Below are 106,650 nucleotides of genomic sequence, written 5' to 3'. Positions count from 1 at the left end.
CATCGGGATGGGGGTAGTGGTGATGAGGATGAAAATGATGAGGACTGGGATGGGGTGAGGACGCAGATGATGGGGATATGGATGGAGATAAGGTTGAGAACGGAGACAGGACATAGATGGATATCCCCAGGAATGGGCACCACAGGGAGGGAAATGCGGCTAATCCGGGGGGCAGGTGCCCCACTACGATGCCCCCCCCCCCCCTCACCCAGCCACGGCACCACATGTCCCTGACCCCAGACGGAATAGACTCCACAGCTCCCCTGTTCTTTGCTTTCGGAGGCTGCCCGGGAAACCGCCCGAAATGCGTTTTCCTCCGGGCAGGCAGGGATATCCCACCCTCCTGCCCGCAGCCCCTTTCCCGGCTCGTGCCAACACCCCCCTCCCACCCCCGGTACCGCATTGCGGAGCTGCCCGTTGCTACTGGATCGGGCGGGGGAAATGGGGGAACACCTCAGCCCCTCCCGGCGCTCGGCGTGCTTTGAGGGCAATAATAGGAGCTCCACGGGGATCTCAGCTGTGCCTGTGCTACGGGAACGCTGGCGGTGGGTCCCCCCATCCTCATCCTCGCTGTGCAGCGGCAGCGGGCGGACAATTAGTTGTTGTAGCTTTTAAATCGCTGTAAATCGAGGCGTTTTCGATCACAGGTGTGGACTGCGGGGCTAATCCCCGCTGCGGGAAAAACAGCCCCGGGGGGGGATCAACCCCATGCTCCGCACCCCTGGGCAGGGTTCGGTGAGTTTGGTTCAAGCCAGGGGTACCTCCAGCCCTTTATTTCGTTTATTTCTCCCCCTTTGTTTGCGACGGGGTTTTCTTCCCCTTATTCAGAGAAAAACCTCGGGGTACATCTGCAAATTCCATCCATCCCTGGAGTCTGACCACTACAGGGTAAAAGCAAAGCTGGGCTGAGGGGTGAAAGCAGCCCCCTCCCCCTCCCCCCCCAGCTGTAAGTCGACCCTTTCCCGAAATTTAAGTGTCCTACCTCTTGCAAACAGCTTAATCCCACTGTCGATAACAACCCGGCGCTGCCCCGACCTTACCCCGAGAATGTGTAGTACTCCCGATGGGGGAAGGATGAACGTCCCTCTGTCCCTGCCCCGCTCCTCCAAGCCCCCTACGAAACAGGCCAGCCTCATCATCTATGTTTTCTCTTTATTTTTTTCGATATATTTATGTACCACATTATATGTTAAAGATAGATTTTTTTTTCTGATATACATTTTTCATCTTATTTACCACAATGACACCACACATACATTGGAAACAGCTCCACGGATCTGGTAGATTGCACAGAATGAATTGTGTCGTAGTTTTGTTCTGTATCCTGAAACGACGTCAAATCCAACAATATGTATTTTTTTTTAGCTTTTCATAATTTAGAAATAACGATTGTTAAAATAAAACAAAACAAAAGTCACTGAGAAGTGGACTCCAGGGCTGCGATTTCAACCAGAGGCAACATATTATAGTCGATGGGAAGCTCCATTCCTCGGTATGGGTTTGGATGGAAGAATTAAGCAGTCCTGACACCTATGTGACAACGGTGTAAACATTGCAGGTAATTGGCATTTCTGGTCGTCAGCTGCTGCTTGGGCTTGTTGGGCTGGTCATACAATCTGGGTCTCATCTACATCCATCTCACCAAGTGTAAAATGAAAGTCCCTGCTCCCAGCACCCACGATGGGTTTGCTTCCGTTTGTGAGCGCAGTGACCCAATCCCATGGGATTGGCACCTGTGTTTCAGCTCCTGAAACACTGAATTGCATATCTGTAAGGAGTATTGAAAACTGCAACTGTTTCCCAACCGGCCATTTGTTGGGGGCCAAGCTTCAGGCAACGAGTGAGGAGATAGGAGTGGGGCACCAGATAATTTCCTTCTAAAAAAATCTAAATAACAAAAAAAATATATTTAAATCTGAGCTTATTTAAAAAGACATCAGGGTGAGCACTTTCGTCTTATTTCCTTTAATTTGCAGATTCTATGATATAGAATTTTTTGGATGCACATAACGAAAATAATGACTCTTTCCATTAAAGGGATGCAGAATTATTTGGCTATGCGGATGTTCGATGCGATTCTCTTACTGCACCAACTCTGGCCCCTCCTTAGTCTTCAGCATTGGTTCTGAAGGCCTCTATGAGGCCTTCTAAAGAGTGGATGAACCCAGAGACACTGCAGATACCACCTATAACAAAAATGGCAACATCAAAGAAGACATGGTGCCACAAGAGCTTCCTCCACAAGAGTTTGAGATGGAAAAGACTGGGGAGGAGGAAACAGAGCCCTGCGCCTGTCAGGCTTCCAGTAAGACCCATCAGGAGGGCAAAATGGGGGACATAGATAGCCATGAGCAGGGTGAAAACTACCAGGGCACACCTGAGGGTGAGTCCCCAGGATTTGAGCCGCCCATCGCCCCCGTAGCAGTTGGGGAAGAAAGCCCTGTTTCCATCTTGGAAAAGGGACCGCTCCAGGACTTCCACAGCTGCGAAGAATGGCAAGGGATACGAGAGCAAGGCTTTGGCCACCAAGAAAATGTTGACTACTGCCCTAATGGTAGATGGCAAGTTGTCTGTAATGACCTCCTTGGTCTCATCAGCCCACGTCAGGTAGGCGACCAAGGCAAAGAGTCCCTTAAGGATGCAAGCTGCTATGTGAGTCCAGTTCATCATGCAATGAAACTCCTTGGGGTTCTGCATGTTCCCCTCCAAGGAAGGCAGAAAGATCTGAGAGGTGTAGCTGAAGACAATGATGCCAATAGAGATGGGAAATTTCTTTACATCAATGTAAAACTTGACTTTGTCCCAGGCCCAGTCGCGTGCCCTGGAGAGGCAGTAGGCAATCACCAAGATGTTGATGACAAAGTGGGCTAATGTGCAGAGCAAGCTGAACTTGGAGACTGCCTTGAGGTTCTTCAAGAATGCACAAGGCAGGAGCACTGCCGTGGCAATGATGGACCATGATTTCTGGGAGACGGGCAGGTTGGGGAAGCTGTTGTACATCAGATTCCCACTGACCACCACATAGAGGATGCAGGTCATGACCAGTTCAATGATCTGAGCCACGTTCACAATTCTGCCCCCAAGGGTGGGGAAGCGAGGCGCGCAGCATGCGTTTGCGATGTCCACGTAGGAGTCTCTCACCCTGACTATCTCCCCATCCTCATTCTCTTCGTAAAGACAGGCAATAAGGATTTTCCCAGTGTAGCAGCAAACCACTGCGGCAAAAATTATTAAAAAGAGTCCTAGGTATCCACCATGAAGGATGGCATAGGGCAGGCCCAAAACAAACATCCCCTAGAAAGAGACAAAATGGAAACCGTGTTGCTCAGTGGTGGAGGGGACCAGGCCCACGCCTGCAGCCGAGTACATGCAGCTGCATCATCACAGTCACATGTGCTCTCGCTGCCTCACTGGCACCACCATCACACCCACGCAGTCGATCACACAACCACGCCACGCAGCCACAGCCACACACAGTGATGCACCACCCTCCCTCGCTGACGTGCTACCCCCACAGTCACACCTGCACATCTGCATGATCTCACACCGCAGCACCCAGAAATAGTGAGTGTGGTTTCAGCGCCCGGGCTTTGCCCCCAGTCTCTACCTTCTCTGTCGCCAGCCCCTCTCAGTGCACCAAGACCCTCATAGCCGGGGACCTCTGGAGGCACCAGACCAGGCCCATCCTGGTGCAATCCTGCCACCAGCCTGGTCACCCCCCGGGCTCCCTATCCCCCTGTCCACCTAGCCCATGTGCTGGGGTAACCTGATTGGGACACCAGCCAGCCCCAGCCCTGTGGGAGCCACAGTGGGATGGGGCTGGGGCTCGGGCCCCTATCTGGCACTGTGCCCTCCTCTGGGGTGGGGGGGCCAAAGGAGAGAACCCTGCTGGGGGCTTTTAGTTTCCTTTTATTTTTTAATATTTCTTTCTTTTTCTTTCCTTTCCCCCACCATTTTTATCTCTATCTTTCATCTATTTTTTTCCCCCTTCTATGCCCTTTTCCGCCTTCTTTCCCTTTCTCCTAAAGCAGGTTTGCAATCAGTCCACGGATCGCAGAGCGGGATTGGGATCAGGATAAGGGAGCACTGCCCGGTGCCCAGCGGCGGTGGCGGCGCAGCGGTGGCCGTACCTGGATGGCGTTGGTGACGTTCCATCCCGCCTCCCATGCGGTGATCTTGGGCTTGCCCTGCCCAGAGAGCTCGGAGCAGGCCTCCTTGGAGGCGGAGGGCGGCAGGGGCCCGGTGCCGTCCCGCTGGTAGTGGATGTCCCCCTCCAGGGGCGTCTCTGCACCCTCCTCTCCACCCTCGGACTTGAGGATGTCCATTTGCAGCCCCTGCCGATGCTCCATGTCCAGGTCGTCGCAGTGGGCGAACCCCACCGCCTCCTCGTCGGTGGCTGCCTGGAAGCCCATCCTGGCGAACATTCCGCTCATCTTCGCCTGCGATTTGTGGGACACCGAGGTGGCCACGTTGGAGAGCTTGCTGCGGAGGAGGGTGGCCATGGCTGCGGCTCGGGTGACTCCACTGCTCGCAGATTCTCAGGGAAGGGAAAATCCCGACGGGGCGGGCGGGCGGCGGGGCGGCGGACGGGAGCTGGGCGCCCGGCTTTGGGCGGCTGCGAGTGGCTGCTCCGAGCCGCTACCTCCGCGTCCCGGCGCAGTGCGGGCGGCTCCCGGCCGGGGTGCCCAGGGGCATGACACCGCTGCGGGGGGAGCGGGCCCGCACGCTCCGCCGCCCGCTCCGCGCTGCTCCGCGCCGCTCCGCCGGGCCCCGCGGTGGGGTCGGGGGACGAGCCGGGCAGGATGGGGGGCAGTCAGCAGCCGGAGGATGTCACCAGACGGGCAGCGCGAGCCCCTGGTAGAGCGCGCTGCGTCTCCATCGCAGTGCGCCCACCTCACGGAGAGAAGAGGAGAGGGGAGAGAATTACTGCATTTCTGGGGGAGGTACCAGCGTCCCCGGCCAAGCCCAGCCCCCCCGCACTCCTCTCCCGCCCCACCCACGCCCGCCGGGCCCCGCCAGCATCGCCGCAGCGCGGACCCCCCCACACCTCCGCCCGGCTCCGCAGCCCCTGCGCAGCCCGCCCTGTCCCGCACCTGCCCCGCACCCGCCCCGCACCCGCCCGCGGGCCCCTGGCCTCCAGTCGCTTCCCCACAGAGAAACAAAAGAGCTCCGCTGAAGAGGCAGACAGGCGTCTATTGACCGGTTCTTAACGGGATTTTCCTCCTCGCACTCCCTTCTTTTGCTTTTTTCTGCCCCCCAAAATGCGCGGCCCCTTCGGAGGTGGAGGGCGGCCTGGGCAGCGAACCCTGCGCGGGGAGCACAGCGGTGCGTGGCCACCTGAGCACAGGGAGCGAGAGCTCAGCTGGATGTAATGATTCCCGCGATCCATGAGCTCCAAAACCGGCTGGACACGGAGCCCCGCTCCTGGTCGGGGCCCTCAGCCGGGCGGCACCGCACCAGCACTGCACCGGCACCCGGCAGGATGCTCAGTGCGGAGCTCTCCGTCCCCCCCAGCTAATGCTGAGATTCTCCTTTCTTTAAATGAAATACCGATATTTTAGTTTTGTTTCCAAGCGCTTTGTCAGTCAAAAGCCTTACGATTTTTTATTTATTTTGAATTTTCCGAGATGAGCGTTCAACACAGCCAACAACGGCAACGGGATATTCCGGTGCTGTGCTGTGGCACAGACAAGTGCAGGGTGGCAGGGGGACTAATGGCATTTTGGAGCGGTGTGCGGAGAGCACGTCCCCTCTGCGGCGAGGGAGCACTTAAATCGTTGTTTTATTAAAAAAAATAAAATTATATATATATCCTTTGAAAGGTGGGGGGAGGGAGGTTGGAATCTGTGTTTCGCTTGCTATTTTGGAAGGTAAAAAAAGAGCATTGTTTTACTACAGATGAGTGGAAAAGCCAGTATTAAATTATTTCCCAATATCGTTGTTGAGGGAGCGGAGAGGGAGCGTTCGGGCTGCGGTTGCAGGTGGGCTGAGGCACTGAGCAGTGGTGGGGAACGAATCCTCCTCGACTCCTAGGGAAAGAAACCTTAAATACCCTCCTTAAATACCTTTTTTTTTCTTTTTTGTGTTTCCCCCCCCGCCCCCCCCGGCAGAATCTGAAAGAAAATTGTGTGCAAAGAGACTGAAAGGCGTAAAACCCCCGCCCCAAATAAATATCCCCAGTGAGGTCTTTACCCCTAAGAGGTGTCTCGGCTGCTGTTCCCGGCTCCCGGTGTAAGGATGGGGTAGCTGCTGCTACAGCCAACTCCGCAAAAATGGGGCTTTTGAATGGCAGCAGAGGAGGCTTTGCGGAGGAATTATTACATGTCAGTGCACAAATAGGTCGAGAAAGCCGAGCGGGGAAGCGCTTCGCCCCGAGTTTACCATCGTCTCGACGGGCTGTGGTTTAAGCAGGGAAAATTAAAATCGGCCAGAGGAGGATGCATTGGGCTCGGGCCGTCACTGGAACTGCTGTTTCACCTCTTCCCACCACTGGAAAATGACTGCTACGACGAACACCTCGAGGGATTAATCCAACGATTTATTTCTCTTTTTATTATTATTATTAATTTTATTTATCCTAAAACGAGTTTTTTTGTGAAAGAAGACATGAAGAACACCTGTTTCTGGAGGCTGCAAGGGGCATCAGGGAAGAAGGAACGAAAATTCATCCAAACCTCTGTCTGGTACGTGAATATTTCCTTAAATCGCCTTGACACATCTCCGCCCCTGCCCCAGCACATCCAAACCTCATCTGGGAGCCCTAAGACGGCCCCGCCGGACATGACGCCGCACCCCCAGCCAGCACCCCTCGATACCGGGGAGAGGAAGGGAGTCTCAGCTATCTCAATGATCTTTAAGGTCCCTTCCAACCCCAGTCTATCTATGATCGTGCCAAGGGTGGAGGAGACGGGCTTTCGGTTGCTCGTTGAGCATCCAGAGTGTGACGGATGTACCGGGCTGGGTAAAAAAATCCGAAACGAAGACAAATAAATAAATAAATAAATAAATAAATAAATAAATAAATAAATAGGTAAACAAATATTACATTTAAAATAATATCTAAACCCGAACAAAACCCCAAACCAACAACATAAAAACCCCAACAACAACCAAAAAAACCCCAACCAAACCCAAGCCCACCAAAACCAAACAAAACCCTCCGAAAAGCAACAAACCAACCAAAAACTCCGAACAAAAAACGCCACAGGGATCTCGAAAGTAAGTCCAGGTTCTCGGGACCAGTGCAGAGAGGCTGCCCCCGGGCAGGGACTCCTCTGTGAGGGCCGTGGGACCCTCGTCCTCCTCGAGGGGCTCGGGCCGTTCCTCCGGCCAGGGATACCATCGGGTTGGGGAAGTCTCTTTTCCCGCTGCTGGACGCAGCTGTGCCCCCTCTTTGCTCGGGGAACCCCTCGCTCTGACACCCTACAGAACGCCAGGGGTCTGCTGAGCCTCGTCGGACACCGAGATGAGTAGGAAACTGAGAGAGGGGGGGTGCGGGCGTTGCGCAGAGTTGCCGGGGGATGCAGAGGATGGTAAGGAGTTCAGGTTCTGGCGAGGTCCGAGGGATACAGGAGCAGGGGATGCCGCGGTGCCGCTGTGCCCACCCGGTTTTAATGCTAGGAGCTGAGCCAACACACGCCTCTCCCACCCCTGCGCTGGTGGTGCGCACCTCGGAGCCGCCCTAACCAGCCCCTGGGACGGCAGCTCGCTTCTGCCCCTTTTCCAGGAGAGGGAGAAAAAGACTTTCTGCAGTAGCACCTGGGAAAAAAAAAAAAAAAAAAAAGGAAATCCACTCTGGACTTCTACCGGCGGCTGAAATCGGGGAGAAAGCGGGGGACGGGACATACAGAGAAAAAGAGGGAGACGAAGAGAGGAAAGCGGAGCCCGGAGAGACGGAGAGGAGGGTCGGGGCATTTACCTCTGCTTCTCTCCCCATCCCTGCCTGCAGCGCGCCGGGGAGCGGGAGCTGAGCGAGGCGTGGGAGGTTGGAGGGGCGGATCGATGGACGGACGGACGGACCGACAGACGGAGGCAGCCGCGTCACTCCTGAACTCTCTCTAACTCCCAATTAACCCAAGCAGGATAACGGTGCCAAACCTCATCGAAAGGTTAGCGGCTCTCAGAGGGGCGCTTGAGCTGCAAATCGTTTCAGACGAAGCTAAAGAGCGAGCAGCAGCCTCTCCTCTGCCAGAGCTGGCGCCGGGGGGCTCTGGCACTAGCTGCTTTCTCCGCAGCCGCTCCCCGGAGCGGGATGGATGACTCCTGTACCCCCTCGAGCAGCCCTGGGGGTGTGCAGCCCTGCTTCTGCGGAGAACAGCTTATCCAGACCTCCCCATCCTCCCCAGGAAACGCCACTTCCAGCCAGAGGAGCGACTGCCTTATCTCTTCAGAGAAGGCTCGTGGGATTTGTGGCTGGGTCTTCTGATTAACAAGCTAAGGGAAAAGACCTATTCGTGCTCAAAAATCATTTAAGGGAAGCAGAGAAGGCCAATCCTGGGTGGGTGAGCTTTCTACAGCCCTCACTGCCAGTCCCTCTTCATGCTGCTGGGTGGCACAGCACAGTGCCAGTTGCATGAAGGTGTGATTATTTGGGAGCAGGACAGGTTCATTGCTCAGTCAGACTCCCAGCCCCCAAAGGATTTGACTCACCTGGGCTTTTGGTGGGCTGTGAACTGCCACAAACACACTGGGCTGCAAATTGTGACCATGTGAAAAGGGGGACTTGTAAATCCTGCTTGTTCATTCTCACCCTCCTTTGCAGTACTCACGAAAAGTGTGGGTGACTGAATGCAGGTGTGTAACCCTCTGATTCCTGCTCGGTTTCCTTACTCATGCCATAATAATTCCTGAAAATCTGCTGCCGGGCATCTCCAGCAGAGCTGCCAGCTGCAGAAACAAGAAGGCTGAGGGGCACCTTCTGCCTAATGACCTGAGAAGATTCCGTGGTCACTTCTGCCCATGGAGCAGACATCGTGCAGTCAGCTCAGGCAGTCACTCTCAGAGCAGTAGCCACCCCCCTGGACATGCACCTGGGTACTTAGAGAGGTGATCCCAGGTGTGGGAAGCAGTCCTCCTTCCCCCAGCCACTGCCAAAAGCACCTCTAGATGCCATCCCCACAGCATCAGTGATGCACAAGCTTATTCTCAGCTCTTGTCCATGAGTGGCTGCACAGCAGTGCCCTTCATCCCAGCTCGGCCTCCTGTGCCCCCTCTGATACCACGTTGGGAACTCCGACAGGATAATAAAGAGTCGCACAATATAGTATAAAAAGGCAATTAGACAAATTGCTGGACTGGGACCAGCTCCCGTGACCTAGTTAGTAGCTCTGGGAATTTCAGGAAGGTAGGGAAGGGAAAGGCCTCGGTATCAGGATGTGGTGAGTGGGTTTTGGAGGGGAGGATGGGCTGTGGGATGCAGTCCAGCACGCTGGAATGCCCCAGGCCTTGGGTTCCACCTTCTCCCTGTTGCCCATGTTTAGAGCTGACTGACATGTTGAAGGTACAAGGCAAAAATGCTGGATGCAGAATCACACAGGCTGCTGCTTGTTTTGTGCTCTGGCTGTTGAGGCTGAATTCACAGTTTGGTGTTCAAGACAAGGACAGCTGCAGCCAGGCTGACAGACACTGCAATAAAATAACCATAACACAGTAAAATCCAGAGGCAAAGTCTCCAGGAGAAAGCCCGCAGTGGATGTCCCCTCTTTATTTAATTTTTTTACTGAACACAAAATGGCTGCCTAAATTATAGAGACATAAAACAAAGACTGAGCATATAAAGGGCTGTGAATATCATCATTTTAGATTAACATGTCTTACAGTAAGAAAATTTGCCAGGAGAATATGTAAAAACTAAATAAAGGCATCTTGATTTAACCTCACTATTTACAAAATAGACAGCTTCTCATCTCTAATTTGGGAGACAGTTTATACATGAATTTCTGTGACTTTCATTTCCCAGAAGGGAGGAGCCCCGATAAACCATTATCATCTATAAGCTAAAAATTTATTTGCAATTTGACCACAACATTCCCAATAAGACGGAATTAAATTTAGCTTGTAGTTTGTCTCTATGGTTGACATCAAAATTAAGTGATAACCATTGGGCACTTGCAGTACCAAATCCCAGCTCATTACAAAAATTTTATTGTTCCCATGAGCTTAACAGCATTTTCATGGACTTAATACATAAAGCTTCATCAATGTCAAATTAAATATTCATATATATACATGCGCTTGTATTTCACAGGAAATACTGTGACTATGACATAGTCTTTCCCAGACTATGGAGTGGGAAAGGAAAGCACATACTTCATAGGTGCCAAGCTTTTTAATGTCAACTTTCAAATAAAAAGCTCTTCTGCTGCAGTTGCGGAGCCTAAGTGCTGCTTTTTGAAATTAGATTTTTGTGATCTCTAGTCCTAGATTGGCTGTTTTCCTCCAGCATAACATTGGTTTTGGGTTTGGTTTTTTTTTTTTTTTTTGGTGATTTTAAGCAAAATTGGGGGCAACCTGCAAAGAAAGCACAAGTTGCAGGGAGTCTGCATTACCTCTAGCCATAGTTAAACAGTGGTGACCACACATAATGTTTCAAAGCACAGAATAAAAGCTGCTGTAATGAATGATGGCTGGTTTGTACAGGAAATTTCTCCCTAAGCAGCCTGTGGTCAGATGATGCTCCAGTACTGGAAAGCTTTTATATAATTATATTTTTTCTTTATTTTTTTCCTCTTTTAAATGTTATTTTTTCTTAATTTTATTCCATCTGTGCATGCAGTGAGGAAGAGCCTCTCCGAGCAGAGGGACAGCCCCAGAAGCCAGCTTGCCTTTGGGGTGTTTCCTGTCAGGAGGGTTCACTCTCAGCCAGCTCCATCCCCCATCTGTCCATTTTCATTCTCCTTTTTGTGTCCATTTCTGATAAAAGCAGGTCAGCAACACACACAGTCACTCACATCTCTTGCAAATGTCTCCCAGCCCCATCCAAAAGCCAAGACCAGCATATTGGAAAAACCTGGTCTCTGCTTTGTGATATTCCTGGTGCTCAGCCAAGGCCAACAGGGGAAGGCAGCATACAGAAGTTTGTGTATCTTCCTTTAACAGAATCTTGCTCGATGTTTTGGAGTGGCACAAACTGGGTACTCTTAACCCTGAGACTTCTGCTACTGGGAAAATTGCAGCTGGGTCTCTGAACCAGAACCCCACCTGAATTTGTGTAGCCTGCTGTTTCCAGCAGCAGGATTTGGATGTGCAGCCTCTGCATGTGGATATCATCAATCAGTTTGGGTCAATTTTTTTGCAGAGATCAAAAATAAAAGCCATTTAAGAGTACAGTAAAAATCTCAACCCAGAAAAACATCACGCGTAGCTATTGCTGTGTCCTAAGGAACGCCAAAGGGTAAGGTGAGGTATGTCATTGCTTTATCCAAAGGGAAAGACAGCTCAGCCCACAGCAACACTTCCCATGCCATGGCATCTGCAGAAAACCTCACCTCATGCTGGTGTTCTCGAGTCCCCTGCATGCCCACTCTGAGCTGGGGGATACTGGTGCTTGTGGGGGAGGATTGGATGCTGCACTCATCTCAACTTCCTCTGCTCTGCAGTTCAAGCAGAGTCCTAAAGTCTTAAATAAAGCAAGCAAAGAGAAAAAAAACCCTCTTTTTGCAAGAAGTCTCCACACACATTGATTCCTTTCATCCCACAACAGTAGCGTGAGCAGTGCAATGAACAGTGCTGGGAGAACACACTGCAGCCCAGGGAGAGGGAGACCACAGGGCTCTCTGCAACCAAAGGGGACTCAGAATCAGGCAGAACCAGCCTTTCCAGGACTGCTGGGGTGCAAGGAAATGCAGTTACCTGTGTCTGACACAAGCAATAGAGAATCTGTTTGTTTCTTACATGGCTCAGAGAGATCAGCCAATCTCAGTGTCTTAATCTGCTGTTTCAGGAGTGTCTATAGCAACCCTGGATACACTGAGCAGCAGATCACCTCCCACTGTAGACAGTCCTCTGTGCTGACTTATGGATCCAGTCACAGGGACAGCACTTTGTAATTACAGTCTAAATGTAGCATTTCTGTACAGTTTCTCAAATACTCTGTCCTGGAAAGCTTTCCTGTCAGCACTTCAGAGTAGGAAAGCTCGGACAGGGTAATATTTACTGTCCTCATGAGCAAGCAAGCAGTGAGTTCCCTGTCCAGAGGCACCTAAGGAGTCCAGCCAGCCCTGGGGGTTTCAGCATCAACCACACAGGCAGAAGACCAGACCACTATAGAGAGGGTTTTTTCTCTCATCTAGTGTAAAGTACAGAAAGAGAACAGATAGCATCTTACTTTTTTTTTAATGAACCTGTAGGATGAGGATTTCCCCCCAGTGCCCTCCCTCTCCTTTTCCCCAGAGCTCATCTTTCACTTTGTCATGCAATTCCCAGCTGGCCAGCTGCAGCCGGCTCTCTCCCTTTTCCATTACACACTCGGCTGAGCCAAGGACGAAAGGGCCCCTGGATTCCAGTGAGAAGGTAATTAATTGACTTTCTGCTCTCATTGCTATGCGGCAAAGGTAGAAGCCCGCAGCAGCCACAGTTCATCTTTAATCCTGGAAGATTAGTCACAAATGGCATCATTATGGAGGTGATCAGCTGCCCCCAATAAAGGAACTAAGGGGGGCTCTCAGGATGAGGAGACCGAGAGCCACGAGTAACAAACACCCTGTTGACCCATCAGCCAGGTGTTGGCATTTGTAGCTCCTCTCTCATATGGTCTTTCTCCTTTACATCTTAAACCTGTCCTAACCTCCAAGCTGGGCTGAGATCAGAGCCACCACTGCTTTGGTGGCTGGTGTCACCCGCCAGCCACACATCCCAGGTAGGAATAAAAAAAAAAAAAATCACTTTTTGGAAACGTAGGTAAAATAAGTGACTGATTTGATGTCCCATCCCTGGAAGTGTTCAATGCCAGGTTAGACAGGGCTTTGAGCAATCTGGTCTAGTAGAAGGTGCCTCTGCCCATGGCAGGAGGCTGGAACAAGATGGTCTTTAAGGTCCCTCCCAACCCAAACCACTCTGTGATTCTATGCTTGTGCAGTGTGCCAAGCTCAGGTGAGCACCTTTCCCCTTTTTGACAGCAGTGCTGTCCCCTCAGAGACAGAGACATCACCAAAATCAGCTTCTTAGTGTGATGGAATGGAAAATTCTACCAAAACTTTTTACAAGATCATTTTTCAGCTCAAAATACCAAGCACTATTCTCTATCTGAGACATAAGGACCACTCACATGCAGACTATTACACATGTGCTGAAAACATGTTTGAATTTTAGCTCTAGACACACACTGGAAATTAATTCCTCTCTTTTCAGCAGCAATAAGTAATGGTAAAATGAACCCATTTTCCTACTGGAAGAAAGACTATTAACCCAGGGAGATGCTTCCATTCTAAGCACTAGAACGTTTACAGAATGTCTGACTAAGAGCAATTGTTTTGTTAATTGTGTAAAATAGCTTCTTATTCTTCAAGGTTTTTTATTTCCCTGGTGATTTTCAACTAAGCTGATCTTCCCTATCTGCTAAGTTTCTGTTTAAGCACTTCTCCAATAGTCATACTCCAGATTTAAAGCAATTTGGTAAGGAAGTTCTACCCAGGGGCAGAGAACTTGAGGGCATCCCAGTATTTCATGACTGCCCAAAACTGCTCCTGCTGGTGCCAGGAATCCATGTGGTACCTTCTTTCCTGCAGCTAGCACCAGCAGGGAAAGGTGGCCTTCTTGGGACAGCTCTTTCTCTCAAAACCCAAGGTGGTTATTTGGGCACATTCAACCAGATAAGGGTTTCTCACTGTGCTGGAGTTTGGGGAGTTCATCATGTCTCCCCTGAGTAATCAGTTGTTCTCTACAGCCCTCTCTGGCTTTTGGTGATTTCTCACTTCCCCTCAGCACAATGCCTCCAGCCCTGCAGGGCCTGATGTGCTATTTGCCTGAGAAGGTCAGCAGCAGAACAAATATTTGCCCTTCCTGTGTCTCATTCAGGGCTTTATAAGAATTAAAGTTTTATTCTATGATCAAACTGTATCTCTCTCTCTTTTTTTTTCTTGGTTCCTTGTTACTCTGATACTGTTTCTTTGATTTTCCTTTGATTTTCAGATAGTACTAATGCCATTTTGTCAGCATACACACACAAAACCTTGCCAGGCTCTAAATCTGTGTCTTAGTGCCAGCACAAAAAAGCATTGTTCTCATAGAATCACACAATGACTTGGGTTGGAAGGGACCTTAAAACCATCTTGTTCCAACTCCCTCCCATGGGCAGGAACACCTTCCTCTAGAGAAGGTTTCTCCAAGCCCTGTCCAACCTGGCCTTGAACATTTCCAGGGAGCGGGGTCTCTGCAGGATGGTCCCGACATGGGGCCAGACCCCACATTCACATTGATAACCATAGAAGGGCTTTTTCTCCTTCTGTGCCTTGTCGTCCACTCACTGATGGAAGTTCAGCCTCTTCTACTCACCTGTGTCCCAAGACACACTCACCTGCAGATCAGGGCTAATTTCTGGTTCAGCCTCCATAGCACTGCACAAGGAGTGCACAGGGGCTCACGTGGAGTGTGCTGAGGAAGGATGTAGAGAGGTTAACTGGCTACAAGGCAAAACCTGTCACTGGAAACAATGCAGAGATCCTCTTCTCACTTCTGGTCAGGTCCATCATCAGTGTACAACGCCTGTAAAAGCACAAGGCTCAGTCCCCTGCCAGCATGCCCAGGAGAGCTGTCTCATTTCACTGAGGTGGCAACTGCTCTCCCGCATGGATCTGAGCACAGTCCTCACACACAGGGAGCTGAGAGGGACCCCAGCTGCAACAACAGCAGGAGTAAAAGCACGTTGTTAAAGGTGTCAGCTTACAGCACACAGCTGGGTAGAAGCAGAGATTCATTTGCACCTTTCCGAAAGTGTTGCAAAGCCTGAAAGTAATTTCTTTCACTATTCTTTGAGCCTTGTGAACTGCCTTCTTCAACCCTGCGCGGTGTTTACTCTAAAACTTAATGAAGGTGACCTATGTTTCTGTTATTTACAAACAGCTGTTTTTCTGTGATCCTCACAAACCATGTGGCTGTACAATCAGTGGTACAGCAGCATCAAAGTGTGCAGGCAGCAACAGCATCCCAGGAAGCTACATTCCGGTGTTCCCAACTCCCTTTTCCATCACTGCATCCAAGGGATTTCTGCTTGTGTCACCAGTAGCCTTAATGCACTTACCTGCATGACAGCCGTGCTTCCCCCTTCTCCTCCCCAGCTGCCTGCATCAGAAACTGGGACATAGCTCTGAGAGGCTCTCTAGAGTGATACTGAAGAAAATACAAAGGTAAAATGTGTTTTACTGTTTGAAATTTAACACCTCACACAGACTTTAACAGCTTTGAATTTACAGCCCACTGGACCATTCCTGCGCTTGAACAGGCGTGCCATGAGCTGTGATTTGCATCCACCTGCACAACCTGAGCACTCCCCTGTGTCCATGGTGAGACCGCAGAGCTGCTGCCCTTTGTCTCTGATGTGCGAAAAAATAATGCCTTAGATCGGAAAGAGGCATTTCTGAATGGGCACACACCCTCAGGGTACTGTGTTATGAAGGAAGGAAGTGTATTACCTGAGCCATAGTAAAATTAATTGTTTTAAAATGTGTAGGTGGAGAAATGTGCACATAGTGTACATAGAATCTCCTGAGCTGGAAGGGGCCCACGATGATCATCAAGTCCAACCCCTAGCCCTGCACAGCACACCCCAACAATCCCACGTGCCTGAGAGAGAGCATTATCCAAATGCTTCTTGAGCTCTGGCAGCCTTGGTGCTGAAAAAGATGTAACTGCTATATATAGAACACAGTGGCTACAGTAAATCACCCTTTTCCCCATGGAGTTACAGCAGGGTGTGATTTGGTTCATGTTTTATGCCCTCAGATTTTCTCTGGGGCACTCTTCTGTAGGTTACTGGAGATACAGATACTGTTACAGATAATGGAGCTACAGCCACTCATCAACATCCATCCATCCTTGTTGCAGTTGCCCCTTTGCTCAGGGAATCACTTTGTTCTTTGGGGGCCAATAACAGAGGAGCAGCCAGCACTGGCTCAACATCTTTCAAGAGGGTTGAGCTGGGCAGATTCAGAACTCTGAGCCTAGGACATTTTGGTTGTGCTGCTGATACACTGTGGGTATTGTTGCCAAATGCTCAGCGTACACAAACCGAGGGGCCGTGATGGTGTAGATTAGGAGGCCCAAAGTAGTGTGAGGCAATGGGGAATTATTCCTTGCTTTATCTCCTCTGCTCAGTGTACGTCATCATTCCTGCCACTCCATGATCCCTGGTCCCAAAGGATGCAGCTGCCAGTGCTGTTCACCTGATAAGGGAAATTCTGTCGTGTTTGTTTGTACAGTTTCTTTCCTTGCATATTTTGCATAGCCACGACTGTTATTCTGCATTTCTTATGTATAAAGAGATATGGAAGACAGCACACACAAGGAACTCTAATTAAAATGCATGTATTTGCTGCTGATGTTACAGCATTCACAGTGGAGACCAGACCTGGATGCCTGATGTTACAGTGTGCCATGTAAATTTATGCTGAATACCACGATACTCGATGGGAAGCTATATGATAATTGTCCCAGGAAAAATTGTCTGCACAAGAAGGTGTGGTGCATGTTCCCCTCCCTCTCTCTCCCTTGTCCATATTTTAACAGCACAGGTGAGACTTAGTTGGGGCACTTGAGATGCTTCAGACAGAGCAGCCCACCCCCAAGGGCACCATTTCCCTGCCTGACCTGCAGCACATTGCCAGTGTGAGCTGGAACCTCTGCCTTCCTCCTCCAATTGCATTATGCTGTAAATAAAAACCAGAACATTTTAAGGTACTGTAACATCTCCTCCTGCCCATTTCTGTGGCCAAGGTGATCTCTATCACCACTGATTCAGATAATGAAACCAGAAAAGCAAGCTCAGAAAAGGGAGGTCAAGTATTAATAACTGTAGTCATATGGAAATCTTGTCCTACATGCAATACTGAATGGGAATATTTATCTGCTCACCCAGGGATAATACTTACCTAAAGCCATCCAAATACCCACTTGGTACAAGGGATCTGCTGTGCCCCACTGGGACACTCTCAGCTACTGCAAATTGTGCCTGTACCCAGTGGAAATGTCTGTTTGCATCAACTGGGATCTGCAGTTCTAGGAGTTCCTGCTTAGCACTTGGCTATAGACTATCCAGCGGAAAAAAGGTCAGCCTATGATATCTCCTCAGCTGGAAAAGAGAGAGATTATCTAAGAAGTGTCCATTACTCATCTAATGGCCAATGTTTGATTATCAAGCATGGCTCCTCTTGGACTGAAGCCTCAGTCAGCAAATGTGTGTATCAAAGGCGAGGTCTGCAGTGCCAGCTGATAGCCCTCAGCTTTTGTGCTCTTAGCCAGGGTGAAAATGTCACAATATTCAGGAAAGCTAGAGGTCAAGGTCTCATTTAAATAAGAGCTGATGGCTGGGGAAATGCACACCATTGACCAGCAGGGTATTTTCTACCTTTCAAAACTCCACTTTGTTGGAAATAGGCTAAAAGCAACTTCTAGACATGAAATTAGGAAAGGAGACACTCTGGGCAAATAAGATGTGCTTGTTGATTCACAGATAGAAAAAGTCCTTATTCATCCACATTTAAAAACATGGCAAAACACCCCATATCTTTTTCTATGTCTCAGCATGCCTGTCCAAGAAATGGCAATGCTAAACTTAATTTTATTTACAGCTTTTGGGGAAGTTAAATATTTTGACCTCTACCTTTAAATCACAGTGCTCTCAGTATTTCTTTCCTACTCTGATCCCACTGCAAGAGGTGGGGGAATTTCTATTGCTTTCATCGGGAGACAGATCAGGCTCATCAGGAATTTTCAGTGCTTGTTTCTTTGTTCTGTTTCAGGCTTGCGTGTTCAAGAACTGGCTTATTGTCCGGCCTGCTAATGTTTTCAATTATGTGGTGCCCAATTCAATATCCCTACCTGACTGGGAGGCAGCAGGAGTTGGCTTTTTGTGTTCTCTGACCTAGAGCTGACTCCATTTGCTGCCTATCTGACTAACTAGTGAAGCAGAAAATGCTCACAATACAGCACAATTAATGACAGACTCTGAAAAACACACCAGACTCCAGTGGAGAGGAAGAAATTAGGCTCTTGCATAATGAAGGAGTTTGTTGATGATGTTTTTCTATTTATAACATTTTAAAGGGCAGGGAAGAACAAGGCTTAGCAGAAAACCCTCACTGTTTATTTTTTTTCCTAAAATTGGCTTAATTTTTTTTTAAATTGGAGATGATAATATTCACACTAGCTGTGTGGCCCTGTGGAGTGCCAAGAGAGGGAGAAGGTTTCTCTGGCCTTTAACAATCGGTCTCTCTTGGCAAATACGGCAAAGTATTTAAATCTACACAAAAAGAAAAATGCCCTTTGAAAATAATTGCCAATACTGATATACTACCATTAAACAGCATTTTATGGCAAAAATATGTATGAAATACACCCTACTTTGTCCCAAACTGAATCAGAATTACAAAGTCACATCTATTAGGTGTGTTTGTTAGGTCATATTGGATTCAGCCAACTCTTTATCATCATACACCCTAAAAAATTCAGCAAACCTAGTGCTGCATTTGTTCTACTGAGTTACACGTGCCAGATACAAGAAGAGACAAAGGCAACAACCACCTCTCTTCACTACCACTTCAGCTACAACTCTGACTGTTAACTCCTTAGTTTGTAGGACAACACCAACACTGTGTTAGCCCTCACTAGTTTCACTAAGTTCACTAATGGGATGGATTGTTTTAACCTCCTGGTCTTCAACTCTGGCATACGAGGTGCCTTTGAGCACTGTGAGAGAACCAGTAAGAGCAGCATAATCTTATTAATGTGATGATAATAAAGCGAACAGAACCCAAGGCATCAAAATGAGGTGTAAAAAGGGGAAAGAGCAGGCACATAGAGCTATCTCAAGGCATCATCTTTGTAAATCAGGAATATATTGATGCATTTACACTGCCTTGCTTTTCAGAGCAAACCCTGCTTCTGCACATGTGGGACACAGATAGTCCTTAGTAATATTTTTTAAACACTACCTGCCACTTTTAAATATTCAGTCTAGATTTTACTTCATTTTATCTCTCCTGGAAAGCTGCCCCATGCCCTGTATTAGCCATGGTGAGGGTTTCTTTAGCAGAGTTAACCCTCATCCACCACCTGCAACACCCTCCCACAGCACGTGACAAGCAGAGGTGACACAGCCAGCATGGGGTACTGGGGGTTCTGATAGCATCCCTCTCTACTCCTGTTGGATCCAGAAGGATGTAGGTGAGGAAGCTGAACACCTCTCTGCAGCATCTTCATCAATTGTCCTAGGGGGCAACCATGTACTCCCAAGACCTATAGTATTCATGTTACTTTTAAAAAGAGAAATGCTTTTAAAACAATTGCACCATGTCTAAGTTATACACAGCCAAGATCTCATACAGTATTAGGATTATTAGGTAGTAGCTGTGCTGCCTCCTGAATAAACACATGAACACAAGCCCATTGGTTTTCACAAGGGATGGCAAAGAAGGTTCAGTACAATTCCCTCTCTCAAGGGAGGACGCACAGACCACATCCATGGAAGCTGGTGACCACTGTAAAATGGAGCATGCAGGAGATCAGAAGTGCCACAGCTGAACTTATTCATACATTCTTCATTTGGCATCTTTAGGCAGATCCAAAATTGAGCGTTTCAACCAACACGTGGGTCCTGCTTCAGATCTCACATGGAACAGGTAATGCTCCAGAGGGAATAAAGACGATCAGTGTCATCTGTTTTCACTGTTCACTCTCTGGCCACAGGTTTCAATCATTGCACAGAGGTAGACACTGTTGTGAATGATGAACTCGTGTTTCCCCACGGGCCATTTTTCATGGCCAATAGAGCAACCAGATTTTTCAAGCACTAATAAATACATCTACACAATGATTCAGTAGGACACATCATTTCCATCTCATCTTTGAAGTACAGGGCTTGACTGTCTAGTCAGCTTGAAATACACAGACCTCCTGTTTTTTCAACGGAATTTGAAATTCTTCAGCAACTGGTATCTTCAAAATCCAGACCCTCTTGGCTTTAAATGCAGCCTGGAGGACTTGGACTACTCCAAAATCAGGTCTCAGAGTATCAAGCTGAGAAATACTAATGTAGCTCTGCATCTATTCTTTAGTGAGTAGTTTTTGAAAAGTAAATATTCTTTGGCTTGATAACATTACCTTAATGCCAATACCTTTCGTTAATCCTCTCTGGGGAACAGACAGTGCAAGCACTCAGCACTGTGCCAGGCCAGGGCTGTGATAAGCAGGAACATGCCATTTGGCCTCTCTGAACTTTATATCACTTGCATGTTTTGGCAGTGAATTTCTAATTCTCTCCTCTTTACAAGAATCCTAGAAGTTTGTGGGGGTGTTTGGTTTTGGGATTTGGTTTTGTTTGGTTGGTTATTTTATTTGTTTGTTTTACATGCTAGTTTAGTAATTAGACACATATTTTAGTACAATAAAAGGGAAAAATATTTTAGAAATTCCAGTTCCCTACTGCTTTTCTGCACTTCCCATCAGCTTATTAGGGAAACATCTCCCTGGATCCAAATGGTAATACAGAGCCTCAAGAGAGCTTACAAATGGAATCTAAATTGATGTTTAAAAGCCTTTTTTTTTTCCTAAATGGGAGAGGATAATGAGTTTTAATTCCTTGGAAGGCCAGCTACTGTAATAAAAAGATATTTTTCTATTACTAGCAAGTCGCCTGGTTTGGAGACTGATTTACTTATTTATGTATGTCCTGAGCAAAAAACATTTCATTAAGGCTGTGTTTTGTCATTCAATAAATTCTAAGGAGTGCTGCTGCAGAAAGTTGTACTTTGTAAACATTCATAAGGAAGGAGAGGCAGAACGGAATAAATATATGAGCTGAAGGGCAAAATCCGAACATTCCTACAAGCACCCCGGTATAAAGCAACTTTCACACGCTTAGAGCACTGAAACATCCACAGACTGCTTTAGGACCTACAAGGAGAACAGCAGCAGCTAGATCTTGCTGTCACTCTCAAGCCAAGAATAAAATTTTAGATCTCAATTCACAACTTGGGCTCTTTGCATGAGGGTTTGCATTTCTGTCCATGGCATGAGAAATTTTCCCAGTTTCAAGAACAGAAAAGATGACACTTCTGCCTCTTGCCACTTTCCTTGGAAGAGAACCTGGAATATCAAATAAATGAGGAAGAGAAGAAAAACCTGCTGTCCCTCTTAAGGAACAATGTGTTAAGGGACACTGGGATGTAGCTTGGTGGTTTGGACAGCTTCCAGCTTCTGCTGGGGCAGAGGAGAGCATGAAGAGCACTGTGAGGGAGACTGAAGCGCTTGATAACACATCAGCAGAAGCAGAAAAAAAGGGATAGACTTGAGGGAAGGATAACAACCTATGCTGGAGCACATAAACCCCAAGGCTGTCCCCCACTAAAACTCCCTCTTGACAAATACTGTCCATGAAAAGCATCAGAGTTTTGCATTCCTTTCCAGGTACGCTGCCAGTAAGAATGGGATGAGAGAAGTTTTGCTTTCTTGTCTCTGTGTTCCCAAAGGGCAATGCTGCAGCAATAGCTGAGCACAGGCAGAGACAACAGCAAAGCTGGAAGAGCCCGACCACAGAGGGATGATGTGACACCTCTCCCACCGGTGCTCATCACACAACAGTGTCTCATGGCCACGGTGCTGCCTGGTGAGGACCCTTTGTGCAGGGACAAGGGGGGCTGCCCAGTGCCATCCCCTTCCTTGCATCACCGAGGAGCTGCAGGGGAGCAAACCAAGACTAGAAGCCTCAGGAGTGAGATTTATTGCTCGGTTAACGACATCCTTCTCTTCCCAATGACCCCAGTGAAGTAAGGAAGGGCTGAGTGGCTTTATCTTTATTCAGTGCCGTGGTCCTTCTGGGACACTTGAACCTGATTGCATCATTTGCAGTGTCAGACTTGATAAGACGCTGATTGTGTTTCCGCGGTTTTCCGTGGCAGAGGGACTCCCCCGGCAGCCCGGACGGCTAATGGGAACTGACTGGCTCTCCAGTTTGCCAGAGCGGTTCCCTTCGGCTTCCTGCTGTAGCACATTAACACAACAAATTAACATTGTAATTGCCTTTTAACTATTTATCACTGTGGAAAAGGAGGAAAAAATAGAAAAAAAAGAATATTACAGGCAAAGACCCAAGAGATAGCTTAGGAAGGCAGGTCTGTGTCTGCACCTCCCTTCATTTTTATTTATAGCCAGCCATTAAGTTATGCTAATAATCAGCCAGCCACAGGGCATGGCAAATCCCTTGCTCAGGCATAGAAAAAGCACTGAGGTAAATATATTCAGCTTATCTAACTCATAGGACCAATGTGACTGCTACCAAAACCACGGGGATCTAATAGCAGCTCCAGCAGCTTTCACTGAGATCCATTCACACAGCAGAGCCATGGCACAGAGTACATACATTTGGCATATATATATATATATATATATATATATGCAAATCAAGCACAGGATAAATAAAACATGGAAATTCAAACAAAATGCCCAGCATCAACGATTTGGACTTAACCAATTATTCTGGCAAAGGCCAATTCACTACAGTTCATAAACTGATTCATTTTGGAGAAAACAGCCCTTTAATTCAAATAGCAGCATAATGCATCTGCCACCAATTTTTCCAGAGCAATTTCATCAAAAATAGCATTTATTGTAGCTCTCTTTTGCATGCAATTGGTTGTTCTGCCATTTCCATGTCTATGCAGCAGTTCCTAAAGGGGATTGCATCAGGTCCTCACATAACCTATATATTTAATCAGATTATCCAATTAAATAATACAGCCTTAAATGAAAAGTCTGCTATTCCCTTGAGCATTTCTTGGAATGCTTTCATTGCTTGTTCTTTTTCTTAAAATGTACTAGCAGGACTGTCTTCCACAGCTATTTTTGGGTATCCAGGCACTTGTAAAGCACCCATCACTAATTTCTAGATGCCAATACCTTGTTTTCCTCATTAAGTTACAGCAGTCAGAAATGTCACATCAACCTATAAAGTCATAGAGCACATAAAAATAATGATAGTGTCTTTATCTTTCCTGACTGAGCAAACACAGGATGAAAAAGGGATTGTGATGATGGAGGTTTTGTGGAGGAAGGAGGGGAATCCCAGAGGATGATGTGATTGCTGTCCCCCTCAGGGCTGCACTTTGTGCTGACCTGCACCCTTGGAAACGTGCCAGCACATACCTGCCAGAGTAGCAGGCTCAGAGGCTGGATTACCTCCGGGATTCCCTCTGACTTCCCCAGCAGCCATCACAATGAGATGCCCTGTGACTGATTCAGTTCCTGAGGTGACTCATCACAGTTCATCCCTGGCTGCCATGTCCCAGTGTGGGACTGCAGCAGCTCTAATGCTCCGGATTCCACATCCTTCCAAAGGAGGATATACTGGCATGGAACGACTTTTTATCAGCCCCGAGCAGAAAGTGCTGGAGTTTGCAAATCCCCAGGAGAATTTCACGTGTGGAAGGTCATTAAATGCTCTGCCACAGGGAACACTTCTTCCCACAACAAACCCTATGAGGACAGTAACATCCCTGGTTGTTTTCCCTCCCACTCACATCTTGGTAAGACATGTTGCCTTACTATTGGTTTACAGTTTAATCCAATGTCTGCATCTAATTTCTTTTAGCAATGATTAAATAGGTCGTGAAATACTATCAGAAGAGAAGCGGGGAGGTATTAGTGCACAGCAGTCTCAGAGGGGCGGTGGAAGTCATGCAGCGGTTCAGCACTTTGGTTAAGCGAACACAAACACCAAGTGTTATAACACCGTGTTTTCCCAAGGGAAAAATTGGGGAAAAGTGACAAATTCAATCTAGACTGATCACACCAAGCAGACTGGTTGATCGGACTCTGCTGGCTACTGCAGCATCAAGTTCCCTCTAAAAACCAGTCACAAACCTAGTCACAACCAGCTCACTCTGCTGCCAGAGCAGCAGCTCCACTCCAGTGCCCTGATGGGACTTCACCAGGAGGGTCTGATGGCCAGTGTTTTGTGCTCAGGGGTTTCTGACAGCCTAACTCTCCCAGAGTGCCCAAGCTTGGGCAGATTTGATGGTGCTGGTCAGAGCTCAAAATGCATTCTGTGTTCAGGTATCAGTTACATCACAACCGTATGAACAAAGCCATGAGCCTGTGCATGTCACTACTGAGTCAAACAAATGATTACCCAGACACAAATCATTCCCAGCCACTTTTTCTCCAATCCTGACACTAAAAGGTAATAAAATAAATTTTAAAAATGGTTAATTAATCTGTTCTATTTCTTTACTCCTCCCTACCATCACACACCCCAGTAAAGCAGGCATCAACCCCTGTACCAGCTCTAGGACATTCCCTGACTTCCCAACACTCCCATTCCTCCAGAGAGCAATTGGGTGGAAAGGGGCCTATTTTGCAGTCATTAAATTTTCATTTTATTTTTAACCAGATACACTGCCATTTGAAAAGCTCCCTGGTGAGCAAGGGATTGCCAGTCTGGGGAAGAGCGAGCACAGGCAGCGGGGGCCAGTGAGCATACAGAAGGTGTTGAACACAGCAGTTGCACGAGCAGCGGAGACGCGCAGCGGCACAGGGAGGGGTTGGCTCCTTGCCAGCCTGCTCTGTATTCTGAAAAACAGCAGAGCTAATAACCTCAATTACAGCCCAGCCTCTCTGGGGGCAGCTGATGGTGCCTTTGTTTATCTGAGTCCCGATGTGAAAGCAAAGATTGTTTTTTGTCTGAAGGGGCATGTGTTGTGCAGACACTGAAGAGATAAACAGTGAGTGTCGGGGAAAGAAAGGTCAAATAGTCACGGACTGGTTTGGGTTGGAAGGGACCTTTAAAGACCAGCCAGTTCCAACCCCCCTGCTGTGGGCAGGGACACCTTCCACTAGACCAGGTTGCTCCAAGTCCCATCCAACCTGGCCTTGAACCAAGCACAAGTCAAGTACACTTTCTTCCAGAATTCACCTTAGACACTGACACCTTTAATATGCCTTAAATTCTGGCTCCTTGGGGCTCCAAGGTATTTTAATTTAGCAACCAGAAAGTAGTAAGGCATCTGGAGGGTGACTATCCATGTTTCAGCCTTAGCTGAAACAGGGCTGGGCTTTCACCTCCACTCCACTCTCCACTGAGGCACTCAGCACCCAAATGAATCTGATGGCTTTTCAGAGAAGCCTGGAGCTATTCCATGACAGTATGCGGGGACTGACAACCAAAATATTTATTTTATTAGTATACTAGTTAGGCAGAGATTCTTAGAAGAAATAGGCAGGAAGAAAACAGACCCATGTCTGTTGAATATTTGAGAGAATACTCTCATAGAGAACATTCTTTGTGTCTGAAGAATATTTGAGACTGCAATATTACTGCACTTCTTGCAATTTTCCTCCTTGGTTACAAACCTAATCTACATTCAGAAAACCTGGAAGGACTGGGTAGAGAAACCACCACCTTCATCATGAGACCAGGGACCAGAAAATAGAGTGTGGCAGCACTTATGCTGAGTCAAGAAAATTACAGCATGTGATAGAGGCGAGCTCTGCCTACGTCTCCACGAAGAATTAAATACAATAGATTTCATAGAAATGACCGTCATTGTAAAATCTTTTATATTCAAGCACTGCTCCTGCTGATAAAATGAGCAATGCTTTTGCTCATGCATGGCTTCTGTCCGTGTGTCACAGGACACAGAGCCTGCAGGCTCAGTGACTCGGCTGAATCTGCCAGATGGTCCATACGGTTGGGCCCACACTGCAGCTGTAATGCAGTTTGCTGCACTGCAACTTCGTTTTCTTTATATATAAAAAGAGCCATATAAAGGCTTGTCAGGACCAGCAAAGTCTGCTTTTATTCAGTTACAGGTTCCCCCTCAGTCCAGCAGCACACCCAGAAGAGCTGCCACTTCAGGTGCTTGCAGCAATACACCTTCAGGTTACTTTTATATACATTTCAATTTAAATGAGGGTGAACTTATGTAATGGGAGTTAATTTTTCTCAATTCCCTTAGGAAGCAGAGGCAATCAGCCAGCACTCACAGCCATGTCACGAGTTGACTTTGTGCCCTGTGTACACACACAAGAAACACAAGCCTTGTTTATCTGCAGCAGCATAAATCTGAATCAGATATTGGATGCAGAGAAACAAAATGCTTCTTCCTGGTATAAGCCGAAAGTGCAATGCCAGCCATTTTTTGGCAGCCCAGAGTTGGATGAATTATGGATAATACGTTACCAGGAGGTGTTAGATCAAGTTTACACAGACTGATGAAAACACATCACTCCTCATAGCCAACAAGGATAGCAAGGATATGCTGTCAATATGTTTTGACAATGCAAAACCCAGGATCTAACAAGCAATGTAACAGCTCAGGTTAGATACCCCTGCCTCAGGCTAGGAGTCAAATCTCTCCTTGGCTAAGACAGCCAGACAATTTAACCTTTGCCTGATCTCACACATGACTGGCTCTTAAAAAATTACAGCAGAAGAATTGTGAAAGAGGGAGGGGGGAGTTATTGTATCTTTGACCTTGTTCACTCACATTAAATAACAAAACATGGGAGGGTCTGACACAGCCGGGCTGAACCTCTCCATTGACACATGCTGGCCTTCATTAACCACAAAGGCATGTTGGAAAATTCACATGAAGCAGTTGTACAAGACCCATAAAACACGATAGGTGTCGTTGCCTTGTCCGGTATGGAGCTGAACATCACTCCAGCCATGGGTCTCCAGCCACGCTGGACCAGTGCTCACCAGTAACCGGAGCTTTTACAGCCCATCACCATAGGCTGCACCTTCCAATCTCAAATCGGTTTTCCTCCTTTAAAGACAGTAAAAATCACACGATGCTGAGCTGGAGGTTTGCCTGGCATATATCATGTGATTTTTTTCAGTAAAATCACAGAAACAGCAAACGCAGGCTTAGGTTCATCAGCCAAATCCTCCCTAGATGCCTGAAGTCCCCAGGACCTCTAGTCCTCTTCTGTTTCTACACTCCTACAGAAACACTTGCTGTTACTGCCAGGTTTTGGCACAGTGGTGACAACTGTGATATTAATGTCCCAGGCAAAAGCAGCCACAGCAGCAAGAGAAATAGGAGTGGTGACAGGAATACTGAAAGAACAGCTGAATTTTTTGTGGCTTTTTAACGAAATAATCCAAGAAACTGCAAGGTCAGCTCCAGTTCAAGATACCTGTGTGGGTGATAGACCAAATCACAATTTGGCCTGTCCTCCTGCAGAAGATGTAGATCTCACTACAGCATCTTTCCTCTTGTCCTTTGCTGAGGAGCTGCAGTTTGTCACAGCAGCCCCTTGGCACCTGCAGAGGTGCTGACTGGGCTCTGCGGGGCACCCGCATCCCAGGTCACTAAAAAAGTACTTGGCACTAACAGGGAGAGTGACCCAGGGGTGACACCAAGCAGCCAACGACCAGCCTGCTGCTCCAGTGGAACAGCATTTGCAGCAGGTCCCCTAAAGCAAAGGGGATAGAAGAGCTACACCACCCAGCCCTGCAGTACAAACACTGGTGTTACTGGTGCCAGGGGGAGAGCTGACCTGAATGCTGACAACTAAGTGGATAATCACGTAACTCCAAATTCAAGTAGCTCTGTGCTTCACATTAAGGTTCAGCTAAATGTAGCAACTCAATAAGCATAATTAACTGTGCTCCAATTTTTAAGCTCAGTGAGATTGCAGACAGTAAAGTTTCCTCCCTCCGTCCAATAACACGAGAAGGGAAGAAAGAAGACCAAGCAGTGCAGATAGTGCTGATGTTTCGGGGAGATCTGTGGGCTGGAGGTTGATTAGCAGTCGTCAGTGTCCTTACTGTGAGAGGAGAGGAGTAGATAAGCAGGAAGCAGAACACTGCAGGCAGCTGATAACAGCAATTCCCAGATCAAGGCTGAGGGGGGGGTTGAGGATGCAGATCGGGAAAGACTTCCCAGAGAAAACAAGTTGTGATGCTGAATGGTTCTGAAGTTTGTGAAAAGTGCCTTGAGCCTACTAAATACAAACATGTCACTGAAATATTCTTCTCATCCTAGAGAACAGTTTTGTTTTAAACAGAAAGCAATACCTCCCAAATTCAAGCCCAGACACTTTTCAAATGTAATTAAGTTTGCCAAATAACTCCTCAGCCATCACTTAGAACCCCAACTACTTACAAATATGCAAATTTTTCTTGAAAACATCTTAAATCTTGCTCTGCCTACCAATGCATCACCTTTATCAATAAAGGGACATAGGTTTCATTAAAATAAACCAACAAAACCGAGTTTTGAAACAAAGCAGTCACTCATGAACTGTTTAGATGCTTATAAGGGAGTGTGGCTGACTGTAAGGACCTATACATCTTTGGTTTTTTAAGCCTCTTTAAACAAAAAAAAAAAGCTTTAGCGTGAAGTTTAAAAATGAAATTAAGCAATTTATTTGTAGCCTCATATCACCGTGCAGGGTGCAGAGTACTGCTAATAGTTTCCAGGTGACTGTGAAGGTCTCTATCACTTCTTGTGTTCAATTTCAAGGATGCTGTACATGTTATTTTATTACGGTTCATAAAATTTAACTAAATCCGAGGCACCAGCTCAGCACCATAGACTAGGAGAGACAGGGAACTCAGGATGGGGTTGGATCAACACCAGGGATGTAACTGCTCGCTTGCATCCAACAAGTTCATCTCCTGTTCACCAAAAGGAACAGGCACTACCAGCTCTGTAGTTCTGTAAAGGATTAGAAACCCTCAGTTGTTAAGGAAAATAAAGACAGAGAGTTTCCAAGCCTCAAGCAGGACCAGTCTCCCCAGCCAGCTGGTCAGTGGAGGGCTCTGCCTTTCAGACAGAACATCAAGCTCATTTCTGAGTAATAGCCCTATAATTTAGATATCAAGCCCAGGCCAATGAAGGCTCAGCAGCCACAATCACCACGTTTTTATCCATCCAACCTAGCGCAGAAACCCTACTGTAATCCCCTTTCCTAGCACATTATCTTTAATCACAGGCATAATAGAGATTCAATTTGAGCCCTCAGCTGCATTTTCTTCCTTGTTATTCACAGTGCTGTATTTTCATCAGCAATAAACAATTTCCCCCCATTTCATTTTGCATTTATCTGCCTCAAAGACAGCCTTTTAAGGTTTTGATAGCCCTGTGTGGAAGCTCCTGGCTAGTAATGAAGACAGAAACTCACGGGTTTTACCCAGAAAATTGAATTGCACAAAGCAACTGTTTAGAAAGCATCCACTTCCTTTGTTCTCCTTCAGATAACATCCTCAGAAATTTAGCAGTTATTTGCAGTCATTTGCCAGCACTGTTTTCATCCAAGAACCCAAATCCCACCATCGAGAGTTGCTCCAGCGTGGGCAGGGTCTGTTCAATCTGATGCTCTCAGAGTGGAGTGACCACCCAAATGCTTTATTACCAGAGGTCTGGGCTTCACCTCTTTGCTCTGGTACCTCCTCTAGTCCTTTCTGAACAAGCAGCCTCTTTAAGCAATACCAGTAGTCTGAACTGTTTAAAAAGAAAGTTGCCAAAACATGAAATTAATCTAGGCCGTGTAAATACACAGTTTCCCCTTAATTGAATCTTTAAACGCACCTGTGTCAATGCAGGCACCCAGCAATGTATCAGCTTGCAGGACTGAAAGGTCTATTCCCCCCTAGAGGCATCTGGGCTAACATTTCATAAATTACAATCATGTTTTCCTTTTCTGTTAATATTTTCATTCCAAAGGTCATTTACCACACACACACACTCTCACAAAGCAGAGGAAGGTGATGGAAGCTGCTTGATTCCTAGATACAGGAATCAGTCACTCTATTAATGATGCAAATCTACAGTCTTACTACAAAGATGTTTCTACCTGCAGCCAGTGCATTCACCCAGAAAAAGCTCCATTCCAGGAATTCACATGTGTATGAGCACCCAGGCTCTGGGAGCAGGTGCAAGACTCCTCTCTACACGTACCTTGGGCTACTAGAGATGTCAGACCATCATCAGGGCCTAGAGCAACCTAGTCTAGTGGAAGGTGTCCCCAGCCATGGCAGAAGGTTGAAACAAGATCTTTCAGGTCCTTTCCAACCCAAACCATTCTGTGATTCCTTCTGAAGCTCAATGCTTCAGTTGGGCACCCTCATCCCTCACTAAGTCAACCAGCCTTTGGTCACCAGCCTTGGACACGGAGCCAGCCTTGCTCAGGAAAGTCTCACAGGGGATCTCTCTTCTTCCCTGAGAGGCAAAAAGGATGAGGCTGCACAGCAGCTGTGGATCAGCACCAAAGAGGACCCCGAAGGTGACCCAAGTACTGAGCCCGCCCCAGCCTGAACTGGGGTCTCTGACAAGGACTGCTTGATCCCAGGAAACCAGACATTGCCTGAGCAGCATTTGGTTGCAGAGAATCCTGTTTATACACACAGATCTGAGAGCCTTCAGTGGTTAATGGTTAACACACTTTCTGAAATATCTAAGGAACATAATATTTTCTTTGGTTATTATCATATCAGCCTGACAAGGTTTCTGTGCCCCATCCGAGAGGGTGTCAGGAGCTTAATATTAATTAAATAGCAGATTTAAGGTTATTTCTCATAATCACAGCTGTGATCTGAATTATTGCTCAATGATATTCCACTTTTGTCTGCTTGCTGCTTTTGATTGATTATTTGCATTTGCTGGTTTATAACATCCATGTATTGCTTCGGACAGAGGCATCTTTTTTGATTCTAACTGCATTACATTCTCTGGTCAGATGATGGATTGGACTTTCTAGCATACCATAAACACCAGCCCATCCTTGCCAACATGATATGTATCTATATTCCATAATCACTCTTCAGCGTATTCTGTATTCAATCATCCTTATATTCATTTCTACTGATATTATTATTATTAGCCTTGGGGAACTTGTTTTATAGGCTATTTAGTTTGAATTAACCATATATGTCAGTCACTTCTTGTTTCTAGAAGAACACAGATGATAAATGGTAGGATTTATGCCTAGACTCTGCTTTGGACTAGTTCCCATCTTTACCTCTATCTAAGTATTATTACTCTTGGTAAAACAACTGCAGGATTCATTGTCAGAAACTTCCATGCACACATATCACAAGCTTGTTAGTGGATACATTAGGCACACTTGGAAATTGCTTTTTCTTTCTACTAACTTTCTGGTTTAATCAAATATGATCTCAAGAGAACAAGGTCTTTTGCCATTTTTCACCCATAGAGCTCACTGCCACCTCTCAAAAATAAATTCCTTGCTTGATCAAGATTTGATTATATTTCAACTACATTTTGTCTTTATTATATCTACATGTTGAGCCTTATTGAAATTTTAATTATTTTTTAGTTAAACACACTTGGTTATTCAGGAACAAGTGTTTGACCATCCTTTCACTCAGCTTTTACAAGATCAAATTGGCATGGTGTTGGTGGAAATAGATACACGTGCACAGTCAAGTGACCACATGTGCAAGTTGTGATGAAATATTCAAACACAGAATTAAATTTTCTCCCCGATTCCTCTTGATGCAGCTGTGTTAAATTTTGAGGCTTTATCCCTTCTCCAAAAGTTCCAAAGCAAAGCACACCTCAGATGACGTTTTGCTCAAATTGTTCCCCATCATCCCTCTACCTTTGCCTCCCACTAATGACTCATAGAGACATTTCTGGGGGCTTCTGGAGTAACTGGCATCCCTTGTGATGGGGAAACACACTATTGCCTGCTGCTCTACACCCCTTTAGAGCAGGACTGAGTCACCCTATTTTTGGCTTGAAGCCTGTAGATCCCTCTAACACTACTGAAGAAGGGCCAGGCTGCAGATGGACAGCACAAGGAATGTGACCATCTGCTCTGCCCCTGGTACTACACAAACTCAGTTACTTCTACTCCTGCAAGGGTTCTCTCCATGGGTTTTTTGATTTTTTTTGCTCAAGTTTCCAACTTATACGGGAAAATCACCACACTTACCCCCTTTCTGGAAGCATTTTCTGTAACGTGTCAGCCTTTGGCATGGTGGTGTCACATATTATGGGCCAGAGCTGTGCATTAGTCAGCCCCGGATCTCCCAAAATAGAAGTGAGCAGCCTGATGCACACAAGTGGATTATGAAACTATTTTGTCACATCTGCACTGGGAGATTAAAAGCTGTCAAAAGATTATCATAATGGAAATGGGTTATCTAGCAAGGTGAAGATTGGAAACAGCTGGGACACCACCACCAGAGCTGAACACTGTTAAAACTGGCAGATTATCTCCTTTCTCTATGATTTTACATACACTGACCAGAGATTAAGGCAGGGAAGCCTTGAATCAGGTAGGACTCTACTTTTCAGTCAGAAGTTTTCCTCAGCCTTCAGTATGCAGCAGTCAGGATATTTGAGAGGGAAAAAAATCAAAGAAATCATATACTTCCAAATCTAGACAGAAAGCAAAGCCTCTGTGAGCCAAAACATGAGCAGACAAGACAGATATAAGCAACCACAATCAAAGGCTTTGCCTGGAAATACTACTAACAATTTAGGTGATAATTCTTGCTCTCTACAATGCTGCAAGTAGCATATCTAAGCAAAATGAATCCCACACTCTGGCAGAATGGCTTTAAATCAAAGGAATAAAAACAGAAGCCAAGCAGCAGGCAGCAATGCACACTCCAGTCACCTGATGTAGCAGTGGGCATCCCTCCTCCGCACTGTGATGCACTCTGGGAAGTGCTGGGGACTCAGTCAGTGCCCCTGCAGCCAAATCCACCAAGGGATGACTCGGAAATGGTTTTGAGAGCAGAGATATCCTTGCGGAATTCTACCCACTTAATCCTTGCCAGTGTAAGCACATTTATTATGATAACTTTAAAAAATAAAATCCTTTAACCACCAGAGAAGGGATCTGTGTTCCCATGTGTTGCATCTGCATCCTGCTGCAGGTGTTCACACTTGCTTATGCCCATGGCCAAAGTGGTGTGTGGGCAATGAGCAGGAGCAGGGGAGAGGATGTGAGCTCAGGATCTATTACATTTCTGTCTCATTACCCTGCCAGCTGCAGCACTCTCGCGGTAGGGATACTTGCCCAGAGTCCTGATTCATTGGGTCAGAGAGATCGTGGGCTTCAGGACATGGGGGAGGAAAAAGGCAAGGGTGAAGATATTTTTATGCCTGACCTTTCCTAGAAGGTCAGGAGTTGGGGTTTGTTTCTTACCACAATGCTGCAGCAGTGAGAGAGAGCTCCATGCTGGAGCAGGCTCCTGGCAAGATCTGTGGCCCCATGGAGAGAAGAGCCCATGCAGGAGCAGTTTTACTGGCAGGACTCGTGACCCCACAGGGGACCCATACTGGAGCAGCCTGTACCTGAAGGACTGCACCCCATGGAAGGGCCCCACACTGGAGCAGTTCATGAAGAACTGCAGCCCAGGGGAAGGGCCCATCTTGGAGAAATTTGTGGAGGACAGTCCCTCGTGGGAGGAATGCTGTACTGGAGCAGGGGAGGAGTGTGAGGAGTCGTACCCCTGAAGAGGAAGGAGCAGCGGAGACAGTGTGTTTTCAACTGACCACATTTCCTGTACCACTCGGGGGAGGAGGGAGAGAATTTGGGAGTAGAGTTGAGCCTGGGAAGAAGGGAGAGGTTAGCGGAAGGTATTTTTAGGATTTTTTTGTATCTCTCATTACCCTACTGTAACTTCATTGGTAATAAATTAAACTAATTCCCCTGAGTCAAGCCTGTTTTGCCCTCAACTGTAACTGGCGAGTGATGTCTCCCTGCTCTTATCTCAATCCATGAGCCTTTCACCATGTTTTTTCTCCCCTGTCCAGTTGAAGAGGGGAGTGATGGAGTGGCTTCGGTGGGCACCTGGCATCCAGCCAAAATTAGCCCACTACAGCTTATCCACAAACCTCTGGAGACAATGTCACCCACAGCTCCAGTGTCACCCCAACCACCATCGAAGCCCTTGTCTCAAATAAACTCTGCAGGTAAGTTCACCAACAGTCAAAAGACCCAAGATTTTGGTCAGCTCTTCCTGACAAGCTGGAGAAGGGGAAGGTCAGTATGGGAAGCCTGTTCAGAAACAGCTAATCTACCCAGGTCCTGCAGCCTGCACTTGTGAGATTTATTTAAAGTACCCAGATACATAAAACATTTCATTAATTCCTGGGGGTTCACAGTGTGAACTTCTAATAAGTGTGCACTCAGGAATACTATGGAAAAAGTTAGGACACTTACATAAACATTCCTGCTGGGCACCTGATTTATAAATGTGCTGTTTAATCAAAATAAAAGCAGAGGCAGCTCAGCTCCCTGACTAGCCAGAGCCCAACCTCCAGCTGGGTGGGAATGGCAGGGACAACCTTCCTGCTCAATTACTCACAGAAGTTATCCAACAGATATGTCTGTTGAGTTAGATAACACTTTAATCAAGCTCAGTATGTTGATTATCAAAGGAAAATCCATCACACTCCACAGAGAGAAGGGGATGTCTTTCTACTAGGAGTAATTTGAGAGGAACTTTGACCAATAGAAGCCAATGTCCCAGTCCCTGTATATTAACAACAAACTGGCTATTCCACTTTTTTGAAGCTTATTTACATTTTAAATCTGCTGCCCTGAACATGGGGAATGCAGAAGAGAAGCCCTTCCTGAGCTGGAGAGCCCAGCAGAGCAGGACACAAAGAGAGCAACTCAGCTTGGTTCTTCAGCATTTCCCATGTTTCAAATGGAGATAATGAAACTTAAATGCACCAAAATCTCTGCCTGAATATCCACAGAGGGAAACAGGAGATGAGTGAATGTTGTTACACATTCCAGTTGACCTGCTCAATGTCCCACGTGGTTTGTAAAAGGTGTTTTCAACAAATACTATTAACTTACTTTGTTTCCTACAAGGTACTGATTTCCAATATTTTTAACAAGTCCTTTGAAACACTCTATAATGTTTATATTTACTGCTTCAGTAGATCTGAGGTCTCAGGTGCAAAAGCCTGCCTAGGGCTACATGTCTCTTTCCACCACGAACTCGATTAAAGGAAAAATCCAGACTGAGATGTAGAAGAAAAATTTTACTGTTACAAGAAAACTATTTGGATGAGAGAGGAGCAGAAATTTCAACCTTTTCCCATACATATCTCCAAATTTTTACTTGCTGCCAATAGTTCAGCAGGGAAACATTGACTACTGAAGATTCATTTTTCAAATGAGCCTTTAATTTAGTGGCTCTAGGAGCTACTCTATTCCCTGTGCTCCCGACTGAACGCGCCTGTGTCCTTTCCTTCGAGATGAGCTCCTTTGTACGCAAAATCTGCCACCCTGCCTTATTTATTATTGACTCATCACAGTTTGGAAACATAGTTTAAAATAAATGAATGCCATGGCCATGAGGTTATTAAACTGCCTGGCATTGAGGAAATTGCTTTTCATAAACATCCTGAGCCCTCATGGTTTTTTTCTTTAAGTGTTTAATATACTGAGAATCCAAGTTAGTAGTCTGAAAACTGAATTGCTAATAAGAAGGAAAGATGTATTATTGTTCAATATTGAAAGGCTGAAGTCAGAGGACAGAGCAGAGAAAGGAGTTCTCAATGCACAAATAATATTCTCTGTACCTGCTGTCACTTGATGCATAAGCTGATTAGTGATAGAAAGTGCCTCCACATTCTCAGTAGGTGAGGCCACATAGAAGATGTTCATTCCAGCTCTCCTCCATCATGGATCCTGGCAATACAGATATTAACAGGTGAACAAAGAATTAACTGGTGATTTCCACTTTAGTGTACAGAGCCATAGAAGCACAATCAAAGTGTTGTAGGCACTAAATCCCTATTAATATCTTCCCTCGGTAGCACTGGGCCCTGCCCTGTGTGTACTAGCACTATCCTAGGCACTCAGAGAGGAGCGTACAAGGGTAGGAGCAACTTATTTTGGAAAGTCAGATACATTATCCAGATAAATGGCACATGGAGAATGTGCCTCCCTTTAGCTAGTCATCAAATCCATACAGATACATTTAGGGATGCCCTCATGTGTCAGTATCTCAGTTCCTCTTTCAGGGCAGATTACCTCTACTCTATTGCTCTTACTATATAATATACACCAAAGCTGAAGTTTGAAAAAGCTTTGTTTCACACCTTCTGTGTGTGAAACAGCCAGAGCTGCAGCAGGACAGGGAGACCACAGAATGCCCTGTCCTACCTGCACACTTGATAATCCCACTCCTCAGTGCTGGAACTTGTTTCTTACTTGTGCCGTGTAATCATGGTTCCCTTCAAAACAGGCCTGGGCAGCCTCTGTTTGCCTCAATCTCAACATCTCAGATTCCAGGCAAAAAGTAGATTGATCAATCTATTTCCTATCCGTACATCCAGTACTCCTCAACAGCCTCACAGGTACTGCAGGTTTGAAGGGGGTCTGAAGCCTGACCAGTTCTCCAGCCTGACATGGCAATGCAGCAGCAGAACCAACCACCTTCTACACTTTACTCTCTAAACAGGGCTTGGAGGAAAGAGGGACAATGGTCACCCTCCTCACCTGTAATAACCAACATGGTACCAAGGGAGGTACTTGGAGATGCTTTCACATCAGGTCTTACAAGAACAATGAAATTTCCAGTCCTCATCCCATTTAGAGCCCCAGCAAGACAAAGGGATGGAAAACAGCAGCTGAAACCACAAACAAAACCTAGATTGTCTCAGGTCCATTTGCCTCATGAGTTTGCACCCACACAATGCTAAAACAAGGCCAGCACCGCTTGCCGTCTCTTGAACAGATGTAAAACCTGAGCAAATCGTTCATCAGTAATGAATTTCTGTTTAAAATGCCTCTAAATTGAAGAAAATGAGTATTTCTCTTTCCGGCAGAGAAGCGGCACCGTGCCTCAATCGGGGTTGCTACGCAACCGCCTCCTGCACATGGCTGATAACACTCCCGGCATTATTTCCTCGCCTGACTACTCCGTCAGAACAAAGCCCAGCTAATGAAGCTTTGAAATGCTTTTGGCTTTGCCTTTGACGGCTCAACACGGGTTTTCCTTGCATGTATGTGACAGTTACAGCAGGGACTCACTGTCCCTCCCAGCCAGGCACTCTCCGGAGCTGGATGGAGGAGATGCCCAATGGAGAGTGATGGGCAGCAGGGGAAAAGAGCAGCCAAACACCCAACAGACATAACCAGCGTCCAAAATGGAGGGCAGCCACACCTGCCACGGCACGAGGTGGCAATGATGAATCCCTCTGAAACACTGAGCCGTCAGCATTACAGATCAAGCCAGACATTCTCCAGTTTCAATTTATCCCTCTGCCCTAAGGCCCTTATCACACTGAGGCTGCTGCTCATGGGTTTGGCTATAGTGAGGATAAACCTCCCCTAGCATATGCAACACCTTTTTTTACCAATATGTTGGAATAAATTTGACTGTGATTTTCTTACACAGTGTGTGTAAGCAAAACCCTCCTTCTGCTAGATGAGTTGGTGTAGCAAGAACCATTGCTGGCAAGGAGAACTAGCTTCCACCACAGACATCTTCATCCTCCTGAAGGAGCAGCCAGCTGAGGCTGAAGCAGTCCCATTTTGTAGTGCCACATCCATACAACTTTTGAACGCTTCCAGGGATGACGATTCCACCACTTCCCTGGGCAGCCCATTCCAATGCCTGACCATCCTTTCAGCGAAGAATTTTTTCCTAATCTCTAATTTAAAATTCCCCTAGCACAACTTGAGGCTATTTCCTCTCGTTTTGTCACCTGTTACCCGGGAGAAGAGCCCGATCCCCATCTGGCTCCACCCTCCTGTCCAGGAATTGTAGAGAGTGAGATAGTCCCCCCTGAGCCTCCTTTTCTCCAAGCTGAGCCCTACAGCAACCCCAGCCACTCCTCTTCAGACTTATGCTCCAGACCCTTTCCTAGCTGTAGCAGATCTACCCTTTACCAGTTCATTTCACAGAAGGGCTGAACACAGTGAAACAGGGAGCATTTCCTTGGCCCTCTGATATCTCATCTACTTAATGGGATCACCCTAAATACATGTGTGGATGTGACACAATCTCGGTGTGACCAGGCAGAAAGGATAGGCTGACTACACAGGCACTGTGAGCTTGCCAGAGTGCACAGACAAAATAACAAGCAACAATAAACAAAATGACAAGCAACCCACACAGGTACAGAAGCTCCAACAGGAATGAACTCCTGTAGCTGAATGTTTTCTAGACAGCACGTGGCTCCAATTACCTGGAAGAAGAGCTGGGGACAAGTTTTTCTCACACCAGCAGGGTGGAAGGATTGGCTGGGGCTAAAAGCACAGATGCCCTTGGACAGCAAGACGGTATCTGGGCAGTCAGAGCAGGCAACAGACAACCTGAGGGATTAATCTTGCTCTCAAAGACATACATTCTGCAAACAACTCAGTAAGAGTCACAAGGAAGGGCACCACCCAGAGAATCCAACCCAGCCCTGATCGAGGTGTAGATTATAGCAAATCAACCCACCTGGCTGCTCGCCTGCCAGGACTCTGCCTCGCTGGGCTGAGCTGAAGAAAGCCCAGCATGGGCGCTTTTTGCTGGAGACAAAATTATCTAACAAGAGACAATTATGTGACATTACCATTAAAAGCAGTGTGTGACAAAAAAAGCTTTAAGCCTCTGTATCCTGAGATCTGCAAACCCCTTTCTCCACCTTTGTGCTAAAAGGGCCTCATTTAGTCCATTTGCTCTGTCCCAGTCAGGCAAAGCGAAAGTAAGGTTGATCGATTTGTTAATTACAGTAATTTTATCTTAAATAGAGACAGCTGAGTGTTCATCAAGTCACAACTTCGCCTATTACAGAGAGACCTACCTCCTGCTCAGTAATTAGGGATAATAAGTGGCTCATAAATGCAACCCACAACAACATGCTCTGAGAGCATGGCTCAGAATCAGGAGGGCTATTAGGGAACCCCAAGGTCTATTTCTCCTTTTGAAGAAAACAATGTAAAAATCTTTAATTGTCTCTCTTGAAACCCTGAGACAGTTTTGCCATTTTGTTATAAATAAAAGGCAATTATTCCACTTTGTGATTGCTCTTGTGCCCAGAGAAGGCTTAACTAGAGTCACCAGTGCAAATGAGAGTGACTTTCTCTTCCTGCATTGACTGGGCACATACAAAAAGCTGAGGTAGGAAGTAAGACCAGTGAGTTATGTATAATCACACTCCTCAGACTTTTAAGACTCTAAGTAAGGCTCAAAAGATTCAGTTTGAACACAAGTCACAAGCAGTCCATGCTCAGCTTGAATCATCCATCCACACACATGGCCTAACTTGAAATGTGTTCGTTACCGAAGGCTCACCTCACCCTCCTGTCACAGAAAGGGCAGGCTGGCAAAAGCTGAGGGCAAAGGAAACCAGCTTTGGTCGTCATCCTGCACAGAATGGGGAATCTCTGAGGCAAGTTTCTACTGCAGCCTGCCAAGAGCAAGGTTTGAGGTGAGCAAGGAGAGAACATCAGAGCTCACGTGCATCTGTATGTCTTCCAAATCCTGCAAAACAACAAACAAAATGACAAGCAACCCACACAGGTACACCCACATCCTCCATTTCTGTTTGGCTTCTTGCTTTTTTCCACCTTTATCCCCTAGGTAATTACTCCTGCAACTTCACCAGCCAGAAAAGTACAGACAGCCAAGAGGGTCAGAGAGATGAAAACCACACCACTTCAAGGACTACAGAGAAAAGGAATTCCTTCCTCCACCCACATTCTTTGGGGCCAATCCTTGGACAGAACTAGATAACAGAGCACAGTGTGGAAGGAAAGGCTTCAACACCTTGAGCTCAGTTGATCCTGCCAGGTCCAGGTGCTGGGGAAAAGGACCTTGGTAGGTGAGGTCGCCTACCTTCCCCAGGACAGTGAAGAATGGGGAGGGACAACCAAGGGTGTTTGTCACCACCAGCAATGAAAAAAAAACATAAAACTTGAGATCGGGTGTAGTAGAGGAGGCTGGGGGTGACTATGGGGGCTGATCCTGCTCTGGCCGTTTCCCAGATGGTAAGTCAGTGCAGCTGCACATTTTCTTTTCCAGTAACTTAAAATACTGAACTGCGGCCTCTATTTTCCCCTGAAGCTGAAGACATATATGCAGCCCCCATGTGCAGTCAAGACCAAACAGCATTTGGAGAGAACTTTAAAGTTTCATTCTCTTAGCATGCAAAACAACAGATGTCATTTATCTCATTTTCAGCACTGGGGAGTGCACAAGGATAAAGAAATAGATTTAATCAAATGCAGTTGTATTTCATTTACAACAATACTTGCTGCCACTTACTTTGCTCCAGGAAGTGCATTTAGTTGTTTTCCTGTGGCATTTCCCTGCAGGAGCTGAAGCTTCACTTGTTCCTGTGAAGATCCTGTATTTCTGCAAATACCTTTTCCTGATGCAAATTACCCTTTTTTTTTAATTAACGCGTGGTATTTCAGTTCCACTTAATCCACAACTATGTTTAACCAGCATTTGCAAGACTGTTTTATATTCTGTCCTGTTATCTCAGCACAGCATAAAGTTGCATTCAAGTTGCCTGCAGAATAAATACTGGGCTTTTATTGTGAGCAAGGGAGAGCTGTGTAATGATCAATCACAAAAGCCCTTGGGGATGGGAGAGATCAGCACTTTGATAGTGCTGAAGATGAATGGGTGAAATGAGTTTGATAAGCTGGTCTTTTCCTCAGATAATTGCTCTGGAAGCTTTCTAAAGCCACTTGGATCCTCTTTCCCTTTTGTTTCTGGGTAGGATAGCAATTCCTGTTTTTCCAGCAGCACTACTGGACGGGCTGCTGCTGTTACTGTTTTTAAACGAATCACAGTGGATTTATGCCACATTTTATCACTGACTATTGAACACTAAAGTATTAGTCACGATTTAACAAAATATTCAGACTGGATTCCTATTATTCCTCGCCAATTTGGCTAGTCCAGCACCCATGTCACTGAGCACAGCTCAGCTGAGAAAGACTGAGGGAGTGGGAAAGGGACTTCTCATCCTTCCTCAAGCTTAAATCTTTAACAGCAGCTCAGAAGTCATTAATCCTTGGTGCTCACCTTCAGCTCCCATCAACCTTTCTCTGGACTTTTTATACCCATCACCATCCTCCTTTTTCTCCTCCTGGATCATTCTTTTGCAGCAATCCCACAGGATCATCCAAAGAGGAACTTCTCCTGAAGCTTTAACACAAAATTCTTGCCCAGATCACTTAGACCCCAGGTACATCCCTCTTCAGGCCCAAGGCAAATAATGCTAGCATTCATAGACATACTAACTTATTCTCAGCCACTAATGAAAATGGAGCCAAGAGATTTCACTGTATTTTTATTGTTTCACTGAATAAAATGGAATTTAAATACAGAATTAAAAATTTGTAAAAAACGTTATTAAAAGCCAGCATTCAAAAGTGGGTTGCACATCAGTGACCAAAAAATTTGCATTTGCTTTTTGATACAAAGACAGGTCAGAAAAATAAAAAAAGCACATCCATCATCTGAAAAGACCTGATTTTTTTTTTTTTTACATTTCCTTTCATGTTTGAGACCTGATATTTGTCTCTTAAGAATCTCCCACGAACCTTGGTTTTCACAGCACTGATTCACATTGTTTGGTTTTCAAAAAACCCCAATCATTTGTAGTTTACAGTAGCAGTGATGTAGTGACCCCTCAATACATACTGACAGTATGTTTAATAAACCAGCATATGAGGGGTGGAAAAAAAATGCAGCATTATGTGATTTGCAGGGGTGCAATTTAGCCTGCAAAACATCTCTGTGCTCACACCCATGCCTTTATGAGTTGGGTATTTCTCGGGTTATCACATTTCTGGCATTCGCTCTTTGCCAACTCCATCACTGCAACAAAGAATTCTACAAGTGATGAGTGAATAGGTACCATTGATTTTTAATGCCCCATTTTAAAGCAGCTTGATCTTTCAAGGCACAAATTCCTCATCCTCAAGGAAAACAATCAGGCTCTTTTAGGCACAATTTAAACCCTAGAAAAGAGGCACCTCCCTCAAGAATTCTTGACGTCGGGGATCTCGGTCAGGGTTGGGAGGTGGGTTTTTTGCAAGTTTATATTATCGTTTCTTAAGAAGACAACTATGAAGATGGTCCAACCAGTCAATGCATCTGCATCATCTCAACCAAAAAATACTAGAAAGACTCTCTAATATATGCATAATTTTAAGATATCACCGCCACTCACATACTGTTCATAACAGGCTGGAAAGAATATGGAGTATGGCTCACCTGTTCTTCTAGGATCTTAACCACCACAAGAATTTAACCACACAGACAGAGAGTGAAGTGCCCTTACAACAGAAACTAGGAGTTTGAGATAAAGAGTAAGGAAAGCTACACATCAGCCTCGGGGGAAAAAAAGGAGAGGGGGGAAAATTCAGATTGCAATGGAAAGCAATTCATTTAACAAGAAAAATAATACTGGAGATTGTCACTAGTGCACCTAGAATTTGGCAAATGAAATACTTTGAGCATACACTTGCAGGGCAGCCCTGCCTCTGCCACAGGAATAAATATCCAACAGTGTTTAATAACGGTACATAAAAAGAGACATCCGGATTTCTGGATACAATGCATGTTCCATCCTCTGTAACTGCACAGTGGGTTCCCTCACATAAGGTATTTCAGTAACATCACAAAGGAATACAATTCTTCTGCGCTCCTCCTCCAGGAGTAGAGTCCTCTTTAGTTGGGGTTGGATGATGAGGATGCAGCAGCAATGTGAGGTGCAAGTGTTTTGCTCTACCCTCATTCTCCACCCACAGCGACCACATTGTGCTGTGAGGGACGGAAATGTGCAGCTGGAGCAATGAAGGCTCAGTTCAGTACCCACTGTGTGAGACCAGGCACAGGCATAGATAGACCTCTCAGTTCAGCCACTTCACATCTCAGGGGAGGCTTGGTTTGTTTTGGACAGACATGTTCACACAGAATCCTCCACAAAGATGTTCAGTTTATGTGGCCAGGTCAGATTACTATCCTCAAATTAACTTCAGAATATTTCCTGTTTTCTGTCGACATATAGGTTGTCCAGCAAAATAAATGCATGTTTTACCCTCATCAATGGCAGCCTGTAGATTCGGTTTTGCATTACCAGCAGAGCTGTATGGGACACACATCTCTCTTGTCACACTGCACATCTGAAAGGTTGCTGTCCATTTTTTGCAAGGAAAGTTATGTTCTTGTGTTGCGTATGTATTTATCTGCAGTCATTAAATACAGGATGTTGGTATCACATTCCACCTGGCCTTTTTGCAAACACCCTTCTTCATTCTTCAAAGAACATAACAGTGTCTCTTAGTGAAACCTATGGTCTCAACTTCTGGTGATGTGCACCAGGCAATCATGGACCTTACCAAGGGGATATCCTTAATACCACTGCAGCAATTTGACTGTCTCTCCTCCAAATGGTGCATACGACCAAAAAAAATACATAGGAACTGCTGCTTGTTTCCAACACCTCTGTTAGCAGGTAGGCTCACGTACTCTCACTGCCAGCTGCCATGGAAGCAGTAAATAAAGTTGTTTTTACCTCCAAAGTCACAAGCACTGTCCAGTCTGTGACTACACCAGAAATGTCTCTATTTCCATAACTTCCAAAAACTTCAACCAAATGCTTTGTTTTTCTCATCTTTTCCTTAGAACATCCGAGGATAAGATGGGTTTTGCTTAATTATCCACTCAGCATGGGGGTTGATGTGGTACAAGTCCAAGAGGTAAGTGTCTGGGTCCAGGCAATGTTCACCTATTAAAACAAAAAATTCAGGAAAAAACCCCACTTTTTTTTATATCCTTAGTTCTGTAGTTGTTAGGTTTTGGGTTTTGTTTGGTTTTCCCTCACCTAAAAATCAGTACTTGTTAACATTAATTTCAATATTACGCCATTCAGAAGTGTTTTCACAAATCCGGGGTAATGCTTCAAAATGAAAGAGGGTAGATGTACATTAGATATTAAGAAGAAATTCTTCACTCTGAGGGTGGTGAAGCACCAGCACAGCTTGCCCGGAGAAGTTTAACTCCTTTCTGAAACAAGTTAAGCGTAAAAATTGGGTAACAGAGTCCTTATTTTCAGTTGCCTTTTGTACTTACCAATATTACCTCCCACTTCATACAGAAATAAGTTTGTGCACTCTGTTGAGTTGTTACTGCAGAAAGAAAAACACACTGAAGTTAAATCTTTGCAAAGACAGGTTAGGTTGCTCAGTACTGTTTATTGCAAAAGAATTGTTTGTGGTTCTGAGGCCAGCAATGGTCAAGGAAGCTACAGGCCATGGTACAGAGACCTTGCTGATCCTCCTGAACAGGTGTTGAGAAGGACATCCAAAACTGGAAAAAACCCCCACCAAGGCAGTTATTCCTCACTGGCAGCAAGCAGCACACTGTATGCAAACACTAACTTTTCAGTTGGAAAACAATAGGCATAAATATCAAAGTTCACTGTCAGCATTCCTCAAAAACTGATGGACTACTCCAGAGAAGCTCACTTGCAGGAAGACTTTGGCAGCTGTGAGATACCAGCTGACTCGTAATCAGCCAACTTCCCCTCCATCCTCCTTGTCTAGACACCTTGTGTGACACAGTCAGGAGATGCACTGCTGCATTACCTACTAAATACAGTCTGCAGGAATGGTGACAGAGTGGGGCAGGAACTCTTCTGTTCATTTTTTGGGTTACTTCAGCAATTTACCACTGGAGCATAGGAGGGAATTGCGGAGTTCATTTTAGGAAATCCCTACATTGACATATTCATGTTGAGATTACTACTCCAGGCAGGTAATTTGCACAGGTGATGTTTTTTCCAGGTGAGTTAGAGAGGATTCGCTTTGCAGGATCAATGTTATTCCAATTTTCCTTCCTTTCTCCACCTACTTTTCCAGTAAGGTTGCTGGAGTTCACTTGCTGTCCAGCAGCCCAGAGGGGATGGGACCACTGACCTCTTGACAGCCTAAGCACAAAATGGAATCACTCAGCTGAACTAACACTTGACTTCCCCATCCAACACACTATTTCCACTGCTGAGAATAGAGAAGCAGAGAACAGTCTCCTCATGATTCACTGTGTTGCCACATCACCTCAGCCACAAGATCAAAACCAGCAACCACTTAGTTGGGGTTTTTTTGTTTGTTTGCGGGGTTGGTTTGTTTGTTTGTGGGGTTTTTTTTTGTGTGGTTTTTTTTGTTTGGTTGGTTGTTTGGTTGTTTTTTTAAAGCAGAGAAAAAGCAATTTACCACTTGAGGAGGTTGACAGTGTTAACAATATTCCAGCCATTCTGGCACAGGTTCTTTTGGAACTGCCTGAGGACATCTGCAACCCTGATTGCATTGTTCAAATGCACCTCCAGTGAGTCCTTCAGGAGGAGAGATGCGTGGACTTTCACAATCTTCGAAGGCTGAACAAAAAAAAAAAAAAAACAACAAAAAAAAAAGTGCTTAAAGACTTCATTATCAGTCAAAACCCCAAGTTTCAAAATAGATTGGAGAGTGTGAAGAATTACACCTATCCAGCCAGCTGCTCATAGACTTTAGCCTTGTTTCTTATTCCACACATTCTACAGGTTAAAAACTTAAAGCAGCATCAAGGTGAGCATTATAAATAAATCACTAGCATTTCGGTGCTGTGTCCGGGAAAGGAGACCTGTGCTCTCCATCAGCGAGCGGTGGTGCTCTCTGCTGTTCAAACCCAGCACTACCACCAGAAAGCGACACAAGCTTGGATGAAAATAGGATTTGTCGCAAGAAATTTTAACAAACTGGTTTGCACGAGTCTGAATGACTTCTCTGAAATTCATTTAAATTACTGTAAAAGGAGTTTAGACAGCTGGATTGCAGACTACTGAATTTCAGAAAGGTAGTTTCCAAAGAAAGGAAGCACTGAGCCATCACAGAGCTGAGTCCAAGTGGTTTTTTTTTTCCCAATACTGTTTTAATCAGCTACTCCATGAAGTAACTTCTCAGAACTTTTGCCAAGAACACTGAATTATTCTCGCAGGATTTAACCTGCTGTAAGTTAATTTTGCAATCCCAAAACCTCTGCAAAAACAGTGCACAAGATTGAGTCCATTAGAACGGTGTTAACCACTTCCTAAGCATGGGGTCGTCTGTTTGATTGCCTAAACAGTAGCTGCCCTATCCAAAATGACAGCACCTTCAACAGTGACATGTCATCTTAACAGCCGTATTTTAGGCAGACATCATCTCAGTATTCCAGCCATAGAAAGGTGGGGAATGTGTTGGCTTGTGAGAACATAGACTCTTCTTCAGGAATGCAGATTTAAACTTTCAATTATTATTTCTACCTGCAGACTCCAACTAAGCTTGTGTCCTTAGAGCATCCTGGTTGCACCACCACTATGTGATATTTCAAATCCAGCCCTGCATGATATAACCCAGCCCCTACAGACCTGCACATATTCAACTAAGATGGCTACCAAAAAAACCCAGGCAGAATGGCTCCAAGGATCTTTTCCCAACTTTGATACTGAAACAGATCAGGTAGAAACATCTGTTTAAACAACCTCAGTCTGCACCAATACGAGAGTGCGCAGAGCCATCTGGGAACTTCCCATCTGGGAACGTTCATCAGGGAACTTTTCTCCCTTTAAGCAGCAAGAACCTCCTCCTCAAACCCTTCCATACAGATCAACAGCATTATGGAGCAAAAAGAAAATTAGATACAATACTGCTATAATAACCTAAATTTTTGGTTTAAGTTCCTGAAAATAAGTCTGCCTTTATCACAGCAGATGTATCTGTGCCAACAACTAGGGCACCCAGAGCCACGTGAATTCTGCTTTTCACGTGCGGCAAAGACCAGCATTTCTGCTCCTGGTCTCTTCCCTCTTCATCTGTTTTTCACCAAGTGTTTTGTAGCCTGAAACGTATTTAGTGTTCTTGTTGTTGGAATCCGTTTTTGCCACAATCTGGCCGAGAGAGTCTGGGAAACTGTTCCTCACTATTCTGCAACTTTTTTCTCTCTCTTGCTCTTCAAAGAACATCCCTCTTCACAGCTTTCTGAGTTCTCATGAAAGCATTTGACACTGCCATGAAATGGCTTGTTTTTTCCAAGCCCCAACTCACCTCTGCCTGGTTCTTTTCCAACTTATCTTTATCAGCGTGAATCTTGCGCAACAAATTTTTAATTCGCTTGTCACAGAACTGGTACCTTTTGCTGTTGCTCTCGTTCAGCTTTCTCACTTGAGCTACCAGAAAAGAGGAGACCTGGGCAAGGGAGAAGGGAGAAAACAGGAATTAAATCAAGCAGAGATGAGGATGTCATTTAAGAAACCAGTCATCACTTTATGAAGCTCCTGAAATAGACAAAATATCTGTGTACCTTGAAGACAAGGTAGTCTTGGAACTCAGTCAGAGGATTTGCCTACAGATGTTTAACTCCTCTGAAATTTCCAAGACTATTCCCTCCCCTCTTCTAACTCTAACCAGATCAAGACACTGCTGCACCATACTGCCAAACACGTGTGCAACTTACCGTCCAGAGCAGATCCTGGTAATGTATCATCATCCGTACCACATCAGCCGCTCCCTCTGCCAGCTGCTTCTCCTTCCCTTCAGGGATCTTGTTCGGCAGCCCCTTGTGCATAAAGAGGTTTGGGGCCATGACTGTGGAAACATTCCAGAGGTTCATTTTGTTGTTGTTCTCCCTGGCAACCACTTTGCTGAGAAACTCAAGTAGAGCCTGAAGAGAGGGAAAGAGACTTAAGACTGTGGCAATTGCTGGAGAGATCACTTAATTAGCTTTTTCTTCTTGTTATCCATGAGCAAATTCTTTTTCCCCAGTCATGAAGTTCAGTGACCAGTTTCTAATACTAAAATGGCAACAAGCAACTATACTAAGCATACTAGTTTGTCCAGCACTTAGAGATCAGGAGAGACAGTCAGTGTGGGAAGCAGATGGGTTCTTACTCCTTGGCAGGTAGCAATTTACAAAGTCGAGTCGTAAAATTTGCAGAATCTAAAGATAAACCTCTCCTTCTCTTAGTATCCCTTCAAAGCCATTCCCAGATGTGGAAAAATAAACCCTTTTGGATTATTTCTTTCACCTCACGCCTCACCAGAGCCATGACAGATCATCTTTGGCTCGATTATGTATTCCAGAACCCTAAAGTTTTCAGGGTGCTAAGTCAGCCTTGCCTTTAGTACCTAGAAGCTGAACTATGCAAGAGAAAAAAAAAAAGCAGTAGCAACCACCATAGCTCTTATAAAGCACAGAAAGCCAGAGGTGGTGGTTATTTAAAAGTCATGCAGATGTGGCACTTGGAGGTATGGTTTAGTGATGGCCTTGGCACTGCTGGGTTAATGGTTGGACTCAATGATTTTAAGGGTTTTTTCCAATCTAAATGATTCTATGTTTTTTCCAGTTAAAACCAGAACAAGCACTTTTACCTTTAGAGTGTTTCTGTTGGGCTCTGGCAGAATCAGGATCAGGAGGTTCAGCGCTTGCAACCTCTGCTTCAGGTCTGGAATATCTAGATAGGGAGAGCAACAACAGGACAGAGGATTCAGGCTTCTGACACTGTTCTTCTTGAGCAGGGAATCCCCCAAAGAATAAGGCAATTACTTATTGCAGCGTTTGTTGTCTAGGATTTGAAAACTTGCTTTATAGAAGTAAATCAAGCTCATACTGTCCTTATGAAGGGAATTACCCATGTTTTAGAAGACTGGCTCGTTTCCTTCAGAGTACACAGTCTACCAGCAACTCTGATTCCCGTGAAGGGCACCAAATGACCCCATTATTCCCCGTTTCTTGAACAAAGAAGTTGTGCACTGAAAAAGTTAGCTTAACCCATCCAAACCACTCACTGAGGCACAAACCTCAAACCGAGGTGCTTGCAGAACATTGCGTTACCTGCAGTCAAGCCAAGATTGTACACCCTGGCCAGTGGCCACAGCTGAGTTTTCATGTCCTAATTTTTTCAATGACCTAATACAGCATGGCAGCAATGCTGTAGCCTCAAATGACACAACATAATGTAGACTTCAGGATAGTGTACAAAGACATACTCAAGCAAGCACCAGCAACTATGACTCTCAGTCATGCACTGTATTCCCATTGGATCCGCAGGCTCCCAACACACCTGACAAGAGAGTTCAAGGCCACAGGAGCTTTGCAAGAAGAGCACAAACCAAAAAACTGCTGCCAAGCAGGCAGAGCAGGGACTCACTTTGCACAGCAGCAAAAGCAGGGAGGTACTCTGCTGTTAGCAGCGGGGCTGGCAGCTCCCGTATGAACCTCTTCAGCAGCCCAGACACATCATTCTGATGCACTTCATCCCAGCGGAAAAGGCCAGTGTAGAACTCCCTTTCTAGCTTCTGTTCCAGACTCTATTAAAAAGATGGCATTTATTACAAGCAGGTATAAGGGAAAATTCTGTAGCTGAGCACTAGGAGGGCAATCTGTCAAGTCAAAACAGTGCATGGGCCCTCACAGTATGCACTCCCAGATTTCCCAGGGTATTTCTAGTTGTAATTGGAAGGGAGATGAGACAGGTTATTAATAAATATTAATATTTATTATTTTGGGTTATTTAGATACAGCAAATGCTCCCTGATCACCTCTGACATTTTTAAACACTGCTAAAGAGCTCATACCTTGATCCTGGTCTGAGACCCAGAAACTCTCAGAATGCCCTCTGTTTCAAGTCCTCTCTTCTCCAAGCAGGACAACAGCTATTAAAAACGGGGGAAATGAGAAAGCTATTAGGCACAGATGATGAGGAGTCAGCCCTTCCTTTTCACAGGATGACTCTGGGGATCAGAGGTGTGATTGAAAGCAGAAGAGAACTTACTGCCTGGAGTAGCAGAGGAACCTTGGTGTTGGGGAGCAGCTTTTGGTCATTTTCCAACAAAGTGTTGAGTGGAACTCCGAAAAGCCTTTTCTCTACAACAGAAACAACAGTTCGTAAGTCTGTATCACCTCTAATACAGGGCTAAGGGGTATATCATCCCCCACTGCAGACTAAGATGGCACTTTTGCAAGCATAGATACTGGAAAAAGAGAGGAACTGTTAAACAAGACAAATGCATTTAATAGCCAGATATAAATGTGGTACTAGGTCTTGATGTCATGATCCAGTGACTTCCAGGACCAAGGAAAATACACCTGTCACAAGGTTGCTTATCAAAGACTCTCTCTGTCCTAACATTTGGGACATAAATCTATGAGAAGATGAGTGTAAAAAAAAAAGGCACCAAAAAAGAAAAAAACGTAACAAAACACCCCAACTAACCTGTTGTTTTCAGTTTTGCTGCTTTGTTTCTCTTCAGCTCAAAGCCCAGGATATCACAGAGAGCTGTCAGTTCAATGAGGGCCAGTGTGGGGATCTTCTTCATGTCCTGAGCAGACAGATCTCCAATCCTGGTCACTCCTAGTCTGCCCTTGAGGATCTTAAATTTCTAAAGGAAACCACACACACCCAAAAGCTTCAGTTCAAGTTGTCACTTTTTCCACTAGTAAACAACTTTTGCTGTATTCTTACGACTCTTTATCATAACCAGCCACCTGTTCATTCTGCTGTGTTCAAGACCAGACACATGCCCAAAACTGCTCCTACTCAACCACTAGTCGAATAAATATCTTCCCTTTTCAGTATTGCTCTTCGATTATATTGGACATTCCAATTTATCTAAGTTAAAGCCTGATACCCGCCCTGATCTACTTGGATTTTGGAAGCAGTCCAGTTCATCTGCAAAGAAAACTGTTAGGATGATGAATAAGTAAGTCCAGTTACTCTCCCCTTGTCAGAGGAAACAACACAGACCTGTGTCACAATAGATAGTTTCAGATATAAGTCTTACTTCTTTTGACCCTCCACTATACAGTGTCTATCCTTGCCCAACACTGCAAGGATAAAAGCACTATGTACCCAAAAATACCTAATACAGACCCATTGCAACGCTATCCACCGAGGATGTTTCCAAGAGCTGATCATACAACCGAACTGAGTGTCTTGACAAGAACAGATTAATAAATTCTAACAGGAGAAATTCCTTCAGTGCTTACAGTTAGAGCATTTCCATCCTTTAACTTCCTAGATTCAGACAGGAAGGATCCCTTGAGGAGGACAGCTGCTTGCTCTGAGTAGGCAACATCCATGTTGAACGTCTCCTCTTTTCCAGGGTTTTGAACTGTGCGGGAGTAACCCTGGGTTTCTGATACAGAGGAGAAATTGTCTCAAATTTCTGAAAGCCAGGAGGGTGAAGCTTAGAAAACAAGAGTACTAAAAAAGATTTGGTATCATTGTTTTTACAAAATCCTATATTAACATACAAACACAGAGTTCTAATAGCACAGCCCTGACACTGATCAATAGATGAGAATAGTTTGAAGTCATAACATTACAGCTACAATCATCAGACCACTGGTAAGACAAGTATGGTCTTACATTACAGGACACACCTATGGCTAACTTCTCCTTGCACAATTGCATACAGTATTTATAGGATTTCACCACATGATCTTTACTAGACTGATTCTATTTTCATTTTTCAGTTGCTTTCTTGCAGAGTTACCGTTATCAACTTGAGCAGCAAACTATATAAACTATATATAAACTATAACAACAACTATACAAGTGTATCTATCTATCTATCTATCTTTCCTTCCAGTTTCAGCCCTACTTCAGATCCTACTCCTCATTCAGTCCAACTCTACATTTAAAAACTCTCCTTACTTCTCTGTGCATTTGTAGTCTGTAGATTCTGCCACAACAGATCTGGGTTGGACTCCTCTTTCTCTGCTGCTGTCTCCTGAAAAATAAGAAAAATGTTGTTTTCACTAGAATGAAAAGAGGAGCAGAACTGCAGGAAAACAGCTGAAAAGCCAATTGTTATGTATTCTCTGGCAAAAAACCCACAAAAACAGGCATCAAACAAAAAACCCCAAAACCCTCCAAAAAAGGCAGCTCTACTCTTCCTCCAGGATTTTTCAGCTGCACAAGGTCAGCTTATCAGAACTGAACTTAAGAAGTTCTTTTGTTTTGGTTAATAATGATGATTCAACATGTCACTGGAATAAAGAAGACACAAGAGGGCTCCAAATGATGCCAGTGCTCCATGAGGCTGTCATGCTGTAGACACCACATAGAGGCAGGATACAGAATTGTTCCAGCAGCCTCTAGGAAGTTTATGAATCTTCAGGTTTTGTAATAACTTATCAGCACTGCAACCAGGATGTAGAATTTCTCCAATCTCAGCTCCATTTCAGCTCAGGGGATGAAATCATCTCTTTGGACATGACAGCAGCCCTAGACCCAGAAAGGCAAGTCAGCCACCAGAAGGCAACAAGGTCTTTCAAGAGATCCCACTAAATCAACAAACCTCCGAGCTGGCCACTCCGAAAATGTCCCGGACATCACGCACAGAGTGCTTGCTCTTTCTCCGGCGGGAGCGGGAGTAGGTGTCCAGCCGGCGCTGCACAGCGGCCGCTTGGGTCTGGGTCAGGGTGGAGAGCAGCACGAGGTTGTCACTGTCCGAGCCACGGTCTCCGAGGAGCTCGGACAGACCCGCGTCCTGGAGCCACTCAGCTTCAGCTTCTCCCTCTGCCAGGCAAGGGATGAGAAGGCAAAGTGAGCAGATAAAAGAAATTTGGGTGTTTGCAATGCTTCAGAGGCAGAAAACCTGAAGTTTGAGCCATCCCCTTCCTGAGGTGGCAATGGGACATCAGTGGAAGTTTAGGTTAGGTTCCTAACACGTCCTGGTTAGGAAGCCACAGCTGTTCTCAAATTCTTAGCCCTATTCCCTGGTACCCAGCTGCCTGTGCAAAGGGGAGCTCTGACAGCTGGCAATGGAACACAGCCCCCCCAGAGGTAACGGCAGTGTCTCCCTGAAGCACACGTGATCCTTTGACAGCTTTGAGAATGGACAAAAGGTCTGTGAGAAGCCACAACACTGCATATTCGGCTTTTGTACTTTTCCAAATTACTTGGCTATTTATTTTAATTTTTATTTATCTATGCGTATGCCTGTATATCAGCTTCTTTTTTCTTTTAATATCCGGACCCTGATTTGGTAGATTCAAATGTATTTTATTTAATATACTCGCAGAACTATTTGTTTGCACCATCCTTACTCTTTACCTTTTTAAGTGAATTGGTATCCATACACTCAACAAAAGCAAAAACGTTATTCTTGCTCTGTGTATTCCCTTTATGTCTGGGCCTATTCAAAACATCACTAAAATTAAAGACCATTTCAGATTCACAAGGAAGTGTGAGAAGCCTGGAGACAGTACAGCAGCATCACTCAAAAATCTCAAGTTCACTTCATTCCTTAATAAAGTTGCACTTCAAACACAGAAGACAATTTTTTTCTTATGAGTTGCACTCATAAGGAAGTGAGAAAGTGCCCTGAGCAAGGCAGCTACTTGAAATCCAAAGATAAAAGAAACAATTTAGCGGGCAGTTTCAACTTTTAACACAGCAAACACCACAAAGCCTTTTATCTTTTCTGTTCTACGCACCACATGGATTCACTGCAGGCAGCTCCAGTACAGCTCTACCAAAGGTTATATTGGGAAAAGAAAAATCAAAACTGAACTGACACAGAACAGTCCATTCCCAGTCTTTCTGTCCTATGCAAACTTCTATCTCTTCAGCTATCACAGCTGCTCAGGCCAAGTTTTATTATTCCTGCATCAGTAATAAAGCAGCCAAGCAGCTTTTCCTGAGAGATTAAATAACATCATTTTTCTGGAGAAACCTCTGTGTTCATGCAGCTTGCAAACATATGTTGTGACAATTAAAACTCTTCTCAGCCTTCAGAGCATACTATTTGTGGTTTTAGGTGCTGTAACGAAACAGAACATTTCTCTTCATCACACCACAACAGAGCTGGATTTGAAGTCAAATAATTCCCTTAATGAATCTACTGGCAAACTATCTGGTTTTCCTACATGGTCTTGAGTTTTGGTCTTTTCCCGTGCCTGGTTCTACAGTATCTAACAGTTAAGAGCATCCCCCCAGTAGTGCTCATTTGGGCACAGCCACTCGTGGTCCCACTCACAACTCCTCACTGTACATTTGTCCTACATCCATGGTTTCACAGCAGAACAACACACAAAAAGCCTCTGGTTTATTTTGCCTTTGGGAACCAGAGGAAGTGAAATGTATTGCTTGCAAATTTTGAAAATAGCCATTTCAGTCATAACAGGAAACAAATCTAGTACACAACACTAAACAGCAGCCCCTAAATCGAACATCCATGTGAGCCTACTGCCCCTTCTGATGCCAAAGCAGCAGATTGTAATTCCTCTGTTTAATATTTTGGTCCAGTTATGTTTGCCAGTAGCACAAAAGGAAACCAGCAAAACAGGTTATTTATGGGGAAAAGGTTAAAAATGGGAGAGAAACAGGTCAGAACAGAGAGATCCACAGAAGCTGAGCTGCAGGCTTAAACCTGGAGAGCTGCTAAGACTTGCCTTGTGAGCAAGCAGCACTTCAGTGGAGAACAATTAGGAATGATTTCGCAAAAACTAAAGAACACCACTTCTAAACACTTACTTGAAACATAAGCTGGCCACAAAGAGCATTTGTAATATAGCATTCAGTTTCCAAGTATTTAAAGGACAGCTATGGCATCCTACAATTTCAGACTAAACATTAAGCACAGCTTCTTATCTAGTTTTTGAAGGTGGAGAAAGATCACTCTGCAGACAGTTCTCAGCCATGGTTACATGTTGGAAGGAAGTGAACAGGTACTTTAGTGGCAGAGACCCTGTTGTGCTGTCAGGCCCTGGGGAGACCTCGGCAAACAGCAACAAGCAAGGAAAGGACAATGCTGTTTGTATTCCAGGAAAAAGCTACTTTCTGCTCCCATCAACCATTAGCGAGGCCACAAGACCATCAGCACCTTTCAGCTGTCCCAATTCTGCACAGTTACACTCTGACCTCCCAGGTCAGGAGCAGCTTCCCACAACACCTCCCCTCACACAGGGCTTGCACAGGAGCCCAGTTCTCCAACTAGGTCAGCTTTTTTGCAGTGCCTTATCTCCACACAGCCTCCTCACTGTCCCTTGTGCAGTGATTGTGATCAGCCACCTCTCCATGCTGTCTCCAGATGGAGCTGTTTGCCACTGTCCAAGTACAACTTCCTGGAATTTACGCAAAGAGCAATGGTGCCTCTGGCTCTGAGGAGCCTCAAAGCTTCCATGCTCCAACCAGAAGCTGCAGAGGTGTGAAAGCCAACAGGCACCAGTCAAATCCTGCCTCCACACCATCCAAAGTTTCCCCTCATCACCAGTGCTCCCAGCACAACCCTTATTTGCCTAAGCTCCTTTGGAGAAGGCACCAGGAGCCCAAGTGTGCTGCACCACCTTCCCCAGCACACCAGGAAGGCTTTGCTACTCAGAGCATTATTTCAAGTCTGTCTGGTTTCAATGGCCAATTAAGCAGTCAGCTCCTGCCTGACAGATTAACACACGGCATTAAAAGACATTTCCTGCATACACATGGTAATTAAATTGCCTCCAGCATATCAGCCTTTTGGATATCCCAGACAGTCTTTCATCTCATGGCATGGTCTCTTTTCCAGAATCTCCTTCCTGATGCACTCGTTTTCTTGGTTACTTTGCATCTCTTCCAGTTCTAAAAAGCAAACTTACATCCTTTATGTAGGGACACAATCAGCAGACCTTAATGTTTATCATGTCTTGCCTACTACAGCTAACACAGATGGTGATCTTCACATCCTTCTCTCCAGAGCCCCCCTATGAACCCAGGAGAGCTATTGACCCTATTTTTCAAAATGGACCCAGGAAAGGTATGATCCCAAACTGTGGGATCACTGGGTATTTGTCACCACTTATCATCCCTCCGAACACGCCAGGATGTTGTACCTCGCATGTCAAAAGGAAATGCTCATCAGGAAAAGGTTCCTGCTCACCAGTAATAGGACAAGGAGTAAACTGAGGTTCAAACTGAAGGAGGGGAAATTTAGATTAGATATTCAGATGAAATTCTTCCCTGTGAGGGTGGTGAGGCCCTGGCAAAGGTTATCCAGAGAAGCTGTGGCTGCCCCATCCCTGGAAGTGTCCAAGGCTAGGATGGATGTGGGAGGTGTCCCTGCCCATGGCAGGGGGTGGAATAACTTGAGCTTTAGTGTGGCAGTGAGCGTCACAAGGAGGGTGCCAAAAGGCATCCTGGGAAATGTAGTTCCTGGTACTCTGTTGCACATGCCCCGTAGAATACTTATATGTAGTTAAACATCGTTTGTTACTTTTTGAACCTCATATATAAGATGTTGATGTTCTAAATAAAGTTGATTCAGATGCCTGCCACCCCAGGCATCAAGGTCCATGCCCACAGTGCCATCACTTTAGTATCTCTTTCAATGCAAAAAATTCTATGATTCTAGAAGAGGCAACTGTATTCCAAAAATTTTGGAATACGATTGGTTTCAGTTATTCCAAAACACTGCATATAGTTATTTCAGGTTCCACTTATTCCAAAACACTGGATAGCATCAGGGCTACAGAAAGCCCATTAAAAACACCCTACGCACATGAAACAGTTTTCCAAAGAAAGAAAGAAAAAAAAAAAAAAAGAGATATGCTGGAAAAACCTTGTGTGGAAGGACTCAAGGCTTTCTGGATGTTTACTGTGTTTTCTTGAACAGTGAATTAGAGAGGGAACAGTCTGCCTTCCGCAGAAGCAGCTCCCATAAAAGCCACTATGATGAATCTCAGAACCACGTACACAAACAAGCCTTCCAAAACACAGTCAGCTTTCACAGGGTGTTTAACATGCAGCCACCTGCAGTGGGAGTGAGATCCCCTGCACTTAGTGGGGCTGTTTGAAAAAAATCTGGAGCCTTGAACGTGCTCCTGTGACTAACCTTTAGAGTCAGCTTTGCTTCAGAAGCCAAAACCAGGCTGGGCCAGCACTTCCCTTCTGCAAGGCATTACCCACCACCCAATTAAAATAATATGTCTATCTCTGATTGACTGATAATATTCTAACCATACTCCCACATGCTTATAAATTGTTCAGGTGCGTAAGCAAATTTCCTGTTTCAGATGTTCACATTCCTCTCCTCACTCCCAACATTTTTGGCAACCTACCCTCTTGTGTTTTGAGATCTGCAAGGCTGCATTCCTCTTGCTCGGCTTCAGCGCTCTGTTTAATGTTCTCTACTTCTAGCCAAAAACTGTCCATTGACAAGTTGTCCAAAGCCTCTACCCTGGAATTCGTGCCCTCTGACACCAGGGATGCCAAAGGACTCTTCGGAGGAAGCTGGCTCATTTTGCAAGGACAATTTCTGGTGCTGAGAGAGGAAGAGATAAGGAGAGAGAGATTAAGCTACACATATTCACACACAGCATTCACAGTACAGTCTTCACTGATTAACAGCTGCAGTAAAGTCAAACAGAGGTAAGTGCTGAACTTGCTGTGGTTAGTGTTTAGCAACACAGACAAGGTTGGGACTAAATCCCCTAGAGAAGGGGGAAAACTGCAGTCCAAACCTGTGAGAGGACAAAGTATCAACACAGTTTTTCCAATGCTGCCCCTCCAGTGACCTCCAACACACCACCTACCACCACACTCTTGCTTCCAAGACTCCCCTGCAAGCTTGCACAAATACCCTCTACATTCACAGCCAACCAGGATGTTCTCCAAGCTTGGTGTATATGTGCTCCAAGGACCTGGAGCCTGGAAGCTCCCAGCCACAGCAGCCCAAACCCAGCAGGTCTGTGCTCCATATGCAAAAACTGGCACAGCTCCGTCTCTTGCATTTCAGCTCATGCAACAAAAAACTCAGATGGCTGAGGCTCCCTTTTCCTGCTCAGACCAGATTTTTCAGCTGTGAAAGAGCACAAGTGTCCTGGGGAACCCAAGCGTATGGAATTTTCTTACCACCCTGTTGATTTATTCATGGGCAGCCAAAGTCCCAGACTGGCCTTGTTCAGCTTTCAACCTCTGTGCAGATGTTCTCATCACTTCATGAAATAGTGCCTCTCCTAAAATGAATTATAATTTTCTTTAAAGGGTTACAAGCCATTTAAACCCTGTTACACATCTTTTTCAAAGACTTAAAAAAATAGGGATAAGTGGAACATACTTAGCAGAACACCTCAATAGTTCCAATTATGAATACAAAATTAAAGAGGCGGCACACTACACTAACTGTGGGTGGTTTGAGAAACACCTGGGAACAGCCACCACCACCAAACATAGGCCAGAATTCCTTTCTAGTTTCATGAAAAAATAAAAATATAAAAAATAAAAAGGCAGATTGAGTCTTATGCCTTGAAAACCGTGACAACAAAACACACATGAAAAGCAGTTTAGATTCCTAACCCCTGGGCTCTGAAAGTTATAGATGGCAAAATATCTGGAAAGTTTTAGCCCCTTTCATTCCAGAAAGCCATTACTAGCAATTCTGGCACCAACTTGCTTCTGTTAGAAGAAGCATTTCAAGTCATAAAGGGCTAATTTTGAGACACATGTTATAGGACATTCTTAACTTGTATTTATGCATATGCATGCACATCATGCTCACACCTTATTCTAACATGCACATAGGCAGACCTTCTCTTCCAAAGGTCAGAACCAAAGCAATAACCACCACTCCAGGAACAACTGGAGCCAACCAGAGTGTTGACAACAAGAATAAAAGGGATTTGTTTGTTTGATAGGAACACAAAAGTAAAAGACTGAATTGAATCATTCTGCTATCCAGCCCTGGCAAGGGCAGAGGTGATCTGCTTGTTTAATACCCATCTGCTCTTTCCTATTCCTGGATATCCAAATAACAGGTCTCCACTTGACGATGTCGATTTATAGCCTGGTAGAACACTTAAAAAGTAAATCTTAGATTGACTATTTATTTACCTTCACAATCCATGTCCATCTCTCTCAGTTCCACTGCAGTAACCACTCCAAATAATTATTTCCCCTTTGGACTTTTTACTTATATCTTTACCCATTAGGAATTAAAAATTTGGATCACACCCCTCATTAACTCTTCATCTTTAGTACTCCTCTCCATTTTCTCACATTTTCTGACAACCTACTCATAAGATTAAACAAAGCCACCTTGCCAGCATCAAAAAAGACTGTTTAATACCTTGCCATGATATCTCACTAGGATTCTATTTTGCAACAGTCAGTAGACATCAACACTAACACAAAACTAATTGGAAGGAGGCATTTATATTGGAAGGAGGAATTTATATTATCTTGAGGGAGTTGGTTTTGGCCATATTAGTGTCAAAAACACTGGCATAGGAACTTGCACTGAAGAGCAGTCTCTCAACACAGAACACTAAGGACCATCTTACAAGCTCTCCTAATTACACTACTACATGCTTTCAGCAGGCACAAAACTACTCTTCTTGCCCTAAGTTACTGCCCTATACTCCTGTAGAATTTAGTTTATACAGATCAAAGCTGCTCTGAAATGTATCTTTCTTCTGTGTTAAGCTTGGTTTAGAGCTGGCTCATCTAACACCCCTAAAATCTCCATAGATTCACACCAAAACAGAATTTAGGTTTGCAGCTCCAGCAGAACCTTCCCTAGACCTGAGCAGCAGCTTGCACCCAGCAGATGTGCTCTGTGGCAAGCCTGTGTCACACATGGCTGTGACAATCCCTTCCCCATGCCTGCTGGAAAAAACAACACAATTTTAAGCCAACATAAATACAGTCTTCAGCTCTTTCCAAAGAGTGGCTCTTGACTTAAATCTTCTGCATGACTTACATAGATACCAGACCCTGAATGTGAGTTTCAGTCCAGGAGATGTTACTACAAGTGCAGCATTATTTATCTAAGGCATTAGGGCATATTTCTGGTGCACACCTGAGAAGGGTCACAGCATCCTTACAGCCCAGGTTTCAGGTTACAGCCTTGCCAGCAGCTATTTTTGATCTACCTTCAGTCCACACCAAGACTCTTGCACAGAGTACTGGTGTAAGGATATAGTTTTGCCACACAACAGCAAACTGCTGTCCCCATCCCACTCTGACTGTCTCCACACCACCCAGTTATTTTGCTTCCTTCTACAGCTGGAAATACAGATATTCTACTACTGCTTGCACCAAAACGCCCCCTGACCAGTCACACTATAAAACTACTCTAGAAAAGCCATCTCTGAACTACTTTTGTGTCAAGCAACTTAAAAGGCATCCTGACTTTTTTTTCTCAAAGGACAACACCAAAGTCAAGCGTTTACATTTAGAAAATGTTTTATTTTCTGGTCTAAGTATCTTTTTTTTCCTTGAACTCAATGCCCAGTGCTTTGTAAATACAGCTACCCAGGTGGAAGGTTAATTTTAGATTCAGTGCACCTGAAAGATTGTTCTTCCTCATTGCATTCCCGAGTCAACTGGAGGGCAACTTGTGGCGTACAAACATAGCAACAGTTTAGACTGAAGGCAGAGATTGTTGGCTTAAAATGTTAATCACTTGGTTGCAACTGGGCAAAGAGGAGGTAGAATAATCAAATTCACACTGTTGCACTGTCAATGTAACTAAAAGCATCAGATTATGAAGCTGTAAAAATTAATCCAACAAAAAGTAAACTGGCAGAAAGATCTAGTTAAGGACAACCATAAAGAACGGATTCTGTGGAAAGACTGACCATCCTAATGCAGCCTTCTCCTCTTGTTTAAGAGCACAGACAATTTCAGTGGGGCTTAGGATTTGCCTAACACCTACAGTCTAACTCTGACTTCAGTGTTAATGACACAGTTACGAGTAATTAGACTGGCATGGACTTTACAGAGTTCATTTTCTTATTGTTTTCCTCTCTCCACCCCCTCCATATGGATCCCTGGGAGCTCCCCATGCCTGCACAGTGCTGAGTCCAAGTGCTGGTGTCTCACTGATCCTGGGCTGGGAAACGCAGTCTCAGTAGTTCTTGATCTGTTCCTAGATACTGTCAACACACTGCAAATGTATCGCAAACACTCATTCACCCTCTTGAATATCAAAATAAAATAAACACGGTTGCTATGCATTTGTTCATTCCAGGCTTGAATCATTCCTGTCAGAGAACTGCTCAAAGGACCTGGAGCTGCCTAGACTACTTCTCTGCTTGCTCAACATCCCTCCCTCACTGAAATACCTCTCCAGCAGATGAATAAATAAGGAGGTTCCTTCTCAAGCATTTCAAGTAGAACAGGAGGCAACAAGCGTAAGCCAAGAAAATGGAATTCCTTTAATACTGATTCCAGAAAAACTAAGATGAGAAAAAGACAACAAGAACAGAAGAATTAAGTCAGACAAGGCAGTCCTGCCACACAAGGAGCATCTGGTCTTTAAAAACATTTCCAAAGATTTGGAGCAAGCACAAAGGCACACAAGAAACAAAGAAACAGACTGAGAGTCTGAAATAACCTCAACAGCAAGTTGAGAGCAGTACACCAAGTCACAGCATCATTTATAATGATTCAGACCATGAGCATGAAACACAAGTGTCTTGAAAGGAAAAAAAACCCGAGAGATTAGTCTATCAACTGGTTGCGGTATTTTGACAGATAAAGACTCTAAGTAAGAACAAAACTACATTAGTGTCACAACACATATTTTACCTGCTTTAAATTTGATTCAAGGTCAAAAACAACTGATGAGTACAAAAGCACAAGACTAAAAGAAATGACAAAGAAGTCCACACAGAAAAAAGTCCCTCTTCACATTGCTTCCAGGTTCTTCCCCTAAGCAAGCAGTTTAAACCCAAATGATGAACTGTGAAGTAAATTCTGAAGAGAATGAATCACATGAAGATGAGCCTGTCACAGTTCCCAACATGATAGACTTTGTTTAAAATCGTGTGGCAGACGAAGGTGTCCAGAAACAACGGACAGGAGACTTTGGAAAACTGGAGAAAATCCTGAAGCACTAAGTCACATATATATCTCTATTTTACATAGATATAGCTATAGATATTTTTCTTATTGGAGTTTAAACATTAGTCTCTCAAAGTTTTCAATGCTAATGTGAGAACAAGTCCCTGTATGGAAGAATTCAATCTACTCATTATCAAAATCTTACACGAAATATGCATCAGCTACTTCATTCAGACACACAGAATTACACAAAACTCTATTCCCAACACAAATAGCAAATTTATCTAGGAGATGCCTCATGGACAAAAACTCCACAACTTTTATACAAAAGGCCTAAACCAAATGGAAGCTCTACCACAAATATTTAATGCCTAGATCAGTTACCCCCAGATTTTGTACAGAAACATCACAGACTACCAATTCCTTCCTTCTCCCCGTAACAAGAAGGAGGAAAGAACTACTGCAGTTTACTCTGAAGAGAAAATGAAAAGCACATGCTGTTCAGATTCCTTGGACCAGACCACAAAAGCAAAGAGACTAATTATCAAATTACTGTGGCAGCAACAAACAGTAACGTACCCAATAGACTGTTACCATGCTTTACTTTCTCTGGCTTAACTCAACCAAAGCAGCCAAAGAACCAGAATTAAGGCAACCTTAGTAGCAGTCTGCCACTGCTGACATATGTCTCCATAACTGACCACAGATTTGCTCACGTAGTAGTTTCACTGAGAACATCCCCTATGAGAAGCCACAGTTCTTTAGCTCAGACTATTTTATCCAGCACTGCTGCTAACCACCACTTATGTTCCTATTAAGGCATTTTATCAAGGACTTTTCACATGTGGGACAGCACAGTTGAAGGTCTCTATAGCACCAGCAAGAATAGCTAAGATGTCACTACCACAATTTGTTAACAAGATTAGAGCTTGTTTTCAGTAACACAGCAATCAGCTCATCAAGACCTATTATGCAAGCAGCTCAGGGAGCAGCGTCATTTCAGGTTGTTTTGAAGAAGCCTGTTCTGCAAGTGATAAAGAGGATGCGCCAGATCGTGCCGAGAGTGTGGGGTAATCCCTACTAGTTCCAGCTTTCCCTCAGACACACGAGAAGGCACAACCTCCTGTCCTGGCATCCCCAGTGACATGAGAAAGAAGGAATAGAAGTCCTTTGCTCTGTGGATTTGTGGAGGGAAAGATGTGAATTCTGATGCTTGTATGTATCACACTGCTATCCCTGAGCACCTCCAACATTTTCTGTGCTGGACAGGAACTCCAGATGGTGGTGGAACACCAGCACAGGTTGCCCAGAGAAGCTGTGGATGCCCCATTTCTTGAAGTGTTCAAGGTCAGGTTGGATAGGGCCCTGAGCAACATGACCTGATCATGGGCATTCATGCCCATGGATCAGGTTGGAACTAGGTGGGCGTTAAGGTCCCTTCCAACCCAAACCATCCTGTGATTCTACGATTCTGTGTTACCTCTATCACAGCATTGGGACTTTTAACTAAAGCACAGGTTATAACTTACCAATAAGGGTCTCTATTAAAGTATTTAGGGGTAAAGAAACTCCATCTCAACTTCTTTGTCTCAGGCCTTCATCCGGAATAGTTAGGGGCTAAATGAGCAAGCTAAGGAATAAGGAAAGTTGCCTGTAATTACAGATCTGCCTGGAGGTATCTCAGACCGAAACTCAGAGCAGAACAAACACAGGATCGATAAGCCCATGCAGATACAGTCAAATTAAAATTATTCAAAGCCATTTTTAGTTTAGACTATCAGCTGGGTGTCTGTCCCATCACACTAGCATTTGTTTTGGCCTCAGAAGACCAAAGCTATGCTCCCTGTACATGGTTTCATGTTTGACTGTAAGGTCACTACAGATGAGCCCATTGTTCACTTTCCCCCCTTAGCAGGGTAAGCCACACAGGAAAGGGCTTTCATCCACACAGAAATCCAGCTGTGAGGAAGGGGTACCTGGCCAGAACAAAGCTTTAGTAGTACTGGGATCTTTAATGTGATTGTAAATTGATAAGGCTGATCTACAGGATGATTAGATGACAATCAATTAAAAGGTAGCATTCCCATCTCCACTGAATCCATAGTCACCTAAACACACAAGCTGCTTTATCTATCCCTTAGTCACAAGGACTTGGTCTGACAGTCAAATTCCCCTATCAATATGACACCAGGATCCCAAACCCCACAGCTCAGTAGCACTGGTTACAGATGGGAACCCCCACACACTTGTACCTCTGTACAGAAGCTGCCCTGGGCTTCCTCCAGCTGCCTTGAGGCTCAGCCTCTGCACAGGATTCTCATGAAGGAAGCAGCAAGCACGGACTCTCTGCCCTTTAGTGACTTGTCTGTCACCGCCCCGAGCACACACTGCCAGGGATTCTGCCGAGACCAGAATGAATCAATACTTCCCAGTTACTGAACACATCCTCAAAACATGCTGCCGTTACACCAAATGAGACAGCTTGACTTTATTTCCATCACTGCTGTGACTTCAGGCAAGATGCTAACCTGTACACATCTGAGACGCCTAGGTTTGGGACAAAGGGGTGAGGGACCACCTGGCTTCAAAACGAAAGGCTGCCAATGTGTTTGAATCCACTATAAAAAGGCTGTGAACTTATTTCTTGTGTGCTCATTCATTAACACAAAGACTTTTTACAAAAGCAGATTCACGCATACTAAATATTTGGCCTCCAACCTCTTTAATGTTGAACTTTGAGTAAATCAGAATGATAGAGCTCATCCTTATTTCTTCTTGTCGCCCATTCTACCAGTGCTTGGCAGTTACATTGCCATGAAAAGCCTTTGGTAAAAATTTATAACTAATTCTGTAACTAGTAACTGGAGTGCTGCCAGCAAGTGCAGGGCCAGTGACCCCACCCATGAGCCTTCTCAGGTATCACGAGCTTCTCAACACCCAGAGGAGGAGCAGGAGGCACAGCTGGCTCAGCAATGGCTTTTTCTCAGTGTTGCTTTGGAGCCAAGACACCACCACTGCTGTGTAAGCCAGTAGGTGTCTTAGTGGGAACCCAGTGAGCATGTCACAGTCACTGATCAAAAATAAACAGTGATTACAGGCAATTAATTAGAAGGCCAGGATGGCTGGTGTATCATTGCTGTATTGTACAGGCATGTCTTAGGTAAATCCTAGCAGAAAGGCTTAGTTACACATGTACACACAGGACATGTCTCACCTGTGGTGAGTTCAGAGTGAACCGGTGGGAAGTGCCACTTGGTTGGAGTTCAGTGTTTTGGTCAAAGTTAGTGAGCATGTTTGAGGTTCCTGCTGTAGGATCTGTTCAGACCTGACCACAGAGATGTTCTAGCACCAGTACAAACACTGGAACTCAACAAACTCGTTTGGCAAAAACATAAGTTGTTAACAAATATTTTAATTTTTACCAAAGAAGCCCTGCCATACTCAAGGTGTTAATCTTGTTCTCTTAAACACTGCATCAGTCTCCTAAGATTCTTCTTTTTTTTTTTTTTTTTTTGGGGTCTTTTAAAGATTTCTTGTCTTGCTTTTAACACACAATGTCAAAGCAGACTAGAAAAAATGAGAACTCAGACAGAAACATGAAAACATGAGCTGTGATTAGAAGTAAAAATCAGTACATTCACACAAAACCAACAGATTTCAATTACTACAGCAGGGAAACATTCTAAAACTTGATGCAACTTCTAAGCTCATGCAAATACACATTAAATGAATGTCCAGTAAGCACACCAGCAAGATGGTGTTTGCCAAGCAAAGCAGTTCAAATTTCAGTTCTGTCCTCTAATGCTTTGCATGATATTTATAAATAAGCAGTTCTTACCTTTACATAGTTCCACAAATCCCTGAACGGCCCCCAAACCCCAGGAGCTGCCCAGGCAGGTTACCAGTGAACCATGGAACAGGCAGTCGACAGTTTAGTCCCCCAGGTCCCACTTCCCCAGCTTGCTGCACTCAGCCCAATTACAGAATTAGTACAAGAAAAAAGAAAGGGTTTTTTTTAACAAGGTTTCATTTCAGGATCAAGGCACTCAAAACCCCATTTAAAGAGCATATAAAAGCCTCCTCACTGCTCGAAGTTCACCTTGCTTCCACACTCCGTACCTGCTCAGCACCTGGGCACAGTTGCCTGCCCGGGCAGGAGCCAGCACTACCCGGGGCCTGGGAATCCCACTTCTGGCCATCCAAGAGCCGCACGTGCCACGCTTGTCCATGTCCAAGCGGGGAGGAGGGCGGCAGTCAGTCCATCCGTGCTCCTCCGAACACCGCTGGCCACTCGAGGAACGGCTCACCCGCGAGGTGCCGGCTGGGTGGCCGCGAGCATCCTGCATCCACCCGCCTCGGCAGTCCCCGGAGAAGCGACAGTAAATCCACCCGATCCTTCAAGTGCCTGAGGCTGAGCCGCCCACGCCTGGGACAGGGGCTGAAGGAGACAGCCCACAGCCAGCACTCAGTGCCCGGAGTACGCAGAAAATAGCGAGGAGCTATTCCCAAGGCTGGGCTGAAGCTAAGGCTTGCTAAACATTAACATAAGCCTCGGCCACGTGAAAAAGTAACTCCCTATCACAGCCCTGGGAAGGAGGAGTCAAAACAGCCTATTTGCTCTTTAAAATTATACTTCCCTGCAGTGAAAGAACATCAAGAAAAGCATGAAACATCTGTCTGGGGACCTCGGGACAGCAAGAAAAATCTTCAAGTGCTTATTAAAAAAGCAAATTCAGCATTTCTTGCCATAGTTGAGCAGTGAGTAAACCCCAGCTGGATGTAAGACACTGGTGTTGAAAGAGCAAAGCTAACCCGTAACACCCACAGAGGATATTTTGTAAGATCCACATTATTCTTCAAATTCTCATCAACAAGCAAAGCACAAGTGAGTGAAGAGTTAAAGCAATCCGATTCTTTTCAGCCATCCCTGACAGGTTTGTTCTGTCCTTGTTATTCTCTCCATCAAACCTCCTTTCACAGTGTTTCTGCAACTCTCCTTTCTTATAACATTTACTATTCATAATCCCAAAGTTAAGGGGACAAAAAGTGATTTATTTAAGTTTTCCTAACGAAGGTACACAAAGCTTATCCAGCACAAGTAATAATCCCTCTCTGTGCTTCCAATATTCCCAGTAAGGCTGGATCTACAGCTCAGCCTCCTCTGCCTCCAACAGCTTAAAGGGCAGCATCAGCCAATTTAGAGACAATCCCTCATAAAAGGATGCAAAGAGCCCATTTCAGCTTTGTTCCTACTAATATGGCTATTTATCCAGTCACTGCTTTAATCCAGTCTCTTTAAACCCCCTTTGCTGCCAAGGGAATGCTGCCTCACTGCCCAATATCAGACACCAGGGCCGAGGAAGGGAAGTTGTTTGGTCTGGGACACTTACAACTCCCCACAGTATGTGAAAATACTCACAGGAATTTCTACCGACCCTCCTCTCTTTTCCTCCTTACCCACAATTCCTGTGAAACTTTATTCTTCCCCTCAAAATTGAAAACTCGGGTTATCCATACAGCTCCCCCTCCATCAACTCCAAACCAAGATAAACTACAGAATGTCCCAGCTTGTGAAGTTCACAGTTATAACCAAAACACATCCACAGGCCACAGGTTTTACAACAGCACAGAATTATACACAGGTAGCATATTATCATAAAATGATTTGGAAGGGACCTTGAAGATCATCTCGTTCCACCCCCTGCCATGGCAGGGACACCTTCCACTAGCCCAGGTTGCTCCAAGCCCCATTCAATCTGGCCTTGAACACTTCCAGGGATGAGGCAGCCACAGCTTCTCTGGGCAACCTGTGCCAGGGCCTCCCCACCCTCACAGCCAAGAATTTCTTCCTAGTATCCAATCAAAAAAGTTTATTCAGCAATGAAGATCTTAGAAACGGGCAGAAAGCGCATCTAAAGAATTCTGATGCTTTTATACAGATACACAGAACAGTTGCTGCAAAGCTCCATCAGACGGAAGCACTACCATCACGTGTGACCACGCACACTGCCCAGCATGTGAGACATGGGAGGGCAGAGCAAAGAGGGACAACAAAAGCATCTGTGAGAGGAGATGTGGCTGCTCAAAGCTCTGCTGTTTTTACAAACTTTGGAAAGCATAATTTCTCCCCAGGGACCACCCAGCCTTTCCAAACAGCTCCCCAGCAAATGCACCTTGCCCTGAAACAAGAGGTTAGGTCTCAGACCATTCCTTCTCCTATATACAAAAATCACATCTAAGCTTCCAGCACTGCAAGTCAATGTACACCACAGCCCTCAACTACAATTTTTTTTGTCCCTCGGTGATGTTCCTTGTCATTACATTTCTTTTAATAACTTCAGCAGCCAGCTGCTCATCCTTTTTGATGGGTAAATTTGAAGACAGAGGCTCCCAGACACTCATACCAGCTAGCTTCATCCTCACAAGTTTCTCATCATGGCTAGGCTTCACGAACGAAGATTTGGGTAACAAGTTTCTAATGCAGTAGTAATAACTCAGCCAGGCTTCTTGCACAACTGAGGCAAATTTAAAGTATCCAAAATGAAGACAGAACTCTTTAAGAGTACATTCAGCTTTGATTACTCACGTAAAGCAGTACACAAGCATTACTGAAACTTTCAGATCTCTGTGGATAATAACAGCTGTGCTGCCATCTACAACCTCTAACGTCTTCACTCCTGTCTGGCCTTCGGTTATTCATGGTATTTGGGAGGAGCAATCAGTAAGTTTATCTCCTAGATTGTGCTTGTGAGAAAAGAGGTGGAAGAATAGAACATGAGGCCAGCTCAGTCTGCTTTTTCAGACAGAGTGAATCAGTTTAAATATTCCAGCTCTGGCTCCAGCATGTTTCATGCTCCAAGACAGTCTTCCTGGCATCATCAGAGATGAGACAAGCTCACTGGGATGAGACTATCTGGATCACAGGAGCTGAATCTTACTCAAATATGGAGACAAAGACATACTGATGCTCTCAGCAGCCAAGAGTTCAAATGAATCACAGGTACAGACCCAGCACTGTTACCGTCACCACTTCAGTGCACGAGTTGTTTCTGAAGGTATCTACACTTCCTGCCAAACTGACATGACTTGGCCTGACTTCTTCAGAAACAAAAGGAGGTGAAAAAAACATCCAACATGCTTTTGGACAATCAGGAATTTCAGCAGGCTGGAGACCTGCAGACTAGAGGAACCCTCATCCAGCCTACAGGGAAACCCCAGCCTGAACCCCAGCCAGGGAATCCCCTGCCTCTTCATGGTGCTTGACAGAGAGCCCAGCATCAGTGCCTTCAGGTCAGCTTGAACACAATGCCTATTGCATCACAATGTTTTATAACAACATTACATTTTTTCAAGCATCCCCAAAGTAATTTTTTACACTGAAAAATTAATGCAAGTGACACACTGCAGTGTGGAGTGGAAAAACCAAAATCTGTAACACGTAACTCTTTTTTCCTCCAGCCAGTTTACTTTTAGGGTGTTTGAGATTAGGAAAGGCTGAAAGTAATTTATTCCCCCTCAATCCCACCACATAACAAGAAAATCCTCACATAGTGTTACCTATCCATCACATGGACCCATCAAGATTAAGAGATTATTACAGTTTCTGGAGCCACTGAGGCGCTGAGATTATCCAAGTCCCAGCTTGTTCCCAGTCTGGCAGGGAGCAGAGCCCAGGCTGTGGCCTGGGGCACAGTGCTAAGCTGCCATCAGGTCTGGGTAAGGCAGCAGCTCCCAGCAGTCAGCCCTACAACAGGTTTGGCTCTACTATGCCCTAAGGTGGGAGAGCAAACCAGCACCTCTAAGCAAAACAGCTGTCAAGAAACAGACACAGCAACACTCAGACCCTAAAAAGTGCTTCCACTCATGACACTACTGCACAAGACAAGACCTAATTTGTCATCCTACTGGAAGAGATACAGACATGCCCATGGGAGCTGGAGTATCAATCCAGTGCAAGCAGAGGAATAAAGTATCACCTGCCCAATGGCCCAGCATCACCCCCTCGACCCTTCTTGCTCTATCCACATTTGGGTGGCTCAGCCCCAACAATGAACAGTCAGACCTTGCTTACTGCCAAACCCATCCTGTCTGCAGACACAGCTGTATGTCAGAGCACACGCTCTGCTTCACTGCATCCAAAAGTTGTAACAGAGGATCAGGACTTCAGGCAGCAGACAAACAGCAACAAGTATTTCCTAAAATGAGATTAATAGCCATCTCCATATAAGCAATCTCTCAGTTAAGAATATGGAAAACAACATTGGACAAAGGGCATATCCGGGGGGACACAATGCCGTAGCACAGTGGGATTGGTCAGTTGGCAAAAGATAGAGCCACTTCAGCACGTCACCATCAGAAGCAGCAGTTGTAAGCAGAGATCTCCACCAGACAGCATGGTGGAGATCTCCACATGGGCCAGCGGTTGGGTACACAACTGCCCCCAGTCGCCTACCCTCTTTGACAATGTCATGTCTTGGGGGAATGAAGGAGGAGGGGAAAAAAAAGGTCATACACTCTTTAGACACAGATGTATATTCAGATAGGTGAACTGCAAAGATGCTTAAACCTAATTACTACTATAAATGTAATTTAAATCACCCAAACCATTTCCACTGCTCAAGGAAGAGCTGTAACAATGGGAGGAAGCATTAAGACACAGCAGCTATTCTTAACACTCAAAACCACTTATTCTGATGAATAATCAAGATTTACTTGTTAATTTAAATTTAATGTGCTTCAGCCTCCTGGGCATTTAAGACTGTATAAAATTAGAAGTCTTAGCAGGTTTCAGAGGATGATCTCATTTACCTCCCTGTTCAAACATGTGTTTGACATCACAGGGTGCTGTGCCTTGCAAGAGTTGTATCTTTCCTGCTGAATGCCAAAGGCAGAAAGAAGTGACAGGCACCAGATTAATGACCAGCAAGCTGCTTGTTCACTTCCTTCAAACACAGGGAACTATTATCCCTGCAGGTAGCCAACAGTGCCACACATCACTGCTACAGTGATGGAAGAGAGGCAGGTGGGGAGGAAGGACCAGTGAGTTCCCTCTCAGCTGCAATGAGTAACCAGCACCTCGTGCCAGTAGAGCACACACTGGACTGGAGTACACGCTGCAGAGCTCGCCCCAACGCCACCTCCATGGAGCACTTTGCACCTCCCTAATTCTCATGGAAAAAGATTTTGCAAAAACTCCAATTCCCACACTCACATCCCAGCTCATTTCACAAGACTCATTTTGATTTTTGCAAGTTGGATTTTCTGTTTCTTTCTGGGAAATGGATGGGGCAACAAAGCTATGAATAGGAAGAGCGTCAGAAATGGACTATATTACTCTGGTGCCCCAGTTCCCAGCCCAAAGATGTGATGGATTAAGTTGTCATCTTGTTTATTTCCTGCACCATAATCACAGCAGCAGGATAGGCTCCATGGGCTGAACTCACCATGAGTCAGTCTGTTTTTGGGCATCCCACAGGAGTTACTGCCCAAAGAATGCCAAACATCCACTCCTGAGAGAGGAGATCATGCACATGGCATGGCCCCACAATCAGTGCAGGGCAAATGGTTCAGAGCTACCAAGCTTATGAGACAACTCAACAATACCTACTGATAGCTTGGCTCAGATAAGCTGGAGTTTTAGCAGGGATGGTAAGACAATGGGAGGAAAAAAGTAGGAGTGACCTGATCATAGCTACAGAATTAAGCTATTTATTAAGATTAAAATTAAACGCCTAAAGACCAGAGCACAGTCTAAGCATAAACGCAGTTTTCAAAGCAATGTCTCCTTTAGGAGAGGTTTTGTTTCCTTAACAGGTTTTAGTATCTTATAGTTTTAAAAATCCCCCCATAAGTTTTCGTATTGGGTCAGACTACCTGAAGCTACTCCAGAGATTTGTCTGGAACCCCCTCTGTGTGGCTGAAACTTGTCTTGTTGAATGACTACAATAAAAGCTAAATCCACTAACCTAAATACTCAAAATTCAAGTTTTGGAAAAATATCATTACCAAATAGGTTCCCACACATTGTCCTTACACACATAGACACAGGGCATGTACTTGGGAATGAAATGCCACTGTGCTTATTTGTGGGTAGAAGTTCCATCACCCTCAGAGCACGCAAGAGAAGGATACCCCTCTCTCCAAGAGAGCAGCATTTTTACAGATCCTGATTGCTCAATCAGCTATTTCCAAAATAAAAAGAAGATTTAATACAGTCAAGTAGCAGAAGCTCTCATTTAGCAGCCAGGCAATTGTAAGTGCCAATTATTCCACTTGTAAGCAACAGTTTTGTTTTACTCCAAAGTGCCATCACTTATCCTAACAGGCTTCTGTTCTACTTTGTCATCTCTTCTGCAGTGAGAGGTCCACCAGGAGGAATCCAAACTTCTCTGTGTGCAGACAGGTTACAAGTGGCCTGTAATTTATATTTATGGGCATTCTCCTCATTTGCCCTTGAGAAGAGAGCGGGGACAGAAACAGAGCTGGGCTGCTGCTTTAAAGGCTCAGAAGTGCAAAAAAAGTCAGCTGTGACTATTTTTGCTATGCTGGCACCCAGCTCTGAAGTCACCACGCAGAGCTTTTTTTGTACTGGTTTCATCTACAAACGATGCAACAGCTGGAACAAAAGTGGTTGAGATGCTGAACCTGATTACACAATACAGCTCATGGCTCTCACAGAGCTGTTAGTAGTCAGGAGTCTGTTAATTCATTAGGAGAGGGCTTGTTTTTCCAAAATATTAATGACAAAGTTTAATTACACGAGTCTTCATGAAAACCAGGACTGGAAGACGTCAGGCACGATCTAGCTTGGGGGCCAATGAGGAGATGGAAGGGATTGCTACAGATTTTCCCGAACAGCTCTGTAGTGCAGGATTTACAGGAAGAACATGAGGCAGGTGAGGTTAGTGGTGCAAGATCATCTCAAAGCTCAGTCAGGGATTAGAGTAGTGTCCATAAATCCCTACATGCTGTTTAGTCTTTTAAAAAAAAAATCCACTGCTCTAAATGCGGGGCTAAAGAGAAGGTCAAACACATGCAATCTTGGGTATCAATGCCAAGTGATGTTGCAAGACAGATTTTTATTCTTCAGCTCACACCTGATGTGCAAGGTCAGAGTAGTTCAGGGCTGGTGCAAAGGCCAAAAGAAGACATCACACAGATTATCCAATTAATAAGAACTGTTGAATCCAACAAGTGAAAGAACAGGAATTCAATTCAGACTTGCAGGTGAGCTGAAAACCACAAAGAATTCATCAAAGTAAACCAAGACAGACACACAAACAGATGAACTACAGCAGCTGTGTTTTACCTCACAGCTCTTACAACACAACTGACATTCAGGACTATATGTTTTAACCAGGCTGGTCTAAGCAGCCAAGCTTTTGTACAATGGCCATTTTCTGACACGGACATCACTTGGCTGTGGCTGCTGACTCAACTCCTGCTCAGGTTTTGACCCAAAAATGCTGATACAGCTCAGCCTGACCTACTCTGGCAGCAGCACCACTGGACTAAAGCAAAAGCTGCAGATACACAGGAGGGGAGAAGGTGAGACCTGCTTTCCCTGTAGCTGTGCAAGATCAACTGTCGAGCAGGTTCTGATAAGACTGAAACTTTTCAGAATTAACTGAAACAACCCACAGGAATGGTAGAAACCAAACTTTCACAATGCAACCTGTAAGTACATCACCTTACCCAAAAAGCTTTCAAGCTGAACCATCAGCATCTGCACTGTTGAGGCTCCCAGGCTTTCCACTGTGATGCTTGCACCATGATGGAGGAGGAAGGATGAGCGTTCTCACCATCAGCTGGGAAACTGGCTTTCTCATAAGCACGGGAGTTAGGGAGTTTGTGAATTAACCAATTAATTAGAAAATTAACAAGTTCCACCATCCCACTGAGAAGGGACTGAGCCCTTGTTTGAATTTTTTACCTGATGAGCCCACGTAATAAAGTTGACTTCACAGTGTACATCCTCCTACATCCTCCTGGAACTGTGAGAGATCCAAATGAACCAGGTCACCTGACTCAATACTACTGTCAGAAAAAGTACTCATATGGGGTTAAATGATATTCATAGATCCCCAGTCAGCAACTAAGAGGCAGCTTCTTGACCTTTACAAAGACTAGATTTTTTTGCCATCTGCTTTGCTAGCTATGAGGTGATGTTAATCCATTACAGAACTGCACAGACCACACAAACAGAATTCACAGGAATGCCTTAAAGAAGCAATTCCTTGGTCCTACTTATTGATTTGCTCCCCTGGCTCTTTTTTTCTTCCAGCTAACACATTATTGCAGCTGGAAAAAGCCTTGCAAAAAGCCACTCGCCAAAAAGCTTTTTCCACCACAAGGGCTGGTATTTTGTAAAGCCTTGAGTTCTCCCAATGGACCTGGCAGCTCTGCGCTTGTTCCAAACTCTTCCTGGCCTGCAAACATCCGGAAGCCTCACGCCTGTTTCACGCTGGCCAAGGCAGTGTAGGAAGCACAGAGTGAATGAACTCAAACTCTTGGAGGAGGGATATTGTTAGAAGGGCTGCTCCCAGGAGGTGTCCTTCCTCTCCCATTAGTCAAAGGAAATACTGCAGCTAAATACAGCTGTTACCTTTGTCTGCTTTTACCCTTCTTATGCACGAGCTGGAGGGAGGCCAAGATTCTGAAATATTTGACCAAAACAAGGGTATCAGGGATCAGCTGCAGGGATGTATATATTGCAGCCTCATATCCCCCTTCCGCTGTGAGCCACGCAGGGATTTCCTTCCACTGTGCCAGCCCTGCTGTTTTCAAATGGCGACATTGTCCAAGCTTTACCTTGGCTGAGAAAAACAACTTTCATCAGCAAAGCTGTATTTACTTGTTGCCTAAAGAGGATATCCTTCCAGTTCCATTATATATTGCTCACCTGCTATGGACTTTGCAAAAATTCCAGGCTCCTGTTCACTCAAGGGCTTACACACACTCTCAAGGCAAGAGATTCCACTTTTATTTTGTGTGTTGGAAAATCAGCAATGAGACTCTTCAAAAAGATGAGTACAGAGACAAGGGAGTGAGGAGCACTCAGGATTTGTGCCATTCCACTGTTTCTTAGTTACAATGATACATCTCCCACGCTTCTCTAGGTGACCCAGGCAGGAATAACTGAGAAATATAAAATTTGGTCAGCAGCCTCCTGTCACAGCTTCATCCATGCACAGGCTGCCCAGTATGTTACTGTTGAACCACCAGTGTATAATGGTTGAGCAGGCTTGCACCTCCTTGGCAGTGCCTTCCCTGTAGTGTATGTTGTGTTAGTACCTACTTCCACTTCTAACGGAGTCCATCATCTCAGAAGGAACCTTCTCTAAAAGAACAAAACAGGGCAAAGGGATAAGTACATCAGTGCCACAAAAACAACAGCAATTCACACAGCAGAAGCTTTCTTGGGTCTCAGCCAGTCTGTTTGCTGAAACACTGAGGTCTCAACTACATGTTGCATTCAGTCACATCCTATGCTCAGGCTCCACGATATGATGGGAGTGTGTATGTTCACAAGGACATCTCACACACCATAAGCCACAACATTCAATTCAAGTAGGCAGAGACACTGCAGGTTAACACAGATAGACAAAATTCCATAATTTAAAAAAACTAAACAACCCTTGAACAACTAGTGAATTAATAATTGGCTTGCCAGACATTATGCAGGAAGATTCGAGGGTCCTGAAATTTCTCCCTCTAAAAATTTAAAAGAATACGAAAAAAATACCAGAATTACCAGAATATTGTTTATTTTAAAAAGGTCCCCAGTGAGGGTTGCCCTATTATTTTTCTGTAGGACAACAGCAAAGTTCTTTTCATACACAGCTAGCGCAGAGGATTTAGTAGGAAAGATCCTCATTTTTACAAGAGACACACATTTTAATAGCTTACCAGCCCAGGCACTAGCAGCCCTGGGGCTGATGGAATAAGCTATGCAGATGGAAACAATTATTTAGGAGGGGAAGGACTCCTGCATGCATGGAGAAACATCTCACTAAAACTGAAGCCTCCCACCAACACATTCCAGACTCTTGGAGTAATCTACTTTGGGGAATATGCTTTAAACTACATCAGCTTTTGTATTTCTTTCTCCAATCTTAATTGCAATCCCAAAACATACTCCCCTGCAAACTGACCCATCACTCTTACCAAACAGCAACAAATACCAGAAAATATTATGAACATCTGAACTCAAAACAGTTTAGAGACCCAACTTTTCAAGCAACAAGTTCTGACTTCAGACAAGCTTTTCACTACGCAACACACCTGGAAGAACTTACTCACAGATTAGCAATGTTGTCGTGGATGACTTACACCTAAAGTCCATAGCATAAAATCATGAATAAATCATACACACCATATTTGATATGTAGTATATCAAATTAAAATGCCTTATGTAATTCAAAATCGTGTGTCTTAGAAAGGAGCAGAATTTCAGAAAGCACTATTTGATTAGAAATATCTAATTAAGGATAGCCCTTTCAAGCCAGCTACATAAAGAATGTTTCATATAATATGTTGCAGGAGAAAAATAACTTCAGCAGGTTTCAATTAAGCCTCATTGCCATATGGATTTTGCATCCGCAGCAGGAAGGCTCAAACACCATGTCACAACTAAGATATTTTTATGTCTCCAACTGAAAGTACTTAAACTGCTTGGAATAGAAGCATGTGGGTCATAACATCCCCAATAAAGCAAAGCTTTTGCTGAGCCTAAAAGACACATGAAGCTAGAATATACCATATTCTTGGTCATGCATTGTAGTTACTAACTTTTAAAGGATATAAAAAGCTAAGTGTGTAGAGCATGTATACTTCAGTGCCCTCCTTACCCAGAAAAACAGAAGACCCCAGTACAAGTCACACAGTGCTTTTTAAGGAGACGCTAAAGGAGTGGGGCGTCTTTTTCTCCCTGCAGACCCAGAAGGGCACTGCTCCCTGAGCAGTTTACATGTGCCAACACAAGCACATTTGAAGGGCTCCTCAGGTTACCACCTCAGCCAACCTCCTGCTTAAAGCAGGATCAAACACCAACTAGGCCAGGATTCTGAGGGCTTTGACCAGTTGGGTCTTATGAAGGGCTGAGGTACCATCACCTCTGTGGGTCCCCATTTTAACACTCCCCTGTACTCCCATGGAGTGGTATTTTCCTCAAGGAGGGCTGGATACTCACCCATTTCAATATATAAAGCTTTGACAAGTAACAACCCTCTATCCAACTAATGAAAGATGCTATGAACTGGAAAACAACAGTTATGAGGTTTTCCCTTCACTATTAAAAACATTCTCAAAAAATACGTCTTGATTAACCCAAGAGCTCCACTGCTGCTGCTGTGCCCTCTTGGGGCACAAGGGACCTTGAGCCAAACTGTCAGTGTTATTTTTCTTCACACAGTTTGGACCCAAGAACCCCAATTCCTCTTTACTGAAAACAGATGTCAGCCAAGTTAAATCATCCCATGACTCCTCCAGCAGAAGGATGTAAACAGCCACAGCTCACCCAGCTGTTACTCAGAGAGGCCCTGCTGACAAGTCAGGGATCCCAGCATGCTTCAAGACCTTCAAAATACTTTGACATACTGATTTGTGTTTATCACTTAAATCCATCAAAACACATTAGGTCACTTGAGTTTGCACTAGATTAGAGTTTGGGTCTTCTATCAACTTCCTTCAGGATTTTGAGCTCAGAGGAAAAAGAAACTATTATCTACGTTTTTATACATACAATGCTTCCCAACAGAGTCTTAATGTTTAATAAACCCCACCCCTGCACCATGCCTGCAAAGTAAATGCTTTACAAATAAGGAGGGGGGGGGAAAAGAGAGATTTAGTGATGTGCAAAAGGTCATAAGACACGTACGTGTACCATACGCCTACCATGTTCAGCACACAGAAATGCAGGCTTCCACCTCCCAGGAGGCTTAACCTCAGCCAAAAGGAGCTACCAAACTACAGCTCTCACTAATGCTGTGCTCCAAAGTGTTCAATTCAGGTTTTTGTATCCAACTTTTTCAGCTAAGAAAACTACCTACTTGCAACAGTATGGAAGGACCCTGGGGCAGAAGCTGTGGGATGTGTATGAGAAATGATGCTTTGGATCAGGTGAACAAGAGGCCTTCAGGTGAATTAAATCCAAAACTATTTGCAATCATTGTAAACAACCACACTGGCAGGAGCTCTACTACAATATCTGAGGCTGTAAGCTCTCTTGCTGATGCCCAGGAAACGGCTTTTGCACGCACAGCAAAGGGAAATTAAAGCACGAACTCACTGATGTTATTCAAACACTTGAGACTACAAAGGCAGCTGGGAGGTCATGCTACATTCATGCTGTGACTCCAAATGCTCAGCAAAGATAGGCACAGGGAAAGGCATTACAGCCAGATTCAGGGAAAGGAAATTTTTTAACAAAGGTGGATCACAACACAGTCTCCAGGGTTCAAACAGAGACCCCTCAACTGTAGGTCTGCATCCATTCTCCAGGCCAAGTTCACACATCACCAACCTCTTGTAAGAAGCACAGACCCGCAGCAGAGCCAAAATGTCCTTTCCATACAACTTCTAGCCAAATCCTCAAACAAAATTTTATTCTTAACAGCCAAATATTTATTTGTGCATTATTTCTCATAGCTCAGAGACAGGAAAACCAGGTATAAATTACTAGTGCCATCAGCATAGCTGTGGTACTGGGCAGCTCACAGGAACCAGGAGCCCTCAAAGTAAGTTCCTCAAGCAGGTTTTGCAAGCTGGCACCAACTTCCCTGCTATTACAGTGACACTACCAGTGACAGCCAGCCCAGCCAAGCTAAAGCTATTCCGAGTGTATTTACACTGACTAAAAACTACATGGAGCATATACTCTGTTACCCCTGGGCTTTAGAACATCACCATGTAATTCAAGAAGCAATATTCTCCTAGACCTTTGGGTTATTTATTTACTCATCTTAGTTCATCTACTTCTTTGCAGTGATGATCCCACTATAACGTTTTTATTTAAATTACGGCAACTGCCTCGAGATAACAAGGTGTCATTTTGAACTGAGATTGTAACAGTGTGTCCAACATACTCAAATAGCCTAAACAAGAGAAATCCAAGAGAGACAGGAGGCATCCCCAAGGATTTAGCTGCAAGATTGGAGGCATCCCCAGTGATGCGCTGCAAGATTAAGCCTTTCCTGCCAACACTTTTTTTAAGTGCACATAGACTAGGGAGAAAATGAAAAGAGAAAAACCTTGCGACTACCAGAAAACGTTCTCCTCGCTGGCTCAACGAGGACAGCCTTGAGGTGTCAGAAGGGAGACTAGAGCTGAGACAATAACCCCATTCCCCAGCAGGGCAGAAGCCAAATTCTGCAGGAAAAGCGACAACTCAGCACCTAAAGCACTAGAAATCCCGCAGCTCCGGGGCACGGCCGGAGCCCCCCCAACATCCGCCACGCACCAGCCTACCTGGAGGGGTCAGCGCTGCGGACAAGGGCGGCCGGAGAACTAGAGGAGAAGAGAGCAAGGGGCTCTCCCGACCTCAGTACCGCTGCCCTGGAGCCGCCCAGGGATGGGCGCGGAGCTCAGCGAAGGCGAGACCAAGCAAGGAGACCCTTCCCTTCCCTCCGCCCCGGCCACTGGGAGGGCTCTGGGAGGGCGGGACGGGGGCGGACCCCACCCGGCGCCGCTGCCCGAACTCGCCCCGAGGCGCCTCCGCAACCAGCGGCATCTGCGCCCGGTCCCGCAGCATCCGCAGGGAGCACCCCCATGCAGCACCCACCTCGGCCCGCTCGGCGTTGGCAGAAGGGGCAGTAAATGGGGAAACCCCATGGGAGAAGATCCTCAAACCCCCTCCGGGAAGAGTGGGATGTCCTTGGAAAAAGGCTTTTTTTTTGTGTGTGTATTTTTTGTTGGTTGGTTGGTTGGTTTGGTTTGTTTGGTTGGGTTTTTTTTGGGGGGGGGGGGGGGGGGAGGAGGTTGGGGTTTTTTTTGGTTTTGTTTTGTTTTTTTTTCCAAATAAAGGAGCTGCGAAAATAAAGATGTGGGCAAACAGTTTTTATTTAAGAGCATACAGCTTTGGGCAAACATTTGGACACGTTCAGGGGATGGGGAGGGAAAGGCAAATACGGACAGGAGAGGTTTCATGGTTACTAGGGGCTGGTGTTACACAGCGTTCCCATGCAAGGCTCTGCAGGCACATGGCCTGCACGTGGGGAGCAGAGACAAACGTTTTTCACAATTGGCTCTGTGCTCTTTGGGATGTGACTTCCTAATTCAGGTCCTTTTTAAATAAAAAAAAAAAAAAAGAGTGTGTTGAATGTGTGCATCAATGCCAGGAGCACACAGCTGTTCTGATCACAGCCCAACACCTGGAAAAACCTTTAGGCCACAAAATGATGGCTCGTCACAGTCCTACCACCCTCCTTGTGGCTCCAACAACTGGTGAAATCAAGCTGCTGGTGAGTGCCTCTTTAGGCTGTAATCTAACCTTCCATCAGCCTGCCAGCTGTGCCAAAAAGCAGAGCCTGCATGGAAATGAGGGACATGCATGCTCGGGATCTGCTGAGGGCTTAATTATTTCTTATTAATTGGAGGTAGGCTTGCTTAATTTATTAGACCTGAGTCTTGAAAAGTTGTTTCCTACTTTGCAAACTGACAAGTTGAAGATCAGAAGAGTGCTAATTGGACTATAAGTATAATAATCCTTGGGCTGTACTGCATTTAAGTCCCAGTAAGAACCACTACAGAGAAAGATTGCTTTGATCTTTTTTGTTTGAAACCAAAGATTAGTAGTGTGAGCAGAGAGTATCACTGGTGCAGTTCTTGGTCCTTAAAAAAAGGGACTCATTCCTTTGAAGTGGAAGGGGAGCAGAATACACATCCAGGTGGTGGACAAGAAACTGGCTGCTGTCATTTATTTCATATTTAGCCTGTTAGTACTCTGAAAGTAGTTGTTGTGACCTCAGTGAGTGCTGGCTTAGTCTTGAGCGGGTTTCCTTCTCAAAGAATTCCCCTCCCTCTGTCATGCTGCAGTCGCTCTCACTGATGCCAAGCAGGATGGATGCTAAAAGCCATGAGACCATCTGCTTTATTTTCACCCTCTGGTGGTTCTCTGAGCTTTGCTCAGCTCCAGTTTCCTCCCCAAGACTGAAGCCAACAGTCCTCTGCTCTCCAGCCTCAGGGAGTCCAGGATTTTCACAGCTTTTTCATACAGCAAAGCAAACAGCTGAGCCATGTAGGTAATCAGATAGGACGGCAGCAGTAGAATCCTCAGGACATTAAAGAACTGGAGCAACAGGCAGACAAAGTTCCAGGTGAGAGAAGAAAACATGGTGCACAACAGCTGATGAAGAAAAGGAAGAACTGAATTATTATGGCAATGATGTTTTCAGAAGAGGTTCTATTTTCAGTGGAATAGACATAATTTTGAAATCACAAGTGCTTGTTCCCTTCCCTCATCCACCCTGCACAACCTGCAAGCCTTTCAGCATGGTATTATACCCCACAAGAGACCAGTTCAAGCTGCTGTGTTCAAGTCAATGCTTGTACGTGTGAAGAGCTCTAGGAGAATCAAATGGTACCTTAGACAAGTCCAAGCTCATTCTTAGCATTGTTAGCCTTTGAAAAATTAATTAAAAGGAAATTAAAAAAATTGTTACTACACCGACTTGGTACGGCCTTGGTGGTGTTAATAATGTTAAAAATGCTTTCACTTAGGGTATTGTTGATTCCATGCTAAAGCTCAGCATCAGGGTGTGTTAGTCAAAGAACTGCAGCAGTTTAAGGTGATTCCAGTCCTTAGCTAATCTAGCCTAAGCAAGGTTACCACTCCAGCAAAACTAGTGGAAGGAAACATGAGTGAGTACCTCAGTTGCTGCAATTCAAAAATCCCAGCAATGTAACTGAACAGACAGGACTGTGTATAGTGAGCGTGGAGCCACAGAGCAGCTTTCCCTTGTGAGCCCCTTCTACAAAGGAACAGACAGTCAGGGCACAGGGAAAGAGAAGACACACAAGACATCAAGCTCCTCCACTGTGTCAAATATATCTTTTGGGATTTGTGTAAAGCCTAAGAAGATTTGGACTGTTGTGTTTGCAAAGAGATTTCTCACTTCAGCTCTTATTGAACAAGTGAAATACATCCTATTTTTAGTCACATACTCCACTGTGAGAAATCTGAAGCAGCTTTTAAAAATACATAATATCAGCCATAAATACCACAAGAGTTTCTACGCACATTTGAGCTAAACTTCTTATCTTAGAGAAATAAGTAGCATTTTTTTGCTGTTTTAAATGCAATTCTCAAGGACTTTTAAACTATGCATACATACCTTGAAATAGATATACACACACATATTCATGATAGTAATTCTGCACAATTTTGTGTTACCTTTACCTTGTCTACATCAGGAGCCACTCCAAGTGGGGAAGACAGAATATAGAACCTCCTGTTAGTCATTAAGCAGACATAAACCAATCTTGCAGCTTTTTCTTACCCAAGAGACCGAGGAGTCAGGCAGAGGTGAAAAAAAAGTCGGAGCTGAGGCACAAAAGCAGTAGATATGCAAAGAGACAACCCAGTCACACTACTCACCATCATGATGTTACAGAAATTGCTCTTTTCAACATGGGAATATCTTATCTTCTGGCTCCGGGACCAGCTGTTTGAGGTCACAGCAAGAAGACTTTGCTTTTGGCTTTTTGGATTTGAGCTCAGATAAGCAGGCTTGGGCCTCAGCCTCCCCACAGAGTCACTGGGTTGGGACTCCTCTTGTGTCTCTGTACTGGAAGCATCACTCTGGTTGTCCTCCTCTGTTAGCTCATCTTCAAATATAGAGTCAGAATCAGGCTCATCAAAAGATTCTTTCTTTATCTTTTCTGTGCTGGGCATCTGTGCTAGAAATAGGTTTAAAAAGAACATGCAAAACAGCTGTATGTGACTTTTTCTCCCTGGCTGCAAGCCTTGCACGTTCCACCTGTGAGCTGGGCAAGGTTCCTCTGCACATTTTTCATCTGAAATAAAGGATTTCCAAACCCAACTAGACAATAAAAGGTTTATACAAGTGTTTGATTTCAACTAATTAACTCTTAATCAGCAACTATATTAAAGGAAGAGCTGAAACATCCATAACTTTTTATTTGTGCCTGCTGTAATCTAGCATAAAATAAGTGGATATGACTGAATTAGGAAGTTACTTAAAAGGGCACTGTTATCTTTCTCTCTTATGAGTAACTGGGAAATGCTTTAATGTTGTAATTCTGTAAATATGCTAGTATGTAAAAAGTTAGTAATGTGTCTAGTCTTACTGATTAAAATGCAATTTAAAGCATTTGTGGAAATTGTTGGAGGCCTGGTGCTAACAACAGTCGCTATAGGGCCAGAAATTGTGGAAGTAAATGTAACAAGAATATCCCAAAAATCTCATTCAAAGCATCAATAGATTCCAGAGTTACTCTGTCCAGACAAAAACCTGAGCAGATTTTTTTTTATCACTGATATTGAACTTACAATTCATTCCTTATCCAGGATTACTTATGATCCAGCATTAGAGCAAAGTAGCAAGGCTTTATCTTCATGAGTACATCGACAAGCTGATTATTAGTCTAAACCAAAAGCCTGTTATCATTTACTGACATGTTAGAAGTAAGAATCAGTGATGGATTGGGAAAAAAAAGAGCAAAATACACAAATAAATGAAAATGCATGACTTGCTCCCTTCAAAATTTTCTATCAGCCTCAGCATTGACAAAAGGACTCTTTACCAGCTTCCCCAGTAACACCCTGCACACCTCCCAAAAATAGAGGTGCCAGAGAACTATAATGTCGGAATTTAAAGTGCACAAAACTAGAGGGTTAGCTTTGCTTTCTGGGAGATTTCTTAAATAGAAATCTACAAAAAGTACTTGTCTTTTACCCTTCTTAAATCAAATTACCTTTGAGAAAAAGGGGGAGACTAAGGAATAGAAGGGTAAGGCAGCAGCTGGTCTTCCTATAAGCATCGTTAACAGAAAAGCATAATAATTTGTGTTTGCTTTTGTGCAAGTTTCGAGCTGGCTTCCCGCCAAGTCCCCCGAAACTCGACAACGAGGACCCGCCTCCCAGAGAGGGAAAAGAGAAAACAGAAACAAGCAGCCAAAGCTATAGCAAAAATATGTATATATATATATATATATATATATGTTTTATATATGAGACAGATACACAAAAGGAGAATACCACACACCGGGGGGGGGGGGAAAGGGGGGAAGGGAAGGGAGAAGGACAAAAAGGGGCAAGGACCGCACAAGTCAAACAACCAGCCGAAGGCAAATTAGCAAAAATCTCACCACTTCCCTTCGAACAGGCAGGATGGCTAGACACGGCCCTTGGCTCTCCCCTCACGGGTGGCAGATAACAGCAGTCACTGTAGGCCTCGGCTCCAGATAAGCCCGACCGAAACAGGGACCCACCGTTCTCGAACCTCGCCGGAAAGGAAGAGAGCGAACTATCTTATCCATGCCTTATTTATACCCTAGGTTACGTAAAGGAATAGCATGGAATACTTCCTTGGTCACCTTCCTAGTTCCTTCCTGGTTACAAGCTGGTTTCCAGGAAGGCCTAGACTGAAACCACCACATTCTCCACCCCTTATTCCATACTATTTCTTTACGCAACACCTGTATATTGTGTTCGTCTCTATCCCGCACATATACACATATACATATATAGTCCATGTTTATTTTTTCTCGAAGGCTGTCGTCTGTTATTGAAGATCAGCACCACCAGCAACTCGATTTGTGTTCTTGGCCTTTCGTCATAATCACAGTTCCGGTTTAGGGCTGGCTCATTGGTTTGGGCTGTGTCATCATCGGCCATCCTTGGATTCTCGTATCAGCTTTGTTCGGGTCTTTTTTTTTTTTCGTCTGGTGTCTGGTCTCCTGTAAAATACAACTCAAGGCACAGAATTAGTTTTTCCCCAGGCTTAGGTTTCCTTGAGGCACACATTGGATCTCTCCATCCTTCCTCATGACCCACCAGGTATATCCAGGTCCTTGAGCAAAGACAATCCCACGAATGGGTTTGTCTTGGCCTGAGGGAGGAGTGATCCAAACGGCCTTACCTAACACACCTTTTAGATGGATCGCTGGAACTTTGTCTCCATCTACAGTGTGGAGGGACTCTGCTTGGGCAGGACCAGCTCGGTTGACAGAGCCTCGGGTGTTGACTAGCCAGGTGGCCTTGGCTAAATTCTTGTCCCAATTTTTGTAAGTTCCCCCACCCAGTGCCTTTAGAGTCGTCTTCAACAGTCCATTACACCTTTCTACTTTTCCTGCAGCAGGTGCATGATATGGAATGTGATATACCCATTCAATACCATGCTCCTGTGCCCAAGTGGCCACTAGACTGTTTTTGAAATGAGTCCCGTTGTCTGACTCAATTCGCTCTGGAATGCCATGTCTCCACAGGACCTGCTTCTCAAGGCCTAGGATGGTGTTTCGGGCTGTTGCATGCGGTACCGAATATGTCTCCAACCATCCGGTGGTTGCTTCCACCATGGTAAGCACATAGCGTTTACCTTGGCGGGTCTGTGGCAATGTGATGTAATCAACCTGCCAGGCCTCTCCATACTTATACTTCTCCCAACGTCCACCATACCACAGGGGCTTAAACCTTTTTGCCTGTTTGATAGCAGCACAGGTTTCACAGTCACGGATAACCTGAGAGATAATATCTTTCGCTAAATCCACCCCTCGGTCTCGTGCCCATCTATGAGTGCCGTCTCGGCCCTGATGACCTGAAGCATCATGAGCCCATCGAGCTAGGAACAACTCTCCCTTCTGCTGCCAGTCTAGGTCTGCTTGCGAGACCTTGACCTGTGCAGCTCGGTCTGCTTGTTCGTTATTAGCATGTTCCTCATTAGCTCGCTTCTTGGACACATGGGCATCCACATGGCGGACTCTTACATTTAGTTTCTTCACTCTGGCAGCGATGTTTTGCCACAGATCAGCAGCCCAGATGGGTTTCCCTCTACGCCTCCAATTCATCTTTTTCCACCGGTCTAGCCATCCCCATAGGGCATTGGCTATCATCCACGAATCGGTGTACAGGTAGAGCCTTGGCCATCCTTCTCTCTCTGCAATATCTAGGGCCAATTGGACCGCTTTGAGTTCCGCAAACTGACTCGATTCGCCTTTACCTTCAGTGGCTTCCGACACTTGTCGGGTGGGACTCCAAACAGCTGCTTTCCACTTCCGGCTCCTCCCTACAATACGGCAGGAACCATCGGTGAAAAGGGCATAGCGTCTTTCTTCATCTGGCAGCTTATCATATGGCAGAGCCTCTTCAGCTCGACTCACTGGCTCTTCTTCTTCTTCTACCAGACTGAAGTTCCCACCTTCAGGCCAATTGGTTATGATTTCCAAAATGCCAGGGCGATTCGAGTTCCCGATTCGGACACGTTGCGTAATCAAAGCAATCCACTTGCTCCACGTGGCGTCGGTGGCATGATGCGTAGGGGGCACCTTCCCTTTGAACATCCAGCTCAACACTGGTAATCGGGGTGCCAGGAAGAGCTGTGCTTCAGTACCAATTACCTCTGAAGCTGCTCGTATGCCTTCATAGGCTGCTAAGATTTCCTTCTCCACAGGGGTGTAATTGGCCTCAGAACCTCTGTAGCTTCGGCTCCAGAAACCCAATGGTCGCCCTCTTGTCTCGCCAGGCACCTTTTGCCAGAGGCTCCAGGAGGGACCTTTATCTCCGGCTGCGGTGTAGAGCACATTCTTTACATCTGGTCCCGTTCTGACTGGTCCAAGAGCCACGGCATGTGCAATTTCTTGCTTGATTTGCCTGAAAGCTTGTTGTTGTTCAGGACCCCATTGGAAATTGTTCTTTTTACGGGTCACAAAGTAAAGAGGGCTCACAATCTGACTGTACTCTGGGATGTGCATCCTCCAAAAGCCTATTGCTCCCAGAAAAGCTTGGGTCTCTTTCTTGTTTGTGGGCGGAGCCATTGCTACAATCTTGTTGATTACGTCTGTTGGTATCTGACGTCGTCCATCTTGCCATTTCACCCCTAGGAATTGGATCTCTCGGGCAGGTCCCTTGACCTTGCTCTTCTTGATGGCGAAACCAGCATCGAGGAGAATCTGGATGATCGTCTGTCCTTTTTTGAAAACTTCTTCTGCTGTGTCCCCCCATACAATGATGTCATCGATGTACTGGATGTGTTCGGGAGCCTTACCCTTCTCTAGTGTGACCTGGATCAGTCCATGACAGATGGTTGGACTGTGTTTCCACCCCTGGGGCAGTCGATTCCAGGTGTATTGAACGCCCCTCCAGGTGAAAGCAAACTGTGGCCTGCACTCTACCGCTAAAGGAATGGAGAAAAACGCGTTGGCTATGTCGATGGTGGCGTACCACTTTGCTGTCTTAGACTCCAACTCGTATTGGAGCTCCAGCATATCTGGCACGGCAGCACTCAACGGTGGCGTAACTTCATTTAAGCCACGATAGTCCACAGTCAGTCTCCACTCTCCATCGGATTTACGCACAGGCCAGATGGGGCTGTTGAAGGGTGAATGGGTTCTGCTGACCACCCCTTGGCTCTCCAACTTTCGGATCATTTTATGGATAGGGATCACAGCATCTCGGTTTGTCCGATACTGTCGTCTGTGTACAGTTGTTGTGGCTATTGGCACTTCTTGATCTTCAACTCGCAGTAATCCTACAATGGAAGGGTCTTCTGAGAGGCCAGGAAGGGCAGACAGTTGCTTGGACTCCTCTTCAATCACCGAGGCTATACCAAAAGCCCACCGGTACCCTTTCGGGTCCTTGAAGTATCCTCTTCTTAGGTAGTCCATACCAAGGATGCAAGGGGCTTCTGGCCCCGTCACAATGGGACGCTTTTCCCATTGATCTCCCGTCAAGCTCATGTCCGCCTCTACTACTGACAATTCTTGAGACCCTCCGGTCACTCCAGAAATAGTAACAGTCTCGGTACTCTTATACTCCGAAGGCATTACAGTACACTGGGCTCCAGTATCTATCAAGGCCTGGTATCTCTGTGGATCCGATGTGCCAGGCCATCGAACCCACACAGCCCAGTAAACTCGATTATCTTCTTGGTCCCTCTCCTTCTCCTGGCAGAAGGCAGGGCCCCTCTACTGGTCTTGATCAGAACATTCGTCGTCAGAGTTTGACTTTGACTTCTTAGACTTTTTGCTGTTGTCGAAGTGGACCTCCATCTTCTCGTGTTTTGGCAATCGCAGTTTCTCTTCTAAGAAGTCTCCGTCTACTACATAGACAACTTTCTTGTCAGTCTTCTTTCGCTTCAGCTCCCTCACTCTAGCTTCAAGCTTAGAAGTGGGTTCACCATCCCACTTCTTCATGTTTTCTCCTTTACTACGAAGGTATGCCCATAGTTGGTTACGTGACCAACGCTTAGAGTTCTCTTTCCTTCGACGCGTGAATGACAGGGACCGTGAGCGAGATCGAGACCAGGATCGAGGTCTAGGCCGAGGTCGTCTTTGCCGGTCCCACTGTGATCTTCCCATTGGCCTTTCTTGGTAATCTCTATACCTTCTGTCCTCTCTGTCTCTAAGGTCATCCTCATATCTGGAATATTCATAATCTCTCTCCATTCTTTCCCTATCGTAGGTGCGTTGGTACAGGGGATTGAAGGAGTCTTCCATATTTTCCTCTATGGTTCTTATCCAAGCACACATAGTGTCCACGCTTGGTTCCTCCATCTTTGGATTATATACGGGTATCAAGCAAGAAATATATGGTTTAGGGGCACCTTGAATTACCTTTTTCCACATTGGTTGCGTGCAGGGAACATTCTCAGGAACTTGGACGTCATAATAATCTGGATCAGAATAGATGATCTCCAGCATGGCCAATTCCCGTAGGTATTGGATGCCTTCTTCTGCGGTCCTCCACCTTCTTGAAGAACTCTTCAGGGACTCCTTAAATGGGTATTTCACTCTCACCGCGTGGAGGATTCGGAGCCAAAGGCTGGATGCCATTTTCTCCCTCCCCATTTCTTGTTCTATCACAGGGTCTCGAGCAATGGATCCCAATTGTCGTGCTTCATCACCTTCAATTACATGACTATCAGCTCCCTTGTCCCAGCATCGCACCAGCCAGGTGAGGACTTCTTCACCAGGCAAGCGCATATAATCTCTCCGTAAATCTCGAAGCTCTCTTGTGGTCAGTGATTGTGTAATTTCGCTTTCTCGCATTATTTCTTGTCCATCTCTCCCACGTAGAATCTTTTCCACCTCTCTCTTTACTCTTCCACTCCTACGTGGGACTGCTCCCGCTTCCTCCCTATATCTCTCATGTGGAGGTAGAGACTGGGCATGCCGTGGGGATAAGCTTCTATATTGTTCACGCTGTGGAGATGGATTTCCACGCCGTTCATACCGTGGGGATGGACTCCTACGCCGTTCACGCCGCGGAGATGGACTTCTGCGCCGTTCACGCCGCGGAGATGGACTTCTATGCCATTCATGCCATGGGGATGGACTCCTGCGTCATTCGCGATACCCCGCGGGTGGAGGTAGTGAGTAATCTTTCGCGTGCTGAGATAAGGGCCTCCTCCTCCAGTCATTCACACCTCCAAGCGAAGGTTGGGTCTGGAGGGGTAGGGATAATTCCCGCTCCAATTGAGGGGGATGCTTTGGCTCCTTCTTTGCGTCTTTTGTAACACTGAATGTGTAGTCAGGATATAAATCATCAAGCGACAATATACCACCGGCCATTTGTACTGTTGCTTTCTTTTCTCTTGATGCTATTCTGTATTCCTTTGGGCGTGCCCCTAGTTCCTTTGGACGTGCTCCTTCCCATGTAGCCGTTTCTTTCTCTCTGGTAGCTACTTCTTCTCTTCCAATCGCTCCTTCCTCAGTCACAACCACTTCTTCCTCTCTCGCAGTCGCGCCTTCATCACTTGCTGTTGCTCCTTCTCCCATTGCTGCCGCTCCTTCATCTACTACATCCTCTGTTCCTTCTTCTTCTTCTTCTTCTTCCCTTTCTTCTGTGCGTTCTGGTTGCGGAGATGGATCCGTAAGTTCCTTGATCTCCCTTACCCACGTCTTCTTCTTCTCCATAGGGGCAATGATGACCTTCCGGTTCTTAGCTTGAGTCCCGGTTCTAGTGGACTTAGTAGAAATGGCATTGACTTCAAGTTGTGTTTGGACCCCAACATCTGTAGACCTAATAGGGACATCACTGGTTTCAAGTGGCGTGGTTTGGGTCTCTGTGTCGACCTTAACCCTTTGAAGGTGGTCTATGGCAGCTCGATAAGCATTAGCCAGGCCCCAGCACAAAGCGGAGAATTGCATATTTGGATCTTTGTAGGAAAAACACCCTTCTGCCAAACAGTGGGCCATCTCACCAGAATCAAACATTTGTTCTGGTGTGAACTCCCAGTTAATGGGGGGTGACACATGTCCTACTAATCTACCGAAATCTCCCCAAGCTCCATGCCACCCGGGGACTGGCCTGTCTGCAGCCCTTTCCAAAGTTCCAGCGAGTCCCTTTGAGGTGTGATCTTTCCTACAAGAGGGAAAGCAACGGAACCCCATTCTTCCAAGTTTAAGGAGCACTTCCAGTACCTTTATCAATGACAGTACTGTTGCAATAAGATTTATATAGTAATTAGAGCCGATTTTAACCATGGGGATCTCCTTTACCAAACCTTCGATGTCAAAATTAAAGGATGGAAGCAATTCGTTCCATCCATCCTCAAGGTCTGGACGTCTCCCTATAGAGTAGCCTAACACAGGTGTAAAGATGGCTAGAGTTATAAGACAAATTAATGGAATAGCCATTGTTTTTGTTATTATTTCTTCTTGTTCTTAAAACAACCCTTTGTTTATATAAACAAAGCTTCCTTGGCTGCTTTCCCAGACCTGTTCCCAAAACAATAGATTGGTTGCAAAACAACACCGAGCTTGGCTGTCTTCCCGGAAAATGTTTATCAAAACAAGCCAAACTTAACCAAAATATCCCACTTCTGACACCAAGAATGTTGTGCAAGTTTCGAGCTGGCTTCCCGCCAAGTCCCCCGAAACTCGACAACGAGGACCCGCCTCCCAGAGAGGGAAAAGAGAAAACAGAAACAAGCAGCCAAAGCTATAGCAAAAATATGTATATATATATATATATATATGTTTTATATATGAGACAGATACACAAAAGGAGAATACCACACACCGGGGGGGGGGGGAAGGGGGGAAGGGAAGGGAGAAGGACAAAAAGGGGCAAGGACCGCACAAGTCAAACAACCAGCCGAAGGCAAATTAGCAAAAATCTCACCACTTCCCTTCGAACAGGCAGGATGGCTAGACACGGCCCTTGGCTCTCCCCTCACGGGTGGCAGATAACAGCAGTCACTGTAGGCCTCGGCTCCAGATAAGCCCGACCGAAACAGGGACCCACCGTTCTCGAACCTCGCCGGAAAGGAAGAGAGCGAACTATCTTATCCATGCCTTATTTATACCCTAGGTTACGTAAAGGAATAGCATGGAATACTTCCTTGGTCACCTTCCTAGTTCCTTCCTGGTTACAAGCTGGTTTCCAGGAAGGCCTAGACTGAAACCACCACAGCTTTTCCATATATTACCAGCAGTACTAAGAAACCTTTCAGTTTCTTTCTGTGACAAGTGTCATTAACCTAAAAATAGCTAGCAGAGTGTTTTAAAGGTGAAGCTAATAGATAAATGCTTTATGCAGAAGCATTTTATGTGATCAATAGCCGAACTTACCTTCATTAAGTAGAAGCTGTAGCCAGATGATCATGATGATCAACAGCATTACAAATGGCAAACAGAACCAGAAGAAAAGCAGAGGAAAGGTCAGCTCATTCACCAGAGGAACCAGGGGATACCTCATAGCTTGCTTCGGGTTACACTAAATTCAGAGCAGCTCATCTGCTCTGGTTTCTAACCACCTTTTAGTAACTCATTGCAGCACTATTAACGACAAGAAAATGAGTGATATATCAGCATGGTTAGCAAAGGCAACAGTCCTGTGCTAGGGAGGGAGCAGTGGGGATTAAATACAGCATAAGAAGAACTGAGAAAACATCTGATTTGATTGGCCTTCCTTCAGCTGCTATTTAAAGGAAGCTTTCAAGGCTTATGTTAAAACAGTAGTTAAAGATCTGGTCATGTTTGTGGATATAGGGGAGATAACCAAGCACTTTAGCCAGACTCAGTAGCCAAGGTTGCTTTTGAGAATGCAATAAAACAGAGCCAACCCTCCACAGATGGGTAGAGGATGAAGAGGTAAAAATTACTTCTCCCAGGCTCCTGTTTGACATAGAGCACAAATATGTCCTGTATTAATATAACTCTATTTTTAGCCAACTCTGTATGCCTCCACCTATTAGTTAATCCTTTAGGAAAATAAACCTTTGTATTTTAATTGCCTATCTCCCTTACATCCAAAAAAGGCAACTAGTGTGTTTCATAGGACATATGTCTACAAATGTATTGCTTAAGAGTAAAGGAGTTCAGTAGGGATCAAAGCAGGAACCAGATAAGTGACTTGATAACTTGATATTCATCACACTGTGTGTTTCTCCTTCAATAAAATAAAACCATTATCTATTGCTTACCTCACAGAGAGTTGTTTGGCTAAATTAATTGTTTGTGTAGCTCTCAGTGGAAGAGAGCAGTGATGTAAGTGCACATTACAAATGATTGCATGCATTAATGTTCTTGCTTGTGTGCATGTGTTTGTTTTTATGTAGTAACAGCTCCTCGAAATGAGCCTTTTAATCCCAAAATCTAAATGAACTCCGCAAATTCTTATTAATTCACATTAATAACACCTCTGCATGATAAAAGAAAGCTATTATCTCTGCTTTGTGCATTGGGTAAACAAGTGAGAAAAGCCATTAATGCCCTGAGCTTCAAGGATGCTCAATATTTGAGTCCTCATTTCGCACAGTATGGGTGGCAGGTTGGGGGCATCTTTGAAAACCAGGCTGTCAGTGATTTGTCTACAGATGCAGTGCCAAAATGGGTGGAAAGGAGCTGAATCCTGAAGCTGTGATGTGTTTCATTTTAGTGGTAAAGTGTTTCTCTTACTCACATCACCGGGACCCCTTGGGGTCCACACAGGCTCTCACCGAGCTGAGCCAGCCTGGGACCCCTTGTCCTTGTGGCAGGATTAATCCCATCCTGTGAGCCCACCTCCCTGGGGAACGGGGGAGTGAGAATAAGGGGGAAATGCCTTCACTATTTCCCATATCTCTGGAGAGGCTGGTGGGACAGGAGTGGGTCTCTCAGCAGCCTGGGCTGTGTCAGTGACCTCCCGGGTGGGTGGCACAGCCCAGAGCCACGGGGTTTCACCTCCATGCAGACACTGGGGAGGTTTCACAGTCCAGGTTTAAAGGATGGCAGTCTCTGTGTGAAAGTGAGATGGGGTACAGCCCACCCTGTGAGGTGGTGGTGTTGTCCACAAAATTGGATTCTTTACCAGGTGTGCAACAAGACAACCATTACACATTTGAGAGAGACACTGAGTATTTATTTCAGAGCTGTGCAAGCCTGGGTGCTCAGTGTGTTCCACAAATCCAGCACACCCCACTGGACTTTCTGTGGCATTCTTTATAATTAATTTTTTATAATTTATTTATTTATAATTTTTATTTATTTATTTATAATTAATTTTAATTCAGAGTTAGTAACTTTCCAAGTACAGATGCCCTATTATGATTGGTTAGTAATTTCCATACGAGTTATGTAACCCCAGCTAACTTTTCCACATGCTCGGGGGAGGGTCTTCACCTGGGCAGGGGTCTTTTTGACATGTAGGTATGATTTTTAGTATTACAATGAAGATAGTTCAGCTATAGGGCACATGGACCTTGAGTATTTTGCTGAGTTAGCAGTGTATACATAGACATGCATCAACATCTTGATTTACTACATCCTTAAAGCTTGGTAGTTCCAGAATGTCAATGAGAGGTGATGTTCCTGCTACCTGTTCCACTGATTAGGTCTCCTTTCATGGAATTACAGAATAGCTGGGGTTGGAAGGGATCTCTGGATATCATCCAGTCCAAACCCCTACCAAGGCAGGGTCACCTGGAGCAGGGAGACTCCACACCCTCCATGGGCAACTGTTCCATTGCTCTGCCACCCTCAGTGGAAAGAAGTTCTTCCTCATGTTGAGGTGAAACTTCTTGTGTTTTAGTTTATGGCCATTGCTCCTCGTCCTGTTGCTGGGCACCACTGAACGGAGTCTGGCACCATCCTCTTGGCACCTGCCTTGGAGATATGTGCATTAATGAGATCCCTTTGCAGTCTTTTCCGGACTAAACAGGCTCAGCTCCTGCAGTCTTTCCACATTAGCAAGATGCTCCAGACCCCTCATCATCTTTGTGGCCTGTCCTGGACCCACAGCAACCTTGCAGTATCTGAAGGGGGCCTACAGGAAAGCCAGAGAAGGACTGTTCATCAGGAACTGTAGCAACAGGACAAGGAGTAATGGGTACAAACTGAAAGAGGGGAAAATTGGGTTAGATATTAGGAAGAAATTATTTACTGTGAGGGTAAGACACTGGTACAGGTTTAGATTAAATACTCACAAAATCACAGAATATTCTGGATTGGAAGGGACCCACAAGGATCATCAAGAACACCCCATCCCTGGAAGTGTCCAAGGCCAGGTTGGAACTGGCTTGGAGCAACCCGGGCTAGTGGAAGGTGTCCCTGCTCAGGGCAGGGGGTGTGCTAGGATGATCTTTAAAGTCCATTCCAACTCCTTAACACTCTTATGATTCTGTGCTGGCTGCTGCCTGTCCCACCGCTCAGGTCTCCTTCCTTGCTGATTAGGCTCGAAAGCACACAAAAATCTCACACCAAGGAACGCCCTGATTTAAGATAATAAGGTAATTCTGACATTTCGTAGCGGCGGCGGTCCCGGAACCCCCGCGCGCTGCCGCGTTCCCGGCCGGACGCAGGCCCGCCATGGCGGCGCCCACACGGGTGTTCGCGTTCCGGGACGCGCGCTGGGCCCCGGACCCGGTGCTGGCTCCGAGCGCGGCCGTGCGGAGCCCTCAGCCTGTGCCGCTGGTCATTGACAACGGCTCCTTCCAGACGCGGGCGGGATGGGGCTGCCTGGATCCCGCCGTGCCCGCCGAGCCGCTGCTGCGGTTCCGCTCGCTGGCGGCGCGGAGCCGCGGGGCCCGCGGCGGGGCCGGCGCCGAGACCCAGGTGGGCAACGACCTGGGCAGCCCCGAGCCCCTGCGGTGGCTGCTGCGCTCGCCCTTCGACCGCAACGTGCCCGTCCAGCTGGAGCTGCAGGAGCTGCTCCTGGACCACGTCTTCCAGCGCCTCGGCGTCTCCTCGCAGGTAACGCCGGGCCGGGGCTAGAGCCGCCCGGGAATCGTGGAATGCTTTGGGTTGGAAGGGACCTTAAAGCTCATCTCGTTCCACCCTCTGCCACAGGCAGGGACACCTTCCACTAGCCCAGGTTGCTCCAAGCCCCGTCCAACCTGGCCTTGAACACTTCCAGGGATGGGGCAGCCACAGCTTCACTGGGCAACCTGTGCCAGGGCCTCGCCACCCTCATAGGCAAGAATTTTTTTTCCCTGATATTTAATCTAATTCTACTCTCTTTCAATTTGAAGCCATTTCCCCTTGCCATGTCACTCCAGGCTTCTGTAAATAGTCTTGCCTTATCTTTCCTGTAAGTTCCTTCAGGGCCGGCCCCGGGGAGGGGGGGTCTGGGTGGAGGGGGAGGTTCCACCTTAACATGGGGAAGAACTTCTTTACTGAGCAGTGACCGATCACTGAACAGATTGACCAGAGAGGCTGTGGAGTTTCCCACATTGGAAATATTCCAGAATCATCTGGACACAGTCCTGTGCCGTGTACTCTGAGATGACTCTGCTTGAGCAGGGAGGTTGGACCAGATAACTCACTGTGGTCCCTTCCAAGCTGGACCATTCTGGGATTTTGGGAGGTTGTGGCTGGTCCGTAGTGGGAATTTGGAGGTCTAGAATTTCCTCTGGCTCTCCTGGGATATGTTGTCCCCCTCCTCACAGATAGTCACAGCCTGGGTAGACAGTGAGGTGAACCTGGCTGGGCAAGGTGTGCCCCAGAGGGGTCTTCGAAGCTCTGCTATGCTATGCTGTTAATTTCTTCATGGTTTTGTGGTGAAGCAGAAGGGGAGGATTCAGCTGCAGGGTGAAAGGCTTGGACTGCAGTGTCCTGTCAGATCATGCCTGAGAACTTGCATCCAGGATCAGCTTTTGAGAAGGACATAAACATTATTGGTGTTGTGTAGGGCTCTTACTAGTAGTGCTTATTGACCACGTGTACTTCCAGCTATGTTGAGAGTTGATCCTCAGGCCATGGAGCCTTTTGCCTACGTGACAACACAAGTATGAAAACTTTACCCAGTGTTGAACTAAACTTCCAGTGGTTTTCTCTCGCACTTCACCTTCTCATTGCATAGATTTTGGTTACTTAGATTTTTAATAATTTGTATATGCTTTTAGAAGTCCATTCTCCTCCACCATTAGGAATTTATTCTTTGGTTGAATTAACATTAACATCTTTTTTCCCCTTTAAGCACTAGATATAATTTAGCTTACGTGATTAATAGCCTGCACATAAAGTGCTTTCTCATGGCTGTTTTGAAGGAGTTCTTGCTGGTGTTCAAAAGAAGAAGCAAGGATGATTGTGTTTTCCCTTCATACCTTTGTTATTATTCTTTTCCCTTGTCTCTTCCAGGGTTGTGTTGATCACCCAATTGTTCTGACAGAAGCAGTGTGCAACCCTCTGTATTCAAGGCAAATGATGTCCGAGCTCCTCTTCGAGTGCTATCAAGTGCCAAAAGTGTCCTATGGTGTGGACAGCCTGTACAGTTTTTACCACAATAGGAGGCAGAAGTGGCCCTGCAGTGGTTTGGTGATATCCTCAGGATATCAGTGTACACACATTTTGCCAGTCTTAGAAGGCAGGTGAGTTCTTGGTGTCTTAAGTGCAGCCTCTCTTTGTCAGGCATTGGCTTTTCAAGTGGTGCAGCTATCCATTTTTCCAGCACTGAGTATTCCAACCCTGCAGTATTAACTCCTACCAGGTCTTAATTTATACTGATGACTTAAAATCAGGTCTGCAGATTTTACAAGGTTCTGTTGAATTTTGAATTGAAGAAGCAGTACTGTCTTTGTATTTTTAGTTGCTACTCATGCCAAAATTTTTACTTTCAAAAGTAGAAGGGGATATCTGCTCCAAGTGAAATCAGGCATTAAAAAACATAGGTTTTAAAGCAGCTTTGGGACAAAATAAAGTGCTCTGTGAGAGTTCTGCAGTTCTTGAGGCTTTTATGATTCTAGTTATTCAGCTACATTGCTCTACTTTCTCTTTTTTCTTTTTCTTCTTTTTTTTGAATCACTACTGCAGGCAATGGCTTTATTAGATCTGATAAATGCTTCGTGTTTTCAAGGGTTACACCTGGCCAACTGTAAAATGTTGCAAAGGTTAAAGAACTACTTTTAGCTCTGCTAACCATCACTTCCCTTGTTAAAACAGAATTATTTAATATTTTGGGTTTTTTTAAAGCAGAACTGAGCCTTTCAGAAAATATCTGCAGTAAACACAGCAGTGATTATGTTGTCTGAGAAAAGCAGGTGTGTTAGGTTCTGTGGTAACTGAATCTTGAAATATCTATCTATGAATATTCATCTGTCTACTTCTCCGTATGAGAAATTAAATAATACTGAAGTAAGCAGGAGGTGTGTTTTATGTGGATTTCTTGTGGATTTCTCCAGTCTGAGCTGTGTCTCTTTGCATTTTGAGGCTGGATGCCAAGAACTGCAAGCGCATCAACCTGGGGGGGTGCCAGGCTGCCGTGTACCTGCAGCGGCTCCTGCAGCTCAAATATCCCGGGCATTTCGCAGCCATCACGCTCAGCCGGATGGAGGAAATCCTGCACGAGCACAGCTACATTGCAGAGGACTACATAGAAGGTAAAATCAGAGTAATTTACTGCCAGATAGTGTTCATCCACACTTAGTTTGTCGTCTATATCCCTTGTTTTGGGATATCAAGTTGGCTGGGATTCTACCAGAAATACTCTACCACTGTATTGCTATCTTTGTAGCTGTCTTTCTCGTAACCTGCCTCATGCTTAACAATGGTTTCAAATTTAAAATTAAGAAATAAAATTGAACTACTACCAAAAATAATCTGTATTAATTCAAATTTATCTGTGAATAAAAATTGGGATTGTTTCAGAGGACAATAATTTAAAATGAGCTTATTATTTACTTTATACTTCTAAAACCCTTTTAAATTGGTTAGGATTTCTACGTCTAGCTGCATTTCTTATCGGCATTAAGGTTTCCAAAATTGCAGAGGACATTTGTCATGACTTTTTGTGAATTCCTTAAGTTTTACAATTTTCACGGTAAGTAAGTAAGTGTCATCTAAGTAGTGGTTGAAGAGAAGTGCGTTCTTAAATTTGTCACTTGTGAAGGAGCCTGCAGGAGTCCTTAAAAATGTGTGAGAGCTCCTCTTGGAAGGAGAGAAGAGACTTTAGTGTGCACTTCCACTTGTTAGTGCTTTGTGTTTCCTGGAGATCAGAGCATGAAGAAGCACCTGCACTGAGTATGTGACCAGAGGGTAGTGCTCAGAGGGAGTAGCCAAGCATGGGGGCAACTGCCAAGAGGTGACAAAATTTTAGGCTGGACTATTTCTGCTTTCTTTCATCACCTTTCATCCTCTGTGTACATGGAGTGTGTACAACATATGAATCATCGTCTTCAGCTGACAAAACAGTTATCTTCCTTTCAAAACACGCAGAGCTCCAGAAGTGGCGGTGCCCAGAGTACTATGAGAACAATGTGCACAAGATGCAGCTGCCTTTCTCCAACAAGCTGCTGGGGAGCACTCTTACATCCGAGGAAAAGCAGGAGAAAAGGCAGCAGCAGTTGCGGCGGCTTCAGGAACTCAATGCACGTCGTCGAGAAGAGAAGCTGCAGCTTGACCAGGAGAGGCTGGACAGGTTGCTGTATGTACAGGTAACCAAGGCAAAGTTTTCATGTGATATTTTGGGAGGAGGGCAGGCTGCCATTGGAGCTGCATCAGAAGGTCACGTGTCATTGCAAAGAACCTATGACTGTCCTGGGTGTTTTCTGATAGGAGCTTGCCAAGGTTACTTGTGAGATAACAGGGAGAGACTACTGATGTAGAGGGTGCTTTCAGGTTCTGAACAGCACTTTGTTTGGGAAATATTTTGAATGCTGCCAAAGTGTGTACATGGTAATATCTAGTAATGAAGGCAGAGTGTCTGTGCACGCACAGTTGACAGATAGTTGTGATTACCCTGTCTTGGTCATCACATCTCATCTGTCTGCAGGAACTTTTAGAAGATGGTCAGATGGATCAATTCCACAAAGCTTTGGTGGAGCTGAACATGGACTCTGCAGAAGAACTTCAGTCTTACATCAGCAAATTGAGTGTGTCTGTTGAACAAACAAAGCAGAAAATCCTACAGTCAGAAGTCAATATTGAAGTAGATGTTGTGGACAGCAAGCCAGAGGTATGATGTTTTGACCAAGTTAATCCCTATTTATCTTTGAGAGAATTAAATTTCTGTGCTTGAAAATGTGTCCCTTCAGACTTCTAGTGGTGAACTAAGCTTTTAACACGCTGCAAGTCATTGTCAAGTTGGCAACTGCTTCTCTCTTTTCAGAGAGAATATCCTGAGACAACTATCCTTAATTATTAGTAGCCTTCTATTAATGATACAGAAGAACCCATCAAGCTTTTTCTTAAAAACACTATTTGTTTTTCTTTCTGTTCTTCCCTTTCAGATGCAGAGAACTTTATGGTTAAACAACCAACCTTTTGCTTTCATGCTGGCTTTTTTTGGTGCAATTAAGCAGTCTGTTCTGTTTTGTTTACTTAATGAAAGGTTAATTGCTACACTTGGTTGTTGAAGTTGTCTTGAGGATGAGAAGCTTGTTTGTCTGCTTTGCCAGACTAACACAGGCCTAGCACACAGCAGCTGTTTCTAAGAGGTGGTCTAAGGTGTTTGTGCATGTGCTTATAATTGCCTTTCAAGTCACATAAAACAGAGCTTTTTTAGTTATGGCAGCCTTTGCTCAGGAAAAAAGGCAGAGAGAAAAACAGAAAATTAAAGCATAGAGGAGAGAGAAGCTGTGGCTGCCCCATCCCTGGAAGTGTTCAAGGCCAGGTTGGATGGGGCTTGGAACAACCTGGTCTAGTGGAAGGTGTCCCTGCCCATGGCAGGGAGATGGAACGAGATGAGCTTTGAGGTCTGTTCCAAACCAAACCATTTTGGGATTCTGTGATTATCAGTAGAGTTTGTGTAACAATCAAAATGATTGTGTTTGAGCAAAATTCAGGGAGATGATGGGCTTACCATTTTGGTAAAACATCCTTCTGCCTTCTATCAAGAGAAATTGTTCTAGAAAGAAGATAATTGAAAGACTATCAGTTTCTTGTAATTTTGCTCAGTGGTTATGCCTAAATTCCAGCATGGATCCCACACTCCTCTTTACTAGGTGTAACCACAGACCTTGGAATGAATCCACAAGTCTTTTTGTTTGGTCTTTGCCTTGTGAGAGCACCTACAATTATCACCAAATCCATTTTTTAGACAGGCCATCCTTCTGGCATGTAAAGGAGTCTAAAAGCTAATTATGTTGTCCCAGGGTCTGTGCCAAGTCTCCAGCAGAATTCAGTGTTTCTGATTTTTTTTTTTTTTTAAGATGTAAAAAGAAATGGATTTAGCAAAGCATAAGTGGTGGAGAGAACTTGAGGTGACTGCATTTGTTTGCTGTAACAATGAACTCTGCTCAAACTTCAGTTTGAGTAATTGCTTCTATTTAAGTGAATATAAAATAGATACTTAAGAATGTTTAAAGGATCTAGTTTTAGCTCATCCTGCTAGATGAGCTTTCTAGTCGTTGCAGCAAATATTTCAAGTTTAAAATAACCAAAATAAATATTTAGCAACAAAATCCTAAAGGTAATATCGTAACACAAAAAATAAAGAAGATAATTAAGACGCTGTTGCAAGCTCACAACAGGAGTCCTGTAGGATTTTGAGTGATGCTTTTCATTAGGAAAGTGCTTCACATCTGTGTAAAATATAAAGGGGTTTTGGTGCATCCCATAAGCAAATGGTAGGTGGTTGAAACTGTCAGAAATTGTGTGGTGGCTTTGTAGCTAGCAAATATTTGTTTTCCAGTCCCACACAAACAAAACAGGGAATTTAATGGTAATTATAGTGGAGTTAGAGATGCTGGGAGAACACCAAGTTTTCACCAGTATAAAAAGCTATTTTACCAGGTTTTAATATGTTATGTTTAGGACATGGCTGCCTGGGATCCTGGCACACTAAGGCCTTGATTTTTGAGCTAGCATTGTGACAAATTTATTGGAAGTGTTTGATTTTTGTGCTTTGAGTGAGTGTCTGTCCTAACTTCTACTTTCTGGGCATATTTGTTTTCAGGCATGTTAAAAAGTTGAGATTTGAGGAAATTGGCCCTGAGTTTTCCAAATGTGACACGTGAAATGCAGTCACACGTGTGCCCAGCACACCTGACCTAACCTACCATAATACACCTTCTCTGTTTCCAGACTCCTGATTTGGATCCATTGGGCAGTGAACAGTCACTGGAGGATATGGAAAGTATTAATGAATTTGAACCTTTATTTGCTGAGGAACAGCCTGAAGTTGAGAAGCCTGTTGCTGCAGTACAGGTTTGATTTCTGTGTCTATACCTCGTGCCAGAGGTTTCTGCATCCCAGTTGTCCAGCAGGTTTGCTAACATTTTTCCCAATGCAAACATTGTTTGCCTGCTCTTGGAAGAGATTCTTAAACTACCTGAACAGGACATTGAGAGGAGAAGTCCTTGCAGTCTTAGCTGGTGGTTTAGACCATGAATATACCCACTTGGTTCACTCTGCAGCCAATGTCTGTTGTAGCAGTGCCATGTTATTAGGAAAAAAAAAGTCCTGCTCAAGGTTTTTTTGTCTATGATCCATAACTGATATCTCATCCCAGTGGACACAGCTTCTAACTTTGAGGTAGAGCCTTAGTGGCACAATGGAGAGTAAATTATAGGAAAAGTCCAGCTTCCTTGGTCTTCTGGAACCTTTTACATCATTCTCTTTCTCTATGAGAGCATTACCATCTGCTTTTTGTACAGAATTGTTTGGAAACTTTTCTTATTCTAGAATATTACTGTTCTTTAACATAATTACCCACTACTTCTCAATCTCATCTTTTCAAAGCCCGTGTTTAACCTGGCAGAGTACCACCAGCTTTTCCTTGGCACTGAAAGAATCAGGGCTCCAGAAATTGTCTTCCAGCCCTCCCTAATAGGAGAAGATCAGGCTGGTATAGCAGAAACCATGCAATATGTCCTTGAGAGGTAAGTTTACAAACCTGCTTACTTCAGATATCAGCTTTTGAAATACTCCTTATTTAGCAATAATTTGAGAAAATGTGTTGGAATAGTTCTTTTTGGCGGGGTGGAGCATTGCAGAATAGACATGTCTTCATGTTCTGAAAGTCACAGGTAACTCTGCTTGTCTTAAGTCAGTGGATCTATAAATTTTTTTGATCAGTTACCCCATCAGTGAAAAATTTTTGAGCACACACCTCTAATAGATATGTCTTTATAAATTACATACAGGTACTACTGAACTGATACAGAGGGAAACAACAAACCCTTGTAAATATCCATCCCATGCAACAGTGAGCTGGCAGTCTCTGGTTTTGGGAGACCAAAATCAGAGGTAACATTTTAAAGTTATGATATGCGCACACTTGCTGGACATTTCCAGACAAATTAGCGCTGGCAAGATTTCACCCCTGAACTGTATGAACACGGGAGATTGCATTTTCTGAAAGATAAGAATTCCAGCCCTAGAAAGAAGGTAGAAATTCTGTTGTTGATTTATGGAGTACAGTCCACTGAGTGCTTTCAGGGTTTTCTTCTGCCACCCCTTGAATTTCCAGAAAACAGAGTTTTTCATGCTAGGAAAATGAAGGAAGTTTCTCCGTTAGTCCTGAGGCAAGGTATTAGTACTCCTCAGAGCTGTTACAGTTCACAGGGAAGATGTCCTTGAGAAAGGCTGAAGTTGTTTTTGTTCCTCGTAGGTACTCAAAGGAGCAACAAGCTGTTCTTGTCCAGAATGTTTTTCTCACTGGTGGAAATATGATGTACCCTGGACTGAAAGCCAGAGTCCAGAAGGAACTCCTGGAAATGAGGCCATTCCAGTCATCTTTTCAGGTGTGTGTGTTGACATTATGTTTGTGTGATCAACCTGTTGATTTGGGTTCAGAAGTCATTGGGGTTGGGTGAGGTGCAGAGCAGGTGTCCTTAGAGCATGGGAATGGAGTGTTTTATGACAAGACACTGCAGACAGCTGTTTTGACCTGAGAAGGTACAGGTTAAGCAAAGATACAGTTGCTCTTTCTGAAGTCAGTAGAAAGAGTAGGGAAGATGCCTTGGAACAGGAAAATCTGCTTCTGCTAAAGGACCGAGCACACAGAAGCATGTTTGGCTGGAAGTTTTCAGATTGATTTCTTAGGAGTTGATTCCAAGGTGAAAATGCACTTCAAACCCTTTCCTAACTTCCTATTCTTCCCCAGAGACACTGAGTAATCAGCTCAGACTTCTGAAGCTCAGTGGTTTGTCTTTACCACTGCAGTCAGGGTAAAAAGGCCTTTATCTCTGCAATCAGGGTAAAAAGACCTTTCTCTCCTGTGCTGAATTGACATTGCTATTCTGTTTTCCTTCCATCAGGTTCACCTTGCTTCCAGCCCTGTTTTGGATGCCTGGTATGGGGCTAGGGACTGGGCAGTGGAATACATGAACCGTGAGGAAGGCTGGATAACCAAGAAGGACTATGAAGAAAAAGGGGGAGAATACCTCAAGGAACACTGTGCTTCCAATGTCTATGTCCCCATTCGCCTTCCCAAGCAGGCCCCACGGGCAGCAGAGGTGGCGGCGCCCAGCAGAACATTGGCCTCGGGCACAGGGGAGCAGGGATAGCCCTGTCCTTGGCACTGACCAGGTGTGCAGGAGGGCACACCTCGTCCCTGGTGCTCTGGAGCGCTGGGACTCCATCCAGGCCCTTGGAGGAGGAGGAGGACAGGCCATGCTGGCTGTCACCTGGCATGGTTGGAGCGCTCCCAGAGCGCTCGGTGCTGCTCACACACAGCAGCACGGAGAGAGGAAACACCATCTACAGTCTCGTAGTAAGACTCAGGGGGTTTTGAGAGTGTATGTTTTACAGTTTTTTAAAATTTTATTAAATGTCCTGGTTTTATACTGGTTTTATTTCTTGATCCTGCAGCGGGGCTGTATGGACCAAGGCAGCCCAGCAGGGGTCCCCCTCGCTCATTGCAGCGATCCCCTGTCGGGACATGTCGGGCAGGACCGAGGGGCTGAGCTTGGCCTTCTCTCCTGCTCTATGGCCTGTTCGATCTCCTTCGTGCTACAGGCGTTCTGCTAAAGCACCACCCAGTAGGTGGTTTCATTGATGTCAGTGATGATATCGATGACTTGGTTGAAACTGGAGAACTGGTCACATAAAGGCACAACCTTCCATAAAGCACAGTCCAGAGGGACTGCCAGGTCTTGTGCAGCCCTGGAGTGGTTTTACAGCAGTAGTGCTGAGCGGGGCAGCTCTTTGATGGGACTGTTTGATCAAAAGTTGATTTAGCAATAAAGCAAAATTTTTGCTTTACCACTAATTTATGTGTTTCAGCGATTTGACTCTTTAGAGACTACAGCATTGGCTGTACCTTGCTTACAAACGCAGGTTTGCAGCCAGATCCCTGTCCTGGTGTACAATGTATTCCAGCTTAAATTTGACTGAGGATTCAGTTGTTGCACTGAACAACTTGCAGTTGCATTCCCAAAAGAATAGTCAATACTTAATGTTGAACTGAAACCTGAGGAGACTCCATCCCTTTGGCAAAAGCTGGAAAAGGTAAGACTATAGGGAAAATATCCAGATCGTATCACTGCTATAAAAAGGTGTAGAGGTGGTGATGTACTGTCCTTGAGGGCCGCAGAGCATCAAGATAAGTTGTCACCTGGCAGATTCAAAGCAAAGGACATCCGGTGCTTGTCGATGCTGAAGTTGTTGCCACAGGATGCAATACGCACATTTTTGAATTCCAAAAGTATTACCCAGAAGTCTGTGGTCAAACACCGAGTTCTCACCGAGGTCCTGCAGTGTGTGTTCTTCAAGAGAGCATGTGAGGGAGGGGTTGTTGCAGACCTGCTCTCATACACAGCTCCTGTGGCACCCAGCACTGGTCACTCAGGTGGGACACAGGTCTTGGTGGGCCTCTGGCCTTTTCCTAACAGGCTGTTGGGCAGGAGAGGAGGGCAAGGCAGCTCTGTGCCTCCAGGTGACCTCAGGTTTGGACTATTAATCCTATCCCTGGCTGCCTGGAGGCAGTTTTCAGGACCATTAAGGGATTCTATGGGTTGTAAAGAATGTGGAAAAACTGTGCTGTGCTGAAACAGGGCAAAGTTACACCCCAACGTGTCTTTTCGGATCTCAGTTTCAGTGACCTGGAGTGGAGTAAATGATGTCCCATTGCTATTTGACCCCTTTCTGATACATCTTTAGCTACTTTAGGCAGAGTGGCTACTCAGGGTATGGAAATCTGTTCTGATACTTGGTGTTGGCTACCAAATAGATAAGTGTCTTGTGCATAAAACTGTTACAGGGTGAAAGCCTGAAAGGGCATCCGTAGTGGATGATTATGTGACTTCTAAATGTTTGGCTAAATTGAGCCAGACATTTCTCTTGCATTAATTCAAAGTGGAGCTGTTTAATTCTGTACAGAGATGCCAGAGCAGCTGCTTAAACGGATTTAAGGAAGCATAATTTTATGATCTCCTGAATATTAGCTGTTAATTTTTTACTTTATCTCCGCAATAGCTGAAGAAAGTAACGAAGTTGGACGACATGATCATGGTCACAGGCTGTTCTGAGTGTGCTAGTGGGCATTCAGTTGCTTGGGGTAACATCATGAAAAGTGTGAACATTGCAGAATGGGATTAATTTTACCCATTTAAGTTCAGTTCCCTGGTAATGATTTGGCTGTGGTACTACATGAGCATTGGTGCTGGCACGATTCAAGTGGAAGGAGTGTGTGGTACTGATTGCAGGAGGACACAAAGGCGTTATTTTTTATGATGTTGGTGGAATTCTTCTGGAGCTTCATCACTGTGACACTTGTGGCAAGGTTTTCTCATACCCATGTGCAGAAGAATTTGTTCAACTAACTGGCACAGGGCTCTCCAAAACTGAAAGGGTTTGGACTGTGTCTTCTGTGCATTGGCTTCTGCCACCTGAGAGGGGAGCAGGGAATAGGCACCTGCTTGGCTCCTTTTTAATGGGACTTCTGGTTGTGTGAGGAGCACTAGGAGGAAAAATAATGCTTCTGTGGACAGGAAACTTGAAGTGATGCTGTGAGGGCCTTTGCCAAGTGATTGTAGGGCTGCTGTTGAGTGAGCTGCTGTGCCAGCAGCCATGGAATCTGTGCTGTGTTTATCCTGGTAGGTGTCCCACAAGCTGACCAAGTGCAATTGCCAGTCCTGAGATGGTCAGGTGGTTCCCATTTGGTCCTCAGTATATTAAGTTCAAAACAACTGTAGCCATATTATACAATTCAGTTATCACCTAATTC

General features: G+C 45.1%; 4 protein-coding genes and 1 long non-coding RNA gene across 7 annotated transcripts; 2 read left to right on the top strand and 3 right to left on the bottom strand.

The window, feature by feature from the left end:
* Positions 1–1,132: 1,132 nt before the first annotated feature.
* SLC32A1 (solute carrier family 32 member 1) lies at positions 1,133–4,903 on the bottom strand. Its single transcript, XM_027711625.2, has 2 exons — positions 4,131–4,903; positions 1,133–3,294 (listed from the first exon to the last, which is right to left on the bottom strand). The coding sequence occupies exons 1-2, from the start codon at positions 4,500–4,502 to the stop codon at positions 2,107–2,109; spliced, it is 1,560 nt and encodes a 519-aa protein (XP_027567426.1). The 5' UTR covers positions 4,503–4,903; the 3' UTR covers positions 1,133–2,106.
* On the top strand, positions 4,890–10,365 carry LOC120324353. Its single transcript, XR_005565614.1, has 2 exons — positions 4,890–6,683; positions 7,949–10,365. It is a non-coding gene; the product is annotated as an uncharacterized LOC120324353 (long non-coding RNA).
* Positions 10,366–41,437: 31,072 nt separating this feature from the next.
* On the bottom strand, positions 41,438–79,511 carry ARHGAP40 (Rho GTPase activating protein 40). 3 transcript variants are annotated; one of them, XM_039386761.1, is made up of 15 exons: positions 79,416–79,511; positions 57,224–57,426; positions 52,486–52,706; positions 51,840–51,915; positions 51,170–51,318; positions 50,397–50,562; positions 49,956–50,047; positions 49,759–49,836; positions 49,332–49,491; positions 48,553–48,635; positions 47,639–47,845; positions 47,230–47,370; positions 45,382–45,542; positions 44,243–44,298; positions 41,438–43,898 (listed from the first exon to the last, which is right to left on the bottom strand). In XM_039386761.1, exons 2-15 carry the CDS (start codon positions 57,402–57,404, stop codon positions 43,792–43,794), a joined length of 1,878 nt encoding a protein of 625 aa, XP_039242695.1. In that variant the 5' UTR covers positions 57,405–57,426; positions 79,416–79,511; the 3' UTR covers positions 41,438–43,791. The 3 variants fall into 3 exon arrangements, with proteins under 3 accessions (XP_039242695.1, XP_027567427.1, XP_039242694.1); XM_027711626.2 differs by lacking the exon at positions 79,416–79,511 and adding an exon at positions 66,069–66,392; XM_039386760.1 differs by lacking the exons at positions 41,438–43,898; positions 44,243–44,298; positions 79,416–79,511 and adding an exon at positions 66,069–66,392 and having other exon boundaries at positions 45,454–45,542; positions 47,315–47,370.
* A 477-nt stretch (positions 79,512–79,988) lies between these two features.
* ADIG (adipogenin) lies at positions 79,989–95,124 on the bottom strand. Its single transcript, XM_027711617.2, has 4 exons — positions 94,846–95,124; positions 91,698–91,904; positions 82,543–82,844; positions 79,989–81,291 (listed from the first exon to the last, which is right to left on the bottom strand). Exons 2-4 carry the CDS (start codon positions 91,822–91,824, stop codon positions 81,043–81,045), a joined length of 678 nt encoding a protein of 225 aa, XP_027567418.1. The 5' UTR covers positions 91,825–91,904; positions 94,846–95,124; the 3' UTR covers positions 79,989–81,042.
* Positions 94,888–104,694, top strand: ACTR5 (actin related protein 5). Its single transcript, XM_027711615.2, has 9 exons — positions 94,888–95,297; positions 96,684–96,913; positions 97,752–97,921; positions 98,757–98,974; positions 99,313–99,495; positions 101,565–101,687; positions 102,222–102,361; positions 103,093–103,225; positions 103,742–104,694. Exons 1-9 carry the CDS (start codon positions 94,914–94,916, stop codon positions 103,988–103,990), a joined length of 1,830 nt encoding a protein of 609 aa, XP_027567416.1. The 5' UTR covers positions 94,888–94,913; the 3' UTR covers positions 103,991–104,694.
* The last annotated feature ends 1,956 nt before the right edge of the window (positions 104,695–106,650 follow it).

Source organism: Pipra filicauda, unplaced genomic scaffold (assembly GCF_003945595.2).
Source record: "Pipra filicauda isolate LSUMZ 115617 unplaced genomic scaffold, ASM394559v2 scaffold4_size7858003_pilon, whole genome shotgun sequence".
NCBI classification, from domain to species: domain Eukaryota; kingdom Metazoa; phylum Chordata; class Aves; order Passeriformes; family Pipridae; genus Pipra; species Pipra filicauda.
The sequence above is the reverse complement of the archived record's forward strand: the minus strand, read 5'-3'. Positions and strand labels throughout refer to the sequence as shown.

Coding starts and splice junctions, on each gene's coding strand:
- SLC32A1 (XM_027711625.2), bottom strand. CDS start 4,502: ATGGCCACCCTCCTCCGCAGCAAGCTCTCCAACGTGGCCACCTCGGTG. Junction 3,295..4,130: donor ACGTCACCAACGCCATCCAG/GTACGGCCACCG, acceptor GTCTCTTTCTAG/GGGATGTTTGTTTTGGGCCT.
- ADIG (XM_027711617.2), bottom strand. CDS start 91,824: ATGAGGTATCCCCTGGTTCCTCTGGTGAATGAGCTGACCTTTCCTCTG. Junction 82,845..91,697: donor ACAGCTTCTACTTAATGAAG/GTAAGTTCGGCT, acceptor ACCTATTTCTAG/CACAGATGCCCAGCACAGAA. Junction 81,292..82,542: donor ATTTCTGTAACATCATGATG/GTGAGTAGTGTG, acceptor TTTCTTCATCAG/CTGTTGTGCACCATGTTTTC.
- ACTR5 (XM_027711615.2), top strand. CDS start 94,914: ATGGCGGCGCCCACACGGGTGTTCGCGTTCCGGGACGCGCGCTGGGCC. Junction 101,688..102,221: donor AGCCTGTTGCTGCAGTACAG/GTTTGATTTCTG, acceptor ATCTTTTCAAAG/CCCGTGTTTAACCTGGCAGA. Junction 103,226..103,741: donor CATTCCAGTCATCTTTTCAG/GTGTGTGTGTTG, acceptor TCCTTCCATCAG/GTTCACCTTGCTTCCAGCCC.
- ARHGAP40 (XM_027711626.2), bottom strand. CDS start 66,295: ATGCAGGATGCTCGCGGCCACCCAGCCGGCACCTCGCGGGTGAGCCGT. Junction 48,636..49,331: donor TGCTTTTGCTGCTGTGCAAA/GTGAGTCCCTGC, acceptor CTCCCTATCTAG/ATATTCCAGACCTGAAGCAG. Junction 43,899..44,242: donor TGAAGTGGGAGGTAATATTG/GTAAGTACAAAA, acceptor TTGTTTTAATAG/GTGAACATTGCCTGGACCCA.